Genomic DNA, 144,179 nt, shown 5'->3' with positions numbered 1-144,179 from the left:
ACTGGTCCGCTTCGCCCTAGCTTAGAGTGCGGTGGCTGGTCGAAAATTGAGGTGGCGTGCAACGGAAAGTTTAGGATAGCGCTAAAACGGGTCATCAGCGCACTAGTGTTGACAGTGTGATTTCGCATACGTGCCGAAGAAGCTGGCCAACGTTGTATCACCACGCAGAAATCTTGATTATACGCAGAAACAATTGGCAGGGGCTCGGCTATACCAGGATATATGTAGCGAAAGCTAAGGCATAGCATGGTTAGCATTGATTAATCTTGATTGGAAGTCCAGGTTAGTCTGGTTGTCTGGCTATGTTGCGGCGTTTAGCCAGTCGTTCGGCGCGCTGTTCGTCTGTTTCCTGGGCGATTCGTTTCCTCTTCATCTCGTTCCGATGCCGATTCCAGGTCTCCTCCTGCTTATCAGAATTGTCGCCGTCCATACTGCCACCTCAACTGTGGTTGCGGCGCACGCGAACTCTCCTTTTCAATCCTCCGACTGTTATCAGGCATGCGACGCAGCTGGCGAAGCGAGTGGAGGCGAACGCGACGACGAGGAACGCAATGTGACGAGGAACGCCGTGTGACGTCATGTGCCTCCTCGAAGCACGGCCACGGCGAAATCGCAAGGTCGCGGCCAGTAAAGCTTTCGTTTTAGAGGGCTTCTCGCCAGCACCTTCAAGTGGCTATTGCCAGAGCGATCGATGGCCGCCATATTTTATTGCTTTCGGCATTGTGGATTCTCCGTACATTCCGAAAAAAATATACAGTTTTCTTCGGCATATTAATACATCTTAGTGCACACACTTCTATTGAGGTGGTGAGTATTGGCGGTTTGGTGGTGTCGCGTGACAGACAGGCGAAATGGGCGCACGCCGAACATTTTTTACCAAAAGTGGAAGGCTAATGGCAAAAAAGGCGTACAATCGGAAAGAATTGTTTTTCTTTCGTTCAACCTAATGACACATAATTAGTGTGTACGGGTCATATCAGATTGGGAGTTTTTGCCGTTTTCGTGAGGTGACGTGAATGACAGGAAAGGTGGGGTCAGCCCAAACAATTTTTCACCAGTAGTGAAAGTCTAGTGGCAGACATGGAATGGAACATATTGGAAATGCTTTACTTTATAGCACCCCCGGGGCCCTATAATGTAAAACTATTCCAGTATGTTTTATTCCAATTCCCGTACGTCATATTTACTGGCCACAACGTAAAAATCGGGGGGGGGGGGGGGTAACCCTACGTGCACAGTGTTGTTGGAAACGCCTAATCAAACACGCTCCCCGTGTATAGCAGGCTACTCGTTTTTTTCTCTCAGAGCGACGAGCATTGCATGCATTGAGCAGATTACCTTATCGTATTTGCTGACAAGAGGCGAGGAGCACGATCAAGTGGAGGGGTTTTGACGGGGCCGAGCCAGCACAGTGAAAGTAGATGACCGGATGAAGAGGGTGTTGCCGGGGCCTGTGATTGATCCGCTTCCCCTTACATAGCTTACAGTGGCTCGTTGAAAACCACGGCGGCATGCAACGGAACGTTAAAAAGGCTGCCAGAACGGATCTTGAACAAGGAAAAGTTGGCAAAGTCATTTCGCATGCGTGCTGGTAGGGCTCGATAACGTTGTAGTGCGAGGCAAAAATGTTTTTATTCCGCGGCCACTCCGAGTAGCTAGTGTCAGAGCAATTGGCGGGCAGCCATCCTATACATTCCTTTGGGAAGGGGGGCTATCCAGAAAAAGGTTTTGTTCGATATATTAATGCGTCCTTCACGCGTACACGTTACTTTGACGCTATGAGTTTTCAATGTTTTGGGACGTCGCGTCAGACAGGTGAATTGGATGCAGCCCGGCAACATCTGATCAATGGCGGAGTATTATGGCAAAAGAAAGTGTCGAATCATTCATAATCAGTGTGCACACATCGTATCAGATGGGGCATTTTCGCACTTTTCGTGACGTCGCTAGAGACAGGCGAAGTTGAGGTGGCTGAGCATTTTTTGACTACTCATAGAGGGCTTATTGCAGAATTGCAATAGATGGAATAGCTTTACGTTATAGTGCCCCAGTATTGTAAAATTAGGTGGAACAATAAAAATCCTGGCATCTCGCACTCTGCACAAAAGTGAGATTTCTTCTTACTTTGTTGGTCAGGAAGTCTGAGTATATTCTGCAAGTGCCAGCCATAAGCGCCTATATTTTCGAAGTCTATAAATGGTTAGGTTCGAAATTGACCTAAATATGTACTTTCGTATGCAATGATTTCGTTTATGTTCGTCTACTTATGGCGCCTAAAATTTTATGACAGTATGTATGATAATGGCATTAACTTAAGCCTACGCTGGCGAGTGCCTATACTGATCATCCAGCACGCAACTGTCTCTGGAGAAAAAAAACCTGATCCTACCTTTTGGGGCCTTCAGCTTGAGCATGGGCTCCGAGAAGTGCGTTCATGGTATGTATACAGCTTAGCAGAGCCGATGCGGACCCTCAATAATGTCGACTACAGTGGCGTTGCCTTGGCAGACAAATTTAATGCGCATTTTTTATCCTTTCATGATTCGGTTCAAAAACAAGATAGGAAGCATGCAAACGAATCAATACGTTGCCTCTACAGTTGTAGCTTTTATATTAAAACCGTGCAGTGAACGTGAAGTGTTCACGTCCCTTCTTAACCGAGATAAATCCACTGCCGCTGGAGAAGATGAAATAAAGGCCGAACCCGTTATTGCTGTTGCCACTTTTATCAGCTCGCCACTTCAGCATATATCTAATGATGCATTAGACCAAGGTGTTTTTCCAGACGCTATAAAAATTGCAAGAGGGGTAGTTTTGTACAAAAGGGGCCCTATAACAACGTAAATAATTATAGGCCTATATCTGTCGTTCCTTTGCTTTCTAAACTACTGGAATATTTGATAAAACATAGACTATAAATTTCCTGGCCCAGACAAATTCTTGTGAAAGAAAAGTTTGGGTTACATGAGGGAAGGTCAACTGAAATCGCACCCATAGTATACAGGAACAATACTTTTAAATATAGATTAGAAACGATTAACAGTCGGATTTCAAAAAGGCATTTGATTCTGTGAAACATATCTTATTTTACAAGCGACCATTTTATGGCATTCGAGGAGTTGCCTTAAATCTGATTCGCAGTTATCTTTCCAGCCGCGCGCACTATACATATTTGAATGGCCATCAGTCAGAAATGAAGCAATTAATATATCGTGTACCACAAGGGCCTATATTAAGTTCAATATTTTTTTTATTTATATCAATAATATGATAGCCATACCAAGAACTCCTGGAATAATTCTTTAGGCAGATGATACCAGTGTATTTTTTCTGGTATGCATATTGATAATGTACAAGTTGAGGATAATGCAAGGTTACAAGAATTATTATTATGGTTGAATATAAATAAACTCGAATTAAATGTTGATAAAATAAAGGTTATTTTATTGAAAGCTCGTAACAAACCTGCTGATTCTGAGCTTCAACTTACATTTGAAAGAAATGTAAGTGAACGTGTTTCATTCTATAAGTGTTTAGGTGTCCTTTTTGAAGAAAACTGGAGCTGGTCCCAGCATAATAATAGGATTCCTGCCAACGTATCAAGGTCACTCTGTGTGATGTACAATATTAAAAACCTTGTTTCCAAGTGGCTGAAATGGCAGGTATATTACACTATAATTCATTCACATCTTCACCATTGTACACTGATTTGGGGTCTACAACCAAAACTAATCTTCTGAGGTTGATCACACTAAAGAAAAAAGCATTACTATATGTCGAAAATCTCTCGTACGATGACCATACAGGTTTGCACTTTTTAAAACATTCGGTTCTAAAAGTGAATCAATTATTTGAGTTGAAATTGCTCTCTTACGTCTATAACGAAATCAAGCTCGATCCTTCGAAATATCTTGAATTACACTCCAATAGTAATGTGCCTTACAAATTAAGGCACGATCATTACAGAATTCCACTTGTGTAGACCAATTACGAAGCCTAAATGCTTCCAAACCTAATTCCCAGTCTTCTCAACAGACATACACAGGCCATAGAAATTATTCAGGAATGCGTGTCCATGAATACATTAAAAAAGATGTTAAAGCTTAGCTCCTTTCCTGTACTAATTAATAATAGGTTGTGTATACAGAATTTTCATGATCCTTAGGTTCCCTTATGTGTACGAATTTTACTTTAAAATTGCAAAAGTTTGCGCCTTGTTCCGTTGTTAACTTTGCATGAAACTGTGTTCTGCATGTAACGATAGTGTATTATATTCTTGTTTCTATCGTTGCATGCTCTGTGTGTGTGCATTCAGGTGCTGGGATTCCGTCAGGCAGAACACATCTTCCCTTTTACCTTTTACCCTGTTGTCTGAAATAAATAGACTAATATTATTATATTATTTTTTACCTAACGAGGGTAAACGTTTGGAAACTGACTCTGCACTTCGCTACTTCAGCATTCATAAAGATTGCGACGTTTACAGTGTAATTGGCGCGCTCATGATTATTGTGTTTTTACCCCCGTGGAGTTGCCTAAATCTGCGTGGGTAAAAGAGCGAAAAACGATTCTCCGCCATTCTACCTGTAAAATTTTATATGGACATGACAAAGTTTCCCAAGCCTTGATGCGCCTCTTTTATTTACGTTTCCTTCTGTTTTCTTTTTCCTTTCTTCTTTTAGGCGATGTAGCACCGGTTCTGAGCCCTGATACAGGTGAGTCCTCGAACTTCTCTTACGCTCCAACCGCTGTTCCGAAGGAGGTACCGTGGTAAAAAGAAAGGCTCTGTGGAGTAGAAAAATGTTTGATGTGCACACTATGTTGAAACGAATTTTCTCAGAGTATATTAATCAACGTTGTGGCTCCCTGATAAGTTTCCTATCCTGGTTGCGCGATAACAAAAAAATGCAGGAGGGCAACTGCAACCCAATTCCTCTTCTGCTAAATTTGTTATAAATGTGTGATATATACCACTGAAGCTATCTTGGCAAAGGGGCATGGCTGGTTATGGTCGTTCTCTTGTTGTCAGCCTTTAAACAGCACCTAAGCAGACGACGCGTGCACCTGGTGGCTGTCGCTGTGAGTTCAATCCCACCATGACACCTCCCTAGATTCTTCAGCGCACCGCGACGAGCCGCAGGTTGAGCCTCGCATACTGGGTTATGCGTCACTTCCGGCGGGCAGTAATAGTGGCATTTATTTATTTTTTAACGCGACAGCGTTAAGGAGCTCGCGTCGCAGAAAAGCCGGTGTCGTCGGCGTCGTTGTCGGCGGCGTTGGCCGTGAGCGATAAATCCCAGCAGGCACTTCCTGAATAAAAAACAACTTGCAAGATGGGCTGCGAATCGAACCAGGGTCTCCGGAGTGTGAGACGGAGACGCTACCACTGAGCCACGAGTTTTTTTTTCTTTATTGCTGAGCCACGAGTTTGATGCTTCAAAGCGGCGGTACAAAAGCGCCTCTAGTGAATGCGGTGTTGCCTTAGAAACGAGCTGTTTCTAAGGCCCAGGCGTGCGCCGCTTGCTCAGGTGCACATTTCGTTGCCGCGCCGAACGCTGCGTTGCTCGACGCTCACCGCATCCGATGCGCGGCGCGTAGTCGCTGCGCCGTAGCCCATTGTCTTACACCCCTTGGCGGGTCGACGGGAACGCTGTCGCGTTCCACTCTTGAAGGTGAAGCTTAAGCGTCCTCCAATTTTTTAGTATGGGTACCAAAAACGGCTATTTTTGGAGCTTTATGCGACGCTTCCACTCATATTTCAAGTGCCAAGTTTTCTCCAGTAGCTATTCTACTTCTACAATTTCTGAAAGTAGGCTTTTTATGCGGTCTGAAACTTTGTTGTGGTTGGCCTTTACCGCTTTGTAGTTTCTGCTATATCCGAGGTGATGCGTAAATGACCCCTTGCCGATTGCCTGGTGCCGCTTTCGTGCGTGTACTTCGAAAAATTTCACCCTTCCGGATTTATCTTGTCCACCAAAGATAATCATCTGTCTTTCGCCATCTGTTTTTTGGGGGAATATAGGCGTAACAAGGAAGACAGTGGTGTGGATTAGTGAGCAAACCGGAGTAGCCGATATAGGGGTTGAATTTAGCAGGAGGAAATGGGACTAGGCTTACCGTGTATTGCGGTGGACGTGGAATCGGTGGTTTCTTGGTATTGCGTAATGGGTGCTATGAAAAATGGAAGACAGAGAACTAGGGGTTGTGATAATATTAGCAAATTTTCACGCATCAGGTGGGGCACGCCGTCGCGAGACAGGGCACATTGGAGATCCCTGAGAGAAGCCTTCGTCCTGAAGTGGACACAAATAGGATGATGACAATGCTTTTTTTTAATTCATTTCTTTAGCTTTCTGCTCCCGGTACTCCAACTCGCCGCGATAGATAAGTCACTATGGCATTGCGAGGCTGCTGAAGTCGCAGGTTTGGTATTGGTCGCAGCGCCCGCACTCCGGCGTGGGCGAAAAGCAAAAGTGCTCGTGAACCCAGCAATGGGTGCACGTTAAAGAACCACAGGTGGTTAAAATAATTCCGGAGTGCCCCCTACCTCTTCCATAGGCCAAACCTCATAATGCGACCGTGGTTTTTTTGCACGCAAAGCCCCAGAGTCTTTTTCCCCCGCGTACTTTGGGGTCACGAACACTATTGCATATCAGCATAACAAGCTTTCCTCACAGGAAAGCAGCGAGCGTACAGCCTTCAAGAAAAGAAATGCACACAGGACAGAGATCGATTACTTTTCGGGGGGCCAGGTGAGCCCTAGAGGGTCTATAACGTGTCTAGATTGTACCTTGCACCTAGTATGGAACAGCAGGCGTGCGTTTTTGGCAGCACCCTCAATTGGAAAACAGGCCGTCCCAGTCACACATTAAACATTTTAGAACCCTTACGGGTGACTAAAGAGTGCTTGGATTTGACCCATATGGCTCACACCGAAACTCTAAAGGTGTAAGGTGCAATCGTTGATGGGAACAAAGAAGCTTTTCTTTTACTGCAATTTTTCCTGCTCAATAAGCAATGATGATGCACGCTCCCGGTTAGCGATCCATACATAAAGCAAGCAGCAAGAGTAGAAAACAAATGCACCTAATCTGTTCAGACGTATTTCTCGAGGTTATGGTGTGCTTGAAACTCTTAAAACGAGCCCTCGGTGACATGGCGGGGAATGCATGCTTCAGACCTTCTATACAGGGAGATAATCTTGATCTATGTCGAAACGTTTACTAAACGCATATTTCGAGACGTCGAGAAACGCGCCCTCTACGGCATTGTGACAGGATGCGCGAAGTATCAATAATTCCTGCCATAAAACTGCTCGAACACAAACCTTCCACTTTGCCCTCTACCCAAGACTCACACGAGCGCTGTGCCGTTCTCGTTTTACTTCACGTTCAGGGGAAGAAGAAAAGTAAGTACGTTCACAAGGCGTCAGTACAAATTTTTCCATTTCGTAAAATCTAATTTCTTTTCCTTTCTCGGGCGTGTTTTACATTAGTTTCTTAGAGCACATTTTTGATGGTACCCGACTCGATGCGGCATGTGGCGAAGCCTCTGCCCTTTGTTACATCGGTAGATAGCTATACTACCATCAGACTATTTCATGGGCCCTACAGGACGAAATATACCTCCAGAAAAATCCAGTTACTCATGCCTGGCGTCAGTACACACCATCTCATCGCACATCCTATTCCTGTGTCGTGATCAACTGCGCCATCCACTCATTCGCACCCATTCTGTTGCTACGGATTATCCACCGGATATCGCTTCTACCGGTTATTGGTTCCGGGCATTGTGTGTGCGCTGCACTTTTTGTTCTCAACTATAATATCCGCTACGGCCGTTCGCTTTCGGATCAATAGCACCGTCTGACAGTATGCTAACGTTATCCCTACTATCTCACGTTCGATATCTGGCTGCATGGTTTACAAATAGAGGCAGGACACACAACAGTACATAGTACGTAACAGACATTAGGCTCTCACTAAACACGTGCATAACTAGCATACGATACGCATAAAAGGTAAATGACAGACTTCAATGCAACAAACACGATGATGGCGGAGGTGGCTGCAGCTGTAATAAAGAATTCAGTCGGAAAAAAACACCATTTTAGCGTAGCTGACAGAGTGCAGTGCGAAGGAACATTCCTGTTATGCATCACAGCATAAATAAGACAATTAATTAATCAAGTTCCGTGTTGCGAACATATTTCTTTAGTTGCCGTTTCTAGCCTTGTTCTGTTGAAAATTGTAATTTTATTGTGTAGGCTAATACTTTCACACATCATCACTTACTGTTCTTTTAATGGAATGTATATTTCAGAGTGTTTCAGTTTCTCATCTCTCTTTCATACCCATGTTCTGCGATTTCTGCAATAAAGAGCCGCATGGGGAATGAGTCCCGCATCTCTTAGCATAGAATGTTAGTGATAGTCCACGCACGGCCAGTGGTAGCTGCGGTGAGTAGGGCAGATAGTGGAAGCCCTTGGGATGGGGTTCATGTAAAGCTAGTTAATGTTCGACATGTTGCTGTCCGTATCGCTCCTTGTCAACTGGCGATGAGGGTGAGACGCGGACCCGCGACCGCCGCTATACGTACGGCCACCGTTAAGAGTAGACAACCGCAGCCAGCACGTCTAACCTGGACGCTTTCAATGGCAAAGGAGACCAATAAGATGACAAATGACGTCTCTGTCGACAAAGAGCAGAGCTATTGGACGGCTCTGGACGACTGACGTACTTAATGCCGTGCAAGAATTAACCAGTTAGGCAATTTTCATTACCTAACTAAATGTCAACAAAAAAAAAACTTAGCCGCTTACCGGCGGGTTCTCAACTGAACTGTCAGCAATATCTACTTTGTTTGGATCGCGTTATAGGATTATCCATCTTTGTTTTTAATGATGGGTTCACGTTTGTTGGGACACCTTGTACATCTTCCTCACAGGGCAGAATACACAGGGTTGCTACTCGGTGTATTCGAAGAAGAGGCTACAACCTATGTTGAGGAACATCTCTGTTTATTTATGAGGAACGCAGCATATGTAGAACGTCAGAGAATGCTTTGGTGTCCCCGAACATGGCAGTGTAACCAATCCCTGACTCATAAAGGCGCACACACCGCAGTGTGCTGCTATGCACAGCCTTTGTTGCGTGTTTCGAAGCCACAGTACTATCTGCAGTTGTTCAAATGCGAATAGCGGAGTGTGTGAGTTTTGTGCAACGTAGCGGAATCCATAGGGTGCGAACATGTACGATTAACTGCCCTATGTCACAAGCGGCGTTCGTGCCAAATTATCGTTTGTCCTACAGTCACGTAAATTACGTAGCCTCGGCGCTAAAATGGACCAAGAGAGACGCGGCCAAGATAGAGACACTGATGCGCAAGAGCATCAAAAGGGTGCTAGGTTTTCCGATCACTACAAGCACGGAGCGGCTCTATCGGTCAGGGGTCAACAATTCACTATCAGAAATCATCGAAGCGCAGACCAAGGCACAGGTCGTGCGGCTGTCGACCACCAGGGCCGGCAGGCGCATCCTACAAGAAGCAGGGATAAATGCCGAGGCAGAGTGCAACGCACGCAAGATTGCGCTCAGCGCGGCGGTCAGGGGCACTTTCAAGGTAGAACCGCTTCCGAGAAACGTCCACCGGCAATTCAACGAGGGGCGCCGAAAGGCGAGGGCCCGAGCACTGCTGAAATCGACCGCCAACTGCCCGGGACTGGCGGCATTTGTAGACGCGGCCCAGTACGGGCGCAGTGACCGGTACGCGGTGGTCTCGATACGCTGGGATGGCACGATAATTAACGCAGCATTGGTCAAGGGGGTAACGTCCGAAGTGGCGGAACAGGTGGCAATAGCCATGGCAATGAGAGACCCCGATCGTCTTTACGTCTACACAGATTTGCGATCGGCGGCAAGAGCATTCGCCTCGGGGTCGATATCCCGGGAAGCGGCGGCCGTCCTCGGCAGCGAGGGAGCCGCGGGTCAGCACATCGTCAAATGGTTTCCAGCCCACATGGGGGCCTACGTGCAAGCCAAATTTCCCAACGCCAACGAGCTGGCACACGGACGCGCTCGAGGACTCAAGCACCGCGGTGATCGTGGCGAGCGAAGTGGCGGGGAGGGAGGGGAGCATCGAGACCCGCTGCTCACCTTCAACGAAATAACAACACACTATCAGCTGTCGAGGAGGACCTTCCCACTCCCCCACGCTAAACTCACTAGACCACAGTCATCGATATTCAGAATGCTTCAGACAGGGTCGTTGCCCTCGAGAGGCAGACTGAGCCGTTATTCACCAAAAGTAGAGCCGCAATGTCCGGATTGTGGCGAAACCTACTGCTCGCTAGCGCACATGCTCTGGCAATGCTCCGCGTTAAGCGGCACCATGTTCACTAAAGAAGAAGACTGGGTGGACGCCCTGCAAAGCGACGACCACCAGACCGAGCTCCGGGCCGTCCAGAGGGCTCACGAAAGGGCGGAGGCTCACGGGCTTCCCGTCCCAACGTGGGTGCGGCCCGCGAACTCTGCCCGCCACTAAACCAAGAGTGGTTGGGAACGGGTTCCTCAGGACACAATAAAGTTATTTCCTCCTCCTCCTCCTCAGCCGTTACTAACTTCAGCAAAGGGCGTATTCGTCCCCAAGCTCTTCGCATCCTCTGCCAGGCACCACACTCTAAAGACAGCATAATATCCCTAACATGGATCCCGGCCCATGCGGGCCCTGTCCACCCACACCTCCCCAATCTCAACGAGGTCACCCACTCCATTGCGCGAGGCCTAGTCAACCGCGCCGGAGTCACTGGAGATGAGTTGGACAGCAGGGACAGTCTGACAACTTATAACGATCATGTTAAGGCCTTTTACCTGAGTCGCCGAATCTTCCCCCCGCCTCACCCAAAGTTCAGCCGGGCGCAGGCTACCACCCTGCGTCTACTACAAACAAACACGTACCCTTCACCCGCCCGCCTCCACCTTATATTTCCGGACGTCTACACTACCCCCAACTGCCGGTGCTGTGGAATTCACCCGGCTACGCTTTCGCATATGCTATGGGAGTGCCCAGCACAGTACGCACAGACTCGGGGTCTGTGCGTACTCTCTCGTCGAGGTTGCACGACTCTCTCGTCGAGGTTGCATGAGGCTCTGCGGAGCTCCACCCTCGACGACCAAACCTGGGCGACCCAGCACGCCCGCGAGGCGGCGGCGAGGCAAGCCCTCGACGTCCCTTCGTGGGAGGCGTAGGCACGGCCATCATAAAGTGCTGGTTCTACAATAAAAGTTTATTCCTCCTCCTCCTCCTCCTCCTCCTACAGTTTCATGCTCTCTGCTTTTTCGCTAGGCTGCTCAACATGCCACGCACTTCGCATTCGAACGACTGCACATGGCACATGCATCTTGACATGTCACTGTACTCGTACTGCTGTTCCTGTAAAAGTTCAGTTTTTAAAAATACTTTCTCGTATCCGGTCACATTTGCCGCAGGAAAAGCTCCCAAACTTTCTACGTTCTGCCTTTCGTCTCTTCCAAGTATAATATTTTCCTTCTGGAGGAATGAACAGTTGGAAGATGACACTTAAAGACTAAGTGTTGTGCACTTTAAAATTGAGTTTTCTCAACTTTAAGGAATTTCACTGAAAGAACTAATGACGTAAATATATCTGCAACCTGCAGTTACTAGATTTGAATTCCTCATATTCAGCAAACCTCATCATAATTGATGCTGCTGTCACCTAGCAGAGCGATTTCTTCGTTTGCGTATTTGCATAGAAGATCCCGAAATAAAGATTCCTCTTAATATACTTCATCGTGCCTTTAACGCAGAACCACCACAATTACAGAAATTATGCGCCTACAATGAATACGCCGGATTAGGAAGTAAGTCGGGGTTGACTTTTAACTTGTTTCAGTGCACTTTTGTTGCGACTCACCTAACAATGTCGTCACGGTGTGATTTGTTTTTCCGGTGCTTTCCACGCTGCGAATAACTAACAAATATTGCACGAAAAGCAACGTTGTGACAAACAAGAGCGATCTTTTTGACGACGTTGTAAAGCTTTCTCGTCTAATGTGCGCGAAACATGATCGACATTTATTATTGTGCTAATTAATCACAGAACTACGGGATTACGTAACATGTCAGAATTAGCCGGAACTATGTCAGACGACTGCGACCGATGTAGCATTCATAATCACGTGTATCTCACTATTTCAGGAGAGCCTATTAATCGATCCACCTACGACAACACGCATTGAAGGGACGGCGCGGAGTCCTGGATAACTGCAAAATTTAAAACCATGAGAGCGCTAAAGTGGTGACCGATGGGTTCGATTAGATAGGCGAAAAAAACGCATGCATAAAGTGATACGAAATTCCAGTTCCTTTCCGTGTCTCTTCTTTCTTTTCTTTTAATTTTTTTATTGCTTTGCAGAGCAACAGCACAGCGGATGATAAAAAAGTCACACGCTTCATTTTTGTTTAATGGACGGCCTGCTACTTCTTTGTTTTGTACATCTGGATAAATCGTAGCACAGAGTTATTTTAAGAGTGTGCTCTTTCCACTGGAAGTCCCGTCTCCACGACGGAGCGTCATGGGCACGTCGTAGAGATGGCTGCATACATCAAGCAAGCCAACCAAGGACTTCTAAGATTGAAATCACACTGGTGGTTGCATATTTGACAGCGCACCGTTCGTAAGAACCTATTCACATCTGAAATTACTTCTTTTTATAAAATTAAATTCATTTTTGAGAAATTGTGATAGGAGCATACTTTCAGGAGAATCCTTATGTCCCGAATTCTCCTTTGGAGTATTATGCTTATACGGAACACAGTTACAGTCTATGAAACCACTGATCAAATACAGGACCGGTCTCTTGTAGCACAAGACTCCCTTGGTTGTCACACATTGCAATATTGCTGATACCAAATAATTTGTTTATGCATTATAAATAGGAAATTAAAAGCGACGGAGGTGCTCAGCAGTGATGCAGGGCAAGAATTATCATGGCGCCGTGTACTTAACGAGTTCAGATTTGTCATATTTATAGAAGCAAAACCGCTGCGATGATCTTTAAAAAGATTGCGTTGAGATATTGAACCGTTGAACTCAAATAACGGCAACATTTACGAAATACTTCACAAAATTGCGATTCGAACTTGATAATTCCAGATGAATGCACTGGAATTCCTTAATTCTCGATGGTGCAAGTGTAGTGCCAGCAACAATAGAATATGGCATGCTTCCGAGCAAACAGCGACGTATGGAATCAATTCAATCAAACGAAGCCACGCATTCGAAAGACCCACCAGTGTGTTCCATTGGGAACAGGCGCTGAGAATTGTCGGCTCCTCGTTGGGGGGCTACAGCTTCACGCTTCCATCTTGTGCAATTTGCGCCGCTTTATCTTTATTTAGTTGTTCACAGATGGCGCTGCATATTCTGTCAACATGTGACAAAATATGCCCAGCGGTCGATTATGCCCAGCGTCTACCCAGAGGTCGATTTAGGCACCACTGGCCTCCTTGAAGACTTTGGGTTCAGCTAGAGCAGTGGAAAAGTAAACGCGTCCGCAATAGGGAGCAGTACGAGGTGAATGGAGGATTGGTGGAATAAAAGTAGGAAAACGACAAAAAATGGAAACGTACAAAAGCAGAGTACGCAATAGGGGACCAGCGAATTCGGTTGTCGGAGTTCTTAGTGTTCTTTTTTTTTTCTTTTTTATTGTTTAACCTAGGTAGGACATTAGGAAGTATAACAGCAAGAGCTTGGTGGCGCAACCCACCACCCCGTTTCAAAGGGGGAAGTAACAGTCGATCAGAGTGTTGACGGGAAAAAAAAGCTGGGAATAGATTGATCGGACATGTGTCATTGCGAGCGTAAGTATTCACACAGCATAGTTATTGAGGTATTAAATGCTAATGTTACGAACGAGATCAGATTGGCGAAAGGCTAGACGGTGGTAGATGTACAAAACCTGAATGAATCCAACAGACTAGGTGACTACTTCTTCCCGCTTCAAGAGAATGCCCGTAAACATCATTACAATACCATACAAAAGTGAGAGCGCTTTATAGGATCAGGGCGGAGGGAGGTCACATGTAGCTGACGAGCGAGGGTGACAGGTGTGCGGCCTGAGGGAGTTGCAGCGGAAAGGCTTGGGACTGAATCTGAGTTGGCGTGTGAGGTCGCATTTTTATTCCCGTTATTCAATTTCTAAGTGACTAGGGTTTTAACAAGTATCACTTTCGTCTCTAGAACCCAGGACCCAACCATATAACAGCACTACGTGCTGAACGTCCTGACCTCTCTCGAAATAACAAAACTACAAAAGATAGGCAATGTGGCACCGTCAATCGGCATTCGCAGTGCTGTAAATATGTACAGCTATTTCCTTGTCGCAGAAAGATCTGAGGAGCTGCATATTATATGAATTGGAGGAAATGATAGCGCAAAAGGGACAGGAGAAGTAAAAAGACAACCACGCATAAACAGCAAGAAAATAAGCGAAAGTTAACGTAACATAAAGTGACTTGTTCAATATAGTTGAAAGTCGCCACTCGTCCCGTGTACGTGTCTTCTCTCTCGAGTCAATTCTTCACCAGAAAACCCAACCGTTAGCTATCACAAAACATCATCCACACTCGCCGTTTCTTCGAACAGCATTCAGGGCGACGGTCTTTGTCGAAAAGTCGCTACTGGCTATAGATGCGTGGACGAAGGCTACACGCTAAAGATGGCACGAAGCGCTCAAAGCTAGCAGTACATGCGTTAATCCGCCGAACCGCCTGATGTTCGTTCGGTCCATTCTTATACTAGCCGATGCATTAGCCGTGCAATTTTGCTAAATTATAATTTATTTTTGTCTCTTCTGAATCGCTTTTGTTTTCTTTTGTTTTCCCTCTTCCTTTTTTTTTCCTTTCCACTGCCCCGCAGCACCGAACAGCGTGAAGCTGCTGACACCGCCATCAATTACAAGCTCATTGCAGGCTCTGTCATGGTCCTCTTCATGGCGGCACTGTTCTCCTACATAATTCTAAGCGCCCTCTGTGAGTTCTCTAGTTCTCTGCGTTCACTGATGCATATCGGCAGCGGCACACGTTTTGTTTGTTTTTTTGCTTGTATTGTGCGAGCATGTGTGCGCGCCTGTATGCGGGTGCGCGCGCGTGTCTGCGCTCTTGTGTGCGCCTGTTTGTGCGTGCGTACGTGGTGTGTGTGTGTGTGTGTGCGTGTGTACGCGCGTGTTTGTGTGTGCGTGTGTGTGTGTGTATACCTGTGTGCGTATGCACGTGCGTGTATGTGTGCGTGGGTACGTGTGTGTGTGTGTCTGTGTGCGTATGCACGCGCGAGTATGTGGGCATGTGTACGCGCGTGTGTGCGTGGGTATGTGTGTGTACTTGCGTGCGTATGAATGCGCGTGTATGTGTGCATGTGTATGCGCGCGCGTGTGTGTGTGTGCCTGTGTGCGTATGCACGCGCGTGTATGTGTGCGTGTGTACGCGTGTGTGTGTGTGTGAGCACGCACTCACGCGCGTGTGTGTGTGCGTGTGTATGTGTGTGTACTTGTGTGCGCATGCACGCGCGTGTATGTGTGGGTGTACGCGCGCGTGTGTGAGTGTGTGCCTGTTTCTTATGGACGCGCGTGTATGTGTGCGTGTGTACGTGTGTGTGTGTGTGTACGCATATGTGCGTGTATGTGCGCGCACGTGTGTGTGTGTGCGTGTGTGTGCCTGTGTGCGTATGCACGCGCGTGTATGTGTGCGTGTGTACGCGTGTGTGCGTGTGCATGTGTGTGTGTCTGTGTGCGCATGCACGCGCGCGCGCGTGTGTGTGTGTGTGTATGCGTGTGTGCTTTTGCACGCACGTGTCTGTGTGTGCGTGTGTGTGCCTGTGTGCGTATGCGCGTCTCTCTGTGTGTGTGTGTCTGTGCCTGTGTGCGTATGCACGCGCGTGTATCTGTGCGTGTGTACGTGTGTGTGTGTGTGTGTGTGTGTGTGTGTGCGTATGCACGCGCGTTTATGGCTGCGTGTGTACGCGCGTGTGTATGTGTGGACGTGTGTATGTGTGTGTACTTGTGTGCGTATGCACGCGCGCGTATGTGTGCGTGTGTACGCGCGTGTATGTTTGTGTGTGTGTGCCTGCGTACGTATGCACGCGCGTGTACGCGTGCGTGTGTACGCGTGTGTGTGTGTGTGTGTGTGTGTGTGTGTGTGTGTGTACGCGTGTGTGCGCGCACGTGTGTGTGTATGTGTGCCTGTGTGCATAAGCACGCGCGTGTATGTGTGCGTGTGTACGTGTGTGTGTGTACTTGTGTGCGTATGCACGCGCGTGTATGTGCGCGTGTGTACGCGTGTGTGTGTGTGCCTGCGTACGTATGCACGCGCGTGTATGTGTGCGTGTGTACGCGTGTTTGCGTCAGCCTCTGTGCGTATGCACGCGCGTGTGTTTGTGTGCCTGTGTGCGTATGCACGCGCGCGTGTGTGTGTGTGCCTGTGTGCGTATGCACGCACGTGTAGGTGTGCGTGTGTACGTGTGTGTATGTGTGTGTGTGTCTGTGTGCGTATGCACGCGCGTGTATGTGTGCGTGTGTGCGCGCGTGTGTGTGTGTGGGCGTGTGTATGTGTGTGTACTTGTGTGCGTATGTACGCGCATGTATGTGTGCGTGTGTACGCGCGCATGTGTGTGTGTGCCTGTGTACGTATGCACGCGCGTGTACGTGTGCGTGTTTACGCGTGTGTGTGTGTACGCGTGTGTGTGCGTGCACGTGTGTGTGTGTATGTATGTGTGCCTGTGTGCGTAAGCACTCGCGTGTATGTGTGCGTGTGTACGTGTGTGTGTGCGTGCGTGTGTGTGTGTGTTTGCCTGTGTGCATATGCACGCGCGTGTGTGTGTGTGCCTGTGTGCGTATGCACGCGCGTGTATGTGTGCGTGTGTACGCGTGCGTGCGTGTGTGTGTGTGTGTGTGTGCCTGTGTGCGTATGCACGCGCGTGTGTGTGTGCCTGTTGCGTATGCACGCGTGTGTGTTTGTGTACCTGTGTGCGTATGCACGCGCGTGTAGGTGTGCGTGTGTGCGTGTGTACGCGTGCGTGTGTGTCTGTGTGCGTATGCACGCGCATGTATGTGCGCGTGTGTACGCGTGTGTGTGTGTACGCGTGTGTGTGCGCGGACGTGTGTGTGTGTGTATGCGTGCCTGTGTGCGTATGCACGCGCGTGTATGTGTGCGTGTGTACGTGTGTGTGTGCGTTTGTGTTTTTGTGCCTGTGTGCGTATGCATGCGTGTGTGTTTGTGTGCCTGTGTGCGTATGCACGCGCGTGTGTGTGTGCCTGTGTGCGTATGCACGATCGTGTATGTGTGCGTGTGTACGCTGTGTGCATGTGTACATGTGTGTGTGTGTTTGTGTGTGTGTGTGTTTGTGTGTGTGTGTGTGTGCGTGCCTGTGTGCGCATGCACACGCGCGTGTGTGTGTGTGCCTGTGTGCGTATGCACGCGCGTGCATGTGTGCGTGTGTACGCGCGCGCGCGTTTGTGTGTATGTGTGTGTGCCTATGTGCGCATGCACGCGCGTGTATGTGTGCGTGTGTGCGCGCGCGCGTGTGTGTGTGCGTGGGGGGCAGGGGGGCGGAGGGGCGGGTGCGCGCGCGCTAACTACACTTGTGGGCTACTATAGACCGTTTCGCGGTTTACAATTGCATGTCATGGACGGCATCCGGCTTTACTAATTGACAGAGCAAGGAAAGGGCGAGTTGCATCACTCCGATGAAATGCAAGGCCACAGACTTTCAATCTACAAGTCAACTTTTTCGTAAAGCATATAAGAGACATTTTAAGTATCAAATCTTTAGTCATTATCTGCGTTCGATAAACTTAAAACATTATCGATCAACTTAAAAACAATGCTAGTGTTGTTTCCGGCATAGTAGACTGACAAGGCACCTGACTTGAAGATGTTTCGGGGGATCTGGCATGCTGCTTTGATACATGTGCGAAACCGTCTATGGCTGAAGCGAAGTTGGTTCCAAGAAAATTCGAAAGATAATCTTTAAATGTAAGCGAACCTCTGATTCTGGTCAGAATGACTCGTCTTAACTCTCATGGGTGCCAAAACGTTTATTTCCTTTAAGAAACGAGCGCTTTGCCGCTGAAGGTGCACAATTTTACGTGGCAAGGCGACGCTTCGCTTAAGCGGTCTTCGTGCAAAAGATTTGCTTTCCTTATACGCAAATATACTTTGCGCCCAATTATGTGCTATATCGTTTTGAATGCTATCCCCAATAAAATTACTGCGAACGTCGGCTGCGATCCATTGACACTCGGATATGTTCAGAAAATGCCACCTAACTTTCTTCAGAACCTCAGGGTTGTCGAGAAAAACCTTGAGAGAACACAAATGGTCACGCGAATACCTGAAATCTCCTCAACAGCGCTGAAAAAAAAATGTTGCCTGTTACAGCGGAAGCTCGCTGTCCACATCGACATCATTGACAAGCAGGTCATGCAACACACTCCCGCGGTGAACGTTCGACGAGTTAGCATTTTCTCGATTCGCCTTCATTTGCGACGCACTTAGTGTGCGCATGCGCACCAGCAGTCCCCACCTGCAGCCGTGCTGGCGGATCGGTGCAGTGCGGCTAAACGTTGTGCTACTATACTTTTATATGACATTTAGGGCTCAGAGACGGCGATGAAGACAAGCGCAATGAGTCCGTTTCTCTCTGCATATTGTCACCGCCTCCTTTCATCGCCTGCAAAAGACTTAATGGAATTTCTAGTGAGTGCCTTCCGGTAATAGTGTGTTTAATGTGTTCAGTACCATGTTTCGGCATTCAAACAACACAAGCGGAGTGCGTGAAACGAGCGAGTGCAAATAAAACAACAGGACGAATGGGCGTAGCCTTCGTATCGTGCCCGTTTCTGCTCAGAAATGAACATATGTACTAGCAACCACAACAACTTACTTTGCCCTGCAGTGTATAAATCAAGAAGAGAAAATCACGTCTGCAAAATATTACGCCAGCGTACACGCTTCAAAAATTAAACATCTCATTACTCAAGCGAAACCGAATGCGCGCCCTAAATCATATAGCAGCCAGTGTTTCGCCTGCATGCCCGACGCTGTAACTCTTGTCTATCCCGTTATAGGGATAGACGCAGACGCGGGGATTCCGGCGGAACGAAAAATCTGCAACTGGCGCGTACTGGCAATGCAGCGCAGGGCAGTGAAGGAGGAAAAGGATAAGAAAGCGTAGCTCGTGACGTGAAAGTCACATGTGCTCTCAGCTACGATCTGGGAGAAAAAACAAATATAGCCTCCATGAGGTAACCTAGGCAATAGAAGTGTACGTCTGCAGCAGGGAGGGCAGCTCGCCTCCTTGTGGGCCATCATTTGGCAACATTTTATTTGCTTCTATCTCCGTTATCAATGGTGCTTTCTGTAAAGTTTGCTGTTGTAGAACACCCTTGCGCGACGCTTTACAGCTTCCAGTGCGCTGCGAAAATTTTCCTCTGGGATAGATGAAGACGCTTTATTATAGATCTCCCTCATACGTATTTTCCACATCACAGGGTCGCAATCGTGGCCAAGCCCTGCGACCGAAAAAGATGACGACAGCACGCCGCCGGCGTACTACCATAATTACCAGCTGCCCCGAGCGACACCTACATCGCATTCGCCCTCGACGGACGATGCCTCGCCCACCAAAGGTGAGAAACCTCGCTTCAAAAATTACGCGCAGTGCGGCGACCTTCATAGGCTGAGAGCCGGCCATATGTTCTAAAAACGGTCATTGGGCTGCGTCCATCCTCGCCATTGGTTCTTCCACGAATCTTCCATTCAGTCGACGTCGCGCGGAGTGCGCTTAGAGGAAGACCGTGGAGCAGTCCTTCTTCTGATGCTCTATTCCGGTTGACTGACCTGACACGTAACACTCGCTGCTTTGCACATAGTTAGTGGTACGAAGTACAGCATCCGCTGCGCTGAAAACGAGTGGGCGCGCGCGTTTCCACAGTTGCTCTAACTGTCGCACTTGTCGATACGCACGTATAGGAGAGAGGCGGCGTGAACGGGACTGTTTTATTACGACAGCAATTATATGGACACTAGAGGCGCACTCCTGCCGTCGGCGTCACCGTGAAGTTCCGTACAAAGTCTAAAGGCGATAAAACCGTCGCCGCGCGCCGTATGCTGATGTGTGACTGTACACGTGTGACGGTGAGCCGGCGAAAGTGGTTCAATCTCGTGTGCGCGAGCGGGGCACGTGGCCCGGTTGCGTGCCCTCTCATGGAGGTACAGCGAAGGCCTGTCTTCATCCCCGACCTGCTCAGCGTGCGGCGAGGATGAAACTATCGACCAACTACTTTGTTCCTGTCCAGCCTTTTCCAAAGAGAGGGCTTCTCTCCACGTCTCATTCCGACGCCTCGGACTCCCAGCGGTCTTGGCATCCCAGCTGTTGTTTCCCCGCCGGCACCACGGCTCCGCCTTCAGGCACCTTCTTACGTTCCTGAAGAACACACGGCTGTCGTGTAAATTGTGAATGGGCCGCAATGCTACCACTTACAGCGGTACCTCACGCTACCGGGCTCTGCAATCGCCTCAACCTTCTCTCTCTTCTCTCTTCTCTTTCTTCTTTGTGTTCCCTTCCCCTTCCGCAAGGCGCTGAGTCGGGCTCCCTAAAGAGCTGCAGAAAGTAGCGCCTCTTCCTCTTCACAATCACGACGTCCTGCTCGCCCGCCGCGCCGTACCGAGTCGAGACAACCGCGGCGTCTACTACGGCTTTGGCCGCGTGAGTCGCGGACGCCGTACTGGACGCCTTTGGCGGACGCTCTAGGGACGCGTAGCCGGCGCTCGTGTGTCTTGAAAGCGATCTGCTACGTGGCCCAAGTGCGCGCCGCGTTTGGTTCTTCAAAGCGATCAGCGATGTTTGCAGAGTGCGTGTAGTGCCGCTAGCTTCGTATGCGCTGTGCTTTCGACGTTTCATTCGCGTTAAAGTGAGAGATGCATGAAGGTCAATTCGCTTGCTGCTGCCGCGATTCCTCACTCGAGAATTTTGACAGCGAGTTTTCGCGCTCCTCGAGCGAGATGTGTTCATGTTTACCTGTGCGCGCGTGACATTGTGCTGGTTAATTAGGTTAAAGCACGTTGTCGGGCGAGTTGGTTTGAATTCATGATAGAGTGGGTAAGCGCGAGTGAACAAGGATGTAGAAGGAAGCAGACACAAAAAGACAGCGCTGTGTGTCTCTGTGTGGCTGTTTCTTTCTTCGTCCTCGGTGAGTCACGTTTACACATTCTATCATTGTTAATTTAGTTAGTAAGCGAATGTTTACAAGCTTATGCGGTCGCTAAAACTGCTATCCTTACTTCGTACAGCTATCTACTAATTTGCTATCTCAATCGATGCTTTGCTTTCCGGGCGGATCTGCGAATTTGTACGTTCGAATTTTCCCCGAGTTTATTCGTCGTATAGGTACAAGTGTAATTGCTTTAATATTACACTAGAGATTCAGCTACAATGACGTTCTGGAAGTTTAGCGGAAAAGAAATTGCAAACAGCAAAATATCTCGTTCCAGCCTTTCTATTGGGAGCAGCGGTGTATCACTCAGAAGCAATAGGACACATTAAATATGACCCTAAAAATTTTGTCTGCTCGGCCTTATAAGCGGAAAAGTTAACACTGAACACAAACAAGCACTACAGTGTGTTGATACCCCCTGCCAATTTTCGCTCTCGCAGCTTCGGCACGATGTCTTTCGTTTGCACTGAACATATGTCTGAATGGGCACTTAAGAACGTCGAAGTTTCTCATCTTTTCACGAACTTTCAGAACTATATCCCAGCCATCAGTGCTCTCGGCCTCGTCTTTTAAAAAGATTACTGGCATTTACCTACAAAATTGTTCAAGCACTATTGTACATAGAATCGTGCCTTTTAACCTTCACTGATGCCATTTGCAAGTTCATTGGTGAGGTTGTGCGGCTCGTTATCAGGGCAGATGTGGTCGCTCGCCGGCTCAGGTTTTTCCACTGTCAAGGAAATGGAACTTTTACTCGATAGTTTGGCTGCCTGCTGATCGTCTACATTTCTTTGACACGTATTGGTTTGCCCCAAATCATGTGCAGTTCGTTTATCTCGCTGTATACTAGCTGACATGTCGCAATAAATAAAAGGTTGCATGAAGTAAACATACGATTAAAATGACAACCGAAGCACGTAGCGCAGTTAGCCAAATGTGGGGCAGGCGTCCCATTCCTCCCTCCATCGCGTTGTCCCATTCCTCCGTAGGGCACAGGACAGAGCAACATCGCTTTCCACCTAGAAGAGATGTCGGCTAAGCTTAAAGGGCCCTTCTCCAGGTTTAGTCATTTTCAGCAAACAAGCGTAGCGTAAAGATGACGCGCCGAGTATCTTGTCTGAAAGGCATTATTGCGGCACTGCGCGCCGCCACCCGTAAACAGCTGCTATTTCAAACCACCTGGCACGCTCCTTCCCTCTCGAGGAAGCTCGCCCCCAACCAGACAGTAACGGCCACGCGCATTCTTCTTCGCTGTGCGTGTTTCGTCGCTCCTCAACTCATCATCACTCATCAGCCATTGCGGACCATCATCAACCACCCACCCCAACCATCAACGCTGCAAGGAAGAAGCCGGGGCTACACGCCGAGATGCGGCCGTCGGCTCCGGTATGCACGAAGGCAAGCAAGCAACACCGCTTGGGACGTAAGAGTTAGCGTCTACAGGAAAAGCTCCCCATAACGCCCATGCACTGAAACCCGTAACCGCAAAGGCGCCAAATTTTGCCACTCTGTGCAGGCGCACAGGCGCAGCCGACGAGACGCTATTCCGACGAGATGCGCAGTCAGCGTGATCCCGAGCCTGTCTGGGCATGATGGCGCCATCGACAGTTCACGCACGCCCGCCATGGTTGCTCAGTGGCTATGGTGTGTGGCTGCTGAGCACGAGGTCACGGGATTGAATCCCGGCCAAGGCGGCCTCATTTTGATGGGGGCGAAATGCGAAAACACTCGTGTGCTTACACTTCGGTGAAGGTTAAAGAACCCCAGGTGGTCGAAATATACAAAGTCCTCCACTACGGCGTGCCTCATAATCAGAAAGTGGCTTTGGCATGTAAACCACATAATTTATTTAATTATAGTTCGCGCACCGCAAGTCTTGCATCAAAATTTTACGCATAGCCATCGGATTTTTCCAAGAAATGTTTGGAATTAATCTTACACATAGTTCATGCGTACGTGCTGTCTCTCTCTGCTTGTTTTTGCATCACATTTGTACGCTATTAACGTTACAAATATGAGAGGTAGCAAAATAACGGGACCATTGTGGTTGCCACATTTTCCGCTCACATTTTCTTCTAGAGTCAGTATAGTAACTCCATGACTTGGGAATGCTATATTTATAGAGGAGGAGGGAAAAATGTGTGGCTTGGCAGGGACTTTCGATTCCTGGCGGCATGTACAAGGGCAGTTTATTTCCTCTATCTCCTCCAAGAACGAACTGGTTTCAAAAAATTATTTCGGTATAACGCTTCTTAGACGGTGTTTCAGAGCTCATGGCGTAAACCAGAATTTCTCATGTTTCCTAGTGAGGGGCTCTTTACGGTCACCGCGGCAAAAAGCACTACAACATGCAAGATTTGTAGGTTCTAGTTCATGCGCACATCTACTGTGCAGTTTTGACTTGATAATTGCCACGAAAGTGCTAGTTACATCCTGCAATCGAAAGATGATTGTCCGACCACTTGCACTTCTGCATAACGAAACGGTAATTGCTATGGAAAGTACTACGCAAACTGTGTTAGCGGTGATACTATCTGATAGTGCATTCTGCAACTGCATAGCTCAAATGACGTTAAAAATTATTTGCGGTTTCCCACCCTTTCAACCGTCGAGTTTCTCACTGGCAATAAATCCCAGCTTGTCCAAACTCTCGTGATCAGCAGGTCAGCAAGAAAAAAAAAAGTGTTTGATATGCCCTTCCTCTCCCCTTTCCCTGCATACAAATGGGCGTGATCACTCAATAAATGGTGTCAGGTGGGCACCCTAGTGATGGTGGTGACTCGCAAGTTTAAGTCGTTCAAAAGCTAATATAATAGGCCGACCTTTGCTGAGTGGTCTGAATGGCTGCCGACAGGTAACCGGCCGTCGTAGCGAGCCTGAAGGCAGTTCAGTGCTTCGTCGGAGACGAAAACATGTGAGGATATTTGTAGGGCAAAGGGTAGGAGGATGTCTTGCTTACTCTTGTAAGCAGAGGCTTGTAAAGGAGGCAGCGCTAGCATGATTCCTAAGATGGTGGACAGAAAAAGCAGAATCTACTACTGGTGGCGCTGGAACTGTCGCTTAAATATCTCCAAGGTTACAATAGAATAGCCCTTGAACCATTGGCAGGGGCAGGTCCTGGCGCAAAGTCACGTGGCAAATGCACTGCCTTCCTTCTGATTGGCTGATGGATCACGTGACAGGCGTTTGTGTCTTCATTTTAATTGACCACCGAGCTACGTCGCAATATCTCTCCTTTGCCGGCGAAGAGGTCCTTGGGGCGTATCGTCGTTGAGCGTAGAGCTTCCTTTCTCTGCGGTGTTCACATGTGCCATACAAGCAGAAATACTTTGAAAACTCCCACAAAGGGAGGACCGACAAATGATGTCAAGGTCGCTCCACGTTGCCACTGCATTTCGCCGTACTTAAAGACGAAGCGAATTCTTCATTCGCGCAACCCGCGCGTCTTCCGAAGAATTAGAACTCTGTCCCCTCTTTGTTGGACAGGAGTAAAGCGCTCCAACGCCACGTAATAACTGTCAACCCAAAGATACCTTTAACGCGACAGCGTTAAGGAGCTCGTGTCGCAGAAAAGCCGGTGTCGTCGGCGTCGGTGTCGGCGTCGGCGGCGTTGGCTGTGAGCGATAAATCCTAGCAGGCACTTCATGAATAAAAAACAACTTACAATATGGGCTGGGTGGGAATCGAACCAGGGTCTCCGGAGTGTGAGACGGAGGCATTACCACTGAGCCACGAGTTTTTTTTTTCTTTATTGCCTGACTTTGACAAAGAAAGAGCAGCAATAGCAATACATAAAACAAAACATAAAAGATACAATGAACACGTCGTATTGACATAAACAGCCTGGTGGGAGGCTGGCTTCGCCACATTAAAATTCTTTTAGAGCCATCAATGGCTCCACCCTTGACAGCCACTCGGGAGTATCCCCACTGGCCTTCAAAATCTCAACAAACCGATGCACAGTTTCACGGAAATAAATTCGCGTTGGTCGTGCGTCGGGATCGCAGTAGTATCCTGCCATTCGAGAGCGCCAAATACTGTGGAGGCCAATTAACATTATTAAATCAAACGGAAAACCATCCTCGTTAGCAATGGGTAGATACCGTATTCCATGAGGGTCGAGGGGAAACTGTTTCTTTAACGTTCTTTGTAGTACGTCCCAAAAAAATACCCCTCCCCAACAATGAAGAAAAACGTGATCTATCGTTTCTGGTTGTTTGCAGATAAGGCAGTGAGATCCCCATGGAAGAAATAAGCCCTTTTCCTGTAAAAACATTTTTACTGGCAATGTTCCAGTGTGTAACTTAAAAAAGAAGGTTTTAACCCCTGGCGCAACTTGCATTTTTTTTACTCTCTTTAACACGTCCCTACCAGGACCTCCACTGTACAGGGCTCTGTACATTGGCTCCGGCAGAACAACGTCACACAAATCTTTGTACAATTTTTTCTTTTTTACAGTTGATAAATAATCATTTGAAAACCTCGTCGCAAGGAATCGTACACTTGCGACAACTTCTCTAAAAAATCCAAAAATGCCTCCCGTGAGTGTTTCGGTTGAAACAACAAAGTCTGGCAACGCGCGCCCGAGCCTTACTTGGCATGCGGTGCGCAAAAAAGGATCGCTGACGTCGCGAAGGAAAATAAACCTGTTCACAATCTGCCGCAAAAAAAGGTGTCCCAGGCCCAATCCACCATTCTTGATTCCTCTGAACAAATTTGTTCGGCTGCACCTTTCCCATTGCGCATCCCACACGAAAATGGCAAAAATTCGATGCAGCTTCTGTACATTGAGTCTTGCACAATGTAACACCTGCATTACATACCACAGCCTACTAATAAAGAACAGATTGCACACGGTGGCTCTAGCAAAAATCGATAAGTTTGTTTCTTTCCACCTTTCCGCCTTTCCACGTGTATCATGCGTCTGCGCTGTCCAATATGTCGCGCTATCACGGTAGCATTCTAGAGGTACTCCCAAGTACCTCGTTGGGGTCGTAACCCAGGACACGTTTGCGAAGCGGTCGGGCGTCGATTGCCATTCTCCGTGCCAGAGCCCTAGTGATTTTGCTAAGTTCACTCTGCTGCCTGTGACTTCGCAGAAGTTCTCTACACATTTAATAGCCTCGGTTACACCTTCCCTACTGGTTGAAAAAACCGCCACATCATCCGCATATGCCAACAGCTTGACTTCCGCTGCCTGCAACCGGAAACCGGGAATTGTCTGTTTTTTCATGATGTTTAAGCACATCGCCTCTATGTAGATGCAAAGCAAAAGAGGGCTAAGGGGACAACCCTGGCGTACCGACCGCTGCACGCTAATGGGGGCCCCCAGACTCTGGTTAACGATCAATATCGTCGTGCAGTTCCGATACGCCAGGGCGACACCCTCGAGAATAACAGAACCAACGTTAACATGGTCTAGTATGCTAAGCAAAATTTCATGCGCGACACAGTCGAAAGCTTTTTCAAGGTCTAATTGTAAGATGGCCACGCGGCTATTTGTAATATCGCAGCATTCCAGCACGCATCTTGCTGTGTGAATATTAGTCGTAATAGCTAGTCCCTTAATCCCGCACGTTTGATGCGGCCCAACGATTTCCTGGATTACTGACTGTAATCTTCGCGCTAAAACTTTCATATAAATTTTGTAATCCACATTTGTGAGTGCGATTGGCCGGTACGCTGTTACGTGTCGTAACCTCGCCGCTTCGTCAGTTTTGGCGATTAAGACAGTGTGTGATCTTGCGTAAGACGGAGGCAATTCGTTAATTTTGTAAGCTTCATTAAACACTACCGTCAATATTGGCGCGATTCCACGCTTAAAAGCTTTGTAAAACGCCGCGCTTAACCCGTCCGGTCCTGGCGATTTACCAAGATTTAAATTGTCTATCGCCGTTTCTACCTCTGATTCGGTTATTGGCAGCTCTAACCTATCCTTCTGCTTATCGTTGAGTCGCGGCAGTGCCCCAAGGAACTTATCCTTAAACGTGTTCATGTCGGCAACCTGTAATGCGAACAATGCCTGATAGTACTGAAAAAATGCACGCTTAATATGTTCGTTATCATCCGATAAGACGCCCCCCCATTCTATTTTGTCTATGTGATTTCGACGAGCGTGGGCTTTTTCAATTCCGAGTGCTCGTTTAGACGGTGTCTCCCCAGCAGCTACATGTTCGGCTCTCGCCCGGACCAGCGCACCACGATAACGCTCCTCTTCTATCACTTCGACTTTTTGTTTCGTTTTCCTAATGTCATCGATCCATTTACCAGGCGCTTCGCATTCTTTCTCGAGCAGTTTTGAAAGCATAGACCTTAGATTACGTTCATTTAGTTTCTCCTCGTACGCCATAGAACAAGACCGCTCTATTGCTTTTATTTTAAGTTGTTCCTTACAAAGCTCCCACTGTTGCCATGTTTTCAGTTCTTTATTCGGCTCTATTTTGCCGATTTCTTCAACTACCGCAAGGTTGAAAGCATCGTCTTTAATCAGCTTGTTATTTATCTTCCACAGTTCCCAGCTAAAAGCACTGCCACGTTTTTTTGCCCCAATCCCGCACTCTACTAAACAGTGGTCTGAGAAAGACACCGGCACTACTTGATAACTGTTGCATTTTGGAATCGCGTCCAACGTTACATAAATGCTGTCCAGACGGGCATGACTTGCACGCTGGAAATGTGTGTACTTCACACCACCCGCGCCTTGCATACACTCCGCCACATCCTCAAGGTTCCATTTGTCTATGATTTGCGACAGTACCTCAGTACTTGCGTCCCTGAACCCCCGATCACTAGTCTTATCACATGCACTCAGGACACAGTTGAAGTCGCCCATGATAATCAGTTGTTTATCGAAGCTGAGACGGTGCTCAACACTTCTAAAGAAATCGACCCTTTCATCCACAACATTTGGTGCGTACAAACATAAAACACGCCATTCTGTATCGCTGAGTGTGAAATCGACAGCAACACAACGACCTGACAAGCACGAGAAATCAGCATGCACGACCAGAGCCGGCAACTTCTTAATAAAAAGGACACAACCAGCAGATGTGCCGATGGCATGGCTTACAATAGCATAGAATCTAGACGTGAAACGTCGCACCATGCTCCCGGTCTCTTCCTCACCGTCAACTTTTGTTTCCTGCACTGCCAATATATCAATGTCGTGCTCCGTTAAAAGCCGATACACCTGACTTTGCTTTTTCTTTCCTGCCAAGCCCCTGACATTAAGTGTAGCGACCTTCAACGGAGATGCAGGAGCCATTTTCGCAAGGAAGTGAAAAGGCCGAGAGCATGGTGCTTACCCTCCGCGTCTAGCGCGTGGCTAGACGCCATCGTTGAAGCCGGAGCCAGCCTGTGCAGGCTCCGAACCTTGCAGCGTAGGTGCTGTATCGCCGGTTCGCCTCTCAGACGAAACGTTAGGTCGCTGCCGGAGACTGGCCCGCCTGGCTTGAGTTGTTTTTGCAGGTGGCTCCTCGACGCTGGTGGCTGCCACGTTATCCCCATCGTTGCCGGTGTGGCCATAAGGGCGCTTGGCTGGCGCGGAGGCGCTGACTGCGCGGCCGCCGCTCGGGTCAGCGTTCGTCGAGCTGTTCGCTGGGTCGACGACTGTGGGTGCCGGAACGCTCTTCCTATTCTCCGACGCCTTCGCCCGAGACGCAGGCAATTCCTGCTCCTCGGGGTGCGTCTCTCCGTTGCTTGACTTGGTTGTGTCACTGCTGGCAGGCAATTCCTTCTCATCGGGGTGCGTCTCCCCATTGCTTGACGTGCTTGTGTCACCACTGGCAAGCCCCGACGGGTCGGTCATTCCTGCTGGCTTGCCCACTTCCTCGGCTCCTTTCGCTGCCTCCTCCGCCTTGTCGACGTCCATCAGCAGCTCCGTCGACTTGTCTTGCGATGCCGGCTCCGTAGCAACCGCATACGTGCGGACGCAATCGCTGTCGACGTGACCATAGCGTCTGCATTTTGAGCACCGTGGCACCTTGCATTCACGTCGAACGTGGCCCGTACCACGGCAGCGTAGGCATTGCATAGGCCGCCCAGGCGCCACCACAAGGGCCAACTCTCCAGCAACGCGTAGCTGGTGAGGTAGGTCATCGACCTTCAAACCGGGTTTCAGCTTCAGGAGCACGGTCCTCGTTGTGGACCCTTTCTCCTTGACGCCTGAGACACGCCATCGCTCCCGGGTCACTTCGGTTACGCTGCCGTAAGCAGCGAGAGCCGTCCGAATGTCGTCGTCCGCCACGCCGTGCAACATCCAGTGCAGCCGTAGTTTCACCTGTTGGTTATCTGGATCGAAGATAATGCAGCGGCGTCCTTTTACTTCCAGTTCTTTGAGAGCGGCCAACTTCTTAGTTGCTTCAGTGCTGTTGAGAGTCACCGCCCAAACATGGTTGATTTGGTACGCCCCCAACGCCACCACGTCGGGAAGCGCACCAGCGTTGGCTAGGGCGTCGCGGAAGTCCTCCACCCTGTAGGGCCTAACTCGTACGTCGCCGTGCAAAAACACAGTATTAACTACAACACGTCCGGTGGGCAATGTAGGCAAAATGATCTCGTAGTCCTGACCATCATTGTCTTCAATCCTGTTTCCGCGGCTTGCAGAGGCCGCTATCGCCGCTCCGCTGGAGCACATGATTCCGCGTCCGCACCGAACGGTAGCCGGAAGAAGAATCCACTGAGCCACGAGTTCGATGCTTCAAAGCGGTACAAACGCGCCTCTAGTGAATGCGGTGTTGCCTTAAAAACTAGCTGTTTCTAAGGTCCAGGCGTGCGTCGCTTGCTCAGACGCACATTTCGTTGCCGCGCCGAACGCTGCGTTGCTCGACGCTCACCGCGTCCGATGCGGGGCGCGTAGTCGCAGCGCCGTAGCACATTGTCTTACATCCCTTGGCGGGTCGATGGGAACGCTGTCGCGTTCCACTCTTGAAGGCGAAGCTTAAGCGTCCTCCAGATTTTTGTTAACCGGATGCACTTTTTTATCGTACGACGCCGCACTCTATGATTTCTCGTGCAAGAGTGGGGCATTGACGGCAGCATTCAACGACCCATCACGCCACACACACACACACACACATTCATTCCTAATAGTAGCTTCTCGTCGGTGAGGAGAGTCTGTTCTGTAGTAACGCACATTGTAGAAATCCATCTCGCAATTGAAGTAGGCAAGCAAGTGCTATGCCGCTCGCAAACATTCCAGGCATGAGTCACGCACCACACCTAATTGACTCTTGCGGAAAGCGAATCGTAACACCATACTATCACCACGCCCACCAAAGGTGAAACCCTTCGGCAGTGGCTGTACTACGTCTCATCAACTATATGTTGTGCTGATAAGAGTACGGCACTTGTCAGACCGCAAAACACCACTCTGACGTCATTTGAGACCATGGAAACACAGAAGGACCAAGCTGAAAACAATTAGGTGGAGGCTTCGTGTACCGATGAACCTTAAAACATTCGTACTCTGTGCAAGCTGACCAGAGTCGCACACGTCAGCACGTACACGAGGCCAAAAATAACTTTTGGTGACAAGGACCTCCGTGGCACCCACTCCTGTATTCCAATCGAGCGCACGCCATCGAACACAGCACGGTGAAGAGAAGGAACACAGAGTTGGGAACGGCCAGTTAAAACGTCGCACTAGTCCGTGACACCACGGTTGTGATTGAATATCACATGCTTTAGGTGGAAGAATGTAGGTGTTGGAGTGGGAGCTCCGATTCGCATGCTTGGGCTGCCACCAGTGACGTAAAAATGAGGTCAGCAGGGCATCTAGTGTTGTTTTTGCTGATAATACCCAGAGCATCAGCTGTGCTATTGAGGTAGCCCTTGACGTAGTGCATGTTCATGGTGAATTCTACGATAAAAGCAGAGCCCTCATGGGGTGTGGTTGGCTCTGAAGGAACGAAAGTGAACACGAAGGTTTTGTGGTCAGTAAGGATGAAACATTGAGAATTTTCCAGGCTGCTGCACTAACGCTGCACAGCAACAGGCAGCCAACAAACCCGGTAAACAATAGTAAAGGCTGTATGGGCGTTCGGGATCGCGCAACGTCAGGGAAAAGATGACGTTGCGCCTTCCTCACCCTCATCTACCCTCACCCTCACTTTGTTTGGTGAGTATCGCATTCTGGAACATTTGTGAGGGTGAGTTGAGGGATCGTGGACGTTGTGAGGTGAGGGCAAGGGAGGGGGTGGTGACGAAGAAGAAAAGGCGATTGATATTGTTGAAGTACAGAGAAGTCACCCAATTGTCTTCTTCAGACTTCTTCTAGTCTTCGTCTGTGTCCCTTCGCACTACAAACCAAGAATATGCCACTCAGGTCGTATGCGTGGTAGGTTTAAAGTTTTGAAGTGCGGTGGCAGTAAGTAGCTCTAGCGCAGATGCATGTCGAAGCCCACTTTTAGCTAAAGTAATAAATGGCTGTTGATGTTAGCTGTAACTAAACGTGTTGAAAGCTGTAGGTGCTGACAGCGGCAACGAAAGCGGGAGGAGTGACGGCGACTGTTTGGCGTCACTCCAAGATTTATTTCCACTCTGATCAGAGCCAGTCAGCGCGCTCTTTCATGTGAAATAAACACCGAAGAATTTACTTTCTCTTACTGCAATTAACTTAACGCTAACTTGAATTTGAAGATTTTCGGGCACTGGAAGCGTTTGTTTACATATGAACAAAAGGAAACATCGAGATGGAGAAAAAACATGTCGGCAGCTCGTCTACAATGTAGACGATTTTTCGTTTCTTTTTAAGCACGCGCATGACAGCGAAAGTCGGGAGACTCCTTTTGCTGTAAACATCCAGTTTAAGTGCTTTAGCTCAACTTTCGCAATGTCGAACTGTTGCACTGATTCTCAAAAATAAGCAGCGTAGAACAGCTTAATAGATTAACATGTAGTTGCTTACTATATATTCATGAATTCCGACAAACACTCCTTTTGAAAGTCCCCGTAAACAACGTCAAACATTCGGCATAAGAAACACCGCTATCGATTTATTAGTAACATGATAGCACTCAGCACGTACCTTCATGTTCCACTTTGTTAGCTATATACAGACATGCATTCCAAAAAATATGGTTATATATGACAAATATGACAAATATGGTTATTCTCGAAAACTGTTCGCTTCAGTTTTTCAGGGCATTAATGTGGACTTATTTAACTACCAGCGAAGTGTAGTAATTACTACTAAAGCTTTTTTATTACTTTGCTCTCTATCGATATGCAACCGCTGTGGCACAAATGAAAGACGTGACCTCATACTACTGAGCCACCATGGCTGGCATGAAATCAGGATTCATAGCATATACGCATATTAGGTGACAGTTTGTATTTTTACAAATTTAACATCCCTGTCGGATCACTTACCACCACGAAAATAAGAACGAAACCTCTTAATGTTCCTACGCGGTGCTTGCGCGTCCACGCAACAACACAGTGCAAGTGAGCCCGGCTGAGTAAAAGTTTGCTAAATCTGAGTCCGAGTGAGTCCGGTTGAATTGCAGTTTAGTGGATCGGAATTGCAGTTTGATGAATCTTTTATCTTCCAATGAGCCCGGCTGAATGAAATTTTGGTGAGTCTGAGTCCGAATGAGTGCTGCTGAGTGTAGTTTTGGTGCATTTGAGTCCGAGTGAGCCCTGAGCAAAAAAAAATATATTTTGTGAGTGAGTCTGAGCGAGTTCTACTTATTTTGCCAACCTAAACACCCAGGCGGGGATGACAGGCAATGTGATACTGATACATCGCACGAGTGTATAAAAAATACCAAGCACGGGAACACGTGGTTCTGCGTCGCAACTTTCGTTACCCCCCCCCCCCACCCCTTTACGAAACTGCACTCTCACACGTGTCTTTCGGGGAGTACTAGTAGCGAAAGTCGACCCGACTACCGGCGACGCCCTTTCCCCTCCCCGCCTCCATGTATTTCCTTTGCTTCGCATTAAGATGCCTTGGAAGGCAAGTGGGAGAAAGATCGCTGCGAAGCGCGCATTGTACGGGCACTTGCGAGTATTGTGCACTTCGTGTAAGCATTCCCTTGCTCACATGCGGCCTAGGTCAAAGAAGGTATGCTGTGGACGGCGTTGTAGGGAGAAGCGAACAAGTTCGACGCTGTCAGAGTTTCTTCAGCATTTTGTCAGTGCAGTTACCATTCCCCTTCAGCGTTCGTTTGAACCCTCCTCCATTGTGCTCGGCCGCTCCAGCTTTCGTACGGAAGCAGTGTTGAATGCACTGGCGTTTCAGCTACTTTAGTGCTTCACTGCATAAAACGACGTTTTCTTAAGAGAGTAACTGGAACACCAATACATTTCTTCGCAAAGTTCGGGAATTCATATCTCGAAACTGGTGTCATCCTCCTGTTAATTCGTTCCAAGTGGATCCGCCTTGCGAACTCCACGACTAGAATTTGTAAATTGAAATATCGGACATAAGGTAATTAGTTAGAAAGTTAATTAGGGATTCTTGTTAATTAGTTGGTTATGCATTTCAATTTTTTGTGCAAGTAATGTCCGCCTCTTCGAATAGACCAATTCATGAACTAGAATTATGCTATCTGCCACAGGCAACCTTTAAAAAATGTTGAAAGCGTTCGCTGAAACGCCTAGTATATAGAGTCATAGGCGAAACTACGGCCTATTTCATGGACCAAAGAAGCCTTATGAAAGTCTTAGCGCCTAGCGTTATGTCCATCGCCTCGAAAATCATTGCAGCCAGCAAGACCTCCTGTAGTTGCAAATTATGGAAAAGTAGCATTAAGTATAGTCAAGCGTCTTTGCGCACAGTTCTAGTAGGGAAAACTAGTTTGCCAGGCAAGCCTTCATTTAGAACAGTGCTAGAAAGAAAGGTGAGTGTGCTGTTCCTAACTGCCAAAAATGGGCTTGTGCCATAAATACAAAAACGGGTGCGCACTTCGCGCACGCTTGCATGCAGAAAGAAAAAATGATTTCCATAATCTTTGAAATCCTTTTGGACATTTTATCTTTATACAAAATAAATCCAGCACTGTCAAGGAGGGCGTCATACTTATTTGGTTTTGACGATACATCGTGGTAAACCAGAAACAAGAAAATTTTCGCTATATTCATGGCTCTCGTGCATACTCTTCTAAATTGTCAGCGTTTGTAATCCCTCTGTATGCCGTATGTATTATTGTAGTACGAAGGTAGTGACACGGGCTGTTGTTTACCTTTGTGGGGTGACCACGCTTCACCGCCTAACAAATGTTATCGCACCGCGCAGGACGCACCTGCACGTATCGAAAGTTTCTCGAAAGTTATCGATGGTTCTATCCGCTGTCTGCTGTCACCGAACCTTGTGTAATCTGATTTCGTCGCTTGACGAGAATGGCGTAAAACTTTCTGGAAGACACGTGGGCACCAGCGATCTCTGTGGAACCTTCGATGACTGATCTATAAAAGCCGACGTGCTTGACCCGCAGATCAGATTTTGACGATCGCCGACTGTGTTCGCCGCTATCGTGGTGCTGTAAGTGTAGCGTGTTATTGTGGAAGCAGGTTGGCCCAATAAAAGTTAGTTTCGTCATTGACACTATTGCTACTTTGTTCTTTACCGTCACTACCACGTAACAGTATTAATGTCATTGGTATGTTCAACTTAAGGGAAAGTCTTGAGTTCGTAAGATCTGAGGGCCGAGAAGACCTTTGTGAGTCTGATTGAGCGAGACCACGTGAACTCGGCTCAGTAGGATTTCGCTGAGTTTGAGTCAACCCACCAGAGTATAATTCGGGTGAATCTGAGTGAACCCGGCCAAGTTTAATTTTGATGAGCATCAGTCCGAGTGAGCTCTAAGGAAAGAATATAACTTGTGAGCTCCTTTTATTAATGCGAAAGCATTATTTGCTCCAGTACGCGAAAATTCGCCCGCGTCGCCAGCGGCGTGACCGAGCGATGGTACCAGGAATGGCCTACGGCATAGAGTCGAAGCACATCAAAAATGCTTGGATCGACGTCATATTTCTCAGGGAGCTTCTTGTAAATAAAGTAATCTAGTGGCTTTGACAAGAGAATTTGGTACATTTCTGTCTCTGTGGGAATTGAATCCGTGCCTCCGTGGTTCGAGACGAACACGCTTTTCCGACGCCACGGCGGCTCCACGGTTTTCGCTGACTAAAGGTGTGCCTAGTACGTGCTTCACAGCACACGTCACGTCGCAGCCATCTGACTGACTAAAGGGCATGCGTCATTGGGCACGTGACGGTGCAGTCAATGCCGAGGAGATGACACCGTGTCATGAGTGTGTAAAAAGGCTGCGCTGCCTCCCAATCGAAAACCTTTCACCAAAGTAACTATAACGATTTCGTATTCCCGCATATTAGCAGTATTAAGTGTCTGTCGAATTTTTTTCCGACCTTCGGTCGACGCTTACACGGAAAACAATGTGGCACGCTTTGACAATAGGAATGGCACTAGACAATCCGTGTTGTAAACTAAGCTCGTGGGTCGAGCAAACGCTTTATTTGAAAGTGTAGGAAACGGAAGGTAAGAGAAGGATGGTAGCCTTTTCAGCGTGAGGGTGAGGAAGTGCGCGTAAAGCTTTTTTGTGCTGAGGGTGAGGGAAGGTGGAAAACTTTTTTTATAGGCGAGGATGAACGTGAGGGAGAGTGGTCAAATTTTGCGGCATCATGGTGAGGGAGGGAAACAAAAATGAAGTCATTTGCCCACCTCTACCCATGACACTTGGTAGGCTGGCACTTCGCTGTCCACAAGAGTGCTCCAAGGGGCTGCAGGAGCACGCTGAAGGTCGGGACAATGCGGTGATAAAAATTGAAAAGGACGAGAACCTTATGTAGGCCGCGTATAGATAACCAAACGAGGGAGTGACACCGTGCTTGGTGATAGGATGGCTCAGGAAATCATTCTCGGAAATTCCGGAGTGACACTCGCTAACATTGATGATAAGATCATATTCGTGTAGACATGCAAACTGTTCAATGAGAATAGTTTTGGAGTCTAGCGACAAATAAATCATCAAGGTAAGCGACGAAAAACCGCAAGCCACTCGTGACTTAAACGATGAAAAGCTGCAATGTTTGAGTAGCGTTACGAAAACTGAAAGGAATGCACACAAACTGAAGTGCCCGAACGCGGTAGAACTGCTACCCTTTGGCAAATCGGACGGCTCAATCCGAAGCTGATTATACACCATCACCAGGTCTCTCTTCGAGTTTATTGCGGTCTCGGCTAACAAGGCATGTGTAGTCTCGAATGTTCGGTAGGAGATAGCGCTCGGGGAAGGTGACTACATTCAGGCTACGGTACTCTCCACAGAGCTGTCGTCAGTCATTGTTGTCCTTCGACAATATATGAAGTGCAAATGACCACGAGCTTGATCACGGGCGAATCATGCCTATAGTTGTAACATATGCTCCAATTCGTGGAGAGGAAACCGGAGTTTCTCGGTGCTTTGTCAGCACGAGCGGCACTGCACAGGCGAGCCTTTGGTGGAAATAGAGAGCGTCATGGCGTGTTCTGGAATTTGTCTGTTGGCGCCTCTGTAATAAACTTAGGAAACTTGGTGAGTAGCACATAATAGGCAGTGGTGGCGTAGACGTAGAACACCCGCCTCGCGTGCAAGAGGTCCGTGGTTCGAATCCCGGTGCCGGCAATTTTCCACCGGATTTAAAAAAAAATCCGCGTGTTGACAAAATTGCATAAACAGGCCTGGAGTGTGGCCTGATCCCGGTGACCAGAACCGGTAACGCACTCCCTCACCAGAGCAGGATTGGCCACCCTGGTGCAGTACTTGGCCACAACCTCCTATATGAACAACACAATCAAACCCCGGCCCTCGGTCCCCAGCAGCTGCGAAGCAACTGACCGCGGCGGCGGTCAGACCTGCGACGCTGCAGAGGGTGCTAAGAATCACTGGCTCCGGACAGGCCGCCATTGGAATATGAACCTGGCAACGTTTAACGCTAGAACGTTATCTAGTGAGGCGAGTTTAGCAGTGCTATTGGAGGAATTAGAGGGCAGTAAATGGGATATAATAGGGCTCAGCGAAGTTAGGAGGCCAAAAGAAGCATATACAGTGCTAAGAAGCGGGCACGTCCTGTGCTACCGGGGCTTAGCAGAGGGAAGGGAACTAGGCGTCGGACTCCTGATTAATAAGAATATAGCTGGTAACATACAGTAATTCTATAGCATTAACGAGAGGGTGGCAGGTCTTGTTGTGAAACTTAATAAGAGGTACAAAATGAAGATTGTACAGGTCTACGCCCCTACATCCAGTCATGATGACCAGGAAGTCGAAAGCTTCTATGAAGACGTGGAATCGGCGATGGGTAGAGTGAAAACTCAATACACTATACTAATGGGTGACTTTAATGCCAAGGTAGGCAAAAAGGAGGCTGGAGACAAGACAGTGGGGGAATATGGCATAGGCACTAGGAATATCAGGGGGGAGTTATTGGTAGAGTTTGCGGAACAGAATAACATGAGGATAATGAATACCTTCTTCCGCAAACGGCATAGCCGAAAGTGGACGTGGAGGGGCCCGAACGGTGAGACTAGAAATGAAGTAGACTTCATACTCTGCGCTAAACCTGGCATCATAAAAGATGTGGACGTGCTCGGCAAGGTGCGCTACAGTGACCACAGGATGGTAAGAACTCGAATTAGCCTAGACCTGAGAAGGGAACGGAAGAAACTGGTACATAAGAAGCCGATCAATGAGTTAGCGGTAAGAGGGAAAATAGAGCAATTCCAGATCAAGATACAGAACAGGTATTCGGCTTTAACTCAGGAAGAGGACCTTAGTGTTGAAGCAATGAACGACAATCTTGTGGACATCATTAAGGAGAGTGCAATGGAAGTCGGTGGTAACGCCGGTAGGCAGGATACCAGTAAACTATCGCAGGAGACGAAAGATCTGATCAAGAAACGCCATTGTATGAAAGCCTCTAACCCTACAGCTAGAATAGAACTGGCAGAACTTTCGAAGTTAATCAACAAGCGTAAGACAGCTGATATAAGGAAGTATAATATGGATAGAATTGAACATGCTCTCAGGAACGGAGGAAGCCTAAAAACAGTGAAGAAGAAACTAGGAATTGGCAAGAATCAGATGTATGCGCTAAGAGACAAAGCCGGCAATATCATTACTAATATGGATGAGATAGTACAAGTGGCTGAGGAGTTCTATAGAGATTTGTACAGTACCAGTGCCACCCACGAAGATAATGGAAGCGAAAGTAGTCTAGAGGAATTCGAAATCCCACAGGTAACGCCGGAAGAAGTAAAGAAAGCCTTGGCAGATATGCAAAGGGGGAAGGCAGCTGGGGAGGATCAGGTAACAGCAGATTTGTTGAAGGATGGTGGGCAGATTGTTCTAGAGAAACTGGCCACCCTGTATATGCAATGCCTCATAACGTCGAGCGTACCGGAATCTTGGAAAAACGCTAACATAATCCTAATCCATAAGAAAGGGGACGCCAAAGACTTGAAAAATTATAGACCAATCAGCTTACTGTCCGTTGCCTACAAACTATTTACTAAGGTAATCGCAAATAGAATCAGGAACACCTTAGACTTCTGTCAAGCAAAGGACCAGGCAGGATTCCGTAAAGGCTACTCAACAATAGATCATATTCACACTATCAATCAGGTGATAGAAAAATGTGGGGAATATAACCAACCCTTATATATAGCTTTCATTGATTACTAGAAAGCATTTGATTCTGTCGAAACCTCAGCAGTCATGGAGGCATTACGGAATCAGGGTGTAGACGAGCCATATGTAAAAATACTGAAAAATATCTATAGCGGCTCCACAGCCACCGTAGTTCTCCATAAACAAAGCAACAAAATCCCAATAAAGAAAGGCGTCAGGCAGGGAGATACGATCTCTCCAATGCTATTCACAGCGTGTTTACAGGAGGTATTCAGAGACCTGGATTGGGAAGAAATGGGGATAAAAGTTAATGGAGAATACCTTAGTAACTTGCGATTCGCTGATGATATTGCCTTGCTTAGTAACTCAGGGGACCAACTGCAATGCATGCTCACTGACCTGGAGAGGCAAAGTAGAAGAGTGGGTCTAAAAATTAATCTGCAGAAAACTAAAGTAATGTATAACAGTCTCGGAAGAGAACAGCAGTTTACAATAGGCAGCGAGGCACTGGAAGTCGTAAGGGAATACATATACTTAGGGCAGGTAGCGACTGCGGATCCGGATCATGAGACAGAAATAATCAGAAGAATAAGAATGGGCTGGGGTGCGTTTGGCAGGCATTCTCAGATCATGAACAGCAGGTTGCCATTATCCCTCAAGAGAAAAGTGTATAATAGCTGTGTCTTACCAGTACTCACCTACGGGGCAGAAACCTGGAGGCTTACGAAAAGGGTTCTACTCAAATTGAGGACGACGCAACGAGCTATGGAAAGAAGAATGATAGGTGTAACGTTAAGGGATAAGAAAAGAGCAGATTGGGTGAGGGAACAAACGCGAGTTAATGACATCTTAGTTGAAATCAAGAAAAAGAAATGGGCATGGGCAGGACATGTAATGAGGAGGGAAGATAACCGGTGGTCATTAAGGGTTACGGACTGGATTCCAAGGGAAGGGAAGCGTAGCACGGGACGGCATGGCCACAATTAGTACATGACCGGGGTTGTTGGAGAAATATGGGAGAGGCCTTTGCCCTGCAGTGGGCGTAACCAGGCTGATGATGATGATGATGACATAATAGGTTAAGGCAACACGCTGGACGAAAGTGACATTTTAGGCAGCAGTGAACTAAACGCCGTAGGCCCGAGCCTGGTGATGCCATCGAACAGGCGTCGCCTCTTCAAAGCTTGCATGCAGCTAGAAATAGAGCAAGAAATCCACCCTTTATAATGCATAATGGACATCTGCACTCAGGGGAAGCTATTGAAAGCGTTTCCGCATTCTCAGGTCAGTTTGAAGGCCTTCTGGCCGTGAATTCTGATGAATGAATAGTGGAGAACTTGAGAAGGGGCTGTATTCACATAGACACTCTGAACACCCATCGAAGCCGAAAATATGCTCATTAGTGCACCGCTGTCAACAAGAAAACTTAAACCGACAAAGCTATTTTTTATTCGAAAGAGGTGGCCAATTGTCTGTGGTCGTCCGGCACTACTACGAGTGATAACTGCAGCCGTGGAGCTTTCCGTTTGCATAGAGCAGTGAGAAGGACATTGAGAAGCACGTGGACCAAAATTGTGATGACGGGAAGCCTACGGAGCGCTTCGGCAGTTGTGCTGCCGGAAGTAGTTGCACCTGAGGTTGCCCGGCGATCCCTATAGCCGTTTGTGTTTACTGCCCGGTCATCAGCAACTACGGACTGAAAGGCAGAGTTATAAAATACAGGGATTTATTTTGGTGTTTATAAGACAACCAACGGTTCCTCGAGCAAGTAATACGGCCTCTTCAACAAGCCTCTTTCCGCTAGCCCATGTTTCTGTGACCGACAGTTCATTAAGAAAAGCCGCTCCACAAGGGCTTCAATAATTTCTCCGGTTGCATTGTCCCTATTTCTTGCTACGGTCGTGCTGATGTGCACTGATGTCGCCAGTGGCACGTTTGGGGCGCGAATGGGTTCCATATTCCCTGCTAAGAAGCAATTTCATTTCATACCTTTAAAGACCAGCCTACACTGCACGCACTTCTACACTCATTGGGGCTTATTACCACAGAAACAATCTATCTTTCGAGCATTTCTCTTCTTTGACACTGCGCGCCAGCTAATTTCCTGCCAAGAATGTATGTCACGCTGATATGCGCCCGCCATTCGTGAGTTGAAATAACCGGGACTGCAGCTAAAGGAGCGCGTAAAACCTTATCGGGACAAGATAATCCTTAAATGCTACAAATGTCTCTTACAGCGTATGTTCGCTCAGTGTACCTTCAACACTGTTGTGCTATACTCGTGACACAGTTCTGTAAGCTTGTTATCATTTCGTTGCGTTCCTTCGCAGAGTCCTCGGAAGGCAGCGAGCGGACGGAGCATCCTACTACAGGCGAAGGTGGCAGCGCATCCACTCAGAAAGAAGGAAGTGTGTCCAAACGCTAAGGTGTGCCGATTATTCACTTTCTTGAAACAAAGCTGCAGCGCGCATTTTTTAACGTTTCGCCAACGGAGCGCTCACGATTCCTGTGATGACACACACAGAAGCCGACTCACATGGACTACCAAATAACTTTAATATTAGCGTGTTTTAGTGGAGCGTCTTTACGGTCCGCACCAAGTTGCCCCGCTAAGCAACAATGGAGCGACGGGTGAGTTTCACCTTTTATTTATGCGTTTAGCGTAGCGGAGCGGACCTTTCGTAGTCGCAGCGCCCTCTGGCCAAATTGACCCGCCGTGGTTGCTCAGTGGTTGTGGTGTTGGACTGCTGAGCACGAGGTCGCGGGATCGAATCCCGGCCACGGCAGCCGCATTTCGCTGGAGGCGAAATGCGAAAATGCCCGTGTACTTAGAATTAGGTGCACGTTAAAGAACCCCAGGTGGTCGAAATTATTGGAGTCCTCCACTATGGCGTCCCTCACAATGAGAAAGTGGTTTTGGCACGTAAAACGTCATAATTCAATTCAATTCTGGCCAAATTAATGTTAGTGAAACAAAATAAAAAGCCCCATTAGTCACTTTTATGAAGTAAAACGAGTATATACATAACTTATTCATCCATGAACTATCTAGACGTGCACTTGTAATGCGTTACCGGTCCATTTTATGGAGTGGGAAATAAAGTGCCGTCACGGGGAATGCCACGTGACAGCCAGCGGGCTTGCATTCCGCATCCAATCCTTTCTGACGCCAACGTGCTGCAGAGCGCGCACTAAATTTTGCAACACATCCTCTCACGCTGCAGGGTTTTCAGATGGGCTAGCGCCTACAACTTCTTTCAGCAAACATAAATCTTCGTCTATGTGAAATTGCTTTCGTGGGTTGTTGACAGACATAAACGCGTGGTGGAAGTGGACGGCTCGGTCGAGATCATCTCACTGGAGGTAGCCATATTAGAAATAGCGTGGTAAGCGAAGGGCCTCGATGCACAGGCGAGAGAAAGAGAGCGTGCATCGACCATCCTAGTATTGTAGTGCCCGTGTGTGCGCGTATAGGGAATGGTATTGTTACTTTTTTTTCTGTAGAATCTTTGGCTAAGACATATTCGATTTGCCCTCCCGATACAAAGGGCCCAGCCACATTTCATCATCATTATCATCATCGCTAGCGAAAGATTGCAGCGACGCTCCGCTTAGGCAGCTTGTAGGCGGACCGTGTTCCTCGCTCCGCTTGCAGCTGAGCGGAGGCATACGCGCTTCCGCTCCCTTCAGCTGCACAGGGGAGCGTAACATCGAGAAAACAGAACGCTATAAATTACCTGTTTACCCCGAACTCTGAGGCAATACTAACTTTCCTCTATTCCGCTCGTGCGCGCACGACTACAAAATTTTCCGGGTGCGGAAGCAACAATATATATTTGTCTTTTTCCTAAGAGCTTCGTTACACTATAAGAAAACTGGAGCAGACGTATGAGCATGGTGGTCAGGCGGCAAACTATGCGCCTCAAGTATGAAACCTACCATACGAACGCTGGTTGCGGACGATTTCGTTTTCCTCATTCGGTGCACTGAAGAAATGTGGAGTCCGACCCTGATGATAATGTTGATGCGACGAGAATATAGTTTGATGGAGAACGCAGAGAAACTATATCTTATCTCACATGTCTAGAGTTGTTTGGAAACACACTCGAAGGCGGTCGAGTTGCCTTCATTTTAAAGGTGCACTAGAGAGCAAACTTATTTCAGATGTACTGGTAAATTACCATAATACAATACCGACAAAACAGCCTCTTCTACCGTGAAAAGCAATACGGAGTCTCAATAAGTACACTGTGTACACTCTATCTCATGAGTCGTTTGCAGCATTGCGGAAGCTGCACGAATTTCCAGTGGATTGGAAGGTTGAACGTCCCTTGATGTGTGTTCATCCGCAGCACCTCGTCTGCTCAGCGACTGCTGAATTCCCATGCACAAAGTCTTTAGCACGTCACGTATCTCTGCAATTTACCCAGCAACAAGCACGCACAACTCTATTGCCGCCAATCATCACACAGCTACACCCGGAACTGTATTCCGCCGCGCAAGGATATCACCCGCGTATTCCTCGTACCTTCGGCAGTGCTGAAAACTAATCGTTAGATGGGGTATAAAGCTTGCTCTAACACAACATCGCCTACGTTGTGTGCCAGGTCTTGTAGGCATAATACGGAATGAGATAATACAGATAATCTAGCTGCTACAGGAAGGCAAAAAAAACTTCAGAATTAGCAAAAGCTGGTACGACGAATGGAATTGGGAAACAGTTAATAGGCTACATCAAATACAGCCATGCCGCAGACCATGAAACGTACTTATCTGCGACATACATAAAGAAGTAAGATATAGTAAGTTACGTATAAGGCACATATGTAGGACAAAATGTCATCTTTTAGTAGGAATACATGCATCCATGTGCTCAAATTGTGAATAACTGGTCTCGGTTTCGCATGCATTGATGCGTTGCACCGGCTAAGAGAACCAACGAATGCGCCATTTCACTTGCATTGATACATTACACCCACCTTCACACCGCTCGCTCTTTCTTTCAGTTGAAGCAATATTTCCATTAAAGAGAGTTTTACGTGTTTTACGTAATGCTTATTTTCTTGAAAGAAAAAAAAATCCGAGCACGCCTAAGCACTTCTTGTGAGTTGCGAATGCGAAAGCAATAATATCCAGTTGGATGCCGCTGAGCGGCCCTTCGAGTTATGAAGTCCTCATGGGCAAGCGAGCGCGTGAAGACGGTTGGCCAACGCCTCCTGATAGCACAAGGCTGGTGGAGTTCTATCCGTGACGTCATGTTACCTTGCCCGACTGCCATAGAATCTAACGGGAACGTTCCGAACTAAGCCGCTGTGCTTGTGAGGGAGCCGTTTTTTCCCGCTGGGCTTGGCAATAGAAATTTCGGTCCAAGTAGCTTGATGTCATAAATTGCAGAGTGCACATACCTGTTATTCAGGAGGCGCTGCCTTAGCCTAGTAGGTAAGATATTCAGCGTGGGGTCGTAGGTTCAAAATTCACTCCCGCCAACGTTCTTCCTTTCGAATTTAATGGTTTTTTTTATACATTAGTTTCTTTGTAGCGATTACCGACGCGACCTTAAAACGCATGCTAGAGCTTGGGCGGACAAGGACCACGCGGATAACACAGGCTTCCAAGAGCGAGGGTTCAGGACGTCGTGTCGATGCCCTCTCCCCTCACACAACTCCTGGCGTGACAACGTGGCAGCAGGTGTCCCTAATGCAGAAGCTGGGCCACTTGGTGTTGGTCTAGTTGGTGTAGAAGTCTAGTGCTCTGTCCTGTCCCACCTGTTTTCCGTTAGCCTTGTTCGCGCTATTAACTATGTCACAGCAGATGTTCCGTAACGCCCGCTCTGCTATGTCGAGGCATGCATGTGACGTGGCGTCGCAGTCAATAGGAATTTAGGCGCCGTTTCTCTGCTACAGACGCCGACTTTTTCGCTCAATGGGCCGTGTGATGCTTTCACAGCAACCATTTTTCAACCGTGCTCTTATCATCACCCTCTTCGTGGATGGTGGTAGGGCAGGCAGATCTCATGGTCGCCAAAGTTTTCGATCGCTCTGCCTGTCATCGCAATAGTTGTTATTGCGTTACTTGAAAGATATTTTTATGCTCCCTTAGTGTGCCTGCATGAAACCTGTAACCACTTGCACCTCTAATATCTTCTGCTTGTTTTGTGTAAACCATAAAATATGCAGTATTTCAAAACATTTCCGTTTCTATCTTAGTACCTTACCTATACGTAAAACGCTAACTCCTTAAACACGTCTATGTTTTTTTAGTCCCGTACTTGTACTTCTACGTCGGCCCTGCAAACCTGTTATTTGTTACACCGCAGTATATCACCCTATTTTAAGCCATCTCCCTAATCTTCGCATTAGATAAATGCCCACTTTTTGCCCCCTCGTAAAGGGTGAGGGGGAAAGCGGAGTGCCGGCACAACTGTAGGATGCAGCCCGCGCGGAAACAAAGCACTGGCGTGGGCTTCGGATCCACTGCGCTTGCGCTACTTCGCTTGCGGTGCCACCGCTAGAGGATGCGCTCCGCGTGAGCCACGCGTTCCCGTGTTCAGGCTTGCTTTCTGAACAATAAGCGGCACAATCGATGGAAAAGCTTTGTCTGCCGATGTTGCTAAACGAGCTGCAAGGTATACGAAAACTGGTAGCGAAGCTTTCATAGAAGCCCACATCAAGGTAATTATACCTGGTGGCGAAGCTTCCGTAAGGGCCCACACGTTCAAAACATGGCGGTTCATCGGCGATTCATGGGGCTTAGATCCATCTGTATGTGGAGCGAACACTTTCGGCTGAAGAAAAAATAATATGACGCCACATCCGTTAAAAACAGAAATGACGTCATTTTGTTTTCGAAGGCACGAAATTTGTTTTGGTGGTCTGCCATTAGAGATGTATATTCAAATGCCCCGCCATTCAACTTGATGGGCGTTTTGAACGTTCAGCGCGGGAAAGCGATGCAGGAAAAGGCCAGCCATACGGTTATCGAAATCGCACCCCTGCACAAAACGTACCTTTTTTGGAGGCCGACGAAAGTTTTAGGTGTATAGAGTGCTGGTCCTATCGTCAATCGCCAAGCCCGTCGGCTAGCGCAGTCGTACGAAAACAACTAAACAATTATCTGGCAATTGTAACTCACTACTTTTGACTGAACAGGATAACAAGTGATGAAGCTGCGCGCGTCATCAAATTCAGACAAACGTCGACAAGCAAAACAGCACATGTCAGAGGGGCGTATTTTAGCAGGGGAACTTTTCGAGCGCGCATTTCTGCACACTTCAAGAGATACATTGCATTACAATTGATGTAGCGATGTAACGATGGGCGCCGAAAAAAATATATTTACTGATAATAATAAAATAAAATAAACTTGTATTTTCTTTACTCGTCACGAACATATAAAATTCACCAGTTATTTTCGTTGTATGAGTCTAGCTGTGTCTCGCTTTAATTAAAAAACGCTTTTTTCTTCCCAATGCTTGTCCCCTACAAACATAGTCGCGCTTCATTCACTGCTCCCATAACCACCCTTGCCTTATGTCGGTGACAATTTGTACTAGCTGAGCCGCTTTTCACCCGAAGCTTCGCGACCTATTTCGATTGACCTTGCCCACGTGTCAAGAAAATGGCGGCTCGTTGCTACCATCGCCCTCTACGTATCGAGGGAACAACTAACGGCAAGCAAAAAATCAAAAATGAAAGGTGATGTCACAACCGGAAATGGCATTGACGTTCAAGATCTTATGCTGCTTGGCGCGAATGTTTGAGTTTCTTTAGTGGCCAACGTTTCGACCACTACGCCAGCAGTTATTCTTCTTTTGAGGCTAAGGTGAGCTTGGGACGCCACGCGGCTAATTTCATTCACGTTATAGCGGTTCGGACTGCAATGTCACACGAACAACAAGGTGCCAACGACCACGAGGCGCACGTGTTGATATCTTACATTTTTCCTCTGCTCGGTGCAGTCTGCTCGGCGTGGTCGTCGCGGAATCTCTGGCCGTTTATCATAGGGACCACAAAGCGTCCATTGTAACGTGCGTGGCACCAACCTCGTGAGGCGGTCTTGTAGCGAAGGTTGTGCGGCGGGGTACACACCGTAGTAATAAGTATGCATGTGTGTGCTTGTTAGTGAAACCTGCCACGCCTAAATGAAGCATGCACAACATAGTGTGTGAAACTGTATTACGCACAAAGTGGTGCGGACGAGGCCATCCCTATATGCAGCTTCGCTGCTCGTCCACATTCACAGGGTGGAATGGAGCTTCAATTTTTGTTTCCGCTTTGTGTCCAGGTTTGTCGGGCAGGACGCCGGTCCGCATGCGACTACCCTGTCCCGTCCGTGCTCGACCAGCCGCTGTAGTGCCCGCGAGCCTGCATTTGAGCGGCCAGATTGTCGACCACGCAATCGTCAGGCCCTCGGCAAGGGTCGACATTCGTGCGTGATTTGCAGCTGAAGACTTCATTCTCTCGGCTCCAACGTTTTTTTCAACGACAGTCGGATGTGCTCCACGTACTGTGACTGGGGCAAACATATTTATAAACCTGTCGCATATTTGTATAAAATACTTTTCTACTTCTATTCTGTTACGATAAGAGCTACAGAGATTTGTCCTTCGTAACGGCGCCACACCCAAACCTTAAAGGCGAATATAGGCGCTGTGTATGCTAACAAGTACATAAATAAAACTAGCTTTCCTTCTCTGATGCCTTGCTCAAAAGTTGGTCGCGAACTAATAACATTAAAATGCAGCAACGTGCTCCCCACAGATCATCAACGCACTTTGAATCCGATGCACGGTCCTCTCACGAGAAAGGCACGTCCGTTCCAAGCTTTTTAACCAGTTCTTTAATGCATTTTTACTGATGTCAAAGGACTCTGACTCTACTTTCATCTGTCGGCAAAGCGTTATCATTCCTTTGAATTGTGAATAAAGTGGTGTAACTGCCGCTGGGACCTGCTCTCGTTTGGAAAACAAGAACAGGATGCTGGCGTCGGGCTCACTCCTTTAAAATATGCCATGGAGAAACAGCACTAATGAGGATCTTGTATGTTCAGACGGTGACCTAAAAATCCTACAAGAACTGCAGCAGACCCTTTCCTATACGCTGGATCTACTGCTGTCACCGACCGCAGGAACGCCGACTCATTTTGCCTCAGAAAGGCGCATGCTCTTCAGCTTCTTAGTGCTTCCAGTCAACGTGTTTCGAGCAGAAGCCATGGGCGAACGCGTCGGTTGGTCTATATGAATACATAAGAGACGATGGAACGCAAAATACTTTAACGAACGTTCATATGACCTTGCACGTGTAACGTTTCGCGGGGCGATGTACAAAAGAAAACTTTTAGGTAAAGTGCGCCACACAATTTATAAATGCAGCTAAAATTTTAAAGAGCATCTTGTGATAAAAACATTTGGCACACATATTTTGACAAAATACGCTATGCACTAAGGAAACGTAGCCAATTTCACAACTAGAAAACTTAGCTTCTCAATGTCAGATTTATAAGTCTTCTCCTGGAATCCTTCTACCAGGTGTCCCAGTTAACTTGGACCAAGATTCAAAAAGAAAGCCCAAGAGCTCTAAAAAATTCGTATCAACTGTACGGTAGAAGAGTTGACAGTTGGGCTAGTTGGTCGTCCATATTTGAAGTAGTAGCTTAGCGCAAATAAAACCACAAACACAAGGAAGACAGACAAGGACAAGTGCTTGTCCTTGTCTGTCTTCCTTGTGTTTGTGGTTTTATTTGCGCTAAGCTACTACTTCAAACTGTATGGTAGTGCAGTCTTGTGTACTTACAGTATATTTTCATCACGAAATAATAATTCCTTTTAATTAGGGACCATTTTAATTATTGAATCGCAAACAGGTCTATACCAAGTTATAGGGCACCTTAAATGATCTCCGAATCAAGCATTTATATCGTGCTGAACTGTGCCTGGTTGTTGTTGTTGTTTTTTGCATGAAAGAATAGCCCGCGATATACGCGAAATATGAAATGGATGCACGCCGCTAATCGGGCGCCTTCAAGCGGCCTTTGAAAGATATACGGCTGCATTCATTTATCACCGCATCGTATAAGGAAGGCTACGTCATGTAGGATGGCTCGAGAGGTTTCGCGACCTAACTATCCTGGTGCGATAATCACCAGCATGTGTGGACGCAAAAATGTTGTGCTCGATTATGAGGCACTCGGACAGCTTTAACCTTCGCGTATCATGAAACAAAGCTACAAAAGAAATTCAACCAATGTTAAAAATAACGGTACGCACAGAGCACGAAAAAATAAAAGGACAGCTCTCGGAAAAACAGAAAAGAGCTACTTAGGAGTTCATTTCAACAAAAAAATCAACGAAAAGCACGTAAGGTGTCTCAGCCGCCCACCAAGAAACATCCAAAGCTGCAACTGGTTTAGCCATTTATCATTTCTGACTCTTGAACTCCGGAAAAGAGGCAGAACAAAGCAGTTTTTTTACCTGTCTCTATCTTTGTCGCAAGCTTTTTTTTTTTAAGGATAGGGTGACATCATGAAGGTGCCTTAAACAGTCACGTTTTACACCAGTTTTGAGCGATTATTTTCCATAGCACGTGCTCAAACAGGTCACCGTCTGAAGAAATACATTGGATTGGATGCACTTTAATAAAGGTCCTGCAGGACGCGCGTCAGCGCGCAGTGGTCGTCTCACACGCAGGGACCGACAATGAGTTCCTGGCGGCCGCTGAGCCAACGCAGTACTTGATTCTTTCCAACACTTGTGTTGTTGCAGCTTTGACCAACGACGTTGGAACCTTCCGGCAGACACTGCTTATTTTCGTCTTTAGGGTTTCCGGTGTGGTAGTTTCCTGCTATACACCCGATCCTGCATGTAGCCCCACACGAACAAGTCTAGCGGTGTCATGTCCGGCGACCTTGCAAGCCAGGGTACAGGTCCGTGCCGGCCTTGTGAACTGTCGAGGAAATAGCTTGTCGAGCTGCGCTCGAGCCGGACTACTACTATGCGCAGGAGCACTATCGTGTTGTAACCAGATGTTCCGAAGGTGCGCAAGTGGAACTTTGCAACAGACGTCGTTCACGGGACCCTCTAGGAAGTCGTTGACGTAGGGTTGGTGTTAGTGTGTTGTGAAGAAAGAAGGGTCCGATGATGTTGCCATCAAGGATGCGGCACCACGCATTAAACGACCACTGGTATTGGTGTCGTGTTTATGCAAGCCAGTGGGGATTCCTATCACTCCGGTAGTGCGCGTTGTGAAGATTAACTTGTGCGTTTCTGGAGAAATTAGCCTCATCTGTCCAAAGCACGCGAGTGAGTAACTTCGGTTCTTCTTCGCATTTCGTGAAAATTCAATTGGCAAAGTCAAGTTTGTTTTCGAAATCTCGGTCTTCAAGTTTTTTATGAATATGTATATGGTACAGGTGGATGGCTTTTTTTTTTAATCCTCCACACTGATAACCTTGAGGTTCCGGCCTCCGCACTGGCGTCGCGCCCACTACCGTGAGGGTTAGCAGCGAAGAATGCCAAAACATCCGCTTCCGCTTCTTTAACTACCGTCGTAGTCCGGTGTCGCTTTCTTGTGCAGCTATATATATATATACCCGTCTCGCAAGGGACTTGGTACGTTCTAAGTATTGTTGACGGACTTGGGCGTTCTCCACGATGCCACATCCGGAATACCTTGACTGCCTTCCTTTTGTCGCCGTGCGCCGCCTCCAGAGCCCGGATCATTTTAGCCTACTGATCACTCGTGAAGGGCATACTATCTTCTTTAGGAGCAGGTCACTGGCGTGGTACCGTTGAGATCTGCCGTTATTATCTACGCGCTGACACATCAAGAAAGAATGGTTTACGTAATCAGCAAAGCATATGCAGGCATGGATACCCACTAAAACGCGTTAGATGGACATAGCCTGCGCAAGGTTTGTTTCTATTGCTAAAGGGAACAAAATGAACATACATTTCGGGTGCGCCTATCTATACAAAACAAGATGAGTGTGAAAAATTAGTCCCAACTGCGCCGTCACGGTTTCCCTGCTCCGAAATCCCCCTCCCCTCCCCTTCTACGGCTCCGCTAAGCTTATCAATGCGTCAGCGGCGTCTTCTCATGATGCCGCCGTGCCGTGACCCTCACATAGCGTGAAGCCCTGCATCGAGCTGCCTCCGCTAGTAAAGCTGTGTATCCGTGGCTATTGGCTTTGGAGCGCTTCAGTAGCGGAGCGCGAGCGGGCGTCAATTTCCTATTTAGGTTGTTCCGCGCGCTTTTGCTTTTATGCGAAGCATATTAACGTAGGTTTCGGGCCTTCGCGCGACGGCCGGCAGTGGCCACCATTGACCCTGAAGTGGGGTGACGTGACCTGACGTCACGTAATGACGTCACACAGGCTGCACATGGGGCCTCATATCGCGCCGTCGGTCGCCTCCCGGCGGTGGCCACCATTGCCCTTCAAATGACCTTCAAGTAGGTCACGTGACATGACGTCACGTGATGACGTCACACCGGCTGCAGATGGGGCCTCATATCGCGCCGTCGGTCGCCTCCCGGCGGTGGCCACCATTGACCCTGAAGTGAGATCACATGATGTGACGTCACGTGATGACGTCACACCGGCTGCAGATGGGGCCTCATATCGCGCCGTCGGACGTCGCCCGGCGGAGGCCTCCACGCTTCGGTTCGCGCCGTCGAGCGCGACGCGGCGGCGGCGCCACCATCGCTGCATCACGTGATATGTGACGTCACGCCAGGGATGAAGTGGCGCGCGCCCGCCGTCGCGTCAGTCTCTGTGCCCGCAACCGCGCCAGCGTCTTTGCGCCGGGCGTGTATGCGGTCAAGGTGCCTCCAAACGCTAAGGCTACGCTAAGGTTAAGCCCAGTGGATGCAAAGCATCCACTGGGCTTAACCTTGATAAGCCTCCAATTTTTTCTCGGAAAACCGACGAGACAAAGGTGAGTGCAAAACCTGTGCTTAAAAAAAAATTATGGGGTTTTACGTGCCAAAACCACTTTCTGATTATGAGGCACGCCGTAGTGGGGGACTCCGGAAATTTCGACCACCCGGGGTTCTTTAACGTGCTCCTAAATCTAAGTACACGGGTGTTTTCGCATTTCGCCCCCATTGAAATGCGGCCGCCATGGCCGGGATTCGATCCCGCGACCTCGTGCTCAGCAGCCTAACACCATAGCCACTGAGCAACCACAGCGGGTAAAAACCTGTGCTTGATTCGGAGGTTATTTGAGGTGCGCTACAATTTTGTAATTGACATGCTCGCGATTCAGAGAATAATTAGAAAATTCACTAAATAAAATCAGTTGATTAATTAATACTTCGGGATGAAAAGAAATACTGGTTGTAAGTACGCACGACTGTGGCTCTATGCAGTTGGTACAGTTTTTCTAGAGCTCTTGGGAGTTTTTTTAAATCTTGGATCAAGTTAACTGAGTCACCCGGTACATAGCAATGGAGGAAAAAAAATATTGACAAAACCAAGTCAAGATTTTGAAGAATTGCCGTTGGCACAGCCATGTTCTCTGTAGTCACGCTGCACTTATGTAGGTCCTGCTTTGCGTTGTGTACTCTTAAAGAAAAACATTCTTGGCCAACTTCTGTGCGATTTGGCGTATGTCGTCGGGATTGGGATGGCCTTCGTTATCGTCAGCTGGCTCGCTGAATAGAAGCCGTCGCGACAGGAGACACCGGGGATACGATCACTTCTGCGAGATTTCACATGAGTCGGCACCGCGAAGGCATCGGCGTATAAGGTCGGCAGTGTTTCTAGCCCAGTGTCAAGCTCTTTATCTTCTCGCAGTACCAGGAACGCTTTCAATCGCCCACGTTGGCGTGTCCGGTGCCGAGGTTGCGGGAAATTTCGCAAAGGCAGTAGTATCAGCGAAGTTCCTATGCTGCCTAATTCCTCTATAGTGTCGAAATCACCATCTTTTCCGTTCTGATTGGCTCACGAGCCTGCTATGACATGTCTGATTAGTGCAAAACTGCGCCATTTGATACTTTATGGCATAATTTTACTGCGTCCAGAACAGCACCCTCAAAGTGATTGCTCGAGAATATGGCCCCAAAATAAAGCTTACAATCGTAGCTTACAAAGTAAGGAAGGCAACCGAGGGTTTCCAACCATCCCGAACAGTCCCGACTTTTCAATCAATGTCCTAAATTCCGAATTCCGAAAAAGCGGTAGCGGCATACATTTCGCCTGAATGTTCATCGTATTGTAAGGCGGCATCAGGATATATTTTTGTTCCTTCATGCTTTCGTTGCGCGTCTAGTACACTTTGTTGTCGGTGTGCCCTGCCTTCACCTTTGGTGTTCGTAGGTAGTAGTCTGAATTCCGTCACCTTTATTTCAGCCCAGGATGGAAGGAGGTGATTCAGCTCTGGCAGGTGCAAGTTGGTGCCCTGCAGTGAAGATAGCAGTCGCTGACCATTCCACGTGTTTTTCAGCCTCGTTTCATGGTTATCCTTGAGGGATGTTCCAAAAGGACTTCTTCTTGGGCAAGTTGGTGCTTAGATTTCCTAGGTATACTTTGTGGCGCAAAATACATTGCTGGAAAAGGTACAGAAGAAAGGGAGACAGTGAAGCGCCAAACTACCAACTGTTTAATGACAGCCTGAACAAACGTAAAGAAGAAAATACAACTTCCGCTCATGCGCAGGGAGCCAAGGTGTGGCAGAACAACGTGGTCATGATAACATGCTTTGGATGAAGCACATTTCTGCGGAATATAATACGATAGATGTATCGCTGACACAATCAGACCCTTTCTTTTTAATATAAAAGGCTTCCAATAACTCCCTTGCAGTTTGGTCCCTACTTCTGCCAAGAATCAATACTCGTTCAAAGCATGGCCTACAACGACAAACTACCGCTGCGAAAACTGAAAACTACTGAAAACTGAAAACTACCGCTGAAAACTACCGCTGCGAATGGGAAAACGCACTCGAAGGAAAGGGAGCGAGTAAAGCCAGAAGTAGTACCTTATGTGCACCGTGTGAGCCATAACCTCAAGAAGGTTGCTACCAGATATGGCATTCCGGTTGTCTTTTCAGCTCCCAATAAGTTAGCTCAATTGTGCCCCCGGATCACACGCGAGGGGCCGCGGGGCTGCCAGAAGCAGCACGCCAAACATTTCAGGGACTGCGTTGAAGGGGTGGTCTACGAAATACCCCTAGATTGCGGCAAGTCTTACGTAGGACAAACGGGACGTTGTATTAATGACAGACTGAGGGAGCACGCTAATAGCATCGGCAGGAGTGAGAATTCGCATCTTCCTGCGCACTGTAAAGCCTGTCGTTGTAGGCCATGCTTTGAATGAGTATTGATTCTTGGCAGAAGTAGGGACCAAACTGCAAGGGAGTTGTTGGAAGCATTTTATATTAAAAAGAAAGCGTCTGATTGTGTCAGCGATACATCTATCGTATTATATTCCGCAGAAATGTGCTTCATCCAACGCATGTTATCATGACCACGTTGTTCTGCCACACCTTGGCTCCCTGCGCATGAGCGGAAGTTGTATTTTCTTCTTTACGTTTGTTCAGGCTGTCATTAAACAGTTGGTAGTTTGGCGCTTCACTGTCTCCCTTTCTTCTGTACCTTTTCCAGAAATGTATTTTGCGCCACAAAGTATACCTAGGATATCCTTGAGGGTTTTAACCAATGCTTTCACCGTCTGGAGGCCGGAATATCTGTGCAAATTTTCTTTTTTTTTTGGCGTGTATTGGTAGGCCGGTTATGGCCCTCATAGCCATGTTGCATAGCTTGTCAAGTTGCTTGTAGTTTGCAGCGATCAGGTCGTAATGTGGGGCTCCATGCCTTATCTTGGCGATGAGAACAGCTACCGTAAGCCGTCACGCAACGTCTGTTCCTGCCCCTCCGCTGTGGTGGGTTAGCCTCCTGATAAGGTGCACCATTGGTTTCCATCGCTGCTTCAAATCTTGCAGCCATGTGCTTTCCGTGCCCTCCTTGTTAATTGGTATGCGCAATATTCTGAGGTATCCCTCTTCCAGTTGGCGAATTTGGTGGCCGTCGAAATAAAGGGTTATTTCGGACCTTCCATGTTTGTCATGTATCGTGATGTCTTGCGTCTTCTCCGGCGAGGGTCTCATGCCTGTTGGCTTCAGCTCCTGATCAATTATGTCCAGTACATTTTGTAGCGTTGTTACTTGTTCAGCTGATGTGAGCCTATAGGTCGTCCACAGGGTTATATCATCAGCGTACACTGTAAACCAAAGGTTTTCAACTGCGTCTAACTTCTACGCGATCTTGACCATGACGACATTAAAGAGTGTAGGGGAGATGACCGACCCCTGTGGGACTCCTACAGAGTTGGTGAAGTGCCTGGCTAAATGACCAGGAGATAGCTGAAATTCATATGTCCTGTCTTTTAAGAATTCTTTTACAAAGTTTACTATTCTGGTGCCTGTCGGGGTGCTTTCGACTGCTTTGATAATAGCACAGGGTTAAACGGTATCAAAAGCTTTCTTCAAGTCAAGTGCTACTAGAATGTCTGGTCGTCCTCTGCAAAATTTCCTCTAGCGGTTGATGGTGGTATGCAGAAGATAGGGCCTATCCTGTGTGCCCAACTGCGAACGGAATCCGGTCTGGAAGAGGTGGAAGTACCCACACTCTTCGAGGGGGTGGGAGAAGCGTGTGGTAACCATCTTTTCCATTAACTTACAAATGGTTGGAGTAAGTGAGACTCGTCGCATATGGTCGAGTTGCGTCGATTGCTTGCCAGGTTTTGGTATAGGTATGACAACCGAATGCTTCCAGTGCTTATGCAGGGAGATGCCTTGCCAATGCTTGTTGATCAACTCTAGGATCTTGTGCTTAGTAGCTGTGTCTGCGTTGCGGAGCATGCTCCAGGAGATCCCGTCTTGTCCTGAGGCACTGTTCCGCTTCACTTGCAAAAGGGCTAGCTCCAACTCAATCAGGCTGAATGGAGCATTGATGCCGTTGGAGTTCTCAGACGGCAAAGGGGTGTAGATATCGGATGGTGGCAAATGAACTGGCTGCGGGAAAAACGTGTATGCGGCATTATGCTATAGTTCGTCGACGGTCTTACCGGTGCGGACCAGGATGTTCTCTATGTTATTCCTAGTCTTCTTTTGACCATTCATAGCTCGGAAGGTGCGCCACAAGCGCTCTGGACAAGAACGGTGTGACTGAGTGCTACAGAAGTATAGCCATCTCTCCCGGGTGAGCTGCTTAGCGTATGGTCTCCCCTCTGCTGTTCTTTTGCGCAAAGTAAGCAAGTTCTTATAATCGTTTCTTCATAATAGGTATTCTTGCTCTGCCGGCTTCCTGCTCTCCCAGAGGTTGAGGACGTGAGTATCTGGTTTGGGGACATCTGTTGTCACCAGTGTGGTAGTGGTGGCTTGTTCTTTGGCCCTGCGCAGGAGGCCCTCAACCGGAAGTTCCTCTAGATGTTCATCGAGTGCCTCTCTGAACTTTTGCCAATTGACTGCTTGGGCAATGCGTCTTCGTTTTCTAAGAGTCCAGTTCAGCTCAATCCAAATTGGGTAATGATCACTACCCATTGTCTCATGGCCGCACCGCCTATCCTTAATTACGTTGCCAGAGTGCCAGGTGAAGTCTGGAATCGTGTCACGTTGCCCAGGTTGCATACCGCGTCCCGTGGGATAGTCGATATCATTGGCGAATAAAAGCCCTGCCTTTTCCGTGGCTGCATTAAGTCTTGTTCCTTTTGAGCTTGAGTTTCGGTAGCCTCATGTTTCATGCGGCGCATTGAAGTCCCCACCTACCAGAATGGCATCCCTTGGGTAGGCGTGTTTCAGCTGCCATAACCAATCATAATTTGTGTCCTGTGATTTTTCCGATGGTCTGTAGTAAGCGCTAGCAATGACTATATGCTTGTTATTGTAACGTATTTTCACTGCCACAATTTCTTGATGTGGTGTACAGAATGTGGCGGTGTCCAGCTGCGCATGCGGTGTGTCTTTATGTGCAAAAATGGCCGCTTGTGCTTGTATTTTCTCCTGTCTATAAAGAGCACGCGTGATGCTGGGAGAAAACAAAGCTTTGTAGTGATGAAGACGCGAAGATGTTCCTTTGGTCTCCTGCAGCAGAAGAATGCTGGGATAACCTCGGCCTGGGATAACCTCGAATGCTGGAAGACCTCGACATTTCCGCTGTAGGATGTCCGGTCTATCTTCGGGGAAACAGGCGCCATATTTATGCTGTTAGCAGGGGGCCCACCTTTGCTCTCCTTCGCAGATATGCTTGTGACTAGATATGGGGCTTGTGACTTTGTTGGGGGTGGCGGCTTGTTTTCTAGGGCGTCCAGGTGCTGTAAAATGTAATCTTGCTCAAGCCGGAGTCTCTGCTGTTCTAGATAAACTTGGCTAAGCTGCTTGCTCATCGTGTCTAGTGCACACAGTTTCATCATGATTGTGGCCAGTTGGGTAGTTACGCTGGTCTGTTCGGCTTGCTTCTCCTCTTGGGCGTCAAGTCTTTTCCCGATATCCGCCAATGCTGTCGTGATCTTTTCGTTCACAAGCATATCGGTTTTTTCGGATGCCGACTGCGATGTGAGCGGCGGGCATTCCTTTTGTGGGGATGGGTTTGGAGGAGCAGAGGTGTTATCCGGCATTGGAGGAGTGGAAGGGCTGGTCAAGGGGTTGTCGGCCCAGAATCTGGCTGGTGCCTTCTGAAACTTCTCTACGCTTTCGACTTTCTTCTTTTCTTCTAGTAACTCGTTGAAAGCACGTTTTGTCGTAAGCATCAAGGACCGTGCCTTCTCTAGATCGGCTTGCGCTTTGGCTATAGCTTGGTCAAGCTTGCATAGTGACTGGCGAGGTTGCTTCGGTTGATTTAACGGACTGCGGTGCCTACTCGGTGTTCTGTGTGGATGGTGCTTGGATTGACCGCTTGCTTCCTGTTATGGTGCTGGTGACTTCGATTCCTGTCTGTGCGTTGCTGGGGTGACTGACCTTTTGTTATAACGTCTAGTGGCATCATATCGTCGCGCTGGGCTTGACCGTACTAATGGAGGCGAAGGCGTCTGAGATGCTCTGTACGGACACGTGGGGCTTGTTGACATATGGCCTTCTTCTAGGCATCTGACACAAAAAGGCACTCCGCACTGGGTGTCTTGGTCATGGTCGACTCCACACTGGGAACACACCGGTTGGTTTGGACAAAATGTTTGCATGTGGCTACTTTTGTGACAAGAAAGGCATTATACTGGCCTTTTCTTAAATTGGTGGGTCTTGAGCGGGCAGTTATAATGATAGACCCTTCGCGGAATGCTAGGTGCCTCTAACGTGACGAGGGCTGTGCTGGTTTTGCCTAACATCCTCGCTGCAAGAACTGTGCCATGTGGGGAGAAAATGTTTTGAGATCCCGGTTGGTGCTACCAGGCTCAACCTGGTGTATAACAAACCGCACGGTGTTCTTTGGAGGTGCCATGTAGCCATTGGCAGTACCGCACTTCGGATCGGATAGCGTCTTGACTTGCCTCGAAATGTTCACAGCATGCTGCTGTTCTTTCACAATAGCCGTGATCGTGTTTCTTCTGCTCTTAGGTTTGTAGACCGCTAGCCTAGCTAATTGTGCGTCACCCCCAAGTTTGTTCAGTGCAGTGGCTAGTGTGCCGCGAGGAAATGACGAAATGTGGCGCCTCTCCGTGGGTCTAATGACTACTACATGGTATGGTAATTCTTTAAGGTACTTGAAATTTTCTGCCTTCCGCTCCTTAATAGGCTGTCGCTTGCCAGGTACAGTTTTCCATTGGGTGGCATTGGCTGCCTGCGTCTCGGCTGCGTCTGAGGTCTCGCTGTCATTTGTCACTTGCGTGTCCGGTGCGTCCAAGGTGCCGCTGGCCAACGCTGCTCCGGTGCTGGCTGCCTGCGTCTCGGCTACGTCCGGGTATCGGGCGAGTTTCGCTTGTTTAGATTGCGGCTGGTCAACACTAGAGACGCTGGGGTCATCTCTTTGCGCGGCCTTTCTCATCAATTTCCATGCGTTCTAAGGATGCGCCGACTTGCGATGGTGGCCCCATGACGACAGTGTCACGTCGAGAGGCCAAGGTTAGGCCGAACGTTAGAGCTTACGCTAGGCCCAACTCTACCGAGCACGTTTATAGTGAAGGCGGTGTTGAAATCACAATGTGAAAAGGGCGTAGAACTTACAACTTGCTGTCGAAGTGTGCATGAGGTGGCGGTGACCGCGTTTGGGTTCGTCAGGTCGAAAGTAGATGCCGTAGGAAGCCGCGCAGTCAACAAGTGGACCTGTCGCCAAGCGAGCCCTTGAAGTTTCCTGTGGAAGAGGAGCGCGTAACCACCACTGGGTTCGTTGCATCACCACCAGATGGCTATGGTCTCCACTCGTCCGCAACGAACATCGCTACGGGAAGTGAATGCTAGATATTTGTGTGCAACATAACCTCGTTATTGTGACTAAAGGGCCTAAGTATGAAGCGCAGACCATGCGGGAAGAAGGAAATCGGCAATCGACCGTTGATTACTGCCTGATGACAGAAGGAATTCATGGTAAGTTGAGAGAAATGGTCATTGACGAGCAAGTGTATAGCAGCGTAGGGAGTGACCATAAACACATCGTATCGAAAATGGGATATGTATGTGCAAAAGAGAGCAAGGAATACAAAATCGCCACTCCAAATTTGAAAGCTGAGCAAATAACAAATATAGTCATTAGGAGTCGAGGAAGAACTTGGCAAGTGGCCAAGCAAAGACTGGGAATATGGTCAGCTTCTTAGTGCGATATACGGAAAGAGAAACAACAGGCTTGATGGAAAGTAAAAAAGAAACCGAAAAGCTGGTGGAACAAGGAGATACGAGAAGCGATCGCCAAATGACACTAGGCCTCCCGATAGCACAGGCAGGCAAAGAAAGCGCAGTTGCCGCAGGATGAAGTAGCCAGAAAATGGCAAATATACCGGGAGTAAAAATATATAGTTCGAATTCTGGTGCAAGCAAAGATAAAAGATGAAAGCGAACGTTGGTTGTAAGAAATAAGGGAGAAAAAGAAGGCCACACCTAGAATATTGCGGAACCACAAAAACTTATTGGGCAGGAAGTCAACAACAATACAACAACATATCCTAGACGAAGATGGAAACAAACTTGAAAGGGACGCGGTATTAAATTACATCCGAAAAATAACAGCCGACTCTTTCCAACGCAACGACAAGGTTTTACTTAAAGAAAAAGAAGGAGCATGGAAGAAAACCAGATGGAAAAGGAGCTCGTGCTGACATATATCAATTGAAGAAAGCCAAATAGAAATTTCCGAAGCGCACAGCAACAGGGCTAGACGAGATTCCCGTTAGGCTGATTAATGAACTAGATCAAAACAGTAAGGAAGCTCTGTTGAAAGCAGTAGAAAAAAGTTTAAATGATAGGCGAATACAAGACAGTTGGCGGCAAATTAGAAAGAATTTAATTTATAAATATAAGGAGGAGAAAGATAACATTCGCTCATATATACCGTCGACCATTACATCGGTAGTATACATGTTAGCAGTGCAGGTGATTGAAGCTGCAAGCATGGATAGAGAATAATGGCATATTGGGAGAACTTAAGAATGGGTTCAGAATTGGTAGGCGTATGGATGATAACTTATCTGTCCTTACTCAGTGTATTAATATATCCAGAATAGAAAGGAGACCATTATATGTGTCTTTTTTAGACATTACAGGAGTCTACGACAACGTAGACCGCAACATTTTGTGGCATATTCTGGAAAGAGAAGGCTTAGGCGACGATTGTCTACAGCTTTTCAGAGAAGTTTACCAAGAAAATACCGTTGGCGTTGAATGGGAGTGGATGATGAGCGAGCAGACAGTTGATATCAACAAGGGACTGAGGCAGGGGTGCCCTTTATCCCCGCAGCTGTTTATGATGTGCATATTCAGGATGGAAAGGACGCTAGAGGGAAGCAATATCGAGTTTATTCTCTCATACAAACATGAGGTACAGTAGTGGATGAGCAGCGACCATGTTTGTTTTATGCGGACGACATTGAGTTGCTAGCTAACAAGCAAAGCGATATGCAACGTCTGGCTAATATCTGTGGACAGGAAGGCGAGAATTTAGATCTGAAATTTAGTGTAAAAAAAATCCGGCCTCCTGTTATTCAATGAAAACAGAGGACAGACAGTGTCGATTCAGGGCCAGGAAATACCTCGGATGAAAAAATATAAATGCCTTCCTATATGGATAAACGGAGGCGATAGATATCTGGAAACACCGGAAAACACAATAACAGCAAAGGGGAAGCGAAATGCGGCCATACTAAGACACAGCGCGCTATGGCGATACAATAGGTACGAGGTGCTCCGGGGCACGTGGAAAGGTGTAATGATACCAGTACTTACTTTTGTAAATGCAGTTGTTTGCTTGAAATCAAGCGTCCAATCAGGACTCGATGGGAACGAAACGTCAGTGGGACGCCTCGCAATGGGCGCTCATGGGAAAACTACAAATGAAGCTGTGGAGAGCGATATTGGCCGACGAGCTTTGAAGATAGAGAAGCTCAGAGTGAAATTGATTATTAGGAAGGACTGAGGTACACGTAAGAAATAGATGGGCTGAGAGAATGTACAAATATATGTACGGCAAAAAAACATTGCTTCACAGTCGAGGAAAAAAACTAGGAAGCTTACCAGCAAGTATGCGGCCTGTAGGGTGAGAAACATGGCAACAAAAAACATCAAGCGGAAAGCCAGAGAAGCTGAAATAATCTCATATGTGGCGGCAATGGAAAAGCAACCTGCCATGACTAACTACTTAAGAGGAAAAAACGAAATCGGGAAAGAAATAATTTATGATATCTCAAAAGGGAAGCCCACTACTTTTCGAAGCGCGAGATCAGGTTGGCTTAGAACACGCACTTATAAAGGGAGATATAAGAAGGAAGCAGAAGCATGTGCTGGCTGCGGTAAATCTAGGGAAACGATGGAGCATGTTTTATGAGAATCTGCCCAGCGGTAAATTTGGCCACCTCTGGCCTCCTTGAAGCCCTTGGGTTCAGCGAGAGCAGCTGGAAAGTAAACATGTCCGTAGTAGAGATGCAAGTGGTGGAGAGCGAAACTTGGGGCGCTATACCGTAACGCTATTCCAAACTTTTCTATTCCGATTCTGCAATCAGCGTTCCACGATTGCTGAAAAACTGTTTTGGACCACCCCCACTTCACCTGTCTGTCACGCGACGTCACGAAAACCACGATAGCTGCCCATCTGCTATGACGCGTACACACTGATTATGAATGATTCGACCGAACAAAAGAAAAGCATTTGTTTCTGATTCGACGCCTTCTCGCCATTAGCCCCCGGCTATTGGTCAAAAGTTTTCGGGCTGCACCCACTTCACCTGCCTGCCACGCGACGTCACAAAACCACGAAAACTCACCTCGTCAAAGTGACGTGCACGCGTTAAAGATGCGTCAGTATGCCGAACAAAACTGAGTTTTTTTCTGAATAGCTGGAGACTGCCCTGTTCCGAAAGGAATAGAAGATGGCATACGCCAATCGCTCAGGCACTGGCTACTCGCACCTGCTGGAGAGCATGAGTTTATTAGCGTATAACAAAACTGTTTGCTTGGCCGTATAACATTATGCAGCCCTTTCGGCACGTATGCGACGTCACTCTACCAACTTTACTTTGCTGTGGATCCGTTTTAAAGGCATTTTTAACTGTCCCTTGCATGCCGCCGCGACTTTAGACAAGCCACTGCAAGCTAAGTAAGGGAAAAACCAATCGCGGACGCTGGCACCTCCCTCTTCATCTGGTTATCTATATTCAGTGGGCTAGCTCGGCCCCACCGAAACCCTCTCCAGTTGAGCGTGCTCCTCGCCGTTTGTCAACCAATTAGATAAGAAAAACCGCTCAATGTAGGCAATGTTATTCGTTTTGAAAGCAAACAAAATTGGCCTACTATAAACGAGGAGAGCGCTTGGTTTCGCCTTTCAGGCAGCGCTGCGGGTCACCGCCTGATGCTTGCGTCGGCGGTTACGTAAATTTCAAGGCCAGGAGATTGGAATAAAAACAGATTGGTATAGTATTACGCTACACAGCCCTTGTTTATCTCAGCCCAGCGTTATCCTCTTCTTCAATGTAGGTTGCTCGTGCCACGAAGAACCGTACTGTGTAGTCCTGCTCACTGGGCGTCATCTGCTACACATGTGACAGCTAGTCCCGAAAGACAATCCTCACTGTCTAAGCCGTGAATACGCAGCAAAAAAAGAAAGCGTGCTTACTTGTCCGCTTTATTGACAGACAACTTCGCCTCAGCTGTTGTTTTGTTGGATTTTCCAGTGGGCCGCCGACAGCGTCCGCTTTTGAAGGGGGGGGGGGAAGGGAGTAAAGTAGGCCAATTGCCCCTCCCCCACTTCGGACAGTGGGGGACAAGTGCCCCCCCCCCCGCGCTTTTTCGGTAGATATGCATATGACTCTATTTATAGGTTATTTTGAATGTCCAGCCGCGAACACGCAGCGCGCGCTACGGCCAGCTTCCCTTTGTAGGATCTGCAGGACCTTTCGGTTGGTCGAAGAAAGGCAGATTCGAAGGCCTTTGAGAAAGTAAGGCATGTAGCAGTTAGTACTTTCTTCAAGACTACGGTAATCTCGAAAAGGTTTAAGCCACAAGTGCTTTGTAATCAAGAAAACATTGACAATGTTTACAGTTTGACGAATGCATGTTGTCCTCAACACGTCGTTAGAAGCAGCTGTGATGTACTTAATTTCTCGTACCTAGTGGTCCGGTACAAACGCAATGAGTAGCTCGTAGGTGCTTTTTATCGTAAAGTGACACATTTAAGTGCTCCGCGTAAAGCGTGTAATACAGGAAACTCCCAGTTGTACGAACGTCGGCCTAATGAGCACTTCAGAATAACGAACTTTTTAGAAAAGCCCCGGCGGTTTTCCTGTGTATCCTATGCAAAAATCTGTCAGTTAAACGAATTTCTGAATAGCGAATATTTCAGTTGAACGGACTTGATCAGTGGACCAGGACTCATTTTTGAAATCAGTTCAACAAAGTTTTGCGCTCTGCAGCGCTGGCGTAGCCGATGCTCTCCAACCCTCAAATCGCCCCTACAGCAGCGTAACAGTAACACCGGCTACAATTAGAAACTGCTGAAACATGTATCCTGCCTTTTTCCCCTGTGCGATGAAAGCGAGCAAGAGGAACAGCGCAATAAGGTGATCGAGCCCGGGCTGTGGACAGAGGTTCGTCACCAGCTGGATGTTGACAGCAGCACTTCGTTTGAAGACTGCGTGCAGTTTGACTGTGAGCTCGTTACCTGTGCTGAACTATGAGACCTGGAAATTGTTTCCTCTGTTCCTCACAAAGAAGAAGGGTGCGACGAGGAGGATCAAATGGCAGATGCAGATTTAAATCCTGTAACTCTAACCGAGGCTGTAGGATGCCTTGGAAAGCTGCGGGATTTCGTGTCTCGGCAACAAGCTGTGCCAGCGGAATGCGCAATAACATAGACTCTCTGGACATGTTTGTTACTTCCTGCGCGTTAAAAGTACCAGAGCAAATGAAAATTCGACTTTTTTTTTTCAAAATGAGATAGGCAGCAACGTAGCTGCTACGCACTTCGTATATATCGATTTACATAACTCCATAAGTTGCATTTCGCATTTTTGTCTCAATATCTGATATCCCCAACGCTGTTCCATATTCTAGTGAATATTCAGTTTAGTGCACTTTCATTGAACCGAACTATTTCCGTGTGTCCCTTGAAGTTCACTCAAGTGCGATTTCACTGTATACGAGTATTATAGGATCTTAAAAATACACATCGTTACCGATCATGGCGCTCCCCTGAGTTTTCACCCGCCCACTCCCAATTGACGTAGCTAGCCCAATTGATGCCAATTGAGCGAGCTCTCCGAGTAGCTACCCAGGTCGCGTCATCGATAACTTTTCCAGCTTTATGGTGAACAAATGCTGCTCGTAATAGCTGGAGTTAAGGTTGATTTGTTTCTATCAGAACAGTGCCGCATTTACTTCAGTGTAATGATAAATTGACACTGTGCATTCTCTTTCTGTTACTTTTTTATAGACACAAATTAACCTTCATTGCAACTATTACGAACAACGTTTGTTCGCAATAATTTTGAAAATATTATCTATAACGGGACCTGGGCAGCCAATGGGATAGCTCGCCCAAATGACGTCAATTTGACTAACTATACGACCATTGGGAGGGGGCGGCTGAAAACTAACGGCCACGCCACCGCTGCGATCGGTAGCGGTGTGCATTTTTAAGACCTTATAATAATTTGTATTCGTTACGCGGAGCGCTTAAATGTATCATTTAATGATCAGAAGGGCCTACGCTAACGACTCCGTGCATATGTACAAAATCATCAATATCGTTTCAGGGTCCCTTTAAGAGCAATAGTTGCACACGCATGCATCATCCTTGTCGCCGGCCTCTTAACTTATCAAAAGGATCCTAGATGTTGCTTCCTGGTTGTATTACAGCCTGCGATCCAGCGTGAGAGCTTCAGCATTAGGGGTGTTTCATCCACAAGGCCTATAGCTTCGCCAAGACAAGCCATAAGCTAGTCTCTCAGCAGTGCCATATACCACTGTAATATGTTCATGTAGGTCATCAACTTGTTTGATGTGATGTTTGATATGATGTAGGCCATCAAGTTGTTTCATCCGACGAGACCTCTATTGCTTTGGTTACTATGAAGAAGTTGTCTTGCAGGCGACTGCCAGACCTGATGGCATTCAGCAATTCGCCTTGGATCCCATCTTCATTCCATTTTTGTTGTCAGGGCGTGCTAATTTTAAGTGAACGGCCTGTACGAAGAATGTGTTAATGTGGTGCGTCAGTACAGCTTTTCCTGAGAACCTGGTCGGCTCCTTTCTTCAGCTTCTCCTTTTTTTCACTCCTGCTGTCCCTGGCAGGCTATCGTCTATTTCTATGAAGTCTTGTCATAAGGCATAAAGAGCTTAGCGGTTGTTTTGTGATATCTCTTGTGTACAGATATAGCTCTGTATCAGAGGCCGGCGTTCAGTAGGAAGCGTTCTGGTTGTAAGGCTGGACAAGAGCACATTAAATTATGGGCTTCTGCTTCCGTCCCCTGAGAAGGACTGTTTGGACATGTTATGCGCGTATGTCGTTGGACAGCTAGTTTCGAGACTACCCGGCTCACAGCTCCATAAGCACAGTTCCACCGCCCTATTAATACGACGGAGGAGGTACAAAGCACCCAATGTAATTAGGGCAAGTCAGTCTTGCCGAAGGTAACGTATGCGCGTGGAGGTGGCAGCGTTCCCATATATTTGTTTCTACCGCTTCAGCGGCAGAGGCGGCGGGCCGTCCGGACAATTGTTTTGGAGCACAGTCCCTTCAGCTATTTAGGTGATGCGTTCGCAGCGGGTTTTGTCGGGAAATTAATACGTTGCCTTATAGCTGGGCTACTATCGCGCCTCACTTAACACCACAGCTTGTTGGTAATGTATTGTGTGATGAAGCGCAAAGAGCTGTCACCTTTGACTACCGATGTCCACCCACCAGTACATTTCAAAGACATGCAGGAAACTAAAGCTCGAGAATTATTACTTCTGACCCTCGAAGGAAACTCCTAAACGTATTTTCCGATGAGGAGTATGTTGTTGAGCTGGCTGGTACAAAACATGTTGTCATCCTCAGCCTATTTTCTATCCACTGCTGGACGAAGACCGCAGATTTTCTGTTGTCATCACACTACCTCATTCTCTGCTCTGCAGTCCATACATTGCTCCTTTCTCGCTCTGTCGCCATTCTAGCGCTGTCACTCTAATAATATCAAACACCGGCTATCTTTACGCATTGCATGAACTGCTCATAACTTCCCTGTTCATTTCAGTTGGAATATAAACATTTACACTTGTCTACTCGTAAATGAATTCATAACGCCGACTTCCTGCAGGTCCATCAGTAATACTTTCATCACTTTTCGTTCCATCGCTCATTGCGTGGTCACCAGCTTCCCCTCGAATTTCTTTGTTAGAACAAATTCTGTGGATCGCTTTCCTTCCAGAAAAATACCCATAACGCATACCGTTCATGACTTGGGTTTGAGGGCCATGTGCGCCCCAACCCATTTTTATTCTGGAATTTTCTTCGCGTGATCGGAGCACCCAGTCCCTAACTTAGCTTAGATTAATTATCACAGCTTCTGTAGGTTGGCTACCAAACATGAATTATCGTTCTCTTGCCAAGCTGTTAGCATTGCCTTAGTCTCATGTACATTAATCTTCAAACGAACTGTCAGACTTTGTCCGCTAAAATCATCAGTTATTTGCTAAAATAATCTCCAGTGTTGCAGGCATGTTGCTAACCAGGCTTGATACCTAATCCTTCCAAGTCCAACAGTATGAATACGTATTCCAAATATGCAGTGAATATCACCGCACAGGGCGCGTCTCTTTGCCTGGCTTCCTTCTTCATCCGTATTGCAACGCCTTTCTTGTGAAGTATTCCAAGATATTAGTGTGCGCTTTCTCTGTTACTCCACTACGCATCGCCTTCACGATTACTGATGTGTTTACTGTATCGAATGCCTTTTTCGTAATCTATGAAGGTCAAATAGAGGTTGGTTTTACTTTGCAGATTACGTCACTGATTATGTGCGCATGAGCCACTGTTGAATATTCTCTTCTAAAGCCGCCTGTTCTCAGGGTTCCCTGGGTTCTCTGGGTGAAAAAGTTCATGGAGAGTAAAATTCCAGCCAACTCGCCGTCATTGTGACGGCGAGTTTCCCTTTTGAGAGACCACTGTGGTATAAAGATTACAAACAAGGATAGGGCGCCTCAGAAAGGCTGGCCAACGTTTCTATAGGAGGGTCTATCTTCATCAAAGGCGGCCTCGTCATCTTCGGCATGTTAGTTTTAACGGGTTAGTAGAGTGACTGCACGAGCGGTTGTTGTCGGTGGCGGCTGGTTGTAAAGGGAGACTGCAAACAAAATGAGTGCTGTCGCCTGACGTCTGCAAGCGTGCAGTGTGACACCATGAGAGTGCCAGGATATGAAAGGAAGGTCCGGTTAGCATGAATGTGGTTTTCCCTAAAACACGATCGCGACGGCGTGTATAGGTGGTGCCCGCTTACCGTCCAGCGAACTTCACAGCTCTGCGACAAAGTTGAGCGTACGCATTAGGGTTTGCATAGCCTCCGAGACTGAACTTCCGTTGTCTGTATATCGGACACGCTTTTTCTTGCAATAGCTATTAGAGACTCTTAGCGTGTCCGCTATTCCGGCAAACCGGGGCGGTTTGGCCGGATTATACCGGATGGTCGGGGGTGTAAACGTGAGCGGCCAGATTGGTGGCGCCAGCTTGTGGTGCAAAGCTCAACCACCTAAACACAGAGCCAATTACTATATTTTTCTTAGCTATGGTGTAAGTTCTCGACAGCGGCGTAATTGTGAACACAATTACGCCGCTGGCGAAAATTTGCACCTGCAGCGAAGCAGAATAGAGTAGGTTACTGCAATTTTAGCTCTGTGTTTGTCTCACTGAGCTCTACAACATCAGGTGGCTGCACCGCTCCGGCCGCTCACGCTTACGCCTCCGACCATCCGGTAATCCGCCCAAACCACTCCGGTTTGCCGGAATAGCAGACACGCTAAAAGTCTCTATTATATAGACACTCCAGGCGCATTTCTGCCGTTGCCGTGATGTTCCGCATAAAGTACAAGGGCGATAACATTGTCGCCACGCTCTGTATGCTGCATGTGCGAGCCAAATTAAGCGTGCAAGGGTGCGCCGACGATTGCGGCTCAACCTCGCGCGCGCAAGGGAGGAAAGCGGATAGGAAGCACGCCGTCTTCCGTCGCGCGCAAGTCACCGGAGTTTTCACATCTTCCACATGGCTTAAAGATTGGTTTACGTTTTTCTTAAAACAAGATTTTGTTCCACCTCATGTTAAGGGAACTTTGATAACTCATTTGAATGAACATATTAGAGACTTTTAGCTTGTACGCTATTCCGGTAAACGGGAGCGGTTTGGGCGGATTACCGGATGGTCGGGGCGTAAACGTGAGCGGTGAAGCCGCCTGGTGTTGTAGAGCTCAACCAGACAAACGCATAGCTAAAACTGCAGTAACTCACCATGTCCTGCTTCGCCACCCGTGCAAATTTTTGGCAGCGGCGTAATTGTGAACACGATTACGCCACTGTCGAAAATTTACGCCAGCAGCTAAGCAGAATATAGTAATTAGCTCTGTGTTTGTGTGGTTGAGCTTTGCGCCACCAGCTGGCGCCACCAATCTGGCCGCTCAGGTTGGCGCCCCTGCTAAACCGGAAAACCGCCCGCGCTTGCCCGAATACCGGACACGCTAAAGGTCTCTATTGATATGAAGTTTTGCGCACCCGTCCTTTTGCAAATAAATCGGGTAAGGATTGGCAATTTTTGTCACCTAACTTAGTTTTCCCAAAATTACCTTAACATTTATCAGATTGCATTTATATCCTAGTTCATCGCAGAGTTCTCACATTTAGTTGCATAAATGCGGAAGATTTAATCAATTCAGCAATTCATTAGTTATCACTGCTGGCGCTTCTAGCACTTTTACCACATTTTATGAAAATATTACCTGCCAAACAACAATAAAGTGAACCATTTTCTGTACTTTACCCGCCATGGTTGCTCAGTGGCGTTGGGCTACTAAGCACGAGGTCGCGGGATCGAATCCCAGCCATGGCGGCCGTGTTTCGATGGAGGCGAAATGCGAAAACACCCGTGCACTTATATTTAGGTGCACGTTAAAAATCCCCAGGTGGTCGTAATTTCCGGAGTCCTCCACTACGGCGTGCCTCATAATCAGAAAGTGGTTTTAGCACGTAAAACCCCAAATTTAATTAATTTCTACATTTTAAATAATTCAATAAGCTAAATATGACATGCTTATTCAGGAAAAAAACGTTATTTGAGTCCTGGCTCCTGATTTAAAGAAAAATAAAGCCGGCACGTCCCACATACTGTGGGAATCGATGTTATGCGAAGCACTGTGGTGCCCTTACCAAGTTAACGAAACGACCATGAAAGCACCAAGACGTGGGCGGCTGTTTCATGGCCTACATGACACGCATGTCATGACATTCATGTCATGACCTATCATTTATTTTCGTCTTACACTCTTGTCATACTGTGCCAATTGTGTACATACCAGGTTAACTAAACGACCATGAGAGCACCAAGACGTGGGCGGCTGTTTCATGACCTGCGTGACACACATGTCATGATATTCATGTCATGACCTATCATTTATTTTCGTCATACAATCTTGTCATACCAATTGTGGTACATACCTGGTTAACGAAACGACTACCAGAGCACCAAGACGTGGGCGGCTTTTTCATGACCTACGCGACACGCATGTCATGATGGTCATGTCATGACCTATCATTTATATTTGTCATGCACTCTTGTCATACTATGCCAATTGTGGTACATATCAAGTTAGCTAAAGGACCATGGGAGGGGCTACCGTAGCGACGATAAAGTCGAATAGAACACACACAGCCAACACCACGTGCTCGATTAATCACTAAACGAAGTTGAATGATACCAACTGCCCACGAAGCTTCTAATGCGCGTCGACCGAGCTGCCGCGATATTTCGACGTAAGATTGTCGTCACATCCGGTAGTTTCTTTTTGTTTGTTTTTGCTGTTTTCCCTCACCCCTCCACCACCTCTCTCGACCTCTAGTGTGCGCCGAAAACCATCTCTCGCAAGGAAGTTACTACTTCCTTGCCAGATAGTACTTCCTCGCAAGTACTAATACTGCCAGTATTAGTATAACCTACTTGGTCTCCCGCTGATAGATAGATAGATAGATAGATAGATAGATAGATAGATAGATAGATAGATAGATAGATAGATAGATAGATAGATAGATAGATAGATAGATAGATAGATAGATAGATAGATAGATAGATAGATAGATAGATAGATAGATAGATAGATACTTACTGTCGAAGGGGCAAATGTTCGCCAAGAAATGTTTCACATTTAATTTTTGTTTTCCGTGCCCTACCACCTTAAAAGCCTGGGTAACGAAGAGTCGGCCACCCGCCGTGGTTTCTCAGTGGCTATGGTGTTGGGTTGCTGAGCACGAGGTCGCGGGATCGAATCCCGGCCACGGCGGCCGCATTTCGATGGGGGCGAAATGCGAACACACCCGTGTACTTAGATTTAGGTGCACGTTAAAGAACCCCAGGTGGTCGAAATTTCTGGAGTCCTCCACTACGGCGTGCCTCATAATCAGAAAGTGGTTTTGGCACGTAAAACCCCATAATTTTTTTTAACGAAGAGTCAGCTACAAAGCTTCGTATCAGCATACAAAGATGCCAGCCCTCGCCGGAATATGCGATTTCAAAACCATTGCCTGTTCTCGGCTTCTGCACTGACTTTTCGTTCATGCAGCCAAAAAAAAGCAAATCCTTACAGATATGCGTCAGTTACACTGAAAAATACATCGTTTGAGCTTGAATTTGATCGCCCCCTATTATTGGATTTTAAAATGTCTGCTATAGATAATGTCTGAAACATTGCAGCTATTAGGGGTTTTCAGCTCTGCAACGACATTCGGCATTTGCAGGTCGCAAAAGCATATCCTTCGAGAGCTGTTTTTGTTCGAAGTCGATGGTCGTTGGATCGCCAATTTAGACGATCACTTTTGTTAAACATAAGTTCACATTTTCCATATTACCTATCTACATTCATTTTACAAAGGGTTGTGATAGGAAACGGTTAGCGGAAAAAACAGTTGTTAACAAAACATTTTTAGTTTTTTATTGTTTCGCTAACCGTAGAACCAAAGCGTAAATACCTGGCCACAATGGTAGTCTCTAGCGGCGAAAAGCTGAACGACAGTGACCACCTCAATGCGTTCTTTTTTCCGGCGGGCTCTTGGGTGTAGGACCTTACTGATGGGGATAGATGCCGAGGCATTGGAGCAAAGCAAAAGAGGCTCTGACCAATGCCTCCTTTACTAGATGCCTGGCACGTGAGCTGAGAAATTGGTTCCGGCCTGTCTCCTCTTCTCCACCCGGGTCAGCTGTGAGCGCTAGTTGCGGCGGCTGCTCCAAATTTCAATCACGTTCGTTCTCCTGCCTCCGAGATTGTAGCGGTGTCTGTCGCGATCCCGGAGGTAGGACTCGCGGTCTCTCGTCAAGCCATTGGTCGAGCGCGCACCAGCATAGTAGTCGTCACTTCCTCCGCAACAGGATTTAGCGTAGGCAGCGAGCGCCGTCTCTCCGCGACTACCATGAACTACAGGAACCTCCGCTCCAATGGGGAAAACTAGCGACGCGGCAGGCCTCCAGTAAAGGAGGCATTGCTCTGTCTCTCGCGTTGCCGTAGCGGGTGTAGTAAACATATGTGGTACGTTGTGCGTGTGGCATCGCGCTGGCAATCGCGAGATAAATTTTAGCTCCCGGTCTCCGTCTCCATCCGATAGCCTGCACCTCGTCCAACCGATCAGCGCTCTGACAGAAAAAAAAGGTAAGCGTGCGACGCCGGTGCTGTAGGTGAAAAGCGTCTCGCTTGGAAAAAGCACACTATCATGACTGTATTGCTCACTTGGCAGGATTCGTGCCGGCATGGAACAGCACGCGTTGGTGCCCGACGCTTCTTTAGGCCTAATAATGTTTATTTTGTCGCCACCACTTCAGACTTTACGACTGTAAGTCGCAGAGCATTAATCGTTGTTTCAGTTCGGCCATTCTCTCAGTACTGCTAAATCCGGCGAAACTAGATGAAACACGCCCGTCTGCGCTTCAGTGCGCTTGCCGGCTAGACAGCGCTCACGCCGTTTACCTGACTGACTTTCCGGCACGGCGTCTACGTTACGTGAAAACGTGGGTGCTCCGGTTTTGGTCGCCGCAGACGTGGTCACCTCGTTGAAAAAAAATAATAATAAAGCACACAATCGGCCGATCGCCAGCGGCCATCCCGCCGTTGGCCACGTCGCTCCAGCGCCTGGAGGAAAGCGCTCGTTTGACCGCGCTATCCGTCGATCCATTTCGATGCAATCTGGTCCGTCCGTAGAGGTGCGACCTCGGAGTCATGGTGGCGAGATTCGCGTTATGATTAACGCTATCAATAGAAGTGCGGCGATGTTGTTGCTCCATTGTGCGAGCCGGAGAGCTTGTTGACAGCTCCAGACCCACTCTTCCGTGCGTCTTGACGCTCACACCGGTACGCGATACAAGAGGGACCTTTGGTGTCGGTGAATTCATGGCCTTTCACTGAAGGCAATCAGAACTGTACGTTAGCTGTACTATTATTTTATTTCACTGGTGTGCTCATTAGGATTGTTATGTAATACGTATCGTGCCCTTATTGGCTGAGCTGTATGCGTGTTCCTTGGATTTTATTATTTCTTACTGGTACGCGAACTGGTGGCTTCGAAGTTCGAAGGAACCAGTTCCTGGGACCGCCGACAACTGCATGTGCGTTGGCTGCTTTGACGAACGAATATTTTCCGCAGTGGCATGGCAAATGAAGTACATTCACTGCTCACAGGATGGTATATGTTTGTGTGATATACGTAGTGTGTGTTCGTGTTTCGTTCTCGCTATCTGTTGCTGCATATCAGCCATCTTGCAGTTCTTGGTTTTTAGGTCGTAAACAGTTGTGTCGTGTGTCTTTATTTCTTTGATTTATATATCTCCGCGGGCTAAGCAGACTCAGTTGACAGAACAGGCGTTGAATCCTAGTTTGAACGGGAGACTATGGTTGCTTGCAGTATTTCTGCAGTCACGCAGGCAGTTGGTCCTCGTTAAAGTCAATGACATCGGTCAAGCGTGCTTGAACATGACCGTGTAGCAGCGCTCAGTCCCCTTTGACACGAGCACGATCGAGAGTGCCGGTGTGACAGGGAATGCGCGTCTTTATCGTACAAACTTAAAGCGACGCTGACTGATGCCGTGGCATACGATCGAACATCTCACAAGGAAAATATGTTATATTAACCACAGTAATCACCGATAATAATAGCCTAGCCCGTTGATTCTCACCCATCACCGGATGAGAGACAACTAATGCACGGTGGGCTTACATGTCTTGCGCTTGTTTATTTACCTTGTACCTGTAACCAAGAAGTGGCAGACATAAGTAGTGACACAAACATATCTTCAGGGCTCTAATTCTAGTGGTATATACTCCTCGGAAAACGCCCGGAATAAATTTGTTTTTAGTATGTTGTATATATAAAGCTTATTATTATTATTATTTTTTAATCGCCGAGAGCGTATAGCGCAATCTTGCCTATTCAGGTGGAACAGGCAAAGCACGTTGCAAATTGAAGCCGTACAGTGGTGAAGGCACCTCAACTGAGCAGAAAATCCTGACTTGCACCATTTTCAAGGTACGCAGCAACCCCTAAAATCTGCTGAAATATTCATCGACGTTTTACTTAAAGTGGACCTTAACTGCTGCAGGTGTCGCCTATATTTATGTGCTCTGCAGGACAGAGGCCTCTGCCAACGATCTGCAATTATCCCTGTCTTGCGCCAGCTGTAGATTCAGTAGATATACCAGCAGACCTGCATGGAGGCCCTGCGTTGTCGTGCGGTATAGGAAACCTATTTGAATGCCTTGGCAAATATCTATAAAAATTCCACAGCTACCCCAATTCTCCGCAAGAATAGTGGAAAATACCTATCAAGAAAGGGGTCAGGCAATGAGAGACAATCTCTCCAATGCTATTCACTGCGTGCTTAGACGTACGCGAGCTTGGCTACGGTGTTGGGCTGCCAAGCACGAGGTCGCGGGATCGAATCCCGGCCACTGTGGCCGATTTTCGGTGGGGACGAAATGCGAAAACACCCGTGTACTAAGATTTAGGTGCCCGTTATAGAACCCCAGGTGGTCCAAATATTCGGAGCCCCTCGCCCCCCCCCCCCCCCCCACACACACACACTCATAATCAGAAAGTAGTTTTGTCACGTTAAACGCCATAATTTTAGACGTACTCACCCTACTATACTATGGAGCTTTAGGAGTGAGGGTCAACGGCGCATATCTCGTTAACCAACTGTTTGGGTTGTCGTGTTCAGCAGTGCTACTGACTTTCAACAAATCATTGAGGATCTTAACCGCCAAAGTGTAAGAGTACAGTTGAAGATTAATATGCGAAAGACAGATGTGATGTTCAGCAGTTTGGCAATGGGCAAGGGAACGAGAAACAGAACTGTTAACTAGAACGGCATTGTAGTACTTCGCTTATATATACCGTATACGCGATGAGCGCATTGATGAGCATGTTGGATTCGTTCGCATTACCGGTCCACGACCATGGCGCGATTCCACACTTTTTGATGTGCACGACAGCGAACTGTGTATGTCTGCTCGACTCTCCGAACTGCGTATTAAATTTGCTTTTATAGCATGTCCTTCGTCGTCAACCGCTTCCCCCTTTTCTCTCTTTCACTTTTGTGCGCAGTCTACTGCCGCTGTTGTCTGCGCTTTGGCGTCAGCGAAAATCCGCCTGCAGCCGTTCATTTCCCGGAGCTTCGGGGCGATTGCCTACTGCACGCAACACCCGCTGCTCGTAAAGCACTCTGCCGTCGCCGATTCTCCGCTCAGTTTTCGGAAACTCAGGCACGCGCCACCTGTTCGTGTCGCACATCACGCTTTCGCTCTTCCGGCGTCGCGACGGCCGAAATCCGTGCAGTGTTGCCGAAGGCAGATCTCGCGTCAGCTGAGCCGACCGGTCTTGTGCGTACTCCGACGATGAATATTTTAGCTTTGCACGTACAGTAGGAATCTGATATCTACGCATTAGATCTCGCAGACGACCGAACCACGCCTTCTCAACAGCGAAGCGTAAGACTCGGTTCTCCATCAGTGATCGCAGTTGCCGTATCGTCGTCGGGTGTCAGTGCGCTGGCACAACACCCTCTAGAGTTGGCTGACACCGGCTCGTGAACCCTTTCTTACGTGCCCTGGCGGCTAGGCGCACGTCAGAGGCTCGTAGCCTCTTTTGCGCGGATTTCGCCCCCTATTTGACGCTTTCGCCGTACCCTGAACACAACAGTGCATCGTTTCAGCGATATCTGGCTCCGTGTCTGCCGTGCGGCGCCGGTTTTTCCTTCGTCCGCAGCATTCGAAAAACCCGGCCTGCTTTTCTGCTGGAATCGCACGATAGCTGCGTGCGGCGACGGCCTCCGCTTCTGTTGCTGCTTGCGTCGAACACGCGCGCGGAGGCGACATGCCGACCGACGTATTAGCCCACACACACACTGTACTGCTGGCACGGATCGAGGTCGTCGAAGCGCGCACAGGTTTCGCTATAGCTTTTTTTTTTTTTTTTTGCCCCCATCGGGCTACCTGTGCTCTGCCGTTGTACCGTGTCCTGTGCGCTTTCTATCTTTTTTTTTTTCCTCGCAGCTTTTCGTTCGACGCGCGCTCCCGTCTTGTCAAGGACTCGTCGCGTGTTCGCCGCGGAAACGCGCTCAATCGTCACATGCGCGTGCGAAGAAAAAAAAAAAGTGGAGCAGACGGCCGCTGGCAGACAACGCGTTACAACGGAGGTTGTCGGGGGGAGACTGCCTTTTCCCAGCTGTACTCTATGCGGCTACATGAATTAGGGCCAGAGGTCATCTCGCAGAAGTGTTTTCTTCGGCGACTCGAGAGCAACGAGACGGTTGGTTGGGCGCGGCTAATTTGGTATGAGTGAGGATAGGGACGGGGAAAGGAGGAGCGAGGACGCGGAAATTGGCCGAAATGCGTGCCGCGGTCGCCGACCCCCGCGCGATATACTACTGGCGCTTTCTAGCGCGTGCGCAGACGGCTAGCGAGGAGATATAGAAACGCATCCATTGTCGTAGCTGGCCGACAGAAGTGCTCCGCGCATGCGGCCAGGCGTACGTGAGCAGTCTGGCTTGCGAGTCGATTGACGTCGTCTTCCGAAAGGGTTGCAGACCGCGAATGTCGCTACGGCAGCTAGAATGTAAAGCAGGGGTGGACGCACCTTCGAAAAATGTCAACACGTCGCCTGTGTATCACCGAGTTCGTTGCGCTCCGTGCCAACGCTTCGTAGTCGTGGTCATTATCGACGTTGCAACGACAGAATGAATGTAGAAGCAGCATCGGAAAGAGAAGGGCTAGTGGTGGGTGTTTGTAGTGGACCGATCTTGAAGCGCACCAGCACACACTCAAAAACACAACCGAACAAAGAAATGCAGCACTTACGAGTTGGAATCTATATACGGCGAAGCTTTGTGTGAGTGCATAAAGAGTCGAAACACGAGTTCATGTTTTGTGAATGTCTGCACAAAGTGACATGGAAGGCTTTATTAAGGCATTGCAGAGAGCCTGATGATGCAGTGTCGCTAATGGATAGATGGATAGATGGATGCTTCGAGCGTACCCTTTGGAATGGGGCGCTGAATTGCGCCACCAATTTCTTGTTATTGCCTAATGTCCTACCTATGTCAAAAGGAAAAAGAAAAACCACGATGAATTTCCCATAACCAAAGTTTCTGAACCCCTATTGTGAACTTTCTTTTTGCACGTTTCCGTAATTTGTTGTTTCCCTACTTCCACCAATCTTCCTATAGCCACTTCCTAATCTATACTGCAGACATGTTTACTTTCCCCCTGCTCTCGCTGAACCCAAGGGCTTCAAGGCAGCCAGAGATGCCTTAATCGACCGCTGGGCAGATGTCTTTACATTCTAATGAAACATGCGCCATAGTTTCCCTAGCTTTACTGCAGCAAGCACATGCTTCTTCTCCTTTAGATCTTGCTTTATAAGTGCCTGTTCTAAGGCCTCCTGATCTCGCTTCAAAAAGTAATGAGCTTCCCTTTGAGTAGTCATAAATTGTTTCTTTCCTGATTTCGTTTTTTCTCTTAAGTAGTTACTCATGGCAAGTTTCTTTTCCATTGCCACCACCCATGACATTATCTCAGCCTCTCTGACTTTCCACTTGACGTTCTTTGTAGCCATGTTGCTCATATGTAGTTTTTCTCCTGAACCGTGAGTCAATGTTTTTTTCCTGTACAAATATGTGAACAGTTTCCCAGCCCATTTACTTTCTTCCATATTACTCATTTGTTCTTCATAATCAATTTTGCTCTGAGCTTCTCTCACTTCAAAGCTTGTCCAGACTGTATCACCCTGCACAGCTTCATTTGTAGTATTCCCGTGAGCGCCCAATGCGAGGCGTCCCACTGACCTTTGGTTGCCGTCGAGTCCTAATAATAATAATAATATTTGGGGCTTTACGTGCCAAAATCACTTTCTGATTATGAGGCACGCCGTAGTGGAGGACTCCGGAAATTTTGACCACCTGGGGTTCTTTAACGTGCACCTAAATCTAAGCACACGGGTGTTTTCGCATTTCGCCCCCATCGAAATGCGGCCGCCGTGGCCGGGATTCGATCCCGCGACCTCGCGCTCAGCAGCCCAACACCATAGCCACTGAGCAACCACAGCAGGTGTCGAGTCCTGATTGTACACTTGATCTCATGCAAACAACTGCATTTCCACGTGTAAGTCCTGGAACCATTACACCTTTCCACATACTCCGGAATACATCGTACCTATTTTATCAGCATAGCGCTCTGTGTTTCATTACTATCACACTTCTCTGTCAGCCTGCTACTATTGTTTATTCCTGTGTTTCCAGTTATCTGTAGCCTTCGTTTATCCGTGTACCAAGGTATTTATATTCTTCTACCCAAGGGATTTTTCTAACCATAAATTGACGCTGTCTGTTCACTGTTTTTATTGAATACCATAACACCTGAGGTCATTCGCAAGAACTTGTTGCTCTTAAGAAACGAAGCTGCTCAGATTATTACTTCTCGCCATGAAGTTCTGAAAGGAATTAACACTGTGATGACATAAATGCAGCCTCCAAAAATATGTGAGTACGATTGAGCTAATACGAAATTTTGCTTGCACTAACTATGCACATAATTCATCGTCTACAGTGAGGGACCAACAGCATGCATCTAAGTTCTCTGGACTGCTTAACATGGGCAACCAACAACGTAGTGTAAATGTCTTCATTTTTGCGCAAAAATAAACCAATCATTGAGACAGTCTCGGCAAGGGAAAAAAGAAAGGATTGCACAGTGGCACAAAAATAACAAAGTGAAGGGAAAGAAACACTCTGTGTAGGTTAGCAGTAAACAAAAATAATGTTTCATATGGAAGAGTAAGAAAAGGAAATTACGAAGACTATGAACAAAGGTAAGCACACGGCATCACTAAAAAATTAACACGGTTTAGGTGCTGCTGGGCCTTGTGCATTATGATGAAATTAAGAGTCTGCTGACAAAACTTACGAAATCTTTTGAGAAATTATGCCTACAGGTATTAACAAAGATACAGTTCTTGCCTCATGTAGAACAGCTTGTTTTAATGCGACGAAGTCCTTTGTTTCAACATTGTGAAACTATGGCTAACGATCGCATGATGTCTGTATTTCCTTAAGGAATTGAAAATAGTGTAATTCCTTTTTCTAGTCTGCTGCTGCAATAAAAACACGCAGCAGTAAAGCATTCTCCTAGCAAACAAAGCTTGATAAGCCTGACTCACAGGCTCTTCACATCCGGCTCTTTGGTGACTGATAATAAATAAAAAAACAGACAAAACAACTTTCATGGCGTATCTGTGATGTGAAAGTCGGGTGAAGGAGCGGTCTCCTTCACTGCACCCAATGAGCATACTGGAAGCATGACACCTCGGCACAGTAAGGTTTCAGCACAAGACTGTGGTCACAAGAGAAGCACTCAAAAGTGTAGCCCAGTGTGTTTTGTTGAATAGTAACCTCACTGATCACAATTGTTGAAAATTGGTAGAAAAGGTTGTCCCCATTTGGAGACAGTTGTGTTGTAGTAATGTAAGGGAGAGCTTGGCGTTTTTTCTTTTTTTTTTCTTCCTAAGTCATCTGATGATCACATTCTCTTCATATTGCCGTGTAGCATATCTTTTTAAATTCTGCTTGTCATATTCAGCTGCAGTTTGCTTATGCAGAAAGTGCTACTAATGCCAGTGAAGGCTTAGTATTGACTAATAAATCTAAGATTCATGTAAGCTAAACGAACCACAGGGAGACCACATTGTACATGCCTGAAGTGTTTATCTCATCCACCGGACTGCCAGCTACACCTTGCATTATTTGCTGCTGCCGTATTCTCTGTTTGTCACTTCTGTGAATGTCACTTTCAGTGCACAGTAATTGCTTAAATCAATAGAGTGCTTGGCTGGGGCTGCTGTACCACACAAGAATTATGCAGATTCAACACACACATTGGAATATGCGTGGAGCAAAGCTTTCGTGAAGTGGTTAAATGAATGCTATGAAACTAAATGTTATCCATATGCCTGTCTTATACAGCATATAATCTCATGCAGATCTGTTTATGGATTACACTGCTCATGCCGAAATGTGAACAGCCGTACATGTGATTGCACACTGTGGGGCAAGGATGAAGGTGATGTTTGACCTTTGTTGGGGCAATAATGGCGTGGAGACATTGGCGGAAAGTTTTCATTCTTCCAAGGGGGGATGCGGGTAGGAAGGGCCCCGACCAGCTTTCCGAACCCCATCCATAAGTAAACACATAAATAAATAGGTAAATAAATGTGTTTTTGTTTGAAGATTAGTCCAAAGAAGACAATCCCAGTTACTTTCTTAACACAACCTCCTTTTATGCCCTGAAGCATAAAAGTAACTGGAACGCGAATGCACTTCTCCGCAAAGTCCGGAAATTAATATTTCGAAACTGGTGTCATCTGCAGAATTCGTTCTAAGTGGATCCACCTTGTGAACTCCATGGCTAGAATTTGTAAATTGCAATATGGGCCATAATGTAATTAGTTAAAAGCTTGGTGTTTTTTGGCTAATTAGTCGCTTATGCATTTTAATTTTTTTGCATGTCCACCTCTTCGAGATCAGCTCATGGACTAGAATTGTGGTATGTGCGACAGGCACCCTTTAAAAATTTTGGAAGTGTTCACTGAAATATTCTGTGTGTGTGTGTGTGTGTGTGCGTGTGCGTGCGTGTGTGTGTGTGTGTGTGTGTGTGTGTGTGTGTGTGTGTGTGTGTGTGTGTGTGTGTGTGTGTGTGTATGTATATAAAATAAAAACCTTCATAACAACTGTACTTGAAGAAACTTCATGTGACCTTGAAGAATTGTTTACTGAAGTGACAGCCTTATATGAGCACTTATAAGACCTCATAGTAGGAGACAGCTCATATCACAGCCTGAGTCCCCTTGCACCACCAAGAGACTGGCGTCTCTTGGATGAGCCATACGGCAAGTAATTCCATTAAACATGTTAGGAAGATGTGTTTTGTGTGTATTAAGTCATACAAATATGCATAAATGAAAAATCCGTGTAACGCCTTCTGAAAGCTTTAATACAGAAAGATGCAATCAAGAAATCTTTTCTTGACGAAAGGTCACTTGAGAAGATGCAACATAACATACATAAAGGTTATGCAATATATAATAACTTCTGAACAGAACTTATGACTACAATTATTAGCTAACACAATAGTTTAATTACGTGTCAAAGCATGCCTTATGCCATTGGTTTCATCTATTTAATGGTGGCAGAATAAACAATTATAGAGTAATTAATTATCAGGCACACAAATAAAGAACTATATTAACAAGTAAATTATAAGACAGCGATATCTAAACACTGCGAAAGGCCGTGAGAGCAAGTAGGAACAGCCTAGATTGTGTTAGTGAGCATCTAATAAAGCATATGAAGAACAAAAACTAGGAGCATAAGCTAGGAGTTTTACGGATAGTGCAACGAAGCGTCTTTGCATACCCAAAAGGCCTCGCCTTGCTTACGCTATTATGTACCCCATATTTGTTCCTTTGTATAACTTTTGCATTGTTTTCTGAGCCGGATGGTTTGCTTGAAGCTTGCCTCACTTTCCTAAGGCTTCCCTCACCGCCTCGTTGCCTTGTATTAGAGCCTGATGACTTTTGCGAACCGAATACCTCGTGTTGCCTTAGTGTAAGGAAGCATTCTCTCCGTAAAACTGGCGCCATAAAACAGAACGAATCAGAGCTGTTCGATAGGTCCCCACTCTTTTTATTTTTCAGAACTTATTGCCACACAACATTCCTGAAGGCACACCCCTCCATTAGAATGAGAGCAAACGATTTTCTGAATCAGTGAGTTATGCCAAATGCACAAGGCAGCCACGAAGAACCATGTGTGATAGCGTGCATATGATATTATAGTTCAACACAAGTCAAGGTATCATGACGACGCACTTCGCATTGCATTCTTGCTCATTGTTACAATGAACATATGCTAAAGACTTCTCCAAAGATTCGAAGAGATACGCGTTAATAATGGAGGACTTCAGTCACCAGTTCTGGCCTATCAGGTCCCGGACGTCCATGGTGAGCGTGAGCAGGCACTTGCTTAATTTCACAGGTGAGAAGAGGGAGGCGCATCCAAAGGGCCTGGACACGATCCTACTACCTCGTGAAAACCAGTGAGAAAGTTCTCTACACTAATTCCATAGTTGTGCACATGAAAAGGACAACGGACACAATGGCGCTTCCCTTCGTTCTCATATCTCAGATTGTTCCCTTGCTCAAATGTGAAAATGCCTCCTGCTAATGTTCACAAGACGCCACTGGATGGCGCAGTGGCGGCACTAAGCTTAGGCATTGGCTTAGGGTTCTTGCAAGGCTCAGAAGAGTAGGCAGCGGCGCATGCGCATAGCGCAAGACTTGAATGTCCAGTATCTTGATAAAGCGTTTGCTTTGGAGGGGGCCGTGGAGGGCGAATAATTGTGCGTTTTCTCCTAGTTTGTAGTAATTCCTCATGGCTGTCTGTGCACCTGAGGAGTACTACATCCGCTGGACGTGTGCCTCGTGTCGCAGAAAATCCAGTGTCAGCGTCGGCATCTGGCGCCAGCGTCCCCGTGAGCGAAAATTTCCATATACGAGGGTTGATCCAGAATTAAGGTTCCCAAAAAGCTCCAGCCACACAGGAAAGTGCGAGGCAAAATCCAGCAACACTGCTGCGTGCAGCTGTTCCCCCACTCTCGATTCCCCCCCCCCATTGCTCTTTGCTTCGCTGCTCATTTTTGGCTCAGCAGCCATCCAATATTGAGGTTCCCATTGTTGATCCCGCCAAGTGCGAGATTCATTCTGTAATTCACTTTTTGCACACCTAAGGGACTCCACCCGTGGATGTTCATCGTCAGCCAACAGAGGTGTATGGTGACAAGTGTGGCTCCGTTTGACACGTCCGAAAGTGGTGCAGGGAGTTTAGTGCCTGTTGGAAGGAAGTCCACGATGAAGAACTGAGTGGAAGGCCATCAGTTATGGAGACAGTTATCGAGATCGTCCAACACGAAGTGCTTCAAAACAGGAGGATCACCATCCGTGAACTTGTTGCTCAGATTGCAGGGAGTTCTTACGGTACAATAGAAGGAGCTTTGACTGAAAAATCGGGGTATCACCAGTGTTGTGCTCGATGGGTACTGCGGCTATTGACATCAGACCACAAGGAGAAACGTTTTGACTGTGCTCGCCAGTTTCTTCAAGGAAGGAAGGAAGGAAAAAGTGAAGGAAGGCAGGGAGGTTAACCAGTTTAGATTAACCGGTTTGCTACCCTACACATGGGAGCGGGATGGGGCGTATGAAAGATGGGAGGAGAGAGAGAGAGCACATAACACAGCAAACACATCATCAGTTACAGTTCGTCACTCTTGCGCGCTACGCGACATCACTGTCACAGCCACTTGTCCAAGCCCGTATCCTTCATAAACCGAAGTAGTCCCTTCGTCGCCTTCAGCTGCGATGTCTTCTGTCGGCGATATGTGAAAATGGTTGCAACTGGCAATGGTCTATTGTCCAGGTGCGCTAGAACAGACGCCATGGACTGCCTCTGAACGTTATATTCAGGACAGTCGCACAGAATGTGTTCCAGCGTCTCCTCACAAAGACAGGCATTGCAGAGAGCGTTGACGGCCATTCCAATGCGAAACGAGTGGGATTTCATGAAGGCCACCCATAGCCATAAGCGATAAAGCAGGGTGGCCTCAATGAGGGCAGGTTGTGTTGATGATTGCAGTGGTTGGTCTGGCTGCTTGGTGTGCACCATAGAGAGAGCGTTATCTCCCGTGCAAGCACTTGAAGACTGCTGGCTGCGTCGGACCATGAAAGTGGTATGGCCTCTTCCTGTGTGTCTTCGAGAGCTGTCCGAGCGGCTTTATCAGCGTCTTCATTTTCTATGACGTCGCAGTGACTTGGCAGCCTCTGAAACGTCACGTGATGTCCTTTCTCATGTGATGTATGGAGTAGGCATCTAATATCGAGCACAAGCTGTTCGAATGGCCCGCAACGCAGAGCTGATAGCACAGATTGTAAGGGCTGCCTTTGAGTCACTGAAAATTGACCATTAGCCTTAGGCGGCCGCCAAATTTTTTTAGGATCAAAAAGCGTGCCAAGCAATTTGAAAAAAAAAGGGAATATACAGCAACATGTTAATTCTGTCGGCATCGGCTATCCATACCTTTAGAAATAATTATTAGTTGACTACCTCCTTCTCTTGAAAAATATAGTAAACTTTGTTTTGTGTATATATTTAAATATATTATATTTGTGCACTGTGTTCACAGTAGAAATTTTTAAAAAATTTGAAGTTGAAGAATACGGATGAAGTAGCTGCTGCTGGTGCTGCTAATGCAATTGTTCTCTTAATATCAGGATTTGCAGATATAAAATGGAAGCATGAATTAAAAGCTGTGCACATCCGCACCGAGAATGATGCAGTAAGCTTTTATTCACAATAAAATTTTAAGTGAAAAAGTAGAAGCAACTAAAAAAAACTGCAAATGATATGAGTGACAGAACTTTGGTCATGACAATTCCCCCTCCCCCTTCCCGGAAGACTTTGGAGGGGGCTGTGCCTAGGAGCCCCCTTTATCTGTAGCTGCGTCTGTAGCCTAGTGGAAACTGTAACACACACATGTTCTTTAGTGTGAACATGCTCTGGTGGACATGCGCGCTGAGGTGTATGTGGAACACATGCCAAGCATCTGAAAAACTACTTGGCACTGGCACGGTAGAAGTATGTGTGCAATTGTGGCCTGATGGTTAGAACATTGTGCTGGAACATTGTGGTTTGCTGCTAGCTTGAGGCTCATATCACAGCGAAGCTGTTTCTGGCTACTTTCCTCACTATCATGTCCACGTGTAGAAAAAAAATCTTGAATATAGTGCAATGCTGGGCTTACCCACGGCGGAACTAGTGCAGGCATTAAGCCCTCCCCATGTGTGAGTGTTAACACTCCCCATACATGAGCAGATTCCAAAGATAGTGCAACACCGGTCCAACCTGCAGCGGAGGTGCAGTTCGCCATTAAGGGGCCCTCAAATACAGCTTTGCTGGTAATCCTTCGCAGAGTGAAAGGGTACTGAGTTTTCTTTTTTTCTCTCACTCCCTCTCTCTCTCTGTGGGAGCTATTTGGCAAGACCAAAGAAAGCAATAATCGGCAAAGTCTGGAAGGATTCAACAAGAAAGCATCACTTTAAAAGTGAAAGTATCTCTTAAAGATAGCGACTGAAAATACAGCTCCAGGGTCCGGCTTTTGCAGCCGCCACTCAGCAACCTTTGTGCGCACGAACATTGAAATCATGTCTTGAAATGCATTAAGTGTGCTTTTGTTCAATTCCCATTAACATTAATTTGATTGCAGATGCCACCTTTGAAAGTCATCTCAACATGACAAAAAAGCATTTCTGACCTAAAATAAGGGAGTCTCAGAATCTAATAAAGGTAATAAAGGTCAATTGTAAGTGGTGCTGCTTCTCTACTTCCATTGCTAAATTGACTGATAAGGCTTAACATTCCAAATATGCTGCTCTTTTCCCTGCGAGAGACGTTATAATGTAGGGTTGCGGATTGGCTTTCACCAGCTGTGGTTGTTCTTTAAACCATTAAGAATGGGTCATAAACATACCTTAAGTAAATACTTATGTTGTATTGAAATGTACAAACTACACTAAGAGTTGTGACTCTAGAAGAAAAGAAAGCAATCCGAGGATACTTAAGCACTTATGAGTTGAGAATGCGAAAGCGTTCATGTCCAATTGAGCGCCACTAAGTGGTCCTTTGAGTTTTGAATTCCTCGCGGGCAAGCGAGCACATTGAGAAGCTTGCCACGTTTTGATTTGGCTTTACCAAGGCGCAGTTAGAACGCAGGCAAGAGCTTGTGTGGGTAAGGAAGGTGTGGATAACACAGGCTTCCAAAAGCGAGGGTGACATGGCATCGTGGCGTTGTTCTCTTTCTCACGCACTACCGCTGCAGCAGGTGTTTTTCCTCTTGCCTGCTTTCCTCCGTTGAGGCCCCAGCCAGCAAGCCTGAGGCAGCGTCACGGGCGCACCTTAGTGTCGCAGCCAATGGGAAGTTCGGTGCCGTTTCACTGCTACATACGCCACCAGCTTTTCTGTGCAATGACCCGTTTGACACTTTAGCATCATAACATTTTTAAAGAACGTTTACAACTATAGGTTTGTTGCCTCTGGCCAAGAACAGGCAGAATGCTGAAAGTGAGCTTCACACCAAGCCACGCATGGCTTTGTATGGAACTTGCACAAACAGTTATCGTTGGATGTGAAACAGAGGTGTACATTGAAACTCCTCTGCATTACCTGTGAGATATCACTGCAACTGGGGATTTTGTATCACTGTTTCTGCTCTGACTGTGCTTTCAAAAGGTAGTTAGTCGTGCACTCAACTTCTTCCTCCTGCTCCGTTCATACTCTTATCCAATAAAGGACACTTGCCGCTGGTCATTCAGTGTTGGCCGAAGACATTTAGCCAGGAATTTCGTATTCAGAACCGACACTCGGCAAGGAAAAAATTTTTCTGGTGTGTTGTTTGTAGGCAGCAGGAGTCATCACTAAAAAGTTGATGTACTAGATGTAACTAAATTCGCAGGCCTATTTGCATTTAACCCTTTAGAATCTGGACATCAGGGCTGGAATTTGTAACCTGCAACCTTCTGGTCAGCCAAATTACTTAGCCACATAGCCAGCATGGGAAGTCACTGTCTCATAATTAACCTACACCTAAGCGTGGCATATATGTCAAGACCAGGTACGTGTGTTCTTGCAGGAGTAGGTTCCACCTGGAGCCGCCCTTGATGAGCCTGGCTGGCACCAGCCGTCTGGAGGTGAGCTGTGTTCTGCACTGGTTTTCACTGTGGAACGCTGCCCAGAGGGAGGCCTTCTCTGCCACACTGCTTGCCCACTTGGCACCCCCCAGGGAAGATCCCGCTGGTGAGTGCACACCAGGTGGACTCTGCCTCGATGATCTTTTTCGATTCCGAAAAGCCTTCCCGTACCCGCTTTTTAAGGCAAAGATTTATGCCTTTTTCGCCTCACTTATCGGGGACTGGCTGTTGCTACTTTGCAAAGTACAGTCGCTGGTTAATAATTCAAACACCCATTAATCAGACACGCTCGATTATTCAGATTGCTTCGCAGCAACATCCCTCGTACCATCGACTTAATGTATAAAGATGACCAACATTTTGGATATCTTACAGCGCACCATTCCATAATTTAGACTCTAGCTGCTTGAGTGGAGCAGAATTAGAGATATTTTGGCTTTTATATGTCACTGGCATTGCCGCGGCATGGTCCTCAGTCTTGTCGCCAACACTTCCTTGAAGCAAAAGCTAGCGAAGCCTAGTTGAGCCAGCACTGACTAAGCCCAAATAGCAGGACAAGCTAAGCCCGCTGCGAATTCTGCCGATGCTGATTCCTCAAGTTCAGCATTTGTTTATTCACATGTTTCAGTGAAACCTTGTTAATATATGCTTGGCAGGAATGCAGCATAACTACGCACTAAGATGTAGCATGAACCACTGAGTACTAACTAGCATTTGTGTCAAGCCCTCCAGGGTGCTACTAACAAAATAATGCGATGGCACAGTAAATGTTAAGATATGCACTGCAACATTCTTTTTTTTTTTCTTTTTTTCCATGGCAGTGAAAAATTCTGTCTCTTGCACTACCGTGCGATTGTCCAAAGCTGAGCAGCATTTTGAAACTTTGGCAGGGAACGCAGCACAGCGTACGACTAATCCAGCCTTCCCTACTGTAGGTGCATGTAACAGTCTGCTGCAGAGCAAAACGGCTGCCGCTTTGTAAGAATGCGGTACCTGCTGCCACGTGGTGCCGATAGTCCCATGCAATTTATGCAGCACGTCGCCTACTAAATGCATGCCATCGTTGGGGCGGTATGCTTTCTGTATTGTACATGTGCATTTGCTGGTAGACTGCGGCGTATACACAGTCGGCTTACATCATGGCCATGCACGCGTGCAGTGCGCATCTTGTTGAGCCAATCCGGCAACGGCAGGCTGTTTTCGTATCTGCAAGTGACGCAAATTTGAAGCCGTCCCGCTCAAAGAGATGGCAGATAATGGCAGTGTGTTTGTGCCAGCACCTATTTAAAAGTGTGCAGTATGCTTACAATGGCACTATGCTGCACGCACTGCTGAGCAAATAGATGAAAAAGCTTATCGTGAGAGGGTTGTGAGGGATAATTTATACTGCCATGCGTGTCAGTGGTTGTGTTTGCTTTGCCAATGCCAGCACCATGCGACCATGCATTGCTGATGCTTGTCCATGTAGGCATCACTGCAATTGTGCTGAAGTGGGAAGCATCGGCAGACTGGGTTCTATACACTTTCCAAAAAGAGCTAAAGATCTTTTACAATACAACGTGGCACACATGTTTTGGGACACTTGTGGAATAATGTGACTTATTTTCTGGTGAAACTGACATTTTGGGCTCCCGATTATTCAGACTCTTGGGCTGCCCTTGTTGAGTTCGGATTATCGGTCAGTGAGTGTATAGAATTTAGACCGCTATGTATGTGTCCGAATAGACAACATGAGCCAGTGGGTATGTGCAACTGGGCATCTGTCATAAGGTATGCGAACATTTCCTGTACCCGTGCTAGCATATGGGGCAAAAGCATGGAGGTTAACAAAGAAGCTCGAGAACAAGTTAAGAACCATGCAAAGAGAGACAGAACAAAAAATGTTAGGTATAACGTTAAGAGACAGGAAGAGAGTGGTGTGAATTGGATAGCCGATATTCTAGTTGACATTAAGAGAAACAAATGGAGCTGAGCAGGCAATGTAATGCGTAGAGTAGATAACAGGTAGACCATTAGAGTTACAGAATGGGTGCTAAGGGAAGGGAAGCACAGTCGAGGATGGCAGAAAACTAGGTGGGGTGATGAAATTGAGAAATTTGCAGGCGCAAGTTGGAATCAGCTAGTGCAAGACACGGGTAATTGGAGATCACGGGAAGAGGCCTTAGTCCTGCAGCAGGCTTAAAAATATGATAATGATGATGATGATGTGAACGTCCCACAATTTATACAAAGAACCTACACTGTTGCATCTCTCACTGTTTGTCTTCAAAGCTAAAAAATGCAGAGTGAGTGAGAGAATGGAAAATGATTGGTGTAACTTTAAAAAAGACAGGAACATGGCAATGTGTATATAAGCTTAGACATAGGTACCTGATATGGAAGTTTAGATTAGAGGAACGACCAGAGTTGGACGGGCATTGTCATTATGTAGAGTGGGCGACCTGTGGTCTATTACAGTGTAGCAGAATGGCTGCCGAGGGAAACTAAACAGTTCCAGGGGGACCAAGGATTAAAGTAGTAAAATTGCAGGTATAGGAAGGAGTTGTCCGACGCAGTACTGAGGCCACTGGAGATCACCGGAAAAGACCTTACATTTTCACTGGGCATAAATATGCTTATAATGAAACAGTGGTGTTTGGTTTTGTACTCTAGTCAGACATACACTTTCAAAGTCCCATTGCTTCCATTCTACGAGGTCGTGCAAAGGAGCCAATGAAGCTCATGTATTTCAGTGGTCTTTAGTTTCTGCAATCTTTCAAAGCGTGTGTTTTTTGAAGAGTGTGCTAGTACTAGTGGGTGCTTGCAGTCTCTATATGATATGTGTGTGTTTAGAGGTGGCAACCAAAGGCATCGCGTGGTTGTCCCGTCTGTCCAGGTGAGCTGTGTGGCCAGCTCGACGCATTGTCCCTGTCCCGCCGCAACTCTCCGTCGGTGCTGCACTGTCAGCTGTCCCTGTGTGAGCTGTACTTTGCCTCGTGGGGACCCGAGGGCCAGCGAAACTTCCTCCAGATTCTGGCGCAGCGTGACGGCCCCTTTGTGGCCCGCTTCCTCGGCTCTCTGGCACAGCGGGAGCCCCTGCTGGCTCAGGCACTGGCCCCGTGACCTCCTCCCGCACCCAAATTATCCCCATCGTGGTCTCCCTGAACAAAGAGAGGTATGACCACATTTTGTTGTCTCTATTTAACCATGACTCGGCAGTTGTGTGCTGCTCTATGATAACAGCAAGATCGTTGACATAATCACAGCAGCGAAAGAATTCCATAGTGATAATATGTGCTATCAATGTGAAATTAAATGTGAACAAAGGAGTGCATGAATGAAGGCACAGCTTCCACTGTCTTCCACTGAATGAAGGCACAGCTTCCAAGCCATAGCAGACAGCATGCAGTATCGCCACAAGCATATCTACAGGCTTGCTTTCAAGGTGGCCCACCATCCTCGACTCGCCGCGAACTTGAAACAAGCGCACATCCAAAGTTGGCTTTAGTAGGTTTAACCCTTTGAGGTCCGAAACTTTTGTCCATTTTCCCATCGTTCCAGTCCAAAACTATTTCTCTAGTTTTGGGCTCTGCGAAAGAAAACTGCGCAAAAAAACTCGCAGGTTGTTTATTTTGCAGTTGCTTTTCATCTCCAAGTCTTTCAGTGATACTTGAGCAGAGAATGGAAAGGCTCAAAGCATTCTCCTGTGTGCAGTCCTGGATTATTGCTGCCAGTTTTGCAGAACACCAGAGTCACCATGACATTTGGCTCCAGTCAGGAGCCATTTTTCGCATTTTAGATGCCATGCAGAAAATGCGTTTGGGTAAACAAATTCATTGTATTTCAGAAAAGAAGTTTTATTCCTGAGGTGCTTGCAACACACAAACCAGAATATCAAAATATATATGCTTACCGCACTAACTACGCGACACAACACTTTCAATACTGTATTCCCACCTTGCTAAATAATTACTGATATATGACTGATAAGAAAATACAGTTAAACCTCAATATAACAAACTTGAATATAACAAAATTCTTGATATAATGAAGTATTTAACTTTTCATAACCTCTTATCCAAAGAACACCATGTATTTAGAACCTCAATATAATGAAGTGTGTTTGTAGGCTTTTTCAATATAACGAAATTTCACTGGCACCGCACATAAATGCCATGACAATAAATGGAAACTTATGCGAACACAGATGGTCAAATGATTGAATTACGAGCAGCTATTTACAAACACACCTGTCAAGTTGTGCGCAGCGCGACAACCGCGGAAGTGGAGCCACATCATGTTCTGTATAAAGTCCAAGTCTGACAAGATTCTGTCGTACCCTGCACACTGTGTGCTTTAAGTGCTAGTGAAAGTATGTGGGGGCGAGAGAAGAAAGCTGGTGGCTTCACGAGTGCCTGTTCCCGCGCGAACACAGGGAAACAGGGAGAGGGGAGCAAGCTCACGGTAACGCTATCAAGCACGTGCGAGAGGGTAGGGGGTAAGTTGGCTTACATCTTGGCTTGCATCTTGGCCATGGCTGTGCATGGCTATAAGTGCAGTTGAGTGCATACGCAGTCACGCACCCTGCTTTAGAGGTAATCTGCCGCGTATTCAAAGAGGGGGGTGCCAGGACGGAGTGGCACGTGTAAGCTGTCTTACCGCGCATTTAGCATTGGAGGTTGCATAATCTCGAGTTCCAGTGACTCGTTGGAGCGAGAAGCAGACAAAGCATTTGCTCCCCGCTGCCGGCACTTTTTCTGATAGCGTCGTCCCAGTGTGGGTGATGCAATCAGCCGCGGGGGCAGGGTGCACACGAAAGCGTGGCTGGCTTCGTTTAATTCGTACCGCCAAGAAGATATCATCAGTGTACGTGACATGAAGCTGTATCACTGACCACCGACTCCCACATTTATCAAAATAACTTTCTCATTCAATTTTTTTTTTTTCAATTGCCCGATAATTCGGAAAATTCTGCAGCCCCCTTCCTTGTAAGAAAAATTGATTGGCGACTTGTACTTATTGCAAGAAAGGTTGAATTTCAGTAGAACAAAATTGTGATATAATGAAGCAAATTGCCAATTTACGGATTTCTTTATGTCGTAGTTTAACTGTACTGATATTATGGCCATGAACACAAGACAACCAAAACATTATTTCTCTAAATAAATATGAGTCCTTTAGTTACAATTACAGAACGAAAATGCTTCAATAATATTCTTCATATGTCTTTGTTTCAACATATGTTCTCATTGTGTACTATATTTGATCATTTTAGGGGCAGTGCTTCTAATTTAAGCTTGAATACAACTGTTTCGTGTTACTAAATCTTTTCTTGATTTTCCTCTGAGTATAATAGAGTTAAAAAATTTTCGTTGTTTTGTTTGCTGTATATTATATTTGTATGTATATGTAGACTTGACACTCGTACTTGGTAGTATTGCTGTTTTGGTTTGAGAACCGTTTTCTGTGCGCGCTACCTACCATATCCAGGATTGGGTTGAAGGCCAGTCACGCTGCTCATACAGTTTTTATTGCCAGAGCAATACTGCTCGCACTTTTGGTCCATCGGTGGTCGTGGCACCTCCTCACACAGCTGCGTGTCACGTGACCATGTGACGTCACACCAGACCGAGAGACGGGGCCCCAGCTCGCGGCATTGATGGTGGAGGGGAAGCCTTGTGCGCCGCTGCTGCGGCGCTACCGAGAGAAAGCGCTCGCTGGTGTGACGTCACGCTAGGAGGATAAATGGGGCCACAGCTCTGCTCCTCGCAGTGGTCGGTGCGCTGCCTTGCGCTATGTCGGATGATGTATAGCCATAAGTTTAACAAAGGGCAACCATGTCCACACCATCAGCCAAACCAAGGCGCAGCCAAAGGTATTGCTTTTGCAATCTTCCAGGCTTAACCAAGCTAAGCCTTCAGCCAAGTTTTCTTTCCGCTCCTTCTCTGTCAATGATGGCATTAAGGTTCTGTTCTCTCAACGGTACTTGAGCACTTTATGGTACCGTTTGAAGCACTCTCCTGGATAGATGCCAGGACTTGCACGCCTTCTTCCTATCACTGCAAACAGCATAGCTTGAGAATGTTTTCTGAACATGTGAAGGTGGAATATACCGTAAAACTTGGAATCTAGGCCGGCCCCGATTCTAAGCTGACCCCCAAAAGTCTGAAGCCAGGAAAGGAAAACTTACATCGAATGTAGGCCAAACAAAAAAGAGAGAATAGTGTTCACTAAATGAAAACAGCATTTATTGAATAATGAACATGCTGAGCTCATTCTAAGTGATCATCGCTGTTAGCCTCGTCGGTATCTTCCTTATTGCTTTCATCTTCAAATAGTGCACTATCTTCAAACTGTAAATGCCATCCTCATTGTGACACACGCAAGAAGCATCTCGCATGGTCCCCTCTCCAACAACAAATATTTTTCTGATCGATGCCAAAGGCCCTGCTTGAACGTTTGACGATGCGTCTGTGGCTAGCACAACTTTTCGTTTGAAAGTGGCACTATAGTGACATTGTCTGCTTGGCACCATTACGATAACAGCGCGCCACATGCCTATGCCGTAAAATACAGAACCAACTCCAATACGACATAGGTCAAAATGGCGATGTCGCTCCTTTACTTCAGTTGGCTACAGATGCCGCTAGTGGCCGCTACGATGCGAATTTTTCTTGATGGCTAATTATGCACCATATTTATAAATTACAATTAAAAAGTGGCAAATTTTTTAGAAACTTCGAATCTGAGTGGACCCTAGAATTTGGCATATGATTATTTAAAAGAAGAAGACATCGGCCTACATTTGAGTAAATACGATGTTCTTTATTCCCACTAAAATAATCTAATTCACTAGACTCGCAGTTTCAACCATAAAACGCACATGCAGGAAATATTGCCATCCTGTCAGTGCTTTGTGCAACAAATTGCACAAAATTCCTTGAAATGCCATTGCAAATGTGCTGCACTCATGTGGAGACATTGCGAAGTGAACTTAGTGGTTAAAGAATTTTCCGAGAGCTGCCAATACCAACTGGCAGGTGTGAGCGGGCCCGTGTGTCGGGGGCCTCTCAAAGTCGGACCAGAACCAGTGTCGCTGCAAGAACACACCCGTCTGTGCAGGATCCGGGTGGGCAAAGATGCTGAGCCAGAAGGGCCCCGCGTGCAGCGCTGCTGAGCAGTCTGCTTACCTGCTCAGCTGGTTCGGAGAGTACAGCGACCTGCAGCGTGACGACTTCCTGCACGTGCTGGCCGATAAGTACACACTCCTGGGACCTGCCGGTGACGGCGACCTGGGGCTGTCACACCTCTCCATGGGGAACCCCGATGCCCCGCCCTCACTCTTCCAGTGCCGCATGAGCCTCTTCGACCAGTGGTTCCAGGTGAGGATGTCCTGTCAACGCTTTGTTTAATCGGTCTTACTCCACTGGGAACGATCCTAGATATGATGAAGTATTAGTTACAATCACCACATTTCACTGCAGTTATGATTAACAATCCTGCCTATTGAAACTGTGTCCAGATATAGTGAGCATTTTCAGAAACACCGTGCTGTTACAACAAACATTTCAAACCCATTTTGGGTAAAAGGAGAGTGCACGTGAAGGACTCAAGCATGAAAGTGCAACTGAACTGGTTGCTCGGCACCACGTCCAGCTCTCCAGTCCTACCACAATAAAGAAATGGCTGTGAGATAAGTGAGCACCATGTGTGGATTTCGGAAGGAAAGTTACTCGCTTGCTAGGGTAACCATGCTTTCGAGGCATGTTTCCCAACATGCTTCACGGCGAAGCTGTATGGCATGTAACGGCCATGGCCCCCGAGACAGCACTGGTGGCCGTGCCAGTGCCATCTAGAAGACCATGGTGGCGGCACTCTGCACAGTTCTCCATTTTGCACTACAGTCGCCGACTGATTTTTCAGACTCCGAAAATTCGGACGTGCTCGATTATTCAGTCAGCTTCGCGGCACCGCCATTCTCCCCATAGACCATAATGTATAACAACTGCCGAAAGTTAGGACACCTTGCAACCTCTCGTCTGATTTTTCGGACACTCCTTGAGCCAACTCGATCGAGAGCACCATGCACCGACTCTGACCGGTGCATGGTTCGACTTGCTGAACGCCATTTTTGTTTTAAACGGCGCCTCCTTGCCGCCCCCCGAAGTGGCGCTACTGCAAATCCCCGCTCATCATCATCGTTTCTGCCTGGTTCGATAGAGTGGCTCTACAGCAGTTCCGGTTTCAGCTTAGTAAGCCATGTCAAGACAATCCAGCAGCTGATTTGTTTCCTCGCGCACGACGCTGCGAGTACGCCACGTTTTTCGTTTGTGCGACTGGTGTCAGCGTGGTGGTGTTTACTTTGTGTGCTATGTCGAGGTTCCAGTGATCCACCGTGGCAACGGAAACATCGTGTCAAGTGTCTAATGGCGCCGACAGTGCCCGCGCAAGCTGCGCTGGGGAATGCCGGCAAGCGGGTGCCGAGAGGCCTAAGATTTGTCGCCTTCCGATGTGCTCCCTATTGACGCGGAAAATGTTCTGCCGAGACCTGCACAGTGGTTGCATTGCAATTCCGGACACCATCTCATTTGACAGTTTCACAGGTGCTGACACTGCTGTACTGACATGCACAAAACCTGACGACGGCAAGATCATTCGTCAGGTTTCTGCTGCACTGCTGGACTGACTCCGAGTCGGAAGATGATGCACCATGTGCTACGCTGCCGTCGCATTCGGAGCGTGCACAAGCAGTGACTGTGCTTTCAGCCGCCGTACGACCCTCTTCGAGATTCAGGCTTATCTGATTGCGTGTAAACGGAGCAGCGTGCAATGGAGCATTCACGATTTCTTCAAGCCTACTGCCGGGCCCGAATAAGTGTGTGGAAATAAATGATTTCATTTTTTGTTTTCTTAATCTGCTTTTTCGGACACCTGTTTATTCGAACTTTTTCGCAGCCCCCGTGAGGTCCGAATAAACGGTCGGCGACTGTACATGCACTACGCCTATTTGGGCAATTTGGACCAAGAGCCACTTGAGCGTTGCTATCATACCCTTGTTCTTGATAGTCACGTGGTCCGAGTCGCATAAAAATGGCACGACGCATCGATGCAACGCAAAGTTGAAAAAATTGGGCAGTTGCTATGCCTTTGCCGGACGATAACAATTCGTCAATGCATGCTTGACTTCGCTTATGTCATTGCTCATAACGGTACGCAATGGTGTTCTACCCTTCGAATTTCATTCTTTTTTGGCCGAAGCAACATAGTAAACGTAGCTTCGCGGCTCTCTCGCTGCGGACCTAAAGGCAACACCCTTGCGAAATGTCAAAATGCTGCGGTAGTTTTCACTTCTAGCCAACCGGAATACTTAGCTATATGCAGAATCCACTTGTGTGCCACTGATAGTAAAATACATCAAAAGCTCTCGAAGAAAAAGAAAATGGCCGCGGTGCTGATAGTTTGAAATGCCAAGGGATCAGAACTGGCTGGGTGCCATTTTTAGAGAGCTACGACGCCTCATTTCGTTCGTTAGATGATGTATTTAAGAAACACTTGCAGCTAGATGAAATAAAATGCCAGGAACGAACATTAAAATAATGAAAATGCAATTTTTGGACTAAGGTAGTGTTGAATTGTAACTGCCAGTGCCAGCTCAGTCTTGTTCATTCTTGTGTGTTTTGAAGGGCGAGTTCGTTATAACAAAGTACTCGTATAGCAACCACTTTTCACGCAACTATTGAGTTCGTTAAGGAGTAAGTTCAGCTCCTGATGGGATCAAGGAAAATTGGTTGAATTATGCGGTAGGTCGAATTAAAAAAAAAGGCCGAAGAAACACCAAAACATGCCACTGATTCATTTTGCAGCATTTGCCCGATTCTTACATGTCGCCGTATCGAATGCGTCCACATTCTGTGTACTCAGAATAGAAAACTAATGTGGGAATGACAATACAGCTCCTAAACAACGTAAAAATGTGATGCACACCCAGTGTTGTTCTTGCAAGAAAAATGTTACATGCCTTGAATTTTGACAATAAAAGAAAGGTGAAACCATCGAACTTTTCGGGTCACCCCCACTTCGTTTCGGGCCACCCCCACTTCGCCTGTATCTCACGCAACGTCGCGAAAACGCCCCATCTGGTATGATGCGTGCACACTGATTATGCATGATTAGACTGAAGGAAAGAAAAATTATTATTTCTGATTCGACATCGTTTTTCACCATAATATGCTGCCATTGATCAAACGTTTTTGGGCTGTGCCCACTTCACCTGCCTGTCATGCGACATCGCAAAACCGTGAGAACTCACTGTGTCAAAGTGATGTGTACACGTTGGACACATTAATATGACAAACAAAACTGAATTTTTTTCTGAATAGCCGGAGAGTGTCCCGTTCCGAAAGGAATAGAAGATGGCTGTCCGCCAATTGCTCTGGCGCTAGCTACTTGGAGCAACGGGGGAGCGTGGATTTATTTGCATACAATAAAGGATTTTGCGTGGCAGTGTAAGATTATCAAGACCTTTTGGCACATATACGACGCCAACCATTTGCCAAGAATCCATTCTGGCGACATTTTTACCATTCTGTTGCATGCCACCGCAATTTTAGACCAGCCACCGCAAGGCTAGAACAAACGGATCAAATGCAGACCTCGGCACCACCTTCCTCATCAGTTATCTACTTTCACTGTGGTGGCTCGGCCCCAACGAAACCCTCTCAACTAAAGCATGCTTCTTGCATCTTGTCAGCCAATGCGATAAAAAAATATGCTCAATATAGGCAATGCTAATCGTTTTGAAGGCAAAAAAAAAGTGACCTCCTATAAACAAGGAGCACATTTGATTGGGGTTTTCAAACAAAGCTGCGGGTTACTGCCTGATGCTTACGTCGGTGGTTATGTAAATTTGAAGTCAGGAGATTGGAATAAAAACAGATTGGAATAGTTTAGTTTTACGCTATAGTGCCCCTGCTTTTTTGTGCTAGCTGGTTACACTTTCATCTAGTTACACTGGTGAGGCTCTAGTCGGCAACATGTCAGTTTTGGTCGTAACATTTAAGGCGATAGCTTGCCTGCTGAATCCCTCTGGCATTTCTGGTTGAGGTCTGTAGCTCTCAAAGCGCCGCCGCATATAAGCACATTGATGGTGCCAGAAGCAATGTCATAGTATATGGAGGCAGCAGCGACTCTGTGCACAGTCTAGGCTTGCAGGTGCTGCAAGAACTGCCATCATACCAAAGAAAATTAACGAAAGTATGCATCCTGCACACTATTGAGTGTTATTAGACAGTTACAATTTAGTGTACACAACTATAGCGTATGCTAAGCAGCGCATGTTTATTAAAGTTTTAGTACCCCTGCTAGCCCTTCGGATCTCAGAGGCCATACACCGTCATTGGGGCTATCTCCCAACTGTAGCGATAGGTGGAGCTGACATCTCGAAATGTTTCTTTCATTAGGCTTCGACTCGTTCGAAACGAGAAGCGATCTCAACAACTCCACAAGGTTATGCATAATATGCCGTCGTCGAAGCGGCTTGAGACTAAGTGAAAGCCGCTTACACAGCGATTTGCTGTGAATTAAGTGAATTTTGTGCAAACAACGCCAAATTCAATTCGAAATGGGCAGCCGGGACCACCGCCATGTTTCCCGCAAACTACGCAAGCCACGCAAAGATGATAACGCTAAATCTGAGAGATAGCGTGCATACGCTATTATACACTGGGTCATTTAGCGTTCTGCGCATACTCAGTAACGACCCCCTGTATTATAGTGTACGCTAAACTAAACCTGTCTATTGTTTCCATAAATGCTAAACCTAAAACAGAGCATTTTATGTGGCACCCATATGGGTCGTAAACCAAAGGAACTACATTAGAGGAAGTAGCACTGAGCTGTAACTGTATTTCACCACCACACTACCAAACTGGAAGAGTGAGCAAATGACAGAAGCCAAGAAACTATGGTGGCCAGCATATGGGCGATCATTGTCTCATTAAACCGATAGCTTCCTGCTGCAAGCCTACCAAGAAATTCATTAGGTGGCGTTGGATTCCAAAAAATAAGCAATTGATATCTCTGCAGATTTGCAGTGCTAAGCTACTTGGCTTAGGTAATCATCCCCCGATGGTTTCTGTGCAACTTTTTCACAGTTTTGACTACAGTCCTCTATGCTCTCCTTATACTTGTCCTGATATTGAGGTAAACAGAATAGCGCTTGGGCGCGTATATTTTTAAGGGACACACATGCGTACTATGTTCAATGACAGTGACCCCTTTTACACTTTCAATATGCTTCACTACAAAAAATCTGCATATGCTTCACCGCTTGACATGGCTGTATTGCGGCGAAGCTAACTTTAGGGAACCGGCAAAAACCACAATCGTGTAGATTCATGGTAATCTAGACTGACAATCACGTACTTGCATCATATCAAAGTGGGGCCACGGGCGGGGTATGACATGCTTAACCGCAACTACAGTGGCAATCTCGATATGACGAACTTCAGGGGACTGCGGGAAATTGTTCATTATTCTGAAAGGTCGTTATAGTGAAAGCCCCAAAATTAACCATTTTCAAATCAGCCCGTGTTGATGTGAACCTCCATGTCACCTATGAAGCATACTGTTTATTTTGTTTGTTTTTCACATTGCTTGCCGTGGACACCGCAACTGTTTCACTTGAAGCAGACGCCTCAACTATTCCAAAGTGCGTGCACGTGTAAACGATACCATTCGGAAAGTGCTACCTTGTGGCGTCCCCGCAAGCACGGAGGTCACATTTCTCCATGCTCGAAGCTATTACGACTGGCCGCATAAAGAAGCACGTCCGCAGAAAAAATGGTGAAAGAAAGAAAGAGACGTGCCTCCATTGCCAGGTGACCTTTGTCTGGGCAGAGCACGCACGCGCTCGCAAAACGTGATGCATCAACCCTCTGAAATTTTTTCTGCTCCAGCACCATCTTGGTTTTCCGAAACCCATGTGTCACGGCATCCTCTTTTTGCGTCTTGTCTGTTAGCCTCCTGTTTTGGCTGCTGTTTAAGATGCACTAAAATCTAAGCATCCCCAGATTTTGGAATATTAGTTTGTAGTGCTGAGGCGTTGTTAACATGACATAGAAGCTGAATGACAATCGTTATTCTGAAAAGCTTGGTATGCTGCAGTTCGTCGTACTGAAATTTTTACTAGGAAACTATGAGCAGTCTGCATGGGATTTATGAAAAGTTTGTTAATGTGGAGTTCCTAGTAACGAGGTTTCACTGCATTAAAATATTTATCTCTTCTAGCGATGTGCGAGAGTGAGTTTGCCTTTGCACCACTAAATTTATGTCACCCCCCTGTTCAAACAAAATGCAAAACGAGGGCACATTACAGAATGGCAATGTATCAAATGGGAATGTAATATATAGGAGTCAGTGGGCTTCTTTTGGTCACAACCTCATGAACACGACGTAGTAGCCAGGAAAACTCAACAGCAAAGACTGTGTCAACGGAGTACTAATGTACTTTGTTTACCTCAGAGATCCTGTGGGCATAGTAATGCCGTTGTAGTGCATTGAAAAGCTTTTCTTACATGTCTTAGAACCCTTTATAAATGCCTTAGATGTGTCTACTATTCTCCCAGGGCTGGAGCGACGAGGACAAAGCGAGCTTCCTTGACCGGCTACGGTCCCTTGATCCGGAGTTTGTGGACAAGCTCTCCTCCGTCCCCAATGGCACAGCAGACCACAGTCCAAGTGCGCCGCTGCCAGCAGCGACGACAACAGTCTTGGTCAATCACTGCACAAGTGTAACAGTCAACGGAGATAGTCTCAAAGTCGATGAGGATGAAGAGGTGGAGGAGGAGGAGGAAGAGGAAGGAAATCGGGAGGTAGTCTCGCCAACGGAGGAACCACAACCTATGCCGCGGAATGTCGTGTCACCAAGCAGCGGTTCCGTGGAGGAAGAGAGGGTTTCGCCCATGGGAGAAAAGATCGAATATGAGGAACAAGAGGAGCTGGTGCTCTGAGGTTTCACAACAACGTGCAGAATGTGGCGCAACGGTAACATCAGCCCAGTATACGACTGGTTGTACTTGTGTCAGTGGTACAGGACATCTTCCTTGTGTAGTTTCAAGTTGTCTGGCTGACTTCCTCAGGTCAGTGACAAAGCGCTCGCAGAATGTGTAACCTTTCCTCATTTCGCATCGACAGCTTAGGAGGTTTTGTATTGAATGTGGACAGGCAGATTCAAACTGCCAGCAGGCTGCATAGTGGCTTCGACATGTGATGTGTGAGCAGCCTTCTTTACTTTCCCATTTAGCTAATATTAGTGATAGTAATAGTAGACCTAATTTCGCCAGTATATTTAAGTTTTTGGCCAGATTTTGGTGACGTGGTGCACAGCCGTGGGAGTTGTATATGAATTCTTGTGACAATAGCTCAAGAGCTTCCGTTCACAGGATGAGATAATTAAACCCAATCAGTTTATAGGTTGCTGAATGTGGATTTTGCATGCTTGGTGACACTATTGTATGTCTGTAGTGTGAGCATTCCTCAATCGAAGTGCCAAGGTTGAGGAACCACCGCGTTTTGTGTTTGTGATGTCTAGAAAATGTACCGGTTGCACTGCACTGTAGGAGTAGACTTGGGTCTAAGCAGCATTGAGGCCACTGGGTCTCTGTGATGCTCATTTGTGGCTGATAGGCCGTTTTTGATGCATGTGCCAAGGCCATCCATTTAAGAGCATGACATTTTTCTTAGCATTCCACCTGACACACCTGTCAGAAGGCAAGCCTTCCATGGGAAAGGTTGCCATAAGCAGATTTGGTGGCCGATGTATCTTTTTGGCATGGGATTTGTGCCCAATGTTTTATCACTGCTGCCATATATTTTGAATAGAATGAAGTGGTGGCTTCTCCCTTTCTCTTTTTTCCTACTGAATTCACGCGAGGTCTACCCCTCACTGAAGAAATAGGTTGAGAGTTGATTTTGTTTTTCTCTATGCTTTGCCTTCTGGGACAAGCTTTGACTCCAAAGCCCGTGTGCATTTTTTTCAGAGCACCATTCCATTTGCTTTTCCATTCCATTTTGGCAAGGCCTGTATGGTTATATTGTACAGCCAGAATCTTTCTTCCCCCAATGTTTGCTTTGAAGGGCCCCTCACCAGGTTTGGCCATTTCTGACAGACGAGTGCAAATTACTCACTATGATCGTGTCTGCAAAGTATTACAGCACTGCAAGCGATGAAAATAGCGGAAATTTCAAGCCAAACACCACGCGCCCTTCCTCTTGAGGAAACTCCGCCACCAGCCAGAGCATCAAGGTAACATGCACAAAGGCGCTCTTGTAAAATACATTGTCACGTACTTCGCCCGCTATCACACATGACTTGGGTAGTCATCCTATGCAGAAGGTGCCACGCCGCTGCTGTAAATACATCGTGCAGCATGAAAGGAAGAGAAAGAAAGAAATATAACAAAAAAAAGGAGGCGGGACTCGGAGGCGTGGACTTGGTCTCTTGGCTCCGTTGTGGAAGAAGGCAGGGAAGGAACATTGTTTTCGAAGGCTGGTCTAGGGAAAGGGAAAGAGTGTCACCATTGGCAGTGAAGCTTCCCGGTGGCATGATAACAAGCCAGTTGATTTCTGCTATTTCCTGTACAGTTGAATCCCGCTATAACGGAATTCACGGTGCACGAAAAAAAATTCGTTCTCGCGGAACTTCGTTATCGCAAAAATTTGACGTGAAACGCAGAAAGAATTGCCCAAGCAGCAGCAAAGGCGTTTAATGCCAAAAATCTGTAAGCTTGGTTTGCTTACGCTTCACGGCGAGCAACGCCGTCACGCGATTTTCGCACTCGGTCAGCAAACCCATTGCAACATCGTCGTCTCGGACAGCAACGAAATTCCTGATGACATCAAAAGCGTCCATCACCTGTACGGCGGTTGCCGCAGCCGGCGCTTCCTGTACGTCGTCGTCTTCTTCATCGGAAGAGTCCTTATCATTCCGGGCAGCTTTTATGATCTGCTCATCACTCACATCTTCGTGAACAACAACACAAGCGTCAGCGCCGATGTATTCGTCGAGCTCGAGATTAGGCGGCACGGTTCCTATTTCTCCCAGCGTTTTCCAGGCGGCCGCGATCCCCGGAGCCGGTGACGCCTCTTCGTCGTCGTCTGTAACGCCTGGTGTTAGGCCAGCAGAGTGTACGGGTCGACCTTCGGCAAATCCGGCGTGCCTGAAACAGTTCACAATTACTGAGCGCCCCAGTGTGCTCCAGGCAGCAGACATAATCTGCAGTGCCACGTACAAGTCCACCTTCGTGTCTCGGCCGGTTTCAGTGTTAAAAAGCAGCCGCTGAATTAACCTCCCGCGGTAAGCGCGCTTCAGGCTAAGAATCACGCCCTGATCGAGAGGCTGTAAGACAGACGTGCAATTGGGAGGGAAAAACCTCAGCTCCGTGTTAGTGAGCTTGACTTCGTCGGAGTGATGCGCTGAACAATTGTCCAAAAGCAAGCAAACTTTACGGCCCTGCCGCTTCATGTCGCGGTCGAATGCCATCATCCACTCGGTGAAAATAGCGCGGGTCATCCATGACTTGTTGTTCGCCTTGTACTGCACAGGTAGGCTACGAGTTCCCTTAAAACAGCGCGGCTTGGCACTTTTGCCTATGACTAACGGCGGACGCTTGTCCTAGCCATCCATGTTTGTGCAAAGCAGCACTGTGATGCGTTTTTTGCTGTGTTTGCCGCCGTGACAGCGCTGCCCCTTGAAGTCGAGCGTCCTAGCCGGCAACATCTCGTAGAATAGCCCGGTCTCGTCGGCGTTGTAAATGTCTGCAGGCGCGAAGTTGCTTAAAATTCCGGCCATGTTACTCGCCTTCCAAGCAGCTGCTCCGTCCACGTCTGCTGACATTGACTCGCCGCACAACACTTTTCCAACGATGTTATGGCGGGCCTTGAAACGGTTTAGCCAGCCAATGCTGGCTTTAAAATCATCAATGCCAAGTAGGCATGCATAGTTCAAGGCTTTCTGCTGGACGATGCTTCCGGACAGGGGGACGTTGCTGGCTCGTGCTTCCACAAACCACGCATGCACTGCTTTGTCCAACTCTTCATGGAGGGGCCGCGTCACCTTTTTGTGCTTCGAGGATGTGCCTGAAGCAAGTGCCATTCTCACGCTGTCCTTATTGCCTAGAATCGTTGACAGCGAACTTGCAGGAATTCCGAAGTCTTCAGCAATTGCCGCTTTCTTCCTTCCGCTTTCTGCTTGGGCGATTATTTGAGCTTTTTGCTCAAGGGAAAGAGTTTTGCGTTTTTTCACTTGCGTTGCCATCGTGTCCTGCGGATGAAAACTCGTCGTTGTCGAAGAGAAAGGCAGCGAGTGAACAACGCGACCACGACACAAAGCCAAAATGGCGGAACTGCAATCACGTGATTTCATGCTTAATGTGGCTTTGGATGTGACTTGGACTTCTCGCCAATAAAACTAGTTTCGGTTTCGATTTTGAACGCGAAAATTTCGTTGAAGCGGAAACGCTCTGCAAAAATGGTTCGTTGTGCAGAGAAATTTAGGCCATTAATTCTTATAGGATACTCGCGGGGAATAAAAAATTATTCGTTGTCGCGGAAATTTCGTTGTGGCGGTATTCGTTGTGGCGGGATTCAACTGTAATACCAAACTGATTTGAAAAATTATTTCGGTGCAACACTCCTTAGAAGGCATTTTACAATTTTCAGTGTGTAAACAGAATTTGAACTAGGGCCTGGCGAGGTGCCTTTTAATGCACACGTACATACTTGGTAGCTCCATGCAATCTGTGTAGCTCAACATTTTTTGTTATCTTGCAGCTGTTTTACTGTTCTCCAAATCTGTCATTGATCTGCACGTATGCTGCAATAGTAAACTACTAAAAATAGGAACGATGCCATATTTAATAAGAGCCAATACTTAACCTGTGCTTTGACGAGTCTATTCGTATATATTTCTGTTTAGGCATAAAATGAGCTCTGCATCGTGTTCTGTGTAGCACATGCTCTGGGAAGTTCAAAATTATTTGCAGTATGACATGCTTATTCATTTTAACATCACCAAGTTTGTCAAAACCACCTCTGAACCTTTTCCTTCCTCAGTGCAGTTAACTTTTTCTGCACAAATGTATATCTTTCAACTGCTCAGGCACCTCGGGCCTCAAGGCACTCGTTATGTGTTCAGAATCTCGTATCTGTCATGCTTTAATAATGGCAGCATGTCTATGCAGACGGAGCGCATCGTGCATTGCCCATGTGTCGTGATGAGTCGTTTGTAACAATGAGTTACTTTGTACTGGCAAAAGCCCTGCTCTTGAACAATGGTTGAATATAAAGATCACCTGTGGCTTGTAAGCACATGTTGCACTGAGTTTAAGCATTTTGACAGAAAAAGGAACACCTATTTGTTTTTGCAGATTACCTTGTCCCTGTGGTCAGGCCTAATAGTATCATGTGCATTTGAGACACTTGGTTTGTGCCAGTGGCCTCAGAAACGCTTGGTAGCTGGGTCAGGTGATGTGGTGGGTGAGCAGTCATTTTTTGGCTCTGAGCAGCCTGGCCAGCTATCTGCAGTGACAGTGCTGCCAAATTCTTGGTAAGGAAAGTCGCCCTCCTACACCCTTCCCAGCTCTCTCCTTTTGACGTCACTGGTTGGTGTGCAATGGCATCTTTCAAATGGAAAGTGGCCTAAAGACACACAGCTTGCAAGAAATCCCATTTCTGTATGTATTGATTGGCATGTGTTGCATATGCCTTGAAAATAACTCTCACAAATGTTAGTTGCTTGAAACATGTATGACATGTGCCTTGAGCTTTTTTAACGCTGCTTGCAGCTAGCAACTTTTATGGCCAATTCCTCCAATGCTGTTTTTCAGTTTTTTGCTATTTCTCTGTTTCAAAATGTTTTGGTGTATTGCATTCCATTGATGCTAGGAACAATTAAGACCGCTTTTTGCTATATATGTCTATATTTTCTTTGTGTGTGTATTTGTGCATTTGTATGTCATTTATGTGTAGTATGCTACAGTTGTCTTTAATAAGAGCACGAACAATTTTTCACATTGCATAATCATCACTGTTGCTCACTTAAAAACTCACGTGCGTGCAAGCATTTTGCAAGGCGTGTTATTTTTTTGTGTGTGTATGCCGTACCTCCTGTAAGGTACAGTGTGGCCGAACATGTCAAGGAACATTCCATTAGAGCTGAGCTAGCAGGTGCTGCAGTTCTTCTATTCAACCCGTAGTAATTGAAGCTTATTGAGTCGGGTTTTTCTTATACGTGTCTCATAGTATCTTGTCTTTGCTAGCTATTAACGTGTTAAACGTATTATTATTAACGTATTAAACGTATTAAACGTATTATCCAAAAATCGTATTATCCAAAACGGACTCCAAAAGATCTCGAATAATACATACTTGGCACAGAACTTGCTTTTATTAAAGCACTTTAAAATAATCCGTCACTTTGCGCTGCACTTTTTGCTTTTCGAGGTCCTGCAGCAAGCTTTTCTGGAACTCGTAAAAACGAGTAGCAGTTTCCTCGCTGAGCTCCGCAGACGCGACAAAGCCACGAAGCCCGTCCAAAGCTTCGAGAGCACCGTCAGTATTTAATGGCCGACGATCGCTGCTGCAATCTCCGGCATCTTGGTTGTCATCGTCGTCGCACTCCTCTTCAGCGGTAACATCTGCAATATGTCTTGGACGGTGCGCAATTCACATGTCGCCAGTTGGTCGTCCGCCGATACAAACTCTTCCGGAGACGCGTCGACATTGAGGTCACCCCAGTCCGGGATGTCAATCTCTGCGCTGTCATCTCCATTTTCCTCAGTATCGCCAGGTGCACAAAAAAAGCCACACTTCTTGAAGTAGTTGGCGATGGTGTCAGGTTTGACGCGATCCCATGACATCGCCAGAAAATGGATGGCATCAAGAAGATCCACCTTCAAGCTGGCATCTTTCCGGTCAATCTTGGCCAAAAAGCATCTGATCAACAAGCTCCTAAAGTGAAATTTCATGTTTCTAATGATTCCTGCATCTAGGGGCTGCAAGTGGCTGGTGCAGTTGGGCGGCAGGAAAATTACTTTTACGTTTTGCAGCCACGAAGTATCGACAGGGTGCGCGGCACAATTGTCGAGAACCAGAAGAATTCTACGGTTCGCGGCACGCATCCGGGCATCCAGAAATGTGAGGAACTCTGTGAAAAGGGCTCCGGTCATCCATGCCTTCTCATTCGCTTTATAAATGACAGGAAGGCGTGGGTTACGCGAAAAGCAGCGTGGCTTCCAGTATTTGCCAATGACAGTAGGCTTGAGCTTCTCGGTTTCATCAGCGTTGCAGCACAACAATACGGTGACTCTTTCTTTGCTTTTTTTTCCGCCTTGACACGTCTCACCTTTTATGCTGAGACTTTTCTCGGGCTGAAGATTGATGAACAACCCAGCTTCATCTGCGTTGAACACATCCCTTGGCTGGTACTGAGCAATCACCGCCGGCAGAGTCGAAAGCCAGTTGGAGACCTGATCTTGGTCGGCAGACTTCCCTTCGCCGGAAACGGTTTTATACGACAGGCCATGCCGTGTTTTAAAACGATGGAGCCACCCGCCCGAAGCTTTAAAATCTTCGATGACCAACGAGAGTGCTATCTCATCAGCTCTCTCACGAACAACTGTCCCGTCCACGTTCACGCCCGCCGCCCTTACTTCCCTGAATCATGCCAGAAGAACCTCTTCCATCTTGCCATGCTGGGCGCCCCTTGTTTGCTTCACGCCGGCGCCGAAGACTTGAATGTTCTTCTGAATTTCTTCTCGCTTGCCGACGATCGTGTTCAGCGTGGAGACAGGCAAACAAAGTTCGCGTGCCAGGTCGACACGTTTCTTCTGCGGATTTTCGTCGACTTTTGCTAGGACGTCGAGTTTTTCTTTCAGCGATAACGCTTTACGCTTTCTAGACATGTTGAAGCGCACGGGTGAAACGCGGCACCAAAACAGAAGAAACGATAAGCGCGAAGTGCAAGCTGAACGCTCGAAACACCAAAATGGCAAGCACAAAGCCAACAAAGCCTACAGCATCATCAATGCATGCGCCAATCACTGCTTCTTGGTCACGTGATTTTACCGTGAGTACTATGTCTTAGGTTAGATGGCGCTAAAAACCTTCGGTGCGTTTGGTGTGCGAGCTTGCGAAAATTGCTCCCAGAGGCCGCCACACTGCTGCAGGCGCTGCGCAGAAGCACGGCCGGACTCTAGCCGAGCCGAGCCAGGCCAAGCCTCGAGCATACAAAGCGCGCGTCGCCGCGTCTTTAGTCCGCCGTGCCTGTCGTTTCGCTCGATGTTAATTTCAGTAGCTCTGCCCACCCGCTTCAAAGGACTGGCTCTGATGTTATCATCATACAGAAGACGTTTCCGGGATCGTATTATCCAAACCGACGTGGAAATACGATCGTATTAGCCGTACAAAAATGCATTTACCTCTATAGGGCATCGGCCGGGAACGAAAAAAAAACGTATTATGCCGAAAAACGTATTTAGCCGAATCGTATCAACGAGATTTCACTGTATACATAAGGGCAGCATGACTCTGTAGCGGTGACTGACTGTCTGTTCCTTGTCAAATCAGTCCACACTGTACTGGCTGTCTTTTATTATACACTATAAATGAAGTTCACGCTGAAGTTCTAGGCTTGTAAGAGAAGTGGACAACAGTTTATTTCGTCTTCACTTTGAAAGTTTTCACAGCGCAGCTGTTTATGCACTAGGGTTATTGGGCAGGTACCATTTTACACATTTGTACTCTTCGAGCAACTTTTCTTCTTTTTTTTTTAAGAACCGATGTCAATCCTTTCTCTTCTTGGCACCATGGTTCTGTTGACCCATTGTCATCTCTTTGTATACTGTCAAGCAGGTAGCGAATGTGCATAGCAGGATAACAGGTGAGGATCATGAACTGGAAGTAACGAGCTATTTATGCAGCAGACTTGTGCCTAGAAACAGAACTGCTGTAAAGTGACAATAAAAGCAGCAATCATAGTGAATGGTCATTGAAACCAGACAGGTTGCTTGAGTTTCTCTACTATTTTGTATACGCTAACATGTACTGCACTCACTTTGTCATCTGTGTGCATTCGTCAGCATCAACTTACATCATCATCTCTAGTGCACACTTAGTTTTGGAATAAAGCACTGGCTCAACCATTGCTACAAAAGTGGTGGAGGTGCTCTGGAATCCCGTCGTGTCTTCCACTCACTCCTTACCTGGAGTTGTGCTCATGTTGCCTCTTGAGCCAGCTGTCCAGCCAGTTCATGACGAAAGCCATCAGCACCTTCGTGCCTTACAGGTGACACTAAAGGGCTGCACAAGCCGTTTTTCCCGGCACAAGTCTCGCCCGATCCTGAAAGTACGATGCTCGGGCCCGGCCTGGGACTGAAATATTCGGACTTGCAAAGTCAGGGTGTCTAACTGGTAAAATATGGAATGCTCAGGATTTTTTCAATAGTCTGGAAATACTCATGAAAAACTCAGGGAATTTGTGCTTCTGTCAGGAAATATTAGGTGTAATTTTATTGAAAGGGAACTAAAGTCGCGCTAATGCTGGCTCGAGTAACAGCAAAAAATCGTGACGAATCACCATTGACGCCGTGTTGTCGGCTGGAGGAGTTGCCAGTGTACAGTCAGCGACCGATTATCCGGACGCCCGATTTTTGGGACATGCCCGATAATTCGGGCAGCTTCGCTGCTCTGCCACGTACCCAATCGAGCAAATGTATAAGAACGCCTGAAATTTAGGACGCAAGAACTCTTCGCCATGTGATTTTCGTGACTTTTTGCCGTTACCGCAGGTCTGAAATGTCATTAATCTAAGCCACCACCGCTGCCATTTTGATTATCTCGCTGCCTCCAACCAGCGCTCTCACACAGAGATCGGCTGGCAGCTGTAGCTACCACCGCGGCAATGCGAGGCCTAGCTGCTTCGACGTTCGCTATTAAGGTTCTTGCCGTTCGGTGCCGTGTTTTTTTATCTCAAGAATTCGCCGCTGTCTGCAATGGCACCGACTCCGCCTTTGTAATCCTCGGAATCCTCCGCCTTTGTAATCCTCGGAATCGGCTTCAAAGCTCAGAAAGCAAGGCGTATTGCATAATGCTGGTTCTCGAATGTCAGCTTCGCCTCAATAGAGGAATGGTACGCGGTGAAGCTTAAAGGGCCTTTCGCCAGGCCCCATAGCAAATTTTGGTTATACGCTGGAAGTTACATGTCCTCTAGGAAGCGTTCTGCCGCAAAATTTTTTCAAATCGGTTCATTAATATACTCTTCAGCAAAATTACACCCTTTGAGTCGTATCTTGCTACACAACAATAATCGTCATCTGTCTTGTCCACATTTCCTTTCCTTAATGCTGGGAACCCGGTACTTCTAAGCCATGAATAGCATGGGCGTTGTCAGCGTGACAGAGCTTTCTCGACAGGAAAGTAGCGAGCGCAGCATTTTCAAGAAAACAAACGCCAGCAAGACATGACGATTGTTGTTGTGTGGGAGATAAACACCCCAAAGGTTATGCATTTGTTTAAGAGTGTAGCCGAGATAAAAATATTTCAGTGCCGCGAACCCATGATTTCAGGAGGCGAGCACCACTGCCAAGCAAGACTGTCCTGTCTAGCCTCCGCAAGCGAAATTCCTTCCTTGCATTCTCCCATACCGGGGCACGAAGATCGCGTGACGCATACTTCAACGGCCCTGCCTTCATTTTTTTTCCTCCGCATTTTTGTTTTTTCTTTCCTTCTTTTTTCGTCAGGCACTTTTGCTCACGCCGTTGTGCGCTAGCTGTTGTGATTGTCTGGTTTTGCGCAGCGCACGATTTTGCCCGCTGTGCATGAGGACACATGACTAACGGTATAATTCAGTGCAACACAATACTGAGGCAGAACAAGCGGATCTTGGAGCATGATCACGTGCTGGAACACGGTAAAAGATGACATAGTTTCGGTACCTGCCTGACGGCATGACTGTGCGAACAAGCAGACGAAGCGGAAGTACATCTCTTGCTTTGGTGTGAAAACTAAAAACACGCAGACATTCCGTTTTGTGCGTTTTATTATTTATGTAAACTATTCGTTAATTCAAGCAACAGATCACACAAATAACATGTTGCCTTGAATAGTTCTCAAAGTTACGGGTCACCACAAGCGACGTCGCAATGAGGACACAAATACGTCACCGTCCGGCTTGGAGCGCGGTCGCCGCGAGGGAAAATAAAAACAGCGTTTGGATTGAAATTTCAGACCTTTCCGTGGCGTGTAGCGATGTAATCCTTTGCAACATGATTGTTACCGTGCATTGTATGCTCTGCGCTTGTCAGCTCAAGATTGCCAGACCAGGTGAGGGGCCCTTTAACAAGCGTAGGGACGATTGTCACGGGACACAGTATTATACACGCGTGCACCCGCTGTCTCCTGTCGCAGTACCATCACCGATATGCTTAATACGTGTACTGACAGGCCTTCAGAGCTTTTGCGGGCATGCCTGTGGCAATTTAAGCCCTTAAGGGTAGTGAAAGACAGGCACTCATTTCTTGCGACGTTTTCGCAGCCCCTAGGGAGTCCGAAAAATTGGACGTTCACTACAACTGATGAAGAGGATGCTTCAAATGGTGTGTGGGTGGTGCTGGTGGTGGTGCAAACTTTTATTCAACAGAGAGGGTGAAGCTCATAGGCTCCACTAAACTAGGTGTCGTCCTTAGTCCGGGACGTCGTTGGTCGAAGCCACCACTTGAGCCTGTTAGACCAGAACTCGTCGTTCCTCTAATCCAGAGTTACTGAGCAAGGTCGCCTCCCAGTCCTCTCGAGTGGGGTGGGAAATAGGGGTGGGAAACGGCTAGTAGAGGAGAGCAGGGAAAATCATTGACAATAAATCTGTATATATTTGTTTTCTCGACACTGTAGAGATATTCAGGACAAAGGTGAACCATGAGGAATTGGACAGCGGATTATACATCATCATCAACCTATTTTTATGTGTACTGCAGGACGCAGGCCTCTTCCAGCAAAGCAATCGCCAATTACCTGTGTCTTGTGCTAGCTCATTCCAACTTGTGCCTGCAAATTTTCTAATTTCATCACCCCACCTAAATTTCTGCCGTCCTCGACTACACTCCTCTTTCCTTGGCACCCATCCTGCAACTCTAATGGTACACCGTTTATCCATCCTATGCATTGCACAGCGTGTCAAGCTCCAATTTTTTCCCGCCATGTCAACTAGAATATCAGCTATCCCTGTTTGCTCTCTGATCCACACCGCTCTCTCCCCATCTCTTAACTTTACACGTGACATTTTTCATTACATTACTGTTTGTGCCGTCCGTAACTTGTTCTTGAGCTCCTTTGTGTCCCATATGTTCACGCCGGTAGAATGCAATAATTACACTTTTCAATTAAAGTTGTTAAAATGTTAAAACTGGAATGTCACTGCAGGTGAAAATTTTTATACTCAATGGCTAAATAAAGGGCATATAGAAGTGGCGATAACAGACAACCCTGTTTTACAGAGGAAAGAATGTATGCATCGGCTCAGGCAGATTACCATTAACAATGATACGTGTAGAACAAGTACTGTAGCACATGCGAACGCCTTTGTAAACAATGGCGGCAACATTTATGTATTCTAAAAGTTCGAAAAGAAAGGCTTGGTTCATCGAAAGATAATAAATTATGGGGCTTTACGTGTGAAAACCACAATCTTATTATGGGGCACGCCGTAGTGGGGGACTCCGTAATAACTTGGACCACCTAGGGTTCTTTAATGTGCACCTAATGCTAAGTACACGGGTGTTCTTGCATTTCGCCCCCGTCGAAATGCGGCTGCCGTGGCCGGGAATCGATCAAGTGCTTTTGCTAAATAGATCTGACGCAGTGCAAAGTGGTCACAGTGGCATGACCAGTACTGAAGAACTGTCTGGTCCAGGTGTAGGTTGGTGTGTATGGAACGGCCTTTCAAACCGCACATCTGGTGAGGTCCAATAAGTATTGACATTACATGCTGGACTCCATAGAGTTTCTCACTATAACACCTAGAGGGAAATCTCGTGCCACCGTCTATGGGAGTTTCTTAAGGGGCGCCGCGCCGACGGGGGAATGACAGTATATGTGTCTGCGAGGCTTGCGTTGTAAGAGGCTTCGTCTAAAACGTGGATATGGCTGCGCAAATAACGCGTTCTTAAAGTAAAATCTTCATAAAATGTTTCCATTCACGCAAATATCATCTTTACTCACCTACAATGCATGACGAAGGGAAGAAAAGCAAGAACGGACTACAAACTGTTTCAAAGCGAGTGCGAATCTTGTCGTCTGTCCTCCAACTTTAGCGGCCCGCTGATATGTTTTATGTATCATATAATTATGCATGCAATAACAAGCTCTCATAGTCAAACAAAATATGGTTGTGTTTAATACTAAAGCTAAAACAGTTTTTTATGTACAGTTTAGTAGAAAATGAGTCATTGTGACAGACGGAACGGTGCTTGCCTGGCTTTCCGAGAACGATGCTAATCTAAAGTCACAATATACTGGCATTCCCAAGCATACCACAGCGCTGCAGCGCCAGATTTCCCTGTAGGTAATATAGAGAGAAACTTTATGCCGGAGTCGATTAGATACGACTTTTGCATAAATTTTGCAGCCTACATTCGCCAATGTAATGGGTCTACAGCATACTGCAGACCATATCTTTTCTTTGTCACCTCTTTGAGGCATTAAGATAAAAGCTTGGAGGAGGCTTAAGCTTGGCCTTTAAGAGTGGAGCGCAATAGCATTCAAAGGTCCCTGACTGCTTTTCACACTTCCCGACAACTGTAGCTTATGTAACCGCAATGTTTAACGGGAAACGCTGGCGGCGAACACTACTCACGAAGGCAAGCTTTCTGGTAGAAACGCGGTCTGTTGCGTGGGCCAATCCCCGAAGTAGCGCACAGCCACGCCAAAAATATTACATTATTTTCAGGCTTTTGTTATTCTTTCACAATTTTAAGTAGTATGAGAAGAATAAACATAAGACATGTGCTGTCGGTGTTTTGTTTCAAGACATTTGTTTGTGGGCTGTAATTCTCAAAATTCTGAGGAATAATTTTGTCATGCATGCAAGACAAAGTATGAGCAGCTTTAGTTATAGAATGGTGTGGCAATATAATCCGCATATATCTCATGCCATATAGCAAGGCGTGGCGGATACATACTATTTCAAAATAAATACGGCAATTTTCGCCCACTGACAACTCCGCCGACACCGGATTTTCTGCGACACGGGGTTTTTAACGCTGTGGTATTAATATTACTGCTGGTAAATGAGTGTGGTAGGTAATCTTTATCAAGACTAGCAGTAAAAACTTGAAGTAAAACATGGTTTAATATAAACGTCGAGGCTTTATAAAATTATCGGCAGATTTCATCAGGACGTGGTGTTTTGGAAATTGGTAACTGATCAATCGCAACTTCTATTTCTTGATGGGCAAATTGACCACTAATAACAGAACAATCACCCTGTGCAAAGGGGTTTGCTGAGGAGACGAAATCTGTCAAAACATTAGAATTTGGCGTGTGATTAGAACTGAACAGCATTGTATATATTCCGTGTTTGTGACAAGAGCATCATTAGAATATATGTCCTTGATATGCTTGGAATAAATGGTGTCCAAGTGAACGCATCATAGGGTGTTGCTCTCTGGATTGAAAACGTGGATCTTAGGCTGTTTGCTTGCTGGTTCAATGCGGCGGAAACGATTTTCGGAGCCGGAAACACGTCACAGACGTTGTGTTTGGACACTATCTATTTGCATGTCGACGCACATCAACTTTTGCCTGTCGCTTTGGTCCTTCAGAGTGCATGACACTGGTTGTACGGGAGCGAATAGGAGCGCATCATGCGTTTGAAGATGGCTTTTAACAATGGTGATTTCCTTTCTACTTGCACCACGTCTTTCTTGTCCCAGCTCATGATGGTTATAAAGGCTCTTCGGTAAATCTTTTTCTTTGCACTTCTTTTGCAAAACAACCTGACAGAGCCAATCTCGAATTCCTAGTTTGACCATTTCCCAAGCTGCAAATGAGTGTAAATACTTAAAAAACTTGAACATACGCGAGATACGAAGTCTTTATCGCTAGTCAGACTGGTCTAACATAAGATGGCGGCTTTATGGCGGAAGGAAGGAAGATAGGAAAAAAAAACTTGAAGTGAGGGAGTGAGTGAGTGAATAAACTTTTATTTGGTCCAGCACAGCGCGATAAAACGCGCACCTGGCTAATCCCACGACGGGACTGACAGATCTAGTCTGCCGGCCCGATCGCGGGCGCGCTGGACGGCCAGGATTTGATCCTCAAAGACGGGACTTCGCAGGAGGGCGTCCCACTCTTCCTTGGTGAACTTCGGGCCCAGCGACTCGCACTCACAGAACATATGCGGCAACGTAGCTACCTCACCACAGGCCACGCAAGAACAATTCGTATAAATCTCTGGATATATGCTATTAAGGGACGCCGGATTTGGGTACGAGTTCGTTTGCAGAAGTCTTAGTGTGACCGCCTGCGACCTGCTTAACTTGGAGTGAGGCGGGGGGAAAACCCTTCTCTCTAAGCAGAAGAATTTAGTTATTTCATTGTGTGTGAGAGGAGCGTCTCGGTGTCCGGGGAGAGAGTCGCCCGACCCGAGGGCAGCGCGGTCGGTAAAGCCACGCGCAGCCTCGTCGTTGAGGTTCAGAGGAACCCCCTCAATCGCCCCGACGTGTGCAGGGAACCAAAGGATCGAGTGCATGGAGGTGTTGCCGTGTTTGGCGCCTTTCAGAATTTGAACTACCTGCCGGGCTACCCGGCCTTTCTGGAATGCCCTGACGGCGGCTTTCGAATCGCTATACACCCTGTCTCTCCGACCGTCTTGGATGGCGAGTGCAATGGCCACTTGCTCGGCCACCTCTGGGTTCGTCGTCCGGACGGAAGCACAGTTGATAACTTTGCCCAGCGTGTCAACGACGGAAACCGCAAAAGCCTTGCCGTCTCGGTATGCAGCTGCGTCCACGAAGCTTGCTGCGATTTTGTCCCTGTTTACTTGTTTAGCATATTCAATGCTCTTGCCTTGCGACGCCCTGCGTTGTGAACGGGATGAACGTTGCGGGGCAAAGGGGCGACCACGATCTTCTCCCCTATTTCTCTGGGGATTTGGGTGTCTTCAGCCAAGTTTTTGGTTGGTGCGAGTCCGATCTCCTCGAGGATACGCCTGCCGGCCAGCGTGGTGGACAGCCGAGTTAGCTGGGCCCGTTCCTGAGCCTCGGCTATCTCCTCCATGGTGTTGTGTATGCCGAGCCGAAGGAGGTCCTCTGTATGCGTTCTGACGGGCAGCCCGAGGGCTCTCTTGAAGAATTTTCTAATGAGGGCATTAAGCTTTTCCCGCTCGGCTCTGAGCCAGTTATGCATGGCCACCGTGTAGGTGAAGTGACACAGCACAAAGGCGTTGATGAGCCGAAGCAGGTTGTCCTCCTTGAGGCCACGATGTCTGTTCGTGACCCTTCGGACAAGGCGAAAAGCATTGTCGGTTTTCGCAATTATCTTGCGTAACGCAGTGCCGTTGCCGCCGCGTGATTCTATAAACATACCCAGGACTCTGATGGTGTCGACCCTGGGTATCGGGTCACCGCTCCGAGTGAACAGGTGAATGTCACTTTCCGAGACCGGTTTCCAGCCCTTGGGTCTGCGCCCTCGACTTTAAAACTTTAAAAACTTTAAGGTCGGCTCTAAGACCAAGTAAAGAAGGGTGCTTCAATTCAATTCAAGGTGCGTCCAATTGCTTTCGCAACTCTTTTTTTCCGAATCTCGGCTTCGGCTATTTTTGGTGCCTGAAATCGCTCGACAAATTTTGTGGATGCGTAGGGTATTCAGCTACACTAAAACATTAGCAGCGCAAGTTAAGTGAAACTGGCTTCAGAGGCAGCAATTGAAGAGGGACGCAAGGCACCAAGGCAACCAGTAGGCAAGCTCTCCCAAGTAACCAAGCACCTAATAAAGAAACGACGAAGGATGAAAGTTTCCAACTCAAGAGATAAGATAGAATTGACGGAACTGTGACTAGATCTGGTGCTGCCTTCGTTGAGGAGATGTTCGAACATGCCCCAGGACTTGCCGTTACGCATCTGCCCGTCGATCGAGTCACAGACATCATCTCATGGCTGCTTTCCCAGGGTCTGACAGTGATCTTCGACGGCCTTGTTGAGCTCGGAGATCTTTTTCCTGAATCTTCGGTTGAACCTTTGTCCCTTACATCGCAGGAGCAGTGCCTGCTTGGCCTCAGTCAGATGGGCTAGCCTGCTGTCCATCTTGTCTACCTGCAGGTCGCTAACGAGCTTCATAGTGGACGACTCGGCGTCACTCTTGATTCGCTCCCACCAGTCTTCCAGGCCTTTGGGGACGGGTGCGCTTTTGTTGCCGGGGAGCTTGCGAAAAAGGTCCCAGTCCGTGACCGTTAACTCTCTGGATTTACTTCGGGTGACGTCGAAACGGGTCCTGAGCACGTGATGCTCGCTACCAAAATCCATTGCGGTGTTACTGCACTCGGCTCCCTCGACGATCTTCACGAACGCCAGATCGAGGGTGGTGTCCCGGTTGACCAAGTTGCCGATTCGGGTGGGGAACGCCTTGTCCGTGATAAGCGTGAGGTCTATTTCGTTGGCGTTCTGCCACAGATTCCGGTCCTTGCTCGTGTCGTAGATTCATCCTCACAATCCGTACGGGGTGTTGAAGTCTCCGATGACGACCAGGGAATGGGTGCCGGCGAGGTGAACGAACTTCTTGAGTATCGTCATGAACTGCTGTCGCGATTCCCTAGGATTGCTGTAGATGTTGAGTATAAACACGCTGTTTCCCCGCTGGTTGCGTTGTCTCGTGTTCAGGAGAACCTCGGCCATGACGTATTCGACCTTGCAACTCGCCAGCTCCAGGTCGTGAGACAAGTGTATAAGCCTCCTGTCAACTAACGTGCCTACTCCCCGACCTCCGGGCTGCACGAAGACGGCCTGATAACCAGGTATGGGTGCGACAGAAACGCTGGTTTCCTGTAATGCTATAACCTGTGGTTTGTTAGCTAGCGATCTAATATATTGCTGCAACGGACCCCTCTTATTGGAGTACCCTGTAGTTCCATTGCCAAATTCGGAACTCTGCTTTGGAACTATCCATGATTAGACAAATTTTCTGTGGCACCCACTCGTAAGCACAGGTGCACGTAAAAAGTGCCCCCTACTCTGACGCGCCGATGTGCCCGTAGCCCTGATTATAGTCCCCGATGCGCTCTGAACAACGACCTGCATCGGAGTTGTGGGCGTAGTGCTTGGCATCACCAGACGCTCGAGGGCGTCCATGCGATCGGCCAGCACACCTAGGCCTCTCTTCGGGTCCCCTAGGGTGACCTGCACCTGTGCTAAGCACTCTGACTGATCACCAATTTCTTTATCTTTGTCATTTCGCTAGCCATGTTTCTGACCATTTCTTTCAAGTCCGAGTTTTTTTTCTGAAGGCGCGCTACCTCGGCGTCAATAGCACGGTCTTCAAGCGGGCCGCGTGGACCCCGGGAGGGTCTTGCTTCGCCGCCACCAGCAACCATATCGGCCCAGGACAGGGTCGACTTTCTTATCCTCCGCTCGCAGGCGCTGGAACCAGATGGGGCCATAGAGACAGAGCGGTTCCTTGAGTGGCTCTGGATTTTCCCCTGGACCTGGAATGGCGCCCGGAATTCGCAGAGGGCGTCCTGGACCTGGAGCTCCCGCGAGCCCCGGAGTGACCGGTGTTGGCTGGGAGCGGTCGCTCGCCTACGGCGAAGGCCGAGACTTGCTTCTTGGCTCGAGATCGCTCCCCGCGCCTGCTTCTGACGAGGTACGGTGTCTGGTACCTCTGCTTTCAATGCCTGGTAGCGGTGAAGTATCCGTCACCTCACAGCCTGCATTTGGGGTCGCACTTGTGTTGTTCGTCCATATTGGCGACGCCGCATCCCCTGCAAATGGCTTCGTCCAGAGAGGGACAGACGTCTGGTCGATGTCCGAGGCAGCCACAGGCGCAGCACACCTCCACTTACTTCCGATATAAGGTGCACTTTACGAGCGTACCGCCGTACGACACGTAGTTTAGCACCTTGTAGCCGTCGAAGACCATAACCACGGTGCCCGTGCTCTTGATTCGTTTGGCACCCAAGGCCAGCGGGTTCTTCGAGTTGACAATCTTACGGTTGAGCTTCTCCGCGCCGTCACCAGGTGCGATGCCGCGGATGAGGCCTTTACACGTGGCCAGCGCTTTATTATCGCACAGAGCAAAAGAAAGATAAGAAGGATGAAATAGAGGGAGAAAAATAAGCACAACAAAAGAAAAGAAAAAGAGGAAGGAGAAAAAAATCAGGACGACAGGAGAGGTCAGGAACAGAGGGGTCCCTGGCATATCCATCGGTATGCTGGGCAGCAGGAGCAGATCTCCGGGTCAGCATGACTGCTATAGGCTTGAAAACGGACTCGCTTTTCGTAACTTGGCTCCCCATCGACTACCCCAACGGTAAATGCACTGAAATTTTGTGATGCCTCGCGCATGTTGGTTGATGTACACCAGTTCCCATAAGAGGTCCAAGGTTGGTCCAACAGTTCGCCGGGCAACAGGAGCAGATCTCTCAGTCCGCATGACTGCAGCACTACATAACTGCAAGAGGCTTGAAATCTGTACCAAAACAGTTTCGTTAAGTGGAAAATGAACAGGTGTCGAAGGATACAGACAGGATAAGTACGGAAAACAAAAAAAGGGGCTGAGTAGGGAGGTCAGACATTCCATCCATAGTGCCTCTGGAGACGAGCTGCACCTTAGATGGCATAAGTAAGGATATTATAGAGCGAAAGGCGAGGAGCAAGGTGGGAGGAGTAGAAAAGGGGAAAAGGAGAAAAAACCAAGTGACAGAAATATGAATGACTGAAGGAAAGATCATATTATGAGGGGTCAGGAAAAGTGAACGAAGAGAAGGGTCAATATGATTTGCAGTAAGTACCAACTAGGCTAAACTGAAGTTCTTCAGAGGCGAGTGAGGAATGCTCCTTTTCGCTGTCGGTAAGAAGGAAGTGATAAAGAGCAGGCGTCACAGTAAGCTAGTAATTGTCCTTGACGAAACGAGCAATACGAGCAGTGAGAAGACAATCGTTGAAATAGTGTTGCAAGTCCGATCAAGGGGTGCCACATGCACAATTACTGTGAAACGAAAGATGAAAGCGGGAATAATAAAGAAAGAAAGCGGCCATGAGCGGTGATGAGGTGAACGATGGGTTTTTTTGGGGGAAAGAAAGGAGGTATGCAAGTAACGTTCTTAATCCATTGAAAGAGTCCTGTATCACTGTTTTCTCCTTTCCAATAAACATTCCACTGGGTGAAGGAAGTGGCACGCATCTTAGACTTTATGGATGAAGGGGTCGCAAGGAGAAGGATGAAGGGGTCGCAAGGAGGTGACGGAATTGGCAAAGAGGTTCGCCAGCTCATTGCCGTCGACTCCCCGATGCGCAGGCACATGAAAAGATACACTCGACGCCAAGTAGAAATGGAGAGAAGGAGCTGCTTGATGTCCCGCATATAGACATTGGTGGTTGGTAAAGTATTCAATGCAGTAATGACAGATAATCCGAGTAAATGTGCAGAGAGGTAGTAGTATGAGGTAGAGTCCGGTTGTAGGCTAGTGCCTCTAGTAATGCGACAGTTTCAGTGGCATAAGAATAAGTGGCATCAATAAGTTTATACCTGCCGACCTTAGTGATGTGGCCATACGGGTTAAAAAGTAGGAAATCAGCGCTAGCAGAGTGAGAAGTATAGAAGCCATCAGTATACAGGTGGTATACCGGGAGGCTGGGCTGACAGTTCCCAGGGTTCGGAGAGTACTGGATAAGCGACGGATGGTAAGTGACAGGGCTATAGAAGGTAAGGACCTTGAGCGCAAATGAAGAAAAGTGTGCATTTAAACGGTCCAGTTCAATGGGGAGGGGTAGGACATTAGCCAAAACCTGGAGAGACGAGGTACGCGACGTACGAAAAGCGCCGGTGATGGTAGGAAGAGTACGGTGTCTAGATGCGATTTTGAGTTTAAATGGCGAAGTTGGAAAAGTCGGCCGCCAGACAGGGGAAGCTTATGTTAAGGAAGGAAGCAGAACCTGATGATAGAGGAGATGGAGAGTGGCATGGGGCATCGAATAGGGTGCATTCTAAGGAGCAGGAGAAGACGAGAAAAGAGAAGATTCGTTTTGGTACGAAGATAGGTTAAGTGCGCATTGAAGACGATGCCTGTCAAAGATGGCGCCAAGAATTTTAATACTGGACTGAGATTTGAGGGCGACACCGTTAAGACGAACAATGCGAAGACGGGTGCGTGAAGAGGAAGAGAAGTGACTATTGGGGAAGGAAAGGAAATACGATTCGTGAATACTTATAGTGAGTTTAGTGCGCTTTGCTCAGGTCGAAATGAGATTGAGTGTGAGAGACGCTTTCTTTTGTAAGTCGCGACGATTGGCTGCAGACAGCGCGATAACAGTGTCATCGGCGCAAGCCTGCGCAAACATGTCCGGGGAAAAGGGGAGGTCCAGTAAACCGTAGATAACGATGTTCCACAGCAGTGGACTAAGAGGTGACGCTTGAGGGCTGCCCAATGTAGACGTGGCAGACATCTCACCAGCCTGTGACCGGAAAGTAACCAAGCGATTCTCTAAGAATGATTTCATGAGATGGTACAGGATAGAAGGACAGTTGTGGGAGCTTAAGAAGTAAAGAACGACCGGGTATCAGGCACTGTCGAGAGCCCCTTTGAAATTGAAGCAGATGAGAATGGCGTGGAGTTTCATGTCCTTATAGGTGTCTAAAGTTTTCCGAAGCCGGTATAAAGCGGTGGGCGGACTCTTCCCATGCGTAAAACCAAATTGATGCTGATGAAGCAAGTTATTGGAACGAAGAAAGAAGTAGAGTCGGGAATTTAAGAGACGTTCGAGAATTTTGCCAAATAATGAGTTCACAACAATAGGCCGGTAGGATGAGGGAGAGTCCGAAAGGCGGTTGGGTTTCGCAATAACACGTCCCTTACGCCAATGAGCAGGGATATAAGATAAATATAAGCATTGATTAAGAATAGAGAGGAAGAAGGTCGGGTGGTGGCAAAGAAGTGTTTTGAGCATTGGAAGAGTAAGCACATCAAGGCCTGGGGTAGCGTTGGTGTTGCTCGAATTGGGGGCATGTTCGATCCCGCCAGTGGTGAAAGGGAAGTCGGTAGTCCTGGAGGAGTAAGGCGTGTCGGTAACAGTACGCAAGCGGATGTTGTCACCATCATCTGTTGAGGGGGAGTCCTGAGAAACGTGTACGGTAAGGAGAAAGCGGGCAGGATCCAGCACACTGCACGTAGAACAACCATCAGGTAAAACGAAGGAGGGGATCTGATTGGTGCGACAGAGTTTATCAAAAGAGAGTGGAAAGGAAGGCCCAAAACATCGCGTTTAGGGAGATCTGAGCAGATAGATTTTGAAGCAGCATATTTGGCACGATCGATATGCATTTTATAAGTGGCATGAGCATCATAATATTGATCCTTAAACGTCTGCCGAAGGAGAGGATCAGTAGTGCGTTGGAAGCGCCGACTGACAGCACGAATGCGTTCGCGTTCGAGAGTGAGCTGGGGAGTCCACCAAGAATTCGTCGGCGTAGGGCGCGGTTTAATCCAGCGAGAATGGAGACGGTAAAGCTGGCCAAAGAGAGCATAAAATTTTGCTAAAACCAAATCAACTGCGTCGGGTGATAACAGAGTCGTCTGTTGAATCATTGAGAACCAAGGGGAAGTGGTGCGTGACTGCATTAGATCATACGTAGTCGATATGGTTAAGAGTTCTTGCCGAGGTTTAGTACGTATAAAAAACGAGAACAGAATATATTTATGGTCGGAGAGCGTTTCGGACTCGTCCACCGACGAGCTGTAGCCGCATGAGGCTAGAGGAACCGACGTAAATGAGACATCGATCCAACTTTCTGCAAGGTGGGATTGGAAAGTAGGCGGCGAGCGTGGATCATTTAAAGCTTTTAAATAATTTGCGGCAGCAAATTGTGCGAGCTGCGCGCCACAGATGTCACGATCCATGCACTTGACCCCACAGTCAGTGCTTTGCATTAAAGACTCCAGCCATCACCACAAATGGCTGAGTGATATGAGACAAGTGAGACTGTAAGGCATCAAAAAGGGGTTCCAGTGGTTCGTCTGGGGGAGCGTAAACTGCAAGAATGAGGCAAAAGAGACAGAAGGGCCGACACAGGAGGTAATGACATAGAGAGAATGGGCATGTGCTAGAAATAGATCGTATTTATGTTTGGGTGCTAAGAGAGCCAAGCGCGGCTCAAATTGTGGGGCGAAAGTGACGTGTGGGTGAGGAAGGTGCGGCAGAGAGTTGCCTCGTGTATACGGTTCGGAAATAATAACGAAGTCACTTTGCTGCTGCATAATAAAAACAGACAACAACAATGTTGGTTGGCGGGAATGCACCAGATTTGCCTGCAGAAATTTAATAGCTGTGTTGTGAGCCATGTGTGACGTGTGAAAAGGGGGGAGAGAGCATCAGAATGCTTATAGGAGTGGAGATAACAGCAATGAAGGAAGGCAAAATGAACGAAGTGAAGAGGAAGAGAGAAATTGAGGGACAAAAGGAAAAGAAAGAAAGAAAGAAGAGAACGAAAGGAGAGAGTGATACCTACGAGAAATAAAGGATGACAATGTTGAATAAAAGTAACAGAAAACGAACAAAAACGGATGAGGTTGTAGGGGCGCACGCCCCCGCCTTGGAGGGAAAACGGCTGCGCATTGGCGAACCGATACTAGCGTTAGGTCCAGGGACCGAGGGATAGAGTGCAGGCAGATGCACCAGACAGCAGGAAGTACAAAGGAGAAGAGCCACCATGCAGCTCCCAAGTGACAGGAAATAGCGGTGCGTGTAAGCCTATCCCTATTCTTAATATGTATTCCTTCTAAGTCGGCGTATACCGCGTTTTTTTTTATATTGTCTTTTTCTCAAAGTGCACTTTGAGTTTTATGCCCCGCTTCATGTGCTTTGGATTGTCTTAAACCTGCTATACCTTGGTGGTGCAGGTATCCCTCCTTTTGATTTAGGTTGTTGTTGTTTTTTTTCACTTTGAGGGGCTCAAAAATACGCCTACGCGTTTGGATTGTGGCGTCGCTTCGTACGCGTTCACCTCGTGCTGCTGACCGACGAAGGCGATGCCCTTGATCCTGACGTAGCTGCTCGCGTTCTCGTGGCTGCAGGTGCTGACGACCATGATATTTTGTTGGAAATTTGGGCACATCGTGTCCCAATCCCGCTTCGCCGGGTTGAAACCGACCGCGTTCCATATATCCATGGCCACAACTGTCGGGCCCACCTTGGTGATGTTCAGACCTCCCCTCGGCCTGACGATGACCTTCGCGTCTTCTTTGGGCAGCGGAGGCATCCTTCCACCCCGAATAATCTTTGCTTTAGCGCTGCCACGGTCTTGACTACCCTTGGCAGCCACGTTGTCATTAGCGCCGGTGGTAATGGCACCAACTCGCTCTACGGGCGCTGATTTGGCTCCGGAGCTCCTGGCAGCAACTGTTTGCCATCCGATAGCGTTGGAAAACTCCTCAAAACGGACGAGGGAACGGTCGAGGGAACGGTGTCGCACCGAATGGTCGGCGCAAGCGTTGATGTCATCAGGTTGCTGCGGAGGTGTGGAAAAAGGGATGTGTGGTAGCGGAGTGGACGCGAAAGCATCGCTTACGGCGATTGCCGCAGTGCTTGTCATCTGAAAGATATTTTCTTGGTTTAAAGTGTTATGTTGCGCCGCAGAAGTGGAGCGGCCAACTGTACAACACAAAACGCTGTGCTGTATGGTATATTCGGCTGTCCCGGCTTTTCGGTGAAATAAACAACGATGTAATATCAAGGGTGCGGTAACGTAAAGTTATTCCAAAATGTTTTTATTTCATCAGCCCTTCAGAATTTGTGAAACGTTTTTCGGGCCAACCCCACTTCGCCTGTCTGTCACGCGATGTCACAAACCGCAAAATCTGCCCATCTGATGTGACGTGTACACAGTGATTATGCATGATTAGACCGAATAAAGAAAATAATTATTTACCATTCTACACGTCTTTTTGCCAATATCCCTCCAATATTTGTCAAAAAGTTTCCGGCTGCACCCACTATGCTTGTATGTTACGCGACGTCAAAAAACTGCGAGAACTCGCCACGTCAAAATGACGTGTATGCAATAACGATCGATGCATTAGTATGCCGAACAAAACTGAACGTTTCTTCAAAATAGCTGGAGAATGCCTCATTCCGGATAGAATAGATGATCGATCGTGGAACATTGCGCTAAACAAATGGCCACAAACAAAGATACACAAGGACGAGCGCTTTCTGACAGCTGGTTTTATTTTTTTCCCAGTGAATAGGTGATGTCTGCCTACCGATCACTCGGACACTGGTTACTTGGAGGTGCCGGGTAGCACGAATTTATTTGTGTATAATAAACATTCTTGCACGCCACGTTGTCGGGCACTTTCGGCCCATTTGCTACATCGCTCTGTCAGCTCTTCTTCGCTGAGTATTTATTTGAGCGACATATTTAACCTTCTGTTGCACTCAGACGCGATTATCGGCCAGTGACAGCAAGCTAAGCAAGGCAAAGCGGGCCAATCGCACACATTGGCACCACCCTCCTCGTCCGGTTATCTAATTTACGTGCGCTAGCTCGGACACTCCGAAACCGTCTCCGCTGCTGCCTGCTCCTTGCCTCCTGTCAGCGAATGAGATAAAAAAAAACTTTTGAAGATAGGCAATGCTATCCATTTTGAAAGCAAACAAAAGTTACCTCCTATAAACGAGGAGAGCGTTTGATCGGTCGCTTTAAACAACGCTCTGCGTCACCGCCCGATGCTTGCGTTAGTGGATATGTAAATTTGACGCCAAGAGATTGGAATCAAAACAGATTGGAATAGTTCAACGTTATAGGGCCCCGACTATACCCATACGGTGCCATATGAAAGTTCCTTTCAAAGCAAGCATCCTTTAGCTTTTACAAGAAAAACGAATAAGCTGACATAAGATGCTGCCTCATAAGCGGAAAGTTTTCATTTTTCCGGGGAAGGCTGGGGCCCGACCAGCTGTGTGTGTGTGTGTGTCTGAATATATATATATATATATATATATATATATATATATATATATATATATATATATATATATATATATATATATATATATATATATATATATATACATATATATATACATACACACACAACGGTGGTTTCGTCTGGTGGGCGGGTCTTCATCAGGGTTTACCAGTGAAGATCGATCAACCGGTCGAAACTGCTGCATTTAAATAGTTGCTCTGTTTACCTCGTAGCACTGCTCAAGTTCTTTATGTTTGAAAGGTAGCGTGAAGAATTTATCCGTACACACCATATATATATATATATATATATATATATATATATAACTTTTCATAACAGTTGCATATGAAGGAACTTCGTGTGACATCGAACAACTGTTCACTGCAGTGTCGGCCTTATATGAGTATGCACTAGAAACCATAGTAAGAGACAGTTCAATTTCACAGCAAGAGTCCCCTAGCACCCCCACGATAATGGCCTCTCTGGTGTAATCTTCCTTCGTCTAATTGTCTTATACTTCGCTATCACTAATACTGCTTCACATTTCCTGCTGAACTGCAACCTCGTCTTTTTTTTTTTGACACTGAGTTCGACACAAGCGCTACTTCGCATGACTTCTATTGATTTCGATTTGCAGTGATTCCGGGTTGACCTCATTTCGGTTCGACGACTGAGCAAATATTATATATATTTATTTATTTATTTATTTAACAATGTCCTTACAGGCCTCGTATGAGGCGTTGGGTAAGGGGGGCGTTACAATAAGATTAACAGAGTATATAGAACATATAAAAGCATAATAGACATACATTATTAATTGAGAGTGAAAAACTATATGCCTATCTTATACAAGTATTAAAAGCATTGTACAACATAACAAGGTCTGGAGTGTACATATTAGAAAAAAACAAACGATACAGTTTCTTTAATAAACAATGAAAAATAATGTTGCCACTCTAGTACAAATAATAACAATACTAAAGAATACAAGAATAATAAGCGAAATGAGCTCATAAACAAGAGAGCACATAACTGGAATAAAAAAGGAAAAAAGCATCGTGCACTTTATTGAAGTTGCGCGGTGGAATATGAAATGATGAGCTGGCGGAATTTATCGGGATTAGGTTCGGAGACGATGAAATCAGGAAGAGCGTTCCACAATCGAATGGCATGAGGAAGCGCCGACCAGTTGAATGCATGCGTGTTCCCGTAGATGCGTGTGAAGCTGAGGTGATTATGTAATCTGTGAGATGTGAAAGGTGCGACTTCAAGCCTTAAAGAAGATTTTCTATCCGCATGAACGTACTTGTGAAATAATGATATGAGTGCAAAATCGCGTCGAGTACTTAGTGGTTGAAGTGAAATATCAAGTTTTATTTGTGAGATGCTTGAATTGTAAGTGTAGTTACGCGAGATAAACCTGGCGGCCCTATTTTGAATTGATTCTAATAAGCTGATTAGGTTGTTATGATGGGGTGACCAGATTGGGGAGGCAAATTCGAGCTGGGGGCGAACAAACGTCTGATAAGCTAGCTTACGGATGTTAGAGGGCGAATTACGTAGATTTCGGCGTAAGTACCCCAGTGATTTTGAAGCATTAGCACATATAGTAGTAATGTGATGGGCCCAGGAAAGGCTTGGTGCGAGATTAATGCCTAAGTATTTGTAGGAAGTAGCTACAGAAATTCGGTTATTATTTACGTTATATTGAAAGGATGAGATTGAGTGTTTACGAGTGAAAGACATTACTTTGCATTTAGACGAATTAAGATTCAATAAACAAGTGTTACACCAATCGAATATGCGATGAAGGTCGTTTTGAAGAATGAGGTGGTCATCGGGGCTGGTTATAGGGCGGTAAATAATGCAGTCATCTGCATTCATCTATCTCATCAGTCATCAGTCATCTCATCAGTCATCTGCAGTCATATATATATATATATATATATATATATATATATATATATATATATATATATGAAAGTAATTGACAGCATTTATTAGGGTTGGAAACAATGCTACTTGCATGCACAGGTTATATATATGCAAGTAGCGATGTTTCCAACCCTAATAAATGCTGTCAATTAGTTTTTTTTTTTTCATGAGGAAAGCGAATCAATACTGAGACGCATCATTCACGTGCATTTCACACGCTGTTGATAAAGTCTGCCGATTATGAAGTCGGCAGGTTGTTTTTCTCAGGGTGAGAAAAGCACGCAAAGCAATTAAAAATATATATATTACGGGGTTTTACGTACCAAAACCACTTTCTGATTATGAGGCACGCCGTAGGGGAGGACTCCGGAAATTTCGACCACCTGGGGTTCTTTAACGTGCACCTAAATCTAAGTACGCGGGTGTCCTCTCATTTTGCCCTCATCGATATGCGGCCGCCGTGGCCGGGATTCGATCCCGCGACCTCCGTGTTCAGCAGCCACACCATAGCCACTGAGCAGCCATGGCGGGTGAAAGGCAATTTGAAGTGAGCTGAAGATGCAACTACATATTCATTCCCAAGGGATAGGCTATGCATATCTAGAAATAATTTGTTGCTTACCTCCTTTTCAAAAGATATAATAAAATTTGTCCTGTGTGTCTGTGCAACGGACAGACAAGTAGAAATATAAAAAAAATGTTATACTTAGAAACTACGGATGAGGCAGCCGCCGCTCGTGTATCTAATGCACTAAGTATGAATGAAAAATCCGCGCGCGCCTGCACCAACAATGATGCTCTAATCTTTTAGCCACAATAACATTTTAAGCGAAAAGGTACAGGCAACTCGAAACAAACCTCAAGTGATGTATGTAACAGAACTCCGGTAATGACACCTACGGAGAGGGGGGGGGGGGCGTAAGCTTCGGCATTGCTAGGGAGGGCCGTGCCCCCCTCCCTCCTCTCAAACTTCGGAGGGGGCTCAGGGCCCGGAGCTCCATCCCCCGTAGTCGGCGCCTATGTGCTGCCTCGAGAAAGACATGTTGACTCATTTTTTGCCATAAGGCGCGCGTTTAATAATGCCTGCGACGATTCACAGCTGCGCTTACGGTAGTTGTTTATGGGCCACTGTCTCACAAAAGTGAGGAATCACCAGCGCACGCAATGACGACAGCGAAATAATGTGCTAAAGTTGGTCACTCGTCAAAAAGAAATGTGCACTTCTTAGGCGGATTCATTGGTGAATTCAACGGGCAACGAAAAGCTTTTGCAAATTGCGGCGAGTTCTTGACCGGAACGTTGCACGCGTCGCCCATGGCCTGCGGCCGCTTGGAGCACAGCGAATAGCAGAACGCGAGGAAAAACACCTTATAGTCCTCGAACTCTTCAAGGTGAGTGACCCGGAAGTCTTCCACCAAGCGGAAGTCGACCTTTAACGCCGCGATGTAGCTCGCGTACGCAATCTCCAGGCCGACCACGGCGGGAAACAGGCGCAGCGGCCGCCACCGGGTGCCGTCCGTGGTCGGACGGACGTCGCAGTTGGCCTTACCGGCGTGCACTGCGGCCGCAGCGGGCTGCAGCCACTGGCCGCGCACGCCGGCAGCGTCCACCGTGATGCCGATTTCATCTAACGGCTTGGCCATCTGGCGACCGATGAGGGAGCCCAGTGCGCCGTATTGGATGGCCAGCGTTGCGTTGCGGTAAAACAGCGGCGGATTCAGGTCGCCGATCGCGATCGTCATCGTGTTCGGCATGTACAAGTACAACTCACGGCCGAACCGGGGAAACATGCGAACACTGTACACATCCGCGAAACGTTTGTGGTTGCGGAGTCGGCGATACACTTCAGAGGCGGCCAATAGGTTCGTCATGAAAGTCTTGCCGCTCATGTCCGGAAATACGCTGTACAGCGAGGCGCGTTCCTTTTTGTTGAAGAAGCTGTCAGCCGGCATTAAGACGCGGGTCATTCTGTCAAGCTTTAGAAAGGCCACTCGCTTACTCTCGTCGTCCATCCATGTCAGGTTTTTCACGAGCCGCTTGACGTTGTCGTTCATTCTGTGCATTAAGCTGTTGACATGCAGCCGACTTGCAGCGTCGCCGTAGCGCTCGGCCATCATCTTCGATGTGCTGTACAGACCCAGCAGGGATTCGACGTACGTCATGCAGCCGCGCTCCTGCATTGTCTTCAGCTCAGAGTACGTGCCGCGGAATCTGATGGATGGCACGCCATTAACAGCCCACAGATGGGTCTGAATAAATATCCACGACAGCCCGATGATCAACTTTTCGTGGGTGAAGTTGTGCAGTAACTTGTCTATGCTCTCTAGGATCCTTACGTCCTCGACGATCACTGTGTGGTCACCGGTCCAGTCGAACTGTTTGTCGTGCTTTTTCAGAAGATTTAGCCAGAGGCCTGCCGGTACAGCGGGTGTTTTTTCATTGAGGGCGCTTACCTTGAACCAGTCTTGTTGAGGGGCGTCGTAGAGGAACTGAACCTTGGCGTCCACAATGTCCTTCTCAATTTGAATTAAATCGACCGTTCCGATTCTAGCTTGTGAGCTATTGACGCCGAGTATTTCGTAGTAATCGTTCAAGTAAATCTCATATTTGGGAAGTGTCCTGGGATCGCGCATGTCCTGCTCCCAAACGGCGTCCAGGTGACCGCGCGAGACAAGCAACGTAGCGGATTCTCGAACGACGATAACATTCATGTCGAAGAGGAAGTTCATCTGCCAGTTCAGCGCCAAGTTCATCATTAGGTCGAGCGGATGCTGCCCCTTTGGTATACTACGATCGGGCCAGGTCATGCCGAGGGAGCGTCGGAACTCCGCGAACTGTCTCAGGTTGTTTTTTACATCCGCGGCGGCCCTGTTACAGCTGTCGAAGAACTGCGCCGCCTTTCCGGCTTGCGACGAGCTGTCTGTGACCTCGTCGAGCGCCATATCTAAGGCTGCAGCCCTCATCCGATCTTCGGTCGAGTCCCGCCGAGCGGGGTCGTCCCAGCTGCCGCACACGTAGGCGTGGAAGTCGTGACATGGGTCTACCGCCTTGTTGATGGCTAAGCTCAGTTCCCGGCCGAAGGCAGCGCAGTCGTCGGTGGCGCAAATCGCCACCTTCGTTCGCGTAGTCTCGGTCGTATAGAGATAGGCTACCAGGAACACGCCGACAAGCACCAGCAACAGCGCGAGGACAACGAGCAGCATGATGACCTTGCATTTAGTCACGGTTCTCGCTGGCTTCGGGGTGGTAGGTTCGCCGATCTGCAAGAAAAATCCGAGTAGGTTCATAGTGTAAAGGGATGCGTTGATTCTCGACAGTGTAGGCAACGGGGGGGGGGGGGGGGGGGAGGAGGGGGTTATTCTATAAGTGTCCACCTAGTGAACATGTCCATTTCGTCTGCTGCTGAAGTTCTGATTGGCTGGGGACACCGGTCTCCTCCTCACGCGTACCCCAGCCCAGACAATGAGAATTTCAGCCACAGATGAAATGGGAAAGTCTGTTAAGTGGACACAGAATACCGCTCCCCTCCTTCACAAAACAAAGATGATATAACGGTCACGTTTGCATTTTTTACGGCGGTAGGGCCATGTAAGATCACTAGATGGGTGCCTCTACTCAAACGTGCTTGGCGAGCTTTATAGTTGAGAAACATTTCAAGAAAGCTATAGCAGCTATTCAAGTAACATCAGTGCAGCTGCACTTACCCGTCAAGGCAATACATTCGGTAGCGAACGTAAATAGGGTACTGCGCTTATTAAAAAAAAAAAGTCGTAGGCCTACGCGACACACGCTGCACTTTCACATCTTAAGCTGCAGGAGCGGCTTCATAGGAGCTCCATTTTAGGCTGCATGCACTAGAAGGTCCTCGGGGCGAAGACTCTCCGCGTCGTTTTCATGAGAACGATCTGAACAGTCCGCACGCCGTCGACGGCGAGCTGCGGCTTGTGCTGCTCCCTGTACAGCGGTCGGCTGCGCCCCACGTTGCCTGGTTACAGCTGCGCGCGTGCTACGCGATTCGCTTCTTCAGCGGCTGTTCGTACCTTGCGAGGAGGTGCCACAACGCGTACCAAAGAGTAAACACAGGTATCCAGACTACGTGGAGCACATGTCACATCCCTTGACCCGTGGCACGATACGATGCTGTTGTTGTTGATTTATTGTCATCACATTTGAAACGGGGCGGGGACAAATAGTTTACCTAGCCTTCTTGTGTTAACCACGTCCAGCTACATACAGCATGCAACTGCTACATACAACTGCTACATGTCGGGACACCTGGTGGGATACAACGCTACTGCAATACGAAGTTTCCACATATCGAGGCTACGCCGCGCGCATGGCGTATCGCGTGACAAATGGCACGTCACAATGATAATGATGATGGCGGTGATTTATTTGCACTTCCTTTGAGACGGTACGGTGACAGTCACCTAGCCTGCTTGATTTAATCAGGTATGTTATGCATGCTTTTCATTCTATCATTTTCAATTTGTATACATAATTTTAACCTTCATTTTCTTCCTCAAATATTCTCTGTCTACCTTGTACCGCTGCCTATGCAACTGCTACATGGCGTGCCACCTGGTGTAATAATATGCAACTGCAATACAAAGTGTGCACGTATCGACGCTACGGGGCGAGCATCTCACATCGCGTGACAGGCGGCAGGATACGATGCTAATGAAAATGATGATGACTGTATGGAAGATGATTTATTGGCATCCGCTTTGAAAGGGGGCGGTGACAAACTGTAGCTAGCCTGCTTGATTTAATCAGGTGTGCCATACATGTTTTTCATTAAAGCAATTTTATGTTCATCTCCATAATCTTTTTCTTTCTCAAACTTTCTCTATCTACCTTGTACCAAAGCCTATGCCACTGCTACATGGCGTGTCATCTGGTATAATATCCAACAACATTGCAAAGATTGCACGTATCGACGCTACGCGGCGCGCATGTCACATTACATGTCTCCTCGCGCGCTAGGATGCGTTTATAGGACATGTTTCCGCTGCAAGCTAGCAAGCGCTGGTGTGGCTCAGTGATAGAGTAGCTGACTGCCGCGCAGCGGGCCCGGCTTTGATACCGGCGGGAACTGGGCATTCTTTTGTAAATCGCAGCGTCAGCTGCGACGGACACCGGTGGTGGATGCGGTCAACATCGCCAACCGATATGGTTATTCCAATGAACCGATGACAGCTTACGCTGTAAAAAAGTTAATAGCCAACGCATTTGTTGGCCAGACGAAACAAATAATGACGTGTCATTTCCTGCAGCAACAAGCCACGGCTCTAGAACTGTCGAGAACACGGTCACACCTAGGTGTGACCATGCTCGAAGTAGTAAGGGTAAGCTCGAAGCTTTCTGACGCAGCATTCATTACTGATCTAATTTTGTCGTCACCAGAGCATTTGACTAAGTGAGCCTAGCATAAAAATTATTCTTCCATACCAGTAGTTGGTTCGCGCTGAAGGAGTCTATTTGGTAACACGATTACATTGCGTATATGTGTGCTTTTTCTAGAATCAATGACGTAGAACCAGTGTCTGTGGCAATGGTCAGCGAAATGTATTTTCCAGCAACGGAATGTGGGTGCCCTCTGTCCCTAATATTAAAGATAAAGAACAGTCCTTGCAAAAGATTTTCCTTGGGTTAAAGATTTTGAAGCTTTGTACCCCAACTCAGATTTTACTATTCCAATACATGTGAGACGTAGAAATGCTCAACCGCTGTACTGCTTCAAATGAAACTGGTGCATTTAGGAAGGAAAGCTGAATTATGCGGACTGCAAGTAAAATAACTTTTGATTTATTACGCTATAGCTTTTACAGAAATTGCCGAGAATCAGCGTTTTGTAAAACTGAAGCCGAAAGTTAGCTACTCCTTAGCTCTGCATCAAGAAACAGATATTCTGTAAACTGCGTCGCTAGGAGCATCTGAAGTAGACAAATGCAGTGTATAATTTATAGCTTACGTAACATTGCTAGAATGCTTACGAGGTTTTCGCAAAGCGCTACTCAGAAATAAGAGGTATGTTTCAGAGTGGCGTGTAATACAACAGGGTGCCCCAGAAGTATTTCCCTGTTTACAAACATGCAGACGGCAGAACATATGACACACAGACACACGTCTTGAATGGCATGTGGCATATTGAAGTTTTTCTGTGTACATGCATACCTCACTGTTACTTTGTTTGCTACAGGGCTCAGTGATGTAACAGCGAAATCGGACCCTATTTTCAAACAACATGTGCTCAAACCAGGAGAAAGCCCAGTGCATCCTCTGGTATCACGATACACAGTCACCAAAAAAAAGTCCAGGGACAATTCCAGACGGCATGCCAAAGACACCCAGCAGACGTTAAAAGCGACAATATGTGGTATGTGAAGTTCAAGGCAACAGCTCGGAGCTTCTGTGACCTCCAGGCCTGATCTTCCTCGTCGAGCGATCAGGCCTGGACCTAGTGCACAGACAATTTAAACAGTGAGAGATGCCTTCGTCAGAAGTCCCACGAAGTCAGTCCTCAGAACCTCACGTGAGTTGCAGAATCAGAAGACATCAGTGCACGGCATCCTGTGTTGACAAACATGCGAGTGGAATTGGGATATCGCCTGCATATCCTTCGGACAACGAAAGGAGCACACGTCGAAATTTATTTATTGTGTGTGTGTGTGCGCGCGTGCGTGCGTGTGTGTGTGTGTGTGTGTGTGTGTGTGTGTGTGTGTGTGTGTGTGTGTGTGTGTGTGTGTGTGTGTGTGTGTGCGCGCGCGTGCGCGCGCGTGTATGTGTACACAAAAACTTTATGTTAACTGGGCTTGAAGGTAAAATATATGTGTCGTATGTGTTGTAAGTTCTGCCTTCTACATGTTTGTAATCTGGGAAAGCCTTCTGGGGCACCCCATATTTTTCCCGATTTAGATAGTGGTAGGTGCAATCTTCATAATAGTGATATGTTTTGATGCCGAGTTATACAGTTGATGAGTTAGTGCTCCTATTTCGTTTGTTACTTTTGAGATTTGTTACTTTTATTTTAATAAACAATGAATTATTCTAATAAAATATCTACAGCCTGCACATTTTACTTTTTCCCTCTAAGTGCAACGAAGCTAATAAAATTCATTGCCGAGGGTTTCGAGTAACACAGTTTCCCTGCTCTCCAGTATTTGTATAGGTGCTACCGAGGCAAAGCTCTCTCTTAATAAGCTTTCGCAAGCGCCGTGTATGGAAGGAGTCCGGGTGGATTTTGACGACCATGGGTGCCGCATTATATGCAAAGTACGGCACATGAGTGTTTCTGCACTCCGCCTATGGCAGAAAGTGGCTGCAGCTGCCGGTAATTGTACTGGTAACCTTGTGTTCCGCAAGAGAGGGCCGTGGCTAATCAGCCACCACATCGGGTGAGTCGCTTTTCTCTGTAGAAGTGGAACAATTGGCTATGCGTTTATATACCGGGTGTTAAAAATTAAGCTTTATGGATTTCTTGAAATTAGGCACTGGGTGACACGTGAAGACCACCTGCGCAAATAAGTTATCTGGCCAAGTGGACACAAAGTGAGATGATAATTATCGCTGTCGGCAGCCGAATTAACTAAAGTTGAATAATTGATTTTTTATTGACTGCAGTAAGTGTGTGTGTGTGCGTATTCAAAAGTTAGAGGCGGTCGTGTTTCTACACAGGCTCACTTGGAAGAATTATTCTAGCATGTGTTTGCTCCGAGATATCTGACTCCAAAATTTAATTGTCATTAGTGTTATTACGCATGCAAGAGTGTGAGGATCGGCGCGAAGGTCCTCCCTCATTTGACGTGGCTGTTGCGTGCGGCGTCTAATCTGACAACAGGGCGGAGGCAAAGATGGTAACTGTTCCCCTTCCCCTCCCGGCTCGCGAAATCAAGATATGACAGCGCCGTGTGCCGTGCAGTTGTTGCTCTAGATTTCAATAAAACTTGCAGTACTAGAAAATCAGCAGTCACTTTATTTCCGTAGCCCAAACAAGGGCCGCGCCCGCTCGTCTAGTCACCATTACGCAGGCGCACTGCCTTCCGGCTTCTCCGCTCGCGCCATCATGGCAGCTGCCGCCATCGTTGCAGGCTGCGCGGTCGTCTGTTACGACATCGGTTCCGCGTTGTTCGATTTTTTATTTATATATTTTATTAAATATTCTATACTTCTATGACTGGTGTTATTAAAGGGACACTAAAGCGAAACAATAAATCAGTTTAGACTAATCAAGCATTGTTTGCGAACCCTGCAGGCAGTAATTTCAAAAAAAAATAGTTTGATTATTAGATGAGAAAATGAAGGTTCAAGTGTTATTATTTGAATTTCGCGCCGAAACCCCAGCGCCGGTACGTCAACGTGACGTCAGGGATTCCAGAGTATGTTTTCGCATTTGGGCCGCGTTGGCTGAATAACGGTTCCCGAAACTTGCCATGTGTAATATTTTGTTCCTTTAGAACACAATGTAGTCAATCTGTACCGCTTTATATAATTAGCAGGCCCTAGAAGATATCAAAATCCAAGACGTCACAGCCCTCAGGTGCGGGAACTTAAGTAGGCGTCGCCACCCGTATTACGTTATTGTGCCTTTTCTGGCTTACCGAAGGTCTTATCGTTGTAAGAGTGGTGTTTTCGGTGTTGTAGAACGGTAATTTACTGATGCAGAAGAAATCATTTTTCACTTTAGTGTCCTTTTAAATACAGATGCAGGCAATGCAAATAACATTGCGCCTAGTCTATAATACAGATGCGCAATAACTTGCACACATCGAAGCTGAGATAAACTAGAGAGCTTAAATCTCCTTCAGTACCATATCTTAGTAGTGGTGCATCAAAACGCAACAAAAAATTGTGTGCGTGCATCCTTTTGCCGTCATTGCCCTTGAGATTTGATAAAATATCATGGCTGTATCTTATTTTTCTTTAGCCTTGGCTGTATGTGTCGACAAAGTCAAGAGCGCGCAAAGTGCATAGCTCAACATTCACGCACTCAAGCCCTCCAGTACAAGTGTCTCACCGACAGCAGATGGGCTGCCGTCATGACGAAAGGGTCAAGCGACACTGTTTCTATGTCAGTCCGCTCAAGCTTGCACAGAACTGGTTCGCACATTCAAAATGAATACCTGCTCAGAAAATAAAGTGAAATACTTGTGCTCACCAGCTGTTATTAGGAAACCTGAAAAATTTTGTAGAACTCGAATTCCCGGTGTTAGAACACCACAGAGCCACGCAGCACATGCGAGTTAGCCATCTTCGTTGAATGCTTGGTTGACCTGACTCCCTGCTTCTTCCGTTCTTTGCACGCCTGCTCGAGCTTCTGTGTCTTGTCTTTCCCATCTTCATACTTGGGGCGATAACCGAAGCAGATGACCAAGTGCGATCCGATTTGTGATATCGCTGAACGAGTGGCAAGGGTGAGCGGAGGTAAGATCGACGGACGCACAAATACAACCACTTCGCGAGCTTCACCCGATTTAAAATACACAAAAAGAGATATAAAAAAATATTATGATGTCCGGAAACCGCTTAGAACGCACACGTTCCTTGAAACCGAAACTAGCACTTGCCTTCCGGGGGTTGGTCTGGCCTTTGCGAAGTTGGCTATTAAATGCTGAATAATAGTGCAAACAAGCGTAATGCAAAAAATAGTGTGACTTGCTCCGTACAATAGTCAACAATATGCAACTCGCTGTATCCTTCTAATGCGCCTCGGCATCCTTTTAAACTTTGGCTACAGTTAGCCTCATGGGACGTGAATGAGTCTTACCTTATCTATGCTGAAGGTTCTCTTTGACAGTCGTCGTGTTGAAAGCCTGGATACCGTAGGTACGTCATACCTCTGTGTCGTCGATGAAATCTGCGAAGCACGAGAAGTGAAAGGACGCTTTAGCTCACCGTGTTCACGAATAAATGAAAGCAGAGACGCCCTCGTTACACAACTGGACCAATATTTAAGTGAAATGTCAAAAGTATTCTGTGCCGCATTTCGGGCATAGTTATATCAAAAGTTCTGCTAGTTTAGGAACTTTTGCTTAGTAGGTATCATTGCGATGCTGCCCGGATTAAACATTAAATTATGGGGTTTTACGTACCAAAATCACTTTCTGATTATGACGCACGCCGTAGTGGGGGAATCCGGAAATTTCGACCACCTCGGGTTCTCTAACGTGCATCTAGATCTAAGTACACGGGTACCCGCCGTGGTTTCTCAGTGGCTATGGTGTTGGGCTGCTGAGCACGAGGTCGCGGGATCGAATCCCGGCCACGGCGGCCGCATTTCGATGGGGGCAAAATGCGAAAACACCCGTGTGCTTAGATTTAGGTGCACGTTAAAGAACCCCAGGTGGTCAAAATTTCCGGAGTCCTCCACTGCGGCGTGCCTCAATCAGAAAGTGGTTTTGGCACGTAAAACCCCAAATATTATTATTAAGTACACGGGTGTTCTCGTATTTCGCCCCCATTGAAATGCGGCCGCCGTGGCCGGGATTCGATCCTGCGACCTCGTGTTAAGCAGCCTAACGCCATAGCCACTGAGCAACCACGGCGGATCTGCTGCCCGGATGAATATCTTCAAATTTGGCCCCCAAGCGAACAACTTAAGGGATAATTACTGGACAAATGTGAAATAAGTATCTTAACATTGTGTTTCGCATTGCTAGTAATGCCTACCCTTTCTTTTTTTTTTTGTAATCTACCAGAACAGGACGATTAGCGCTGTACGCCAATGTCAATTTATCTTAAGCAATGTAGCGACAAACCGTATTGATAGGGACGCCTTTATTTACAATCTGTAGTAGGAGGAGCAGGCTAAGAATGTTGATCGCATTAATACACGCAGCGCCATAGTGCCACCACAGACCACAGGGCGTAGACCTTTGGACGCCAAAAGAAAAGTGCACTGAACGCGACCTCCCGACCGCAGGCAAGTTTGTCCCGCAGGCACTGTAGAATCAGGGTTCAGCATATCTGACTTCGAGTTCTCTATGGCGCGATAGCACAGACGCCGATTTCAGGCGTAAGCTTCTTGTTCATTCACAGCAAGAATTACTGGCGTTCACACTTTCATCAGTGGAACACGCATCAGCAGATTGCGCTCACAGCAATTAAAAAGCTTTTTCGGCAGACCGAAAAGTGCCTCATCGATCTAGAGAAGAAAAAATTCAGTGCAATTCCACTCTGAACGTGGATGACCAGCGAAGCTGTGCATATTGGCCCCGAAATGGCGAACTGTCTATCACCGTGCGTCGAACGCCGTATGCATATAAATGGAAGACGAGGTTCCACTATAGTCGCTCGTCTACGATGTTGAGCCTCGGAAGATGATGAAGCCCCGGGGGAAGGGGGGGGGGAGGTGCTATACATACCTATTATGTCTTGTTGCAAAACGCGGCACGACACCTTTTACTAAGGAATCCCGGCACGTAGAACAGACACGCACCTCGCCGCAGTCCGAGGGCGCACACTGCTTAAATATAGCCAAGGTGATCGTGCCTTGGTCGACGTCCCGCAGGGCAGTAATGGTTGTGAGGTCACTCGAAAACCGCAAGCTGTCACACACAACACAGACCACACAAGATTGGTTCCCCGCAAACTCCTTCTGAAACCTGGCCGTTGCTCCGGTGAAACATTCCAAGTTTGCGGGATTGGGGCCACATGGACGGTTCGCATTTATTACCGCCTCGCAGTCTTGGCGTGCAGCCCGCTCACGGGACCACCACCACGGGAACATCTGATACGAGTTGTATTTCGACCTAAAATATTACTTTTTGCAAGCTGGCGGAGTGTTTCAAGCCTGCTTCAACTCCACCGCGGGTAGGTCCGGTATTCCGCTATCTGCGGCATCGGCCCACGTACGAGGAGAAACTCTCGTTCTACATGGCTCGATAGACGCACGCAATTTTTTCCAGAACCTATAGCCACATACAGCTTCACTGTAAAAGCGCACTAAAAAAGTTACAGTATACCGGCGATGATGATGATGACCGGTAGGAACCTATTTTTTGGTGCGATTCTCGTCTGGAGCCGATTCTCGTGCTACGGCCGATGATGGTGACTGTGCGACATAAAAGCCAGCTAAGAGCCCCTATAACAGTCTCAGATTTAGAACAAACCTGGCTTCTTAGGCCTAAGCATGACGTACGAACTGCTGCGCTATGCCGCGGAGGAATGACGTATTCGAACATGATTACTACTCACCGCACTGGTCCTGGTGGCGAGTATTTCGGGGAGTGAAACTTTGCGGGACTTTTGCTTCGCATCCTCGCCGCTGTCCTTGGATTTAGCCGTGCTAGACTTCGCTGACGCGGATGACTTGGAGGATTTCGAGGATTTCGAGGACACGCTGCTCTTCCTTGACCTATCAGCCATGACGTGTCGTTGACCGTTAAAGTTGACTGTGGTAACTAGAAGATTCGAGTCGTCGGCTGCGGAGCCTGGACAGCGAAGAAAGGACGTGTGCAAGCGGAGCGCGGCAGGACTCTTCGTCTTCTTCGTTTTCAGCTTGACCTATCAGCAACGCTCGCTCGTCGAAGAAGGACAGTTGCTCTGGCTTGTAAGGAGAGGTGAAATTTCTACGACTCGCAGATAACTGTACGGGATATAAACTCAGAAGTATACACCCACAAGCAAAAACAAAAATTAATTCGGAGGGCGCTTGATCTTCGTCTTTAAGAATGGAACGCGATAGCATTCAAAGATGCCTGACTGCTTCTCACGCTTTCCGTCAACTGCAGCTTATGTAACCTTAATGTTTACTGAGAAACGCGGGCGGTGAACGTTATGCACAAAGGCGACCTTTCTGGTAGAAACGCGGCCTCTTGCGTGGGCCGCGATGCAACGTAGTGGAGCGCCATCTGGCACTGTTGCAAGGAACCGGGCGCGCGCAAATGTCGGACCCCATGGCTGGTCTATGCATGGCAGAAACGCTGGAAAAGGGCATTGTGTTTGAGTTTCCATGTAACAGAATAATGTTTTCTCGTATATTCGTAAATTACAGTCTAACGCTATCATGTCTGTAGGCTGTGTGTAAGTCGTACTTTACGTTTGTTCTGGCGTATTTTATTTTGAGAAATTCAATTAGTTCACTAACTTCCTTGCACTACACGGATGGTCTGCGTGGTTGGGTTTGCATGGTTCGGAATAATTTTCGCCGTAACGACGGTCCAGGCGGAAAGGCAGGACTCGCAAAGCTGACGCCACCCATTTCACTATGGCGCCGGATTTTCTGCCACACGGGGTTCTTAACGCTATCGCCTTACACGTGCCAGGACTGAGCACGAGAACTGGATGGCCAGGCTACCGAGCCGGCCGGAATTCCGTACCCGCCATGCTCCGCCGGCCACGCGGCGGTAAACAACTCGCCTCCTGCCGCGCCAACACCGCGCGACGCGTCCGCAGCGACCGCTACGACTTTGCCCCCTCAGAGATGCGCCGGCCGCGTCGCTGGCTCTAGCCGCTACCTCGGAACGACTTCAAGATCATTCTGCGCCCCCAAAACGGCCTAGTCATCAAGGCACTCACAAAGCACCAAGTGTCCCGGATGCATTTTGACAATTGCTAGTAGGTGCAGCAAGTGTGACGTTTCTCGCAGTGCTCGAGGTTTCTGGGCTCGAGAGTGAAAATCTGGGGGCCTTTGCTCCTTGAATATGAGACTTTGTCTAGGCACTATGGAGGAGGTTTCTTAGCGCGTGTTGTATGCGTTTGTACCCTAGACATGCCGGCATTGCGGAGTGTGGTCGAGCTTGTTCACGGTCCGCCGCTGGCTGCCCGCGTGGTGAGGCAGTGGTCACGGACGCCCCATTTAGTGATCGCTGTGTCTTAAGGGGTAAGGTTCTGACTGGTGTTGTATAAGTCGCAGGTCGCTTTTTTCGTCGCGACGAGAGATTGCATTTTTACATGCACTGCTCCAGGAGGGCACATGAAAGCGGCAAACAGAGGCCTCAGGGGAGGCCTCAGCCACTATTGGCAGCTTTCATGCAAACACACAATCATGTGGTGGCATTGTTTATTTTGGTTACCTGGCCCAGGCAAGTAATACGAATAAGAGAACAATTATCAAACATAATTAGCTTAGTTTGGCCCAAAATAGTCATTCGAGTGGCTAATAATAGTAGTAGTCGAGGGCACGCTTGAAAGGCGCCGTTTGCAGTCTGCACATCAAATCACAGTCATGTCGCAGCCATTGTTGTACCTGTTTATCTGACCGGGCAAGTAACACGAATATAAGCACAATTATTCACCCTGAATAGCTCTGCTAGCATTGTTTGTACTAAAAAATGCTGAATGAAGTTGAATGTGTTTCATTGAGGCAATTATTTAATTCACAAGCCATCGGCATAGCGATCGACGGCCAGGTTCCGACAATGACATTTGTGAAGTAATAAACGGTGAAAGTTGCAAAAGCTCTCAGTGCACTGCTTTGCTGGGCTCCATTCACTGAAAAATGTTTTTGCAACAACGAAAGCGTCAGACAGAAAATGACACCCCACTGCACAATGTTATTCGTGTTGAAAATTTTTACCATCATATGTGATGGGCAGCGAAACCATCTGTTAACTAAGACTGAATGCATAAAAAATGCAACAGCAAAGCAAGGTGTTGTTCCGCAATATGCAGCTTTTCATGTGCAATTCTGGCGAGCTGCCACACGCACTGATGCATTAACATGAACAGAGGTAAGAGGTAAAGTTGCTGTGGGAGGCAAGGCACCAGGGCAACCAGTCGGCAAGCTGTCCCAAGTAACAAAGGACCTAATAAAGACGCGCCTTCTGGTGTCCCTGGGTCTGCGCGCTCACAGGTTGTCGTGAGGCACCCGGAACAACCTTGCAGGGCTTGTTTTTGTGGTATTCGTGCACCACTGCACGATGGTTGAGTGGCACGAGTCGTGAAACGGGTGAAACGTCGCGGAGCGCAGCACATAGCTACCGAGGGCCACGAAACTGACGAAACTACCCACGCCGGTCACCGCACAGCAGCGCACGCTTCCCGATAACAGCAGATAACGAAACCTGAAACGTCATGCACCGGGCTGAGCTGGCTCCGGGCCGGCGGGACCGCACGGCGCGCGCGCGGAGGCAGTCGAAGGTGAGGGAGTTCAATCAAATAATCTATCAATATTTTTTTTGACGAAATCAAATACAAGATGGGTATAAGTACATATTCGGATGTCCCGAAGTAATGACTGTCGGGGGGGGCCTCCTAACAAGACATGAAAAGGGGGATGGTAAGATCGTGGCAAACAGTGAGTCATGTCATATATTATACAATTTCTGCATCATCACCGGAAATAAACAGTAAGAGAGAAAAAAAATATTTACAAAATCACAGGTTTAATCACACAGTTAAACAGAAGAAAAATAGTTGAAGAAATTCTAACAATAACTTGCAGAAATTCAAACGAGGATAAATGGCGCGTAAATCTAACAACGAGAAGTATCAATTATACGCAAAATTCAGTAGCTCGGTAATTGAACAGTAATTCCATAGGGGTAAATCAGAACAAAATCTAATTAATTTTAGGTTCGTTAAATTATATTCTGCGGCAGATAAAGTGTTCATGAACTGCTCCTTCGTTCTACGCTTGAATGATAATAATGCAGATGTCTTTAAATCAGATGGTATTGAATTCTAAACAGAAATGCCTGAAAACGCGACGGTAAATTTCCCATAATGAGTTCTTGCTTTGGAAGGAGAAGATTGAGTTGTGCTGAAAATCTTGTGTTTTAATTGATGAGGCTAGAGCGAATAAAACCGGGAGTATTAAACTCGTTATTCATAAGACGAAACATAAGTAGTAACAGCTTATGATTAAAAAACATGCGTAAAGGTAAAACATTTAGGGAACGGAATATGGGAATAGAGGGAGATGTATGCAATCGGAATGCGATTAATCGTAATGCCTGCTTTTGCAAAACTTCTAGCTGATGAAGATGTGTGGCATATG

At 47.2% G+C, this 144,179-nt stretch overlaps 2 protein-coding genes and 1 pseudogene across 5 annotated transcripts; 1 reads left to right on the top strand and 2 right to left on the bottom strand.

The window, feature by feature from the left end:
- Window positions 1–72,194: 72,194 nt before the first annotated feature.
- On the top strand, window positions 72,195–109,137 carry LOC135914004 (uncharacterized). Of its 3 annotated transcripts, none has more exons than XM_065446707.2 (6): window positions 72,195–72,419; window positions 80,834–80,852; window positions 87,045–87,208; window positions 89,978–90,256; window positions 94,204–94,463; window positions 100,707–109,137. In XM_065446707.2, the coding sequence occupies exons 5-6, from the start codon at window positions 94,221–94,223 to the stop codon at window positions 101,088–101,090; spliced, it is 627 nt and encodes a 208-aa protein (XP_065302779.1). In that variant the 5' UTR covers window positions 72,195–72,419; window positions 80,834–80,852; window positions 87,045–87,208; window positions 89,978–90,256; window positions 94,204–94,220; the 3' UTR covers window positions 101,091–109,137. The 3 variants fall into 3 exon arrangements, with proteins under 3 accessions (XP_065302779.1, XP_065302778.1, XP_065302777.1); XM_065446706.2 differs by lacking the exon at window positions 80,834–80,852 and adding an exon at window positions 74,195–74,286; XM_065446705.2 differs by lacking the exon at window positions 80,834–80,852.
- LOC139048106 (tigger transposable element-derived protein 6-like) lies at window positions 102,816–104,503 on the bottom strand (annotated as a pseudogene).
- A 20,090-nt stretch (window positions 109,138–129,227) lies between the features above and the next one.
- On the bottom strand, window positions 129,228–140,720 carry LOC135914001 (neprilysin-1-like). 2 transcript variants are annotated; one of them, XM_065446702.2, is made up of 3 exons: window positions 140,435–140,720; window positions 138,006–138,095; window positions 129,230–131,499 (listed from the first exon to the last, which is right to left on the bottom strand). In XM_065446702.2, exons 1-3 carry the CDS (start codon window positions 140,603–140,605, stop codon window positions 129,436–129,438), a joined length of 2,325 nt encoding a protein of 774 aa, XP_065302774.2. In that variant the 5' UTR covers window positions 140,606–140,720; the 3' UTR covers window positions 129,230–129,435. The 2 variants fall into 2 exon arrangements, with proteins under 2 accessions (XP_065302775.2, XP_065302774.2); XM_065446703.2 differs by lacking the exons at window positions 138,006–138,095; window positions 140,435–140,720 and adding an exon at window positions 137,397–137,542 and having other exon boundaries at window positions 129,228–131,499.
- Between the last annotated feature and the right edge of the window lie 3,459 nt (window positions 140,721–144,179).

Source organism: Dermacentor albipictus, chromosome 7, assembly GCF_038994185.2.
Source record: "Dermacentor albipictus isolate Rhodes 1998 colony chromosome 7, USDA_Dalb.pri_finalv2, whole genome shotgun sequence".
NCBI lineage: Eukaryota > Metazoa > Arthropoda > Arachnida > Ixodida > Ixodidae > Dermacentor > Dermacentor albipictus.
The sequence above is the reverse complement of the archived record's forward strand: the minus strand, read 5'-3'. Positions and strand labels throughout refer to the sequence as shown.

Coding starts and splice junctions, on each gene's coding strand:
- LOC135914004 (XM_065446705.2), top strand. CDS start 94,221: ATGCTGAGCCAGAAGGGCCCCGCGTGCAGCGCTGCTGAGCAGTCTGCT. Junction 94,464..100,706: donor TCTTCGACCAGTGGTTCCAG/GTGAGGATGTCC, acceptor CTATTCTCCCAG/GGCTGGAGCGACGAGGACAA.
- LOC135914001 (XM_065446702.2), bottom strand. CDS start 140,605: ATGGCTGATAGGTCAAGGAAGAGCAGCGTGTCCTCGAAATCCTCGAAA. Junction 138,096..140,434: donor TCGCCACCAGGACCAGTGCG/GTGAGTAGTAAT, acceptor CGTGCTTCGCAG/ATTTCATCGACGACACAGAG. Junction 131,500..138,005: donor GAACCTTCAGCATAGATAAG/GTAAGACTCATT, acceptor TTTTTCTTGCAG/ATCGGCGAACCTACCACCCC.